This window comes from Oratosquilla oratoria, chromosome 6 (genome assembly GCF_046742065.1).
Source record: "Oratosquilla oratoria isolate Oo_2021 chromosome 6, ASM4674206v1, whole genome shotgun sequence".
Taxonomy (NCBI): Eukaryota; Metazoa; Arthropoda; class Malacostraca; order Stomatopoda; family Squillidae; genus Oratosquilla; species Oratosquilla oratoria.
The window spans coordinates 68,303,617-68,436,116 of record NC_134782.1 but is presented as its reverse complement, the minus strand read 5'-3'; the positions used below and the strand labels follow the sequence as shown (position 1 = coordinate 68,436,116).

General features: G+C 39.7%; 4 protein-coding genes across 7 annotated transcripts in view; 1 reads left to right on the top strand and 3 right to left on the bottom strand.

The window, feature by feature from the left end:
• The window catches only part of LOC143026567 (uncharacterized), a 69,951-nt gene extending 59,833 nt beyond the window's left edge, over positions 1-10,118 (bottom strand). For both annotated transcript variants that reach the window (XM_076187176.1, XM_076187177.1), the window contains exon 1: positions 9,963-10,118. In XM_076187176.1, coding sequence (XP_076043291.1) covers positions 9,963-9,966 — 4 coding nt within the window. In that variant the 5' untranslated portion in view covers positions 9,967-10,118. The remainder of the gene's footprint in view (positions 1-9,962) is intronic.
• A 14,850-nt stretch (positions 10,119-24,968) lies between these two features.
• Positions 24,969-54,061, bottom strand: LOC143026566 (E3 ubiquitin-protein ligase ZNF598). The gene is made up of 7 exons (XM_076187175.1): positions 53,760-54,061; positions 47,645-47,887; positions 47,192-47,403; positions 36,819-36,931; positions 33,679-33,835; positions 30,656-32,435; positions 24,969-27,690 (listed from the first exon to the last, which is right to left on the bottom strand). Exons 1-7 carry the CDS (start codon positions 53,970-53,972, stop codon positions 27,547-27,549), a joined length of 2,862 nt encoding a protein of 953 aa, XP_076043290.1. The 5' UTR covers positions 53,973-54,061; the 3' UTR covers positions 24,969-27,546.
• Positions 54,062-54,851: 790 nt separating this feature from the next.
• Syngr (synaptogyrin) lies at positions 54,852-83,241 on the top strand. 2 transcript variants are annotated; one of them, XM_076187174.1, is made up of 5 exons: positions 54,852-54,969; positions 71,326-71,560; positions 73,315-73,451; positions 73,823-74,015; positions 82,242-83,241. In XM_076187174.1, the coding sequence occupies exons 1-5, from the start codon at positions 54,874-54,876 to the stop codon at positions 82,265-82,267; spliced, it is 687 nt and encodes a 228-aa protein (XP_076043289.1). In that variant the 5' UTR covers positions 54,852-54,873; the 3' UTR covers positions 82,268-83,241. The 2 variants fall into 2 exon arrangements, with proteins under 2 accessions (XP_076043289.1, XP_076043288.1); XM_076187173.1 differs by lacking the exon at positions 54,852-54,969 and adding an exon at positions 69,457-69,619.
• A 2,538-nt stretch (positions 83,242-85,779) lies between these two features.
• On the bottom strand, positions 85,780-114,098 carry LOC143026564 (mpv17-like protein). Of its 2 annotated transcripts, none has more exons than XM_076187172.1 (6): positions 113,975-114,098; positions 112,575-112,724; positions 106,632-106,723; positions 105,301-105,413; positions 104,002-104,072; positions 85,780-87,839 (listed from the first exon to the last, which is right to left on the bottom strand). In XM_076187172.1, exons 2-6 carry the CDS (start codon positions 112,704-112,706, stop codon positions 87,708-87,710), a joined length of 540 nt encoding a protein of 179 aa, XP_076043287.1. In that variant the 5' UTR covers positions 112,707-112,724; positions 113,975-114,098; the 3' UTR covers positions 85,780-87,707. The 2 variants fall into 2 exon arrangements, with proteins under 2 accessions (XP_076043287.1, XP_076043286.1); XM_076187171.1 differs by lacking the exon at positions 113,975-114,098 and adding an exon at positions 113,676-113,733.
• Positions 114,099-132,500: the final 18,402 nt, after the last annotated feature.

Below are 132,500 nucleotides of genomic sequence, written 5' to 3'. Positions count from 1 at the left end.
GAAATAAGGAAAGATGAAATGAAGGCAGTTGTTAAGATGATGAAAGCAAGTAAGGCACCTGAGTTGGATGGATGTCATACAGAATGTCTAAAAATAAAAGGAGGTACAGAGATGGTGGACTGGCTGGTGAGGTTATTTAATGTTTGTTTAAGAGAGGGTAGAGTGTCGGAGGACTGGAGGAGTGCCTTTATAGTTTCACTTTACAAGGGAAAAGGGGACAAGTGTGTGTGTAGTAGTAGTTACAGAGGGATTAGTTTATTAATTGTAAATGGGAAGGCTTATAGGAATGTTTTGATTGAGAGGATTAGGAGAAGAACAGAGGGAGTAATTGGTGAGGAACAGTGGGTTTAGAACAGGTTGTGGTTGCGTTGATCAGATTTTTGTGGTAGGACAGATATGTGAGAAAGCTTTAGGAAAAGATAAGGATGTTTTTTGGGCCTTTATGGATTTGGAAAAGACGTATGACGGGGTTAACAGGAAGGCAATGTGGGAGGTATTGCAGATATATGGGATAGGAGGAAAGCTGTTAAGAGCAGTCAAGAGTTTTTGCGAAAGTAGTAGAGCTTGTGTTACAATCAGAAATGGAGAGAGTGAGTGGTTTGAGGTAAAGGTGAGACTTCGTCAGAGATGTGTTATGTCACCTTGGTTGTTCAATCTATACATGGATGGGGTGGTGTGAGAGGTAAATGCAAAGGTAATGGGTCAGGGATTGGGGATGGTTAAAGGAAATGGAGAAAAGTGGGAGATAAGCCGGTTGTTGTTTACTGGCGACACTGCGTTTGTGGCAGGATCAGAGGAGGCATTGAGGAAGTTAGTGACAGAGTTTGGGAAGGTGTGCGAAAGAAGGAAGTTGAAGATAAATGTGGATAAATGTAAGGTGATGAGATGTACAAGGGGTGAAAGTGGCAACAGACTGGAATGGAGTATTAAGGGAGAGAGGCTGGAGAAAGTGGATAGTTTTAGATACTTGGGTGCGAATGTGGCAGGAAAGGGAGGAATGGAGGTGTAGGTAGAATGTAGATTGAGAGAAGCAAGTAAATGCCTTGGGGAATTAAACAATGTAATGTGAGACATTTGGGAATAGATGCTAAAAGGAGATTGCATGAAGGGATGAGTGTGCCGACAGCATTGTATGGGGCAGAAACATTGAAAATAAGAAAGGAGGAGAGGAGAAATATGATAGGGTTACTAGGCAGGGTAGTGAGAAATGAGGAGGTGAGGAGAACGGTGGTGAAAAGGGAGTTGGGAGACATGGTTAATGAAAGAGTATTGGGATGGTTTGGACACATGGAAAGAATGAGTGAGGAAAGATTAGTAAAAGAGGTGTGGAAGGCAGAGGTGGAAGGAGTGAACATGAGGGGGCGACCAAGGATGAGATGGATGGATGGGGTAAAAGGGGCATTGGGAAAGAGGAGAATGTCTGTTGAGGAAGGAAGGGAGAAGACAGAAGATAGAGGTGAATGGAGAATGGTTGTATATGGATGATGCTGTGATGCATGAGGGGAAGTGGGTGGGGGATGGGGGATGAGGGAGTATGTGTGAAAAATAATTTGACGCAGCCCAAAGGGACTTCTCCCCGTCTTTTCTTCTTCTGCATGAGGGGACAGAGGGGGTGTCGCCGATTTAATTAAAAGCCCTTGCTGTGGATGTGCTGTGTCTTGCGACACTGCTTCTGACCCAGGGCATTGAACAAAATGCAGGAATGACCCGTCATCCAGGAGCCAAGATAAAAGGGAGAGAGGGGATGAATGGGAGTGGAGTATGTGGGAATGGAATGGGTGGGAGTGGATTTTATGCCTTTGTTTTTTGGCTACCTCTTTTGTAAGGGGGAAGAAGCCTTTGGTATATGTATGTATATCCGAACAAAGTAGTATTTGTTGTTTTATTCTGGTTTATACTAACTATTCTATTCAACAGTGTGACACTTTTTTTTTTTTTTTGTAAAACAAAGAAATAATAACCCTAAAGGCATTAGATGGATTAAAATCCTTGTTGAATATACTGCATGCAGTAAAGTCTGAAGGCTTCAGAGCAGCCTTGAAAATCCCAGCTCTTTTGTCCTTGATAGGCTAAAATTAAGGAACCTTGGAATTCATTGATCTCGATACCATACCTCTCGTGGCCTTGTAGAGAGTCTTCTTGTCGGAAGAGTCTACATTGGATAATTATGCTCGAGGCTCTCCCATGGTCATTGATTTCTCTTAATTCCCCAGCACCCGCACTTCCCAATACTTGGCTCTTTTTCTTTGCCCCCATTGTTCTTTTCTCTTCTCTTCTCCTTTGTTCTCTCCTCTTCTCTCCTCTTTTCTTCTCTCCTCTTTTTATTATCTTTTCTCTTACTCTTTTGTTCTTGCATCTTCTCTTCCCTTCTTTTTTCTTTTTGTTTCTTCTCTTTCCTTCTCTTCTTTCTTGTACTCTTCTCTGTCCTCATCTCTTCTCTTCTCACCAAGTCCTTCGGTGTGGCTCTCGTCTCTGGCAATAGAAACCACCAGTCCCGTCCCTTCTGAATTTTCCAAGACTCAGGACCTCACCCAGAGAGGGTGGAGCTTCATCTATCGGTGGACTGGCAACCACCCAAACATCAGCTAAGGGAGACTGGCTGATCTAACCACTCAACCAATTGAGCTCTACAATATTCCAAGTCTGACACTAGTTGTCTATCGGTCGCTCCCACAGAGCTTATCTGGGTTTCAGATTTAGAGTTAAGTTTCTTCAGTGTCTAAGGTCATTTACATTAGAATAGATTCCGACATCCTCGGCGATTTCCATGACATATCGCTCCTTATCCAATGTCATGGGATATCTAATCGGTTGTTTCAGTGTTTGTGTATTTATCTATCTATTCATTTATTCATCTATTTATTATTTCATTTATTTACATTTCATATATTCATTCATTCATATATTTACTTATTTATTTATTTATTACTTATAGGCCTATTTTTATCTATTTATGTAAGTCCAGGTCCCAAGCCAATATGACGCAACGAACCCATCTCTGTATTCTCCAGTTTCTCACGTGACGACACACCATTCATCGAATTTTAACGCTCCCCATTGCACTCCTCAGCAGTTTCGGAGTTTCACGTATGAAGGTATTCCTCAGTTCTTCTAGGATCTCACTAGCGGCAAGCACTTTGAATTAATTAGACATCCCTACCGCATATTCCTAAGTACATATATTACCCCTGAGTTTCCCCAAACAAAATCCATAAAGATAGCATCTTGTCATTCTTCTGGACTTGATATACAATCTGATTGTTACGACCATAAATCTATGATCGGCCCCAAAGAATTTAGTACTTTGGTGAATTCTGCATTATACAATCGGTTTCCTCTGTCACATCTCCGGCATGTTTATACCAAGTCCTTTGGTTGGCTATCATCTCTTGAACCAGGAATCGGCAGTCCCCTACCTTATGGGCCTTCCAGAAATCACCATCTAGTCACCATTCCTCTCCCACGTAGTGGTAAGTGTGAAACCCCTGGTAGTGCAAACCCTGTCAGTTGCGACAAGCCGCTGTTTTATCTAGGTTACCTCCCCGCCTAGCCAGGGCTGTCGGGAATCAACGCAAGAAGCACGCACCGGGTCCCGACCTCACGACCACCTACTCATGAGTTCGACTCCGTATCCACTGAACTACCGCGCCTCCCTGTGATTCCCAGAACACAGGAGAGAACTCTGATTGTTGGTGGTTCTAGAGCCATGGAGGCTAACATATTTCATAGCCAACTCAGTCGATAACAAGTGTTTCCCGCGGTGGATATTGGTGGACATAGACAGCAATTAAAGGTTGTGAATGTAGTGTCCTTGCCTGTATAACGAGGTATACAGCAAGGGATACAAAAGAAAATATATTCTTTTAATACTGAGAAAGTTACTATCAGCCTACAGCTAGGATAAAAAAAAACACTAGAACACGTTCCTAAACCAGAAATATACAATGGAAATTAAACATGGGATACCTGGTGTTTAGAGTAGGGCAAAAACCGTTAGAAAGAAACAGATGACGACGGCAGGCATTCAGATGCTTGATCATGTTGCAACAAAGGAAGTGGATTCCTCGTGAATTAGGCATTGGTGAAGAACCCATAGGAATCGTGTCTTCGTCCAGAATAACAGGAAAAGTTCGGTAAACAGGAACGGCAGCAACAGCTCGGGAGACGGGAACAACGGGAACCACTTGAGAGAGAAGAGCGAGGTTCTTCCAAGTACCTATGCATGTGTATGGAGAACTGCATTTCTTCACATTCTTCAGATATCTATGTTTTCAGTTTGTTCTCATAACCTCGTGAAGCCTTCCCATTCCTAATCAAGACATTTTTCTGTTGATATAGTTCATCCCCTTTAGCGTCATGGACACTGTAACCAAGTCACCTCTTTCTGTTCGATCCTTAACATTAGCAAATCTAAAGTTTTTAGTACATCTTCGCATGGAGGCCAGGCTGTGAACCAATTTGTTTGTTGTCTTTTGTTTCCTCTTGATCTTGTTTGCATCTTTCACTCTGTTTCAGGACTATTGATGCATCTTCATTCTTGGGCGAATTAAGCGTTTATATGATGTTTTCATTGTCTCTTCAAACAGTGAAAAGCCATCTTAATGTCATGCAGCAATCTATTCGTCTCCCACAATCTTACTCATGTCTCTCAGGTGAAAGATTACATTATATCAACACACCAAGATATTTCTCTTCTTTTGCCTTTGCAATTGATTCTCTTGCCATGGGATAGTTCAACGATGCTCTTTTAGTTTAAGAGTAAATGCTCATGTCCATTTCTAATCAAATTAATTTTCCATTATTGGCTCCAGGTGAATATATTGTCTAGATCCTATTGCATCAGTTGACAGTCCTTATTCCTCACTCTTTTCTTGACATTTGCGTCACATAGAAACATGTTAGCAGTGTGTGTGTGTGTGTGTGTGTGTGTGTGTGTGTGTGTGTGTGTGTGTGTGTGTGTGTGTGTGTGTGTGTGTGTGTGTGTGTGTGTATTCACCTTGGTCTTTGGATCACGTGTTGGACTCGTGATCGACAGCTATTTCCCTCCCGGAAGAGAGCTCAGAGCTCGTATGACCGATCTATGGGTAATGCTATGACCTTTCACACACACACACACACACACACACACACACACACACACACACACACACACACACACACACACACACACACCCAACTCTCCCCCCACGAGAGTCAGAGTAACGACCCGAAGCACAGCGATACCGAAATAATTTCGGCCCTGGGCAGGATTCGAACTGGGTACTGCGAGCACCACCGTACTTCCCAGTCCAGCGCTCTACCAACCGCGCCACCGAGTCGTGTGTGTGTGTGTGTGCGTGTGTGTATTCACTTGGTCTTTTTTTTTGGATCACGTGTTGGACTCGTGATCGACAGCTATTTCCCTCCTGGAAGAGAGCTCAGAGCTCGTAGGTCCGATCTACTCAGAGCTCGTAGGTCCGATCTAAGCTCGTAGGTCCGATCTAAACTGTGTGTGTGTGTGTGTGTGTGTGTGTGTGTGTGTGTGTGTGTGTGTGTGTGTGTGTGTGTGTGTGTGTGTGTGTGTGTGTGTGTGTGCGTGTTTACCTAGTTATATTTTATGGGAAGGGGAGCTATGCTCGTGATGTCCCGTCTTCATATCTCGTTTAATCTAGACTGTTTTTAAATTCGTGTATCGTTTTTGCACACACCACATTTTCATCTAACTTGTTCCAAACGTATATTACCCTGTGGGGAAAGCTGTTCTTTTTCAGGTTTCTTCTATAACTGTCTTTCTTGATTTTCTTTCCGTGTCCTCTTGTATCTCTACTATCCCATTTTATTAGATCCTCTCTATCAATAGTTTCTATGCTTTTCATGATTCTATAAATAGTTATCAAGTCTCCTCTCTCTCTTCTTTGCTCTAATGTCTGTAGCTCAAGTTTTGCTAGTCTCTCTTCATATGACAGTTCTGAAAGTGTTGGTGCCAATTTCGTAATTGCTCTTTGTATTCTTTCAAGTTTTGTTATACATTTTTTATACTTGGTGACCACGTCGTCGCTGCATACTCCAATCTTGGTCTTATCAAAGTGACTAACATTTTCTTCACCATTTCTTCATCCAGGTATGTAAATGCTACTTTGATTGTTCTTGTTAAATTATAAGTTTCTCCAAAAATTTTGTTTATATGTTTCTCAGGTGACATATTATTCATAATAATGACTCCCAGGTCCTTCTCATTTTCTACATTTTTAATTTCTTCCTCTCCCAATTTATATGATCTCACTATTCTTTTTTCCCCTCCAAATTCCATTACACTACACTTCTTAATATTGAATTCCATCTCCCACTTCCTACTCCATTCCCATACTTTATTGAGATCACTCTGCAGCGACTCACAATCTTCTACAGTGTTCACTTTTTTCAACAATTTTGCATCGTCCGTAGAGCTCATGTAACTTTCAATTCCTTTATCCATATCATTAATATATATAGCAAACATTATTGGGGCCAGAACTGTCCCTTGTGGAACTCCACTAATCATTTCATCCCAACTAGAGTGTTTGTCTCTAATCACCACTCTCACTTGTCTTACATGCAAGAAGTCTTTCATCCACTTCAGCAGTTTGCCCTGTATTCCCCCCGCAGCTTCTAATTTCTTTAGCAATATCTTATGTGGCACCTTATCAAAAGCTTTCTTCAGGTCTAGAAATGCACAATCAGCCCATCCATCTCTTTCTTGTATTACATCTATTAGCCTTGAATAGAAACACATTAAGTTTGTGACGCGTGATCGTCCTTGTCTAAATCCGAATTGCCTTGAATTGTTTTTTTCCAAATGCCTTACCCATCTAATTTTGATAATTCTTTCACAAATTTTAGCTATCGTACTTGTAAGAGAGACCGGTCTATAGTTAGTAGGGTCTTTCTTGTTTCCCCCTTTATATATTGGTACTATATTTGCTCTTTTCCAATCTTCTGGAACTTTTTCCTTCTTTCGATGAACTGCTTATTAGACTATGTATTTTGTCTGTTAGTTCATTCCTGCATTCTCTCAAAATCCAGTTTGCCATTTCACCGGGTCCATGCGATTTCCTGACATCGAGATTACTCTGGTGATTCATTATTTCATTCCTTGTTACTTCTATCTCTTTCATTGGAGGGACTTTCTCCTCCCACTCGATATCTCTAGGCTGTATGTTCTCCCTCGTAAACACCGATTTAAAATGATTGTTCATAATTTCTGCCATTTCTATTTCCTTTGTGTATTCAACTCCTCCTTGTCGTAGTTCCTCTAATTCTTATTTGTTTTTCAGTTTGTTGTTTACAAATCTATAAAATAGTATTGGTTGATCTTTACATTTTTCTATGACATCTTTTTCGTATTTTCTCTTTTCTTATCTGCACACTTGTACATATTCATTTCTATAACTAGTATATTTTTTCCATTTTTCAGGTCTTTTTTTTTTTTTTTTTTTTATCCAAGCTTTATCCCTTTTGTCTTTTAACTCCCTACATCTTTTGTTGTACAACACTTTACATATCCTTTTTCTTGCTTTTGTCTTGGAACATACTTTTCCACTCCTTTATAAAATTTTGTCAAAATATTCCATTTCTCTTCTACTGTTGTTTCCTTCTTGTGTATCCTTTCCCAGTCTGCTTTTTTTTCTTTTTTAAGGATTCTCTTATTTTATCAAAATTTGTTTTTTCATACATCAATCTTCCTTTTCTATATTGTTGGTTTTTTCCTTGCATTTTTCCTCATTTAGTTCCAGTTCAACCAATATGTGGTCACTTTTACTTATGGGTGTCTTATATTCAATCTTGTCAACTATTTCGGGTTCTGATGTGATTATTAGGTCCAGTCTCGATGGTTCTTCCTCATTTCTATACCTAGTATTCTCTTGTATCAATTGCGTCATTGTATGTTCTATAATCATATCAAGTAGTACATTTCCCCATAGGCCGTCGCCACCCTTCACTGTCATCTCTTGCCAGCAAATTTCTTTACAATTAAAGTCACCCATTATAACTATTCTTCCTCCATCTTCCATTATCTTATTTAGTGTTATCCTTGTGTCTTCTAACATATTTTTGTATTCTCTCTCTTCACATGAAGCCGTTTTAGGAGGCACATAATTTACTACAAACTTCCTGCTCTTCCCATCCCTGTCCTCCACTTCCATCATAATCATCTCTACTCTATTCTTTCCATATGTGACATTCCTCACATCAATATCCTTCTTAGTCAGGAACATAACTCCACCCCCTTGTTTTACTTCTCTGTCTCTAATCCAATAGTTATATGCACCATGTCCTACAATGTTGGGTGGTAGTGGACCTTTCAATTTTGTCTCTACAATTCCCATTATGTCCGGTTCTTTTTCCTTCAGGTAATCATTCAGTTCGTTCAAGCCTGTTATTAATCCATCTATATTTGTGTAAGACACTTTTAATTTTCTGCAACTTCCATCGTGTTTTCTGTTTCCCTTCCGTTTTTCTCTGCAATGAACCATTTCCTCACGTTCATATCCACTACTCTCCAATAGAATTTCTCTTTGAATCGGTTCTTTTCTCGTTTTTTTCCCCTTAGCTTCTAGTCTTTTTGTTTTCTCATCCTCTCTTTCCTCTTTATTAATTTCTCTTTTTATCCATACCTATCTATACTGATTGCTAGTTTCCCTGTTTTTTGCTAAGGCATTCTCTGATGTCGTTTGTGACCTGAATTTAACCTTAATTGGTCTGGTCTTATCTGTATTGTATTTCCCTATTCTATATACTTCTTCAATTTCTTTCCGTTTCTTGTTCCTCTTGAACTACTTCTAATATCTTGTTTACCTTTTCCTTCTCCTCTTTTACTCTTGTAGTCCTATTTGGATTATGCTTCTCTTCCATCCCTAATATAATTATACATTTCTTTTTGTCCACTAAGTCTCTTACTATATTTTCCTTCTCTCTCATCACTTTAATAACTGTGTCTTTAGTTTGTTCTTTCATCTGTTGTGTCACTATATCTCTAAATACATTTTTTTTTCTCTTAGACTTTTTTCCAACCCGGTACTTCTTTTGCTATGGACTCTTTATTCTATTTGTTCTTCTATAATTCCTCATTCTCATCTTTTACTTCTTTTAGCTGTCTTTTTAATTCTTCTATTTCTTTATTTTGGTTCTCCTTCTTTAGTTCTTCCAATTTATCAACTCTTTGTGTAATCCGTGTAAGTTGGCTAAACCTAACCTCCCAGTGTTCGATAATTTTCTCTAGTTTTTCCTCTAGACTTGCCAATCGGGGGAGGTTGGCATCCCTCCCTCAATAAATCAATGGAAATTATTATATCCACTTTCTATTGTGTTCTTATCTATATTTCCAATTTTAGTGCCTTTACTGATATTTTCGACTTCACCTGCGTCGTCTGCAGCCCTCTTGTTGACATTTCTTCTGACGTCCGGGGGAGCCCGTTCGTCTCCTTCCTCATTTCCTTCCATTTTCCTCACTAATCCCTCCCTTTCTCATTTTTCTTCACCTTCCCACTACATCACGAGCTTTCCCCTTCCCTACTAATACGAAATTTGAAGTTTTCCTGGAGTTCCAAACTTCGCTGTCACTTCGACCGGTGTGTGTGTGTGTGTGTGTGTGTATACGTGTGTGTGTGTGTGTGTGTGTGTGTGTGTGTTTGTGCGTGCGTGTGCCTATCTGTCTGTCTGCCTGTTTGGCTATCTGTTTGCCTTTCTGTCTGTTTACCTATTTGCATGCCTACCTACCAGTCTGTCTCTCTGGCTAGCAGGTTGGCTGTCTCTCTCCCCTTTCTTCTTCTTCTTCTAAATAAAACCCATATATAACTGAATCACGATCCCATTGTGGTTTTTTAAAGAAATATAATGAAAATCAATAAGAAATTCCGAAAGGTTAAAGTCCTATTCGTGACTGACAGACTTGACAAAGCGGACTCTGGTTCACTAACAGTTAAAGGAAACAATTTCAGGCTTACCCATCGAGCCGATAGTGTCACAGTGCTATCCCGTTCGAGGTCCTGGACTAACGCACACCCAAAAGCAACTGCTCCAACGTCCGTTACAACGGACACCACTACCACATTTACCTTCACTAAGCGCTTCTATGAAACCGGGCTCGATTATGAAAAAATGTGCCCACGTGACATGTATTGTGGTCACAGGGGAGCAATAGATATGGCCGGTCATTGTCTAGTAGGCGTGAATTTAAGAGGGGAGGAACCCGTGTACCAAAAGATAAGTAATCGAACGGACAATGTTGCCCATGACCCTGGAGATAAGCAACAGTGAGCGTGGCTGGAGTTGCAACGAAAATAATCATGATTAACAATAGATGTTTAAGTCACGTGCAAACATGTCGACATTTGCCTAGACAATGTGAATTTTTATATACATGTTGCGCACACTGTACAAATGAAGCAATGGTGAAGCTGAATCCCATATTGCGGGGAAGCACAGGGGATCATTTGTTTTTCTTATGTGGCCCGTTTGGCGACCTCGACACCGTTATACTGGGGAACAACAAATGAAAACAATAATGACTATACCAAAGGACATTTTCCCTATTATAAAAAGGTGACCAAAAAGACCTTTTCCCTATTATAAAAGGGTGGCCAAATCAAACCATGCACATATCCTGCACTCACTACAATAACACAATACTAAAGTTAAAACAATCTAGCATACACAGCTATGAATAGTAACTTCGACAGATACATTCTTCATATACCACTTGAGCTAACAGCCTAACACAGCAAAGGAAACAATCTGAATTTTGTAAATAGTTACTTCTGTACAGCATAAGTTTCTGGTACATTTAGTTATGGTTTGTAGCAAGTAATCAAGCAATGCAGTACAGTAAGCACTTTATAGTGGGAGGCTAATAAAACTTTGCAGATAGCAAACTATTTCACTTACCGAACTCGGCCTTGCCTGAACTAGTTAAATCAAGCTTCTACTGCATCATAGTGCACAGTGGTGGGGGAGGGGGTGAAGCCCCCCAATAGAAAAAAAAAATTCATTACCTTATTGTGGAGGTAGAGAAACTTGCCAGGTGTACACCGGTATATGGCAAAAAGCATTACATTGGCAGGAGTATATTCAGCACATCATTGAGGGTAAATCTTTAAAATGTAAGATTAAGTATTATTTTTGACCAATATTCTGAAAAAATTAAAGTGAGAACATATACTTCAATTTATATTCAAAATCATTCAAAAAAATTAGAGTACATCTCTTTAAAAGCACAATCTACATTTACAAAATTCGGGTTAGACCCCCAACCCCCCCACAATTTTTTTTATCCTGGATCTGCTACTGATAGTGCAAGCAGCATTTCAGCATGTTATTATTATACTATAAAAAAAAAAAAAAAAAAAAAAAAAGGAGACTGCACGGAACCATATAGCCTACCTCGGACAGTTCCAAGTCATTTACCAGCTGTCATCTCTGTTCATAAACTTATCTAATCTTCTCTTAAATATATCAACACTTTCAGCGCTCACTACAATGTTACCAAGTCTATTTAATTTGTTAACCACTCTATTGGTAAACCACTTCCTGCCTATATCTTTCTTAAACCTAAATTTGTCCAATATAAACTCAATACTACGAATCTTACCCTGTTGTCTTAATATGATGACCCTGTCTGCATCACCCTTGTTAAAGTCCTTGACCCTTTTGAATACTTGGTTATTCTAGTAAATTAATAGCCTTTTTTTTAAGATGGCGACCAAAACTGTACCGTATAGTCATAGATAGATCTATATCACCAGAGTTTAACAAATATCGCACTTTTGCTTGTAACCATCCTAGCAGTAAATCCTAATGCCCTGTTATAGCCTACCGATTCTAACTTGAACCTCATCGGACGCGACTCGGTGAGACCACGCTGCTACCACATCACTCTCTTCAGGACTTGCTTCCTTATAATATATATATATATATATATATATATATATATATAATATATATATATATATATATCACTAAAACACACACTTTCGTCGAATGGACGGTGAGAATTAGTGTACTGAAGAAAAAGGAAAATCTACGTAGATCTCAACGTCCAGGAAGTGCCTTATTGTATTTATAGGGAAGGGGAGTGCTCGTGGTGTAGTGGGGGGAGTGATAGGGAAGAAGGGAAGGGATTATTGAGGGAAATGGAAGGAAATGAGGAAGAGAGGGACATAGTCCAGGAGGCCAGGCGTCTTGTAAACAAGAGGCGGACCGACAATAATGATTTTGGTGACGACAGGATCAACAAAAATGTAAAGATTAGAAGTATAGATAAGAGCAACACAGTGGAAGGTGATGATAGTAGTTTCCAGGGATTTAAAGAGGGTGGGGTGGGGGGTACCAACCTCCCCCGATTGGCAAGACTAGAGGAGAAACTTGATAAAATGACCGAACATTGGGAAAACAGGTTCGGTTACGTAGCCAAAATTGTGCAGAGAGTTGAAAAATTGGAAAAACTAGAGAAGGCGAACAAAAATTTAATTAATGAAATAGAAGAATTAAAAAGACAGTTAAAAGAAGTAAAAGAGGAGAATGAAAAATTAAAGAGGAATAATAAAGAAAACAAAGAGGCCATAGCAAAGGAAGCACAGGGTTGGAAAAAAATCCAGGAAAACAGTAAAGTTGCATTTACTGACATAATTAAACAGCAAATGAAAGAACAAACTGAAGACTCAGTTATCAAAGTGATGGGACAGAAAGAGAATATAGTAAGAGACTTAGCAGATAAAAAGAAATGTATAATTATATTAGGAATGGAAGAGAAACATAACCTAGATAGAACTTCAAGAATCAATGAGGAAAAAGAAAAACTAAGCAGTTTACTAGAATTAGTTCAGGAAGATGAACCTGAAATCATGAAACAAATTGAAGAGATGTATAGACTCGGAAAGTATAGTACAGATAAGACCAGACCAATTAAGATTAAATTCAGGTCACAAACGACGGCAGAGAATATCTTAACAAAAACAAGGAAACTTGCAGCAAGTGAACAATATAAAAAGGTATGGATAAAAAGAGAAATGAATAAAGAGGAAAGAGAGGAGGAAAAAATGAAAAGACAACAAGCTAAGGAAAAAAAACGAGATGAGAACAGAGTCAGAAAAAGAGAAATTCTATTGGAGAGTAGTGAATATGAAAGTAAGGAAATACAACATACTAGAGAAAAACAAAAGGGAAACAGAGAATAAAATGGAAGTGGCAGAAAACTTAGAGTGTCTTACACAAATATAGATGGATTAATAACAGGATTGAATGAGCTGAATGATTATCCGAAGGAAAAAGAACCGGACATAATGGGAATTGTAGAAACGAAATTAAAAGGTCCACTACCACCCAACAGTGTAGGACATGATGCATATAATTATTGGATTAGAAACAGAGACACAAAGCAAGGGGGTGCAGTTATGTTCCTGACTAAGAAGGATATAAACGTGAGGTGTGTCACATATGGAAAGAATACAGTAGAGATGATTATGATCGAAGTGGAAGACAGAGATAAGAAGAGCAGAAAGTTTGTGATAAATTATGTGCCTCCAAAAACAGCCTCGTGGGAAGAGAGTGAACATAAAAATATGTTAGAGGACACAAGGATAACATTAAATAAGATAATGGAAGATGGAGGAAGAATAGTTATGATGGGCGACTTTTATTGCAAAGAAGTCTGCTGGGAAGAGATGACAGTAAAGGGTGGGGACGGCTCATGGGGAAATGTTCTACTCGAGATGATTATTAAACATACAATGACACAGTGGATACAGAACACTAGGTATAGAAATGAAGAACCATCGAGACTAGACTTAATAATCACATCTGAACCTAGAATAGTGGAAAAGATTGAATATAAAACACCAATAAGTAAAAGTGACCACATATTGATTGAACTGGAACTAAATGAGGAAAAATACATGAAAAGAAATGAACAATATAGAAAAGGAAGAATAATGTATGAAAAAACAAACTTTGATAAAATAAGAGAATTCTTTAAAAAGAAAACTGGGAAGGAATATACAAAGAAGAAACAACAGTGAAGAGAAATGGAATATTTTGACAAAAAAAAAAAAAAAAAAAAAAAAAAAAAAAAAAAAAAAGGGGTGGAAAAGTATGTCCCAAGACAAAAACAAGAAAAAGAATATGTAAAGTGCTGGTACAACAAAAATTGTAGGGAGTTAAAAGACAAAAGAGACAAAGCTTGGACCAAATGGAAGAAAATAAAAGACCTGAAAATGGAAAATATATACTTGTTATAGAAATGAATATGTACAAGTGTGCAGAGAAGAAAAGAGAAAATATGAAAAAGATGTCATAGAAAAATGTAAAGATCAACCAAAACTATTTTACAGATTTGTAAACAAACTGAAAAACAAACAAGATTTGGAGAAATTAAGACAAGGAGTTGAATGCACAGAGGAAATAGAAATGGTGGAAATTATGAACAAACATTTTAAATCAGTGTTTACAAGGGAGAACATACAACCTGAAGAGATCGAATGGAAAGAGAAAGTCCCTCCTATGAAAGAAATAGAAGTAACAAAGAATGAAATAATGAAACACTTGAGTAATCTTGATGTCAGAAAATCGCATGGACCAGATGAAATAGCAAACTGGATTTTGAAAGAATGCAGGAATGAACTGGCCAATAAAATACATAGCATAATAAACAGTTCCTTGAAAGAAGGAAAAGTTCCAGAAGATTGGAAAAAAGCAAATATAGTACCTATATATAAAGGGGGAAATAAAGAAGACCCTACCAACTATAGACCAGTCTCTCTAATAAGTACAATAGCAAAAATTTGTGAAAGAATTATCAAAAGTAGATGGGTAAAATATTTAGAAAAAAAAAAAACCAATGTGCTAAATCCAAGGCAATTTGGATTCAGACAAGGACAATCATGCGTCACCAATTTAATATGTTTCTATTCAAGGCTAATAGATATAATACAAGAAAGAGATGGATGGGCTAATTGTGCTTTTCTAGACCTAAAAAAAGCTTTTGACAAAGTACCACATAAGAAGTTGCTTAAGAAATTAGAAACCGAAGGAGGAATACAGGGCAAACTGCTTAAATGGATGGAAGACTTTTTGCAAGGAAGAAAAATGAGAGTAGTGATAAGAGACAAACACTCAAAATGGGATGAAGTAATAAGCGGTGTTCCACAAGGAACAGTTCTGGCCCCAATAATGTTTGCTATATATATTAATGATATGGATGAAGAAATTAAAAGTTATATGAGCTTCTTTGCAGATGATGCAAAACTATTAAAAAAAGTGAACACAGAAGAAGATTGTGAGTCACTACAGAGTGATCTAAATAAAGTATGGGAATGGAGTAGGAAGTGGGAGATGGAGTTCAACACTAAAAAGTGTAGTATAATGGAATTTGGAAAAAGCAAAAACAGAATAACAGGATCATATAAATTGAGAGGAAAAAAAAAGTAGAAAATGAGAAGGACCTGGGAGTCATTATTATGAATAATATGTCACCTGAGAAACATATAAATAAGATTTTTGGAGAAACTTATAATCTAATAAGAACAATCAAAGTGGCATTTACATACCTGGATGAAGTGGTGAAGAAAATTCTAATCACTCTGATAGGACCAAGATTGGAATATGCAGCAACGATGTGGTCACCAAGTACAAAAAAAAAAAGTATAAAAAAACTTGAAAGAATACAAAGAGCAATTACAAAATTGGCACACTCTCAAAACTATCATATGAAGAGAGACTAGCAAAACTTGAACTACAGACACTAGAGCAAAGAAGAGAGGAGATTTGATAGCTATTTACAGAATCATGAAAGGCATAGAAATTATTGATAGAGAGAATCTGATAAAATGGGATGATAGAAATACAAGAGGACACAGAAAGAAAATCAAGAAAGACAGCTATAGATGAGATGTGAAAAAGAACAGCTTTCCTCACAGAGTAATAGGCAGTTGGAACAAGTTAGATGAGAAAGTGGTGTGTGCAAAAACAATACATGAATTTAAAAATAGTTTAGGTAAAATGAGATATGAAGACGGGACACCACGAGCATAGCTCCCCTTCCCATAAAATACAATTAGGTAAATATACAACACACACACATATATATATATATATATGTATATATACATATGTATATATGTATATATACATATACATATATATATATAAAATATATATATACACACACACACATTGAGCAGTACTGTCACATGAACCACATTACCAATTGAAATGTAAAGTTTATAGAGTCTTTGTCTTTCACTCAAATCTCAAGTCATTCCAAACATGATGCAGTCATGTTATGAATACATATATATATATTCCATTAATAACAGACTAACAGACAGATTGCAATGCATAGGTCATCATAAGATGTGTAGACTATGGGGGTTTCGCTGGGCCATGCCAAAGGGCTCAAATTAGAATCAATAGAGTATAGCTATTCCTGGCATTAATGCACTGTCTCTTGTATTTAATGTCAAGACTCGCTAACACTCATAAGTCCTCTTCACATGCTGTTTTCTCTAGTGTGGCATTATCTAAGCTATACCTATTTGCTGGTTGTGTAATCCTATATTTAACACACTGCACTTTGAGATACTGAAATCTATTTGCCATTTCACCAACCATGCAAACAATTTATTATGATCATCCTGCAGTCTCCCAGCATCTTCCCCCGACCAAATATGGCATCCTATTTTAGTCTCATCCACAAACTTACTAACATCACTATAAATCCCACTGTTCCATACTGAACAATAAGTACCCAAAACTGAGCCCTGGAGAACTCCACTAGTAACACTATCCTATTTGGATTTTACACTGTTAATGGTGACCCATTGTTTTCGGTCACTGATCCATGCTCTAATCCACTTAAACTCTTTTCCTTTTAAGCCATGGGCTTTGATTTTATCTAGTAGTCTCTGGTGGGGTACCTTGTACAATGCTTTCTTAAAGTAAATGTAAATAACATCATAGATATTATTGCTATCTGCTGCCTTGTAGACATTTGTTAAAAAAAAAAAAAAGTTTCACACAACCTTCCTTGAACCCATGCTGTGAGTTATGAATCAAATTATACCTCTGATATGATCCCTGATACTTTTTGCTATTAATGATTCCAGTATTTACCCATTACTAATGTCAAACTAATTGGGGTTCATTTAAGCATAAATTATTTATCATCCTTTTCAAAAACATAAACATTTACCTGCCATGATATAGGCACGAATCCATTGTTAATTTACTAAATACTTCTGTTAACTGTTTACAGATTTCAAATATACACTCTTTTAGCACTTTTGGAAAAAAATCATCTATACCAACTGGTGTGCCACGGCACCCAAAGGTGCCACCAAAATTCAGGGCAAAAATAATTTTCGTATTACCGACTCCGTCATCCATTTTTGTTCCTTAAAGCAGCACCAGTGTAAAGATGAGTATTTTCATATCCTGGGACAAAATTTTGTTACACTGATGTTGAATCAACAAAATACTGACAAACTAGAATTTAGCTTTTCTAATATGATTGATGATTTATGAAATTTTTGGCTTGAAGGCCAAGCGCTGGAGCCAGTAGGCCATTCAGCACTATTTTCTAATATGGGTGCCAGGGATTTCTGAAAGGCGTGGCAAGGGTGCCTCAAGCCAGAAAAGATTGGGAACCACTGATCTAGACCCAAGGGTTTTGTATCTGTAAGTCTATTAATCTGCTTGAATACATCTTCCTAGATAATGCTAGTTAGTCTACATCCCTCATCCCCTCTGAAGATCTGGGTGTAGTCAGGTACCATCCTCTCGTTTGTAGAGAGAAAATGTTTATTAAATGCCTTAATTTTTTCATTGAATCTATCAAGACAACCTCATTGGATTTAATTGGGCTTATCCTTTCCTTATTTTTAGTTCTGTGGAAATGAAGGATGCCCTTAGAGTTCCACTTGTCTGGCAACCTTAATTTCATAGTTGATATTTGGTCTTTGTATTTGAGCCAGTGCAAAGGAATATTCATTGGAGTAATCATAGAACCTCGGTAGGTTTTGTGACTGGAAGGCTGGTTGGTTGATATTGACTGTAGTTTACCATCACTTCAATCCTTTTGGACAATCTGATACTGCATGTGACTGGAAAGATAAGGTCCTTCAATCCTTTTGGACAATCTCAAACCACATGTAAGTGGAAGGATTATGTCAGTTATTTTTAGATAGGGGTGAGTGGAGAATGGCTGTATATAGATGATATTAATGGAAGGAAGGGAGTGGGTGGGGGATGGGAGGGGGGCTTATGGAGTATGGATATTTTGATGCAGCCAGATGGGATTTCTCCCTATCTGCTATTTTTCTGCATGAGGGGGGGTTGCCGATCAAGTGAAGCGGCCTTGTTGTGGATGTGCTTTGTCTTGTTGCATTACTTCTGACCCAGGGCAATGGACAGGATACAGGGATGAACTGCCATCCTTGAGGAACTAGGATGAGAGGGAGGAAAGGATGACTGGGAGTGGAATGGGTGGGGATGAAATGGGTGGGGCTGGGTACATTCCTTTTGACTTTGGCTACATCCCTGGTAAGGGAAGGTGGATACATGCCTTTTGACTTTGACTACCTCTCTGGTAAGGGGGAAAAAGCCCTTGTTATAGATAGAATTTTTAGTATGAACCACAAATCTACTCTTCTCATGCTACATGGATGAGCACTGTGGGGATCTGTCAATCCTTGAATAGTTGAAGAGCCAAAGTGTGAAATATTGGGGTAGTGTGGGAACTCTTGATGAAAAAAATACTTTAATAATGACAAAAAACAATTTATTTCCAAAGGAGGCATCCACTTTCTTTATGTAAGCTTTCCACCTGAGCACTCTGGAAGGCAAGGTGCTTGGGTATGTTGAGTGCATGGGATTTAGTATTCCAAGGGCTCTGGGTGAGGCAAAGGAATAGGCTGTGCATCCATGACTGCTAGTTTAGTAGGTTCTAATGGAATATTCTGTCAGCTCCCCCAGCTTATGTGAGGTAATAATTTTAGATCATAGGTTTGTAGGCAAGAGGTTTTTTGATGATTAAGGTGGGAAATTCAATTAGACGACAGTTGAGGCTCCGCCCCAGAAATAGAGTCTATTCGCCAACTGAGATAAGTGTTTCCTGGCTGCATCAAGGCTGTGAGACATAAATTAGCTTTACCCCAAAGAGATAGGACTGGAAGAAGGCCTTGCCTCACCCAAATTTAAGTATAAGGATTTTTTTTTATTTTTTTATGCTTGCACTCCATATGTTCATCAAAGTTATGGAGTCATGTAGGAAGAACATCCTCTCTCCTCTAATCTGTGGACAGTAGTAGTCATTTTTATATATATATATTTTTTTATCATACAACCACAATTCATTCAACAAAGTAAGTTTCATGTCATTTCAGCAACCTGGAAGCAGAACAGCATGTTTGATTGATTTGGTTTGATGTCACAAACTCCACCCTATCAGGAGTCTGGGACAGTGCCCCTTACAGAGGACTTAGTAGAGTGGAATTTAATGAGGCATGCCCTTAGTTCAACTCACCAGTGGCAGGGTTTGAACCACTATCACCTCAACCTTTGCTGCAAATAACAATGCCCTAACTTGCTCAGCCAGCGAGTATGTGAACTGAATTAAAGTTTTCTGCCCACCACATTGAACTCCACATTTCATTATGTATATACAATGTGATATGCAATTACTGGCTCAATAGTGTACTTGTATAATAATTTCTTTTTAGATTTTTCATGACCTGCTCAAGGTTGTCCATGAACCTCAGGAACAGAAAGGCCAGGTATGGGGAGTTTTGTCATTGTGTGTTGTAGTCCATAGAGGGTGCCAGTGATTTGGCACTATGCTGGCACAATAGCTTAAATGCCACTCCAGGGCATATGCCCCCCCCCCCCACCACCACCACCACCATGTGAGGGCCCTGAATATACTCCACTCCCATCCACCCCCTTCCCTCCCTCATATCTTGGCTCCTCCTGGATGATGGGTCATCCCTGCATCCTGTCTACTGCCCTGGGTCAGAAGCAGTGTCACAAGACACAGCACATCCACAGCAAGGCCACTTCATCATATCAGTAACCACCCACACTCCGTCCTCTCATGCAGAAATGGAGATGGGGAAAAATCTCTTCAGGCTGCATCAATTTATTTTTCACATGCTCCCTCACCCCCATCCCCCACCCACTCCCTTTCATGCATCACAGCATCATCCATACACAATTATTCTCCATTCACCCCTACCTTTTGTCTTCTCCCGTCCTTCCTCAACAGACATTCCCCTTTTTCCCAATGCCCCTTTTACCCCATCCATCCATCTCATCCTCGGTCACCCCCTCATGTTCACTCCTTCCATACCTACCTAATCTTTCTTCATTCATTCTTTCCATGTGTCCAAACCATCCTAATACTCTTTCATTAACCCTGTCTCCCAACTCCCTTTCCACCCCTGTTCTCCTTACCTCCTCTTTTCTCACTCTATCCAATCTAGTAACTCCTATCATACTCGTACTTCTCAGGCACCTCATCTCAAACACATTCAAACTCCTCTCTTCCTCCCTCATATTCCATGTTTCTGCCCCATACAGTGCTGTTGGCACAATCACTTAGCATCTATTCCCAAATGTCTATTTCTCCTTACACTTTTTAACCCCCCAAGGTTTACTTGCTTCTCTCAATCTACATTCTACCTCCACTTCCTCTCCTGCCACATTCGCACCCAATTATCTAAAACTATCCACTTCCTCTAGTCTCTGCATCTTTGTATAGTGGTGATTAGTGTTCTGCACATAATTGCCTTCTTCCAAGGCTTAACAAGGCTCTACAATGGTAAACTTCTTCAAAACTAAAGGAAAATCAAAGTATTCAAACAGTACGGAATGATAAAGGCAAAGGGGATATTCTTTTCATATAATTTTGTATAAAGATTTATATTCAATCACTGTGTACACATTCATTTTTCTCATTCATTCTATCAATGTTTCTACACAGCATTAAGTGTTTATGTATTACATGTGGAAATATTATTTACAAGCAATTGCAAGTTATGATGGAGAAAAAAAAAAAAAAAAAAAAAAGTAATGATTTCTGAACAATCACATGTCTTCTCGACTGAACTGTTTTGAGTGAATGTGCATGTGAAATAATCCCACCAGTAGACTTCACTCAAGCATAGTATAAAAGAAGATAAAGGTGGCAGTACCGCTTTCAACTAATTTGTTTATATCTATCCCAAATGTCAGTGTACCCAGAGATACATTAAATAAACACCCAAAACTGTGAACAGTTGAGGAAAATGAAAATTAACCCTTCTCCAGGCTATTTCTCACATATACATCAAATATAAACATTTGTAAAGAATCAAATTTTGTATAAACACTAAAATGATTATTGCATTACAAAAGATACAGGAAATAACAGTGAAGACAAGGACTGCACCAATTTTATGCTCTGGCCAACCATCAAAATAACAATTCTTTCCTTGTATGGTGAAAAAAAAGACATGTAGAAATAAAAATCTAACCTTATCATAAGGATGCAGAAATTAGTACCCCATGACAAGAATCATTTATCTCCTAAGTATCCCAAGACCAGAATTTAAGATCAGAAAGATGATATGGATACAGATATGAATATTTGTATGAAAAGGGTGTGTGCTTAGACTTGGCCACCACCCTTATAAGGGAAAAGGATTTTTGGTATGTGTATGTACATGTACATACCCACACATACACATATTATACAGTTGAACCTCAGATAACAAACAATCTGTTTGATGACTCCATTCTTAAACTAAAACCTTTGCTGATTGAAACAATTAAAGCAAATGTGCCAAAGCACTGCTGAGCCAGTATAATTGTGTGTACAGGTGTATGCATACATTCATACTCCAAAGTATATTCAAGGAAGAGTAAAAATTTCCACAAAACTTGTTTGTTAACAGATTTGTTCATTATCAGTTTCAACTGTATATATATAAAGAAGACAAGAAAAAAAAGAGAGCAAGAGACAGATATGGAGAAGGGTGGGACTGAACATGATTCAGTCTAAATTCTTTTGATAAATTTTTTTAAATAAAAAAAGGAATTCTTTTAAAATCTACAATCTTTTTGATAATGGGTAAAGCAATCAATAAAAACAATGAAATAAATAAAATAATAAGACAACTCTTTGCATTTACTGTTTGATTTCCACCATTGAAAATATAAATGCTTACTCCAAAAATAAAAATTAGACACTGCAAACATCACCATCTGACAAAAAAAATATCCAGCTGCATCCATGGTTTAGATAAGTGTATAGAAATATCGGCATTGGATATTGCAAACAGCAAATGGCTTGTGAGATACTGCATATTAATAAAAAGATACAAAAAAAAAAAAAAAAAAAAAAAAAAAAAAAAAAAAATGTTTATGACAAATATAGAAATGAACATGACTCACACGTAACATAATATAATTAAAAATATGAGCATCTGTCAAAGATGATACAGACAAATATTGGTTTCAATACACTTCCACTGTATTTAGCAAGCTATTTTCTGACCTACATGAGTATTTGTTACATTTCAAAACTCTTGGCACATCTGATAACAGTTTTCAAGTATCATTTCAAACAAAACATATTGACATTACCCAGTAATTTTGTTCTTGATTATATCCATAAAGATCAAATCTTTCAATCTCAATGAACACAACTTCCAAAATCTGGTAAAATAACTTGTTTAAAAAATTATTCTCCTCATTCTAATGAAATCCTATCTTGAGGTTAATGTACATAATTAGTTGAGATGTGTGTATACTTTGAATCAGCTATCCCCCTTTTAAATTGGTAAGGGCCTTTGTATATATATCTGTATACGTATAATCATGTTTACCTGTATGTTTATATACAGACCTTGGTAAATGTGTATATGTATATATATATATACAAACACAAACCAATGGCTTCTTCCTCCTTACAAGGGAGATGGTCATGTCATATTATATATATATATATATATATACATTGTTATGGCAACCAATGATGAATACCTGCAATTGATGGTCCTGTAAGATGGACTGTAGAGCTCCCCATTTTCAAAACCTGTCAACCCAACTCTTTATTAACTTCAGCTGTATATCTTACACTTTTTCAACAACAAAGTGCTGACAACCAGTGATTGCTCCCCTTCCCATACCACTTTCAGCCAGTGACTGGGAAACACCACCACACTAATACAACACAGATAACAGTCTGATGCTTCTCTAAGAGATTGGTGGGAGTGCCCAAGAACCATTGCCAGCCATGAAGGGACCACTGGTTTTCCACTTAATGAAACTCAAGTCAACAATTAATTTGTTAATCAATTAATTACACAGTTATGTATATCTGTACACGTCTTTATACGTTATATATATATATATATATAATGTATAAAGACGTGTACAGATATACATAACAATGTAATTAATTGATTAACAAATTAATTTTACTGATGACACTGTGCTTGTAGCAGGATCAGAGGAGGGTTTGAGGAAGTTAGTGACAGTTTGAGAAGGTGTGTGAAAGAAGGAAGCTGAAGATAAATGTGGGCAAAAGTAAGGTGATGAGATGTACAAGGGGAGAGAGTGACAGTAGCTGGAAGTGAACATTAAGGGTGAGAAACTTGAGGAAGTGGATAGTTTCAGATACTTGGGTGTGAATGTGACAGGAAAGGGAGGAGTGGGGGTGGAGGTAGAATGTAGATTGGGAGAAGTGAGTAAATGCCTTGGTGGATTAAAAAGTGTAATGAGAAATAGACATCTGGGAATGGATGCTAAGAGGAGGTTATATGAAGGAGTGATTGTGCCAACAGCAATGTACGGGGCAGAAACATGGAACATAAGAGAGGAAGAGAGAAGGAGTTTGAATGTGTTTGAGATGAAATGTCTGAGAAGTATGATAGGGGTTACTAGGCTAGAGTGAGAAATGAGGAGATGAGGAGGAGAACAGGGGTGGAAAGGGAGCTGGGAGATAGGGTTGATGAAAGAGTATTGGGATGGTTTGGACACATGGAAAGAATGAGTGAAGAAAGATTAGTAAAAGAAGTGTGGAAGGTGGAGGTGGAAGGAGTGAATATGAGGGGACATCCTAGGAAGAGATGGATGGATGGGGTGAAAGGGGCTTTACAAAAGAGAGGAATGTCTGTAGAGGAAGGATGGGAGAGGACAGAAGATAGGGGTGAATGGAGAAAGGGTTGTGTATAGATGAGGCTGTGATGCATGAGGGGGAGTGGGTGGGGGATGGGGGGGTAAGGAAGTATGTGTGAAAAAAAAATTTGATGCAGCCTGAAGGGATTTCTCCCAGTCTTCTCCTTTTCTGCATGAGGGGACGGAGAGGGGGGGTCCCCGAATTTATGAAGCGGCCTTCCTGTGGATGTGCTGTATCTTGCGACACTGCTTCTGACCCAGGGCAGTGGACAGGATGCAGGGATGACCCATCATCCAGGAGGTGCCAAGATAGGAGGGTGGAGGGGAGTGGAATATATGGGAAATGAAATGGATGGGTGTGATTTCTATGCCTTTTTCTTTTTGGCTACCCCCCGTGTAAGGGGGAAAAAGCCTTTGGTATATGTATGTATGCATATATATATATATGCATATATATATATATATATATATATATATATATGGATGAGTAAATGATACAACCAAAATTTTTTTTTCATGTCTACCCTGTATATTTCTCAAGTTGAAGAAATGGGGAGGGTTGAAAAGAAGCAGCTTCTGCTGTTAGGATCTGCTGTAGAGGTGCTGTCTTGCTGCACTGTCTCTGACCCAAGCAGTGTGGTGGGGAAATGGGTTTACTCTCAACTACAAAAAGCTAAGATGGGATGGACAACAAACTGGCTTTTGAATTGCTGTAGGGTTGGTGTATGCTATGCATTGGCCACAGTCTTATAAAGGGAAAGGGTTCTTTGGTGCATGTATATGTGTTTGTATGTATATATATATATATATATATATATATATATATATATAGATGATGATGATGATATGGTTTAACATCATACACTCCCCTCCTATTGGTGCCCCTCACAGAGGGCTTTGTAGCGCAGTGTGGTGGGGAAATGGGTTTACTCTCAACTACAAAAAGCTAAGATGGGATGGACAACAAACTGGCTTTTGAGTTGCTGTAGGGTTGGTGTATGCTATGCATTGGCCACAGTCTTATAAAGGGAAAGGGTTCTTTGGTGCATGTATATGTGTTTGTATGTATATATATATATATATAGATGATGATGATGATATGGTTTAACATCATACACTCCCCTCCTATCGGTGCCCCCTCACAGAGGGCTTTGTAGCGTGAAATTTAATGAACCATGCCCTTGGTTCAACTTCGCCGGTGGTAGGATTCGAACTGCCCTCACCTCAACCTTCGCCACAAGTAATGATGCCCTAACCTGATCAGTCAGTGTACATTCACACTATATGTGAGTTCAGCATACACAGGTATATACCAATGACCTTTTTTCTTTGTATGGGGTGTGGCAGAGTTGAAGCATACCTTCTCTCTTCAAGAGGAAGAATACTGAAAGAGGAATACCTTGTATCTTTATTCTGCCCCATTGAAGTCAACATACAATCTTTTGTTGTAGGTCTCCCCTACAATAGACCTATAGCTCCCAGGTAACCAGCTATGGCCACCAAATAAGCCCATAGGTCACTCAGTGTCACAGTGTCTTCTGTGTGGTGATTGCATCTAGAGCAGTTTGATTCTGTGGCCAAGCCTATTCTGTGCTAGTACTACCTTACAGATGGAAAGTGCTTGGAGTACAAGCATGCTAGTAAGGTTTTTACTTCTTTTGAGAGATTTTTCTCTGGGGATGATGTTTGGGGTGTTTTGTAGAGTATGTAGTGGTGTGTCCTGATGTGCTTGTTGAGTGTGGGTGTGCATGGTGATATGATACGGTTTAACATCACAAACTCCACCCTATCGGAAGGATAGGACATTGCCCCTCACAGAGGGCTTTGTAGCGTGGAATTTAATGAACCATGCCCTTGGTTCAACTTCGCTTGTGGCAGGATTTGAACTGCCCTCCCCTTGACCTTCGCCGCAAGTAACGACACCCTAACCTGTTCAGCCAGCGAGCTTCCTGTACAGGTGGTAGGTTGTTATATTTGGGTAATAAGCTGCTCTGAGTGTGTGTGTGTGTGTTTCACCATGGTCTTTTTGAATCACATGTTAGACTCGTGATCAACAGCTATTATCCTCCTGGAAGAGAGCTCAGAGCTCATATATGGTGTGTGTGTGTGCATGTACATGTGTGTGCACATGTGTTTACCTAGTCGTATCTTACAGGAAGGGGAGCTATGCTCATGGTGTCCTATCTTTGTATCTAGCAGAGTGAGTGAGTGAGTGAGTGAGTGAGTGAGTGAGTGAGTGAGTGAGTGCACTTCCATTCAGATGGTTGTACTTGTGATGTAATGAGATGGGTGAGTGACATTAAAGGCTCACAGACACAGACAAACAGGCAGACAGACAGACACACATGCACATAGTCTCAGTATCCAACAATTATACTTTGTTATAAACTCATGTATGGTTCCAGCTTCTGCTATATCATCCTCTTGGCTATTCCTGGAGTTAATGTATCTGTATGGAAAAGATATATTTTCATATCCTTTAGACATGTGACCTTTTGTGTGCATGTGTACATATATGATCATAATTATTAAATCAAGTTTCATTGACTGGAAGTCCATAGCCCCACTGTGGAGAACATAGCTTCATTTGTATATGTGTGGAACTTTCTGTCACTAGGTTATGGGAACTGGACAGGAAGAGAAGCCACCAGCTGTCATCTCTCATGTAATAAGGAGGAGAAAATGCAGTAGATATATCTTTCTTGTATATTACAATTACACACACACACACACTTTATATATAGGAGCCTGTATCAATCATTGAATTTCTAATGTTGTGGCTATGTACTGGGTGCATACATGTATTTACAATATAATGTATACATATCACTTAAGGTTATATTGTGAGGCACATACTTATACATAATCACAAGCAGCTGACCTGGGATTGCTAAGGTCATCAAGTACAGCTTACTGTATCACAGAACAAGTGGTGGTTCATCACTTACATTTGCAAACTTGGAACATGGTTCAATGAAGAGAAGAAACAAAATTTTCCTTTCCTAAGATAAACAAGTGAAGGGGTCTTAAGATAATAAAAAGCAACTGTAACTCTGTACATGAACTTAGTGGAACCTGTGAGTCAAGGTGAAAAATCTTATTTTGGTTGATGCTGTACAAATGATAATTTTGAAGGATGATAATAATAACAATAATAATAATAATAATAATAATGATAATAATAAAAATAAAAATGTGACTAGTCCAAGCACTAAAACACATGAGTCATAAATTATCTTCATTAAAAACCACTCATTTTACCTGAAAAGTTTATCTATCACCATCTGGGTATGAATTCATGATGGATCAAACAAACACAAACTATTCCTGGCAACCATTTCTTTAACCAAAACAAAAGAGCTCCGTTTGTACAAATGAAGATCATGCATTCACTTCCTCTTTGTGGAACTCCACATGAGAATTGAAGCCTTCTGAGTTGACAACTTGATGGCATACATCACAAACAGCAAATATTACTGAACAACCACGATTATTGTCTACATTTTGGTAAGCCTTCAGCACTTCCTGCAAGAGAAATCAAAATCAAAATTAGATTTTCACTTGACCACCTATGAACTATAATATATTCATCTAAAAGTCACACATACTGAATATGTACATACATACACACATATACATCTACCAAAATGCCTTTTCCAAGTATCACGGAGAGCATCCCAGTGAAAGCATGCACGCTCACCCAACACCCATTCCACACATACCCAAAACCCATCCACTGTCCCTATCTTGGAACTTTGTGGATGAAGGAGCATCCCTGTACTGTGGCACACTGCTTAGATCAAGGGCAATGCAGCAGGACACTATTTCCAGAGCAGGGCTCAAGAACCAGAACCGGTTTATACCATACTGCTTTGGTTACCCTTCTCCCTTTATCCATTTAAGAAATCTACATAGCAGACAAGAAGAATGTCCCTTCATCATTTCCTCACCTATTTACAACCTTCTCCATTCATTCCCATCTTTTGTACTCTCCTCCTTGGCCTCCTTCACCCTATCCATCTACCTCCATTCTTGGAATTTCCCTCAGATTCATTCCATCCCCTTCTTTCCACAATTTTTGCTGGCTTTTCCTCAATTATTCTTTCAATAACCTCAAGCCATCTAAGTACTCTTTGATCAACCCTATCTGCCAATTCTCTTCCCACCACCACACTTGCCTTTCCTCCACATTTCTCTCTATCCATCATCATAACACCCACCATACTTCTTAGTCACTTATCTCAAAACAAGTTTAAGTTATATTTTTCTGCTTTCTTCAAATTCTAAGTCTCTGCTCCTCAGCACCAAGAGAACAATCACTCCCACATACTCTTTGCATTCATTCCCAGATGTTTGTTTCTCATGGCACTTTTCATTCCTCCAGACATGTTCTTGCTTCAGAGCCAACAATGTGTACCTGCATGAAGTGGTCCAGCAAGATTGACAGTGAACCTGCCCATTTGAAAACTGTCAACTCCTTCAACTTCTTTTTGGGGGTGCAGCCCTGAGGTGCTAACACTTAGTCTCTAGACTGAGCCCAAGATTCCTCTCTGTCAACTTCATTTCTTACACCTTTTCACTCCTGAAGAGCAGACAATTGGTGACTGCTTCCCTCCTGCTACCACTTTTAAACAGTGACATAGAAACAATCCTACACAGTCAACAGTCCACACTTTCTTCACGAGAGAGATCTGTAAGAAGACCTAAGGACTCCAAACCACCTTGGGGCTGCAGGTTTTCCACTTAGTGAAACTTAAGAACAAAAGCATGAAGGAGACTGCAAGAGACCATAAGACCTACACTAAACAGTTCCATGTCCATTACCACCTATCATCCCCATCCATAAAGTTGTCTAACCTTTTCTTAAAATAACCAATAGTTTCTGCCCTCACTACCTGGTTAAATCTATTCCATTCGTTGATCACTCTATTGCCTATTTCTTAAATCTAAAATTGTCCAATTCAAACCCATTACTGTGAGTCCTGCCCTGTTGTCTTAACATAATGACCTCGTCTGCATCCCCCTTGTTAACCTCTTCACTCCGGGGCACATCACACGTCTGGCAGCATTAGCTGACCGATGTGCGATGTTGCGTCATAATAATCGCATTATAAAAAATAAAGTCAGTGCTCAATCGTTCGTTCTCTTTCACCCGTGTATTTTGATAACCATAGAAAATATGATGAAGCCAGTTTAGAGAATGGAGGTTACGTAGGTATGACTACAATAAATATAATCAAGATGCCAACGTCGGCATCATCGAGTACCCACTTGCTCCTCATGCCGCCTATGTAGGCATCACCGTATGGAAGTGGTTAAAGGCCACAATTATCATATTTACTTGCTTCCCTTACTCTATAATTCATCTCTGCCTCTACTCCTCCATGAGTCTCCAGCAAGAGAGATCTGGGGCAATGAAATGACCAATTGTGACCCCAAATACTTACATTTCTCCACTTCCTCCAGCTTCTCACCATCACCATTGGCCCTTGTACATCTTGTTACTTTACGTTGGTACACAACCCTCCCAACAGCTGAAACTGGTTTACCCCTACTGTTTCTTTATGCAGTGATGCCCTCCCCTCATTCTCTTTTCTAGAGAATATATAGAGACTATTCCTTTGATAAAAAAAAAAAAAAAAAAAAAAAAAAAAAAAAAAAAAAATAAAAAAAAAAAAAAAAAAAAAAAAAACCGCGGCCTTGCTGTGGATGTCCTGTGACACTGCTTCTGACCCAGGGCAGTGGACAGGATGCAGGGATGACCCATCATCCAGGAGGTGCCAAGATAAGAGGGAGGGAGGAGGGTGGAGGGAAGTGGAATATATAGGAAATGGAATGGGTGGGAGTGGTTTCTATGCCTTTTTCTTTTTGGCTATCCCCCATGTAGGGGGAAAAAGCCTTTGGTATAAGTATGTATGTATTCCTTTGAGCCATATCATCCATTTATCCATTCACAATCTCCCTTCATGCATTCCTTATCACCTGCACTCTTTCCTTTCTACTCTACAGACATACCACATGCATCCAAAGCTCTTGTTTACCCCATCCATCCCATTCTAGGTCTAGAAAATTATCATTTACATACACTAACAGCCCTTTCCCCCTTATAAGGGGATGGTGTAGTCAAAGTGTACACCCACATCATACACATTTAAAATATATTCAACCACCCTTCCCATCTCAGTACCTTGGAAATGAAGGGTCACCCTGTCCTGCCACAATGCTTGGTTCAAGAGCAATGCAGCAAGGTACAGCTCTCCCACAGGAGGCTCAAACAGCTGGAGCTAATATACCCCACCTCCCACTGTTTCATTATACGTTGTGAAAAAACATACATACATATACCAAGGCTTTTTCCCTCTTACAAGGGAGGTAGCCAAAAAGGAAAAGGCATTAAATCATTCCCACCCATTCCATCCCTGAATACACTCCACACCCCTCCACCCTTGTGAAAAAACACTTTCAATTAAAGAAGGAACTCAAAACTTACCAGTTGTTTCTTTATGTCTGGAAGTAGAACTAGAAGTTCAGGAAGTATTTCATGGAAGGTAGCCTTGCCCATAACTTCCTTGCATTGTTTATAGTAGTCAAGCCCAGAGAGTTCTCCACTCCTAAGCTGGCTAGCAAGAAGCTTGAAAGTGTCAAACTTTACACTGTCACCCTTGCAACAATCATGTATGGTCTTGATAAGATCCTTGTTACGCTGTTCAAAGTTTGGTGGCAGGATAAAGGAGTGAGTCACTGGAGGTTGTGAGGCAAGAGCAGATGCACCACTGCCACTGCTTTCCGATGTTGGGGAAATAGCAAACTTTTCTCCTGAACTACTGAAAAACGTCATGTCCGTAGCACTAAAACCTGGTGGAACCTTAGCTTTCTTTGAGAAACCTGGTGGTACAGCTGACACTTTCGGTTGTAATGACCAAGTGGATGTTGACAGTGGTGAAGAACAAGGCCTTCCCCCTCCAAGCCCTCCAAGAGTGGGGAAATCACCATCACTGTCAAACTTAGGAGGGGCCTTTAATGTTCCTATCTTCAGTTCCGACTTCTTCCTTTCATTCAGAGTGTCACTAGTGATTAAGTTAACATTGGACTGAGGTGCAGAAAGAGCAGACTCGTATTCACCCACTTTCCCCCAACTTAAGTCTTCTTTCGGACCTTCCTCGTCACTTTCATCAAAAATGTTACTGAGACCAATAGGCTTCTTTTTCCCTGCAGGTTTTGTGTTACCATTGGTTACATTTCCTTGTGAAGAACCATCACCACTTATTCCTCTGCCTCCCTTTTTCTTTTTCTTGCCTTTTCCTATTCCACCATTTCCTTCTCCAGGTTCTGAGGGCCTAGGTATGTTGTCTGTTGTTTTGGTCCAAGAGTTGTTAACAGGAATGGTCAAACTACTACGCCCATGATAATTTTTCATATGTTGTTGACTACTGGAAGAGGGAGCTAAGGAAGGAAAGTCCTTCTGTTGAAAACTCTTTCCTGGCTTACTTGTGGGTGCAGCACATCTTTTAGGAGCAAGTGACGGAAAGTCGTCAAAATTATTGGAAAGTTTTGAGGAAGGCATGACTGTGGGGGTACTAGGAGTGGTGGTGGTAGTTTGTCCCCATGAAATAGAACCTGGGCCAGCAGATGTATTTTTAGATGAAATGTGGAGAGCAGGAAAATCTTCATCTAATCCCTTTTGCCGAGGTGGCTGTGGGCCACCACTACTCTGCTGGCCACCGCCACTCTGCACCGTAATATTACCACTATGTGATATCACACCAATACGTGCTTTGGGTTTCGTTGCATCAGATGGGACTTGAGTTGTGGCAGGAACTGTTCGATTGTATTGGATTGAAACATTTGGGCCATTTGGTCTTTGCCCTGTAATACTATTGTCTGCTGTGGCAGTGGTCTTCTTAGTATATTTCAAATGAACTGAAGTACCAGGTGAGGAAGGAGATTGGGGTGACTGGGCTGTACTAACAGTTACACTTGTGGTTCCTCTGGATACACTTGCACCCAATGACGGAAAATCTTCCTCATCTAATTGTCGACGACTACCACCACTACTTGCCCGAATTGTTAATCTATTTTGTTGTGCTACTTTGTACGCTAAGGATTTTTTACTTCCACCTCCCCCTGCCTCCCCACCAGGCCCTGGTCCCGCTCCATTTAAAGTCGGAAAATCTTGAACACAATTTATATCTATTGACTGCTGTGATGGAGCTGGAGCCCTTGGTTCTGCTATTAATGCCTGGCCAATATCATTGTAGTCTCTCTCCCGCCTGAAAAAAAATATATATATTTATAAATACCCTGGTGGTATATAGAAATACATAAGGAAAAGAAAAGTCTTGCACTGAAATACCTTTTCACTTTTTGCTACTGAAAGTGTCAAAGCTGGATAACATCATCTGGCATTAGCCTTGTAAAGCAAACTATACAATTCAGCATTCTATTTAGTCATTGATAATTCACACACACTTAATTCACAATAGTAGAGAAATTAATCAAGACAGGTTTAACACTAATATGTGTACCACAAGCCAAATAAAAGTTTTACGTTAACCACTTTAAAACCTTCAGATCAGTGGAGATTTGAGACAGGTTTAACCCCTTTCAGTACACTGAATCAAACAATATTTCCCTGTGAGGTACAGTAGAACCTTGTTTATTTGGAAACCATGCATATATACATACCATCTACAAATATGTTACCACAGACTCAGACTATACACCCTTTATAGACAGTCAGACAAAACTCATAATACATAATCTCAAGCACTCATCTGCCTGTGGCCCTGATAACATAAGTAACATCCACAATGGAGCAGAATTGAACACCCCTTTGATCCACATCCATTTGCAGCCACTCTCCATTTACTCCTTCCATTCCTAATAAAACTAAGAGCACACCTTTAATCATGCCAACAGAACAACACCATAACAGTAAATATATATACATAACAAAGGGTTTCTCTCCCCTCACAGGCAGTGGCCAGGTCAAAAACACATCTATCTAAAGATCAATCATTCATTGCCCCTACCATCTGAGTACCTCATTAAAAGTCATGCCTGCCCCCCACCACACCACTCAGGCCAAGGCACTGCAGTCCAAAGCAGGGCACCACAACTGGAGGCGCTCTCTCTCACTGCATTGCCTTTCACCTGTGCACTGCATCAAGGGACAGGGATGACCCTTTGTTCATGAGGTGATTAGATGGTAGGGGGTAGTGAATAGGTTTTGGATGTGTGTTACATTGGTGTGGGTTGGATGTATGCCTTCACTCAGGCATCTACCTTTGCTCAATATATATTTTTTTAAGAAGTTGGAAAAGGAAGACACTAGTCTAGTTCAAAGTTTATTCCTAACCAGTTTTGCCCTAAGCTTCTTCAGAAGAAAGTTAGGGCAAAACCTGTTGGGAATAAACTCAGAACTAGACCAGTGTCCTCTTTTTCCACCTTCTTCAACTGGTCACAATGTCTCACCAAATATATATTTTTTCTTTTCCACAATCCTGCACCCACCTTCCTCCACGTCCTCTTCCACCTCTTCCTCTGCCACTGCCTCCACCTCGCTGAGATGAGTCTTGTCTATGGTTAACAGTAAATTCAATATCAACAGTTCTTGCCTGACGGGCTGCTTGTTTAGACATATTTTGAGAATGTTGCTGTGTACAATGAGCTGGAATAAAAAGCAATCTTTGTCATCACATACAGGACCTTACATAATATGAATAAAATAATATACATGCTTGCCTCTTTCATAAAGGATACTATTACTCCTTTCATGGTTAAAGAAAGTATGGGAAAAATGGGAGATAAGCCAGTTGCTGTTTGTTGATGACACTGCACTTGTGGCAGTAACTTGGAAACGAGTATTAAGGGAGAGAGACTGGAGGAAGTGGATAGTTTTAGATACTTAGGGGTGCATGTGGCAGGAGGTGGAGGTAGATTATAGAATGAGAGAAGCAAGTAAATGCCTTGGGGGATTAAAAAGTGTAATGAGAAATAAGACATTTGGGAATGGATGCTAAGAGAAGATTGTATGAAGGGGTGATTACCAACAACACTGTATGGGGCAGAAACATGAAACATAAGAGAGGAAGAGTTTAAATGTATTTGAGATGAAATGTACGAGAAGTATGGTAGGGGTTACAAGGCTGGATAGTGAGAAATGAGGTGAGGAGGAGAGCAGGGCTGAAAAAGGAGTTGAGAGATAGGGTGGATGAAAGAGTATTGGAATGGTCTGGACATGGAAAGAATGAGTGAAGATTAGTAAAAGGGATGTGATGTAGAGGTGGAAACCGAGGATGAGATGGATGTAGTGAAAGGGGTGTTGAGAAAGAGGGAGATATCTGCTGAGGAAAGAAGGGAGAGGGAGAAGACGGAAGATAGGGGTGAGTGGAGTATGGTTGTGTATTAATGATGCTTTGATGCATGGAAGGGCATGGGTGGGGGATGGAGGGGTTAGGGAGTGGTTATGTGTGATTGATATTTTGATGCATGAGGGGATAGAAAGGGGGGCTGCCAATTAAATGAAGTGGCCTTGCTGTGGATGTGCTGTGTCTTGCTGCATTGCTTCTGTCTCAGGGTAATGGGCGAGATGCAGGGATGACTTGTCATCCAGGAGAAGCCAAGAAAAGAGGAAAGGAGGTGAGAGATGGTGAATGGGTGCAGAGTGGGTGGGGGTGAAATGGGTGGGAGTGGAATTATGCCTTTTGACTTTAGTTACCTCCCTTGTAAGGAGGAAAAAGCCCTTGGTATATGTACGTATATATGTAAGAAATCAAGGGGAACAAAAGAAATCATGATATGTAGTAAATGTCAACACAGCTATGCGGACCACATGTGCATCCCTACTCACACTGTGGCACTAACTGATGCAATCTCCCTCCTCTCTCTCTCACACACACACATACAGAGTTGCTGTCAAATACATCATCTAAAAGGACAAGGTAACAAAAAGCAATAGACAAAACAATATCATGCTAGATATATGCAGTCATGAGTTCTAATGCCAGGGTTGCTAGCATGCGATATTTATACTGAAATTATGATTATTCATAGTAAAAATTACAGTATTAGTTTAAAACTTCAGGGTGTTATTGAAACCTGAAACTATCTGCAATTTTTCAACATTTTCATAGTTTTTAATTCTTTACCTCTATGAAGCAGACTAATGTCCTTAATACATCTCCACATCCATTCCTTCATTCACTGCCAATTTTTTTCATTATAAGGAAGGTAGCAGGCCAAGGCATATACCCACACCCATTTGTTTCTCTTCTATCTTGTGACTTGAAATCCAATGTAGTGTTATGCAGAAACAAGTGCTTCATATCCCACACACTTTTATTTTCACACATCACCTCCAAACTTCTGCCAAACACTCTTGCATGACCTCCCTTACCACTCTATCCACATGCACTTTAAATAACAAAGGCAACATCACACAACCCTGATTAAACCCTATATTTACCTTAAACCATCCACTATTCATTCCTGACCCTAACTCATGTAAAAACATTTGGCCACCTACAACAGGCTTCTCTTATTTACCATATATTTCCGTGTATAAGACGACCTTTGTATAAGACGAGGTACAAAATTAGAGCAATTTTTTATGAATTCATCTCATATCGGTAGTATAAGACGACTGCTAAATCACAAAAGCATCAGTGTATCAAACCTACCGTACAAAAAGAATTGTTTTGATTACATTTATCAGCTGTTTTTTCCACTTTTTCTCTTATCATTCTCATTACTTAACTGTATCCTTATACCAGATAAATTACTTACTGTATCCTTATAAATTCAAAATAAATGAAATAACAAAGCAAATCATGTATCATGATTTTCTGAGAACACACGTCAACTAACAAAAATGATTTGTTTACGTTCCTGGTTCAACTACTGTAATATATTTTTTTTATTGATAAATAAACGTTTTATGTACTGTAATCCAAAATTTTTATTTTCAGTCTTAAAAATTACTGAAAAGTTAGCGAAAGAAAAAGGTTGCTATGAATGCAACCAGTGCTCGATGTTTACATTTTTTTCAGCTGTGTTAAATGTGTTTACATAGAGTAGTTAAAAGTACCGTAATTTCATTAATATAGAATTATTCCTCGAATTCATTAACAATTGCCATTTACTATAAAGATATACCAATAATATATAAGGTAAATATGGTTTAATTACCTTTATTACCAGTTCTTATCATAATGTGAATCATTTCCTGTGTATCAGTGGTTATTGGCAGGCTAGCCTACCAAGTCATCTCACGTAGAATTCAAGGTCTGATTTTTATAATGGTAGTATAAGACGACCCCCAATTTTAAGGGGTGAATTTTTGGATTTTAGGGTCGTCTTATACGTGGAAATATATGGTAATACATGGTCAGCACAGGGGCAATGAAGAACAACTGAGAATGGCACTGCAAGATGAATACCAGGATCATTTCACACATCCATCTTCAAAACACATTAAACAAGCCCATTCATTTCAGCACCTCCAGGATGAAGGACATCCACCACCACCATTACATACACACCTGTTACCCTTGATCTCTCTTGCAAAAGACCCATGGCTTCAGGTAACCAGCAATGGTCTTGCCATTCAAAAACCAAATGAAAGGAAGCAATAATCTCTGAACATGGCTTACCTTGTAAATCCAGTTTAGTACGGAAGACGGATGTAAATCTTTCTTCTATACAGTTACCTTCTTCACATAAGTAATGGTCAGACCGAAAGTGTTCACGAAGGGCATCGTAATCACTGTGGGTAAAATAAAAAAGAATACATAAATAAATAAATAAAATAAAATAATAATAAGAAGAAGAATAAATAAATAAACTTCCAAAAGTCTTGACTACCCTCCCCCCTTAAAAATGTTCCCAAGTAAAACTAGAATTCTTCAGCTTACATACAAAATCAATTTAAAGATACACATTAAACAATTACATATTCTGCAGTAATCGATATCTGCTTCAATATCTGAATTGGAGCTATTTCCTCTCGTGACATTCTATATACTTACTAAAACTGTCTCATTAGCAATATAAGAGGTGTTAAATCAGATGCATTTGGTCCCAAAGCTATAATATTACTATAAAGTATAAGCAGGAATAACACTGGTATGACACCAGAAAAGTTTACAAGATAAAGTATCCCCAAATTTTTCCTTTTACTTTTTTGTTTAATTTTTTTTTTGCCAATACCCATTCTGTAAGGTGGGTTGCCATGAATGCCTTTCTAAAAATATTTACAAATTCAAAGTGGAGTAGCTTTTAACATGTGCTCAGTTTTATTCATCTCATGTACTTGAGGTCACACATGGCAGGGAACTGAGAAGTGGATATGGAGATGAATTATAAAGTGAAGGACAATTAAATGCCTGGGTGTAATAAGAAAATAAAAAAATGTTACAAGAAATGGATAACTGGGGATGAATGTAATGAGAAGGTTGTATGAAGGAGTGATTGTACTCCTGGCACTGGACGAAACTGATTTGGAATTTATAGGAGGAAGAAAGAGTCTGAAGTGTTAGAGATGATGATTTCAAAAATATGGTAGGTGTTATAACAAGCAGTGGATGTGGGTTAGGGATGACCCTTCATCCACATGGAGCTAATACAGTAGGGATAACAAACAGGTTTTGGATGAGTGTGGAATGGGTGAAGTGTGAGACATATTTGGACTCTGCCACCCCTTTATATAGAAGAAACAGCCTTTTGATGAGTGCACATTTATGTATGTCTGTATGTGTGAAGACTGATTAAGAAAACATGAGCCCATGAGAATCATTCCTTTCTTGTGCACTACAATCAGGTAGATACATACAAACTCATCACAAAATAAACACTCCAAGACCAACCACCAAACTATTTATTCCACCAAAGTCTTCCAAACATCAGTGCTACAGAGAAATCCCTCCCGTAACAACCAAAAAACACACCATCAGGTCACCATCTAGCTTTAAAACAATACAAACACAGAATAGCACTGGCTAATAATGCAAATGGGCTCAGACGTATTCACCACATGGACAGCATTCTACCTACATTGCCCATTCTAGCCTTACCCACATACATAAATACATACATACATATACCAAAGGTTTTTTCCCCCTTACACAGGAGGTAGCCAAAAAGAAAAAGACATAGAAACCATTCCCACCCATTCCATCCCCTCCACCCTCTTCCCTCCCTAACATCTTGGCACCTCCTGGATGGCGGGTCATCCCTGCATCCTGTCCATGGCCCTGGGTCAGAAGCTGTGTCGCAAGACAGAGCACATCCACCGCTTCATTAATTCAGCAACCCCCCTCTCCATCCCCTCATGCAGAAAAGGAGAAGATGGGGAGAAATCCCTTTGGACTGCATAAATTTATTTCTCATACATATCCCCTCACCCCACATCCCCCACCCTCTCATGCATCACAGCATCATCCAGACACAACCTTTCTCCATTCACCTCTATCTTCTGTCCTCTCCCATCCTTCCTCAACAGACATTCCTCTTTTTTGTAATGCCCCTTTTACCCCATCCATCCATCTCATCCTAGGATGCCCCCTCATATTCACTCTTTCCACCTCTGCCTTTCACACCTCTTTTACTAATCTTAATTCACCCATTCTTTCCATGTGTCCAAACCATCCTAACACTCTCATCAACCTTATCTCCCAACTCCCTTTTTACCCGTTTTCCTCCTCACCTCCTCATTTCTCACTCTATCTAGTCTAGTAACCCCTATCATACTTCTCAGAAGTTTCATCTCAGACACATTCAAACTCCTTCTCTCTTCCTCTCTATGTTCCATGTTTCTGCCCCATACGGTGCTGTTGGCACAATCTCTCCTTCATATAAACTCCTCTTAGCATCCATTCCCAAATGTCTATTTCTCATTACACTTTTTAATCCATCAAGACATCTACTCGCTTCTCTCAATCTACATTCTACCTCCACCTTCACTCCTCCCTTTCCTGCCACATTCATACCCAAGTATCTAAAACTATCCACTTCCTCCAGTCTCTCTCCCTTAATACTCACTTCCAGCCTGCTGCCACTCTCTCCCCTTGTACATCTCATCACCTTACTTTTGCACACATTTATCTTCAGCTTTCTTTTTTCACACACCTTCTCAAACTCTGTCACTAACTTCCTCAATACCTCCCCTGATCCTGCTACATGCTCAGTGTCATCCGCAAACAACAATTGGCTCACCTCCCACTTTTCTCCATTTTCTTTAACCATCTCCAATCCCAGGGGTGAATGGAGAGTGGTTGTATATGGATGATGTTGTGATGCATGAGGTGGAATGGGCGGGGGGGAGGTAGTATGTGTGAGCAAATTTTGACGCAGCCGAAGGGATTTCTCCCTATCTTCTCCTTTATGCATGGGGGGTTGCCGATTTAATGAAGCGGCCTTGCTGTTGATGTGCTGTGTCTTGCGACACTGCTTCTGACCCAGGGCAGTGGACAAGGTGCAGGGATGACCCGTCATCCAGGAGGTGCTATGATGAGAGGGAGGGTGGAGGGGTGTGGAGTGTATTCAGGGATGGAATGGGTGGGAATGATTTTATGCCTTTTCCTTTTTGGCTACCTCCCTTGTAAGGGGGAAAAAGCCTTGGTATATGTATATGTATGTATCTCCAATCCCTGACCCACTACCCTTGCATTCACCTCTCACACCGTCCCATCCATGTATAGATTGAACAGCCAGGGCAACATAACACATCCCTGACAAAGTCCCATCTTTAACTCAAATCATTCACTCTCTCCATTTCTAATCCTAACACATGCTCTACTACTCTCGTAGAAACTCTTGACTGCTCTTAACAGCTTTCCTCCTATCCCATATATCTGCAATACCTCCCACAGTGCCTTCCGGTCTATCCTGTCATAAGCCTTTTCCAAATCCATAAAAGCCCACAAAATATCCTTACCCTTTCCTATAGCTTTCTCACATATCTGATCTACACAACCCCTACCTGTCCTAAACCCACACTGTTACTCACCAATTACTTCCTCTGTTCCTCTCCTAATCCTCTCAATCAAGATCCTCCCATAAGCCTTCCCAACTACACTCAACAGGTTGATCCCTCTGAAACTACTACACTCACACTTGTCCCCCTTTCCCTTGTAAAGTGGAACTATACAGGCACTTCTCCAGTCCTCCAGCACTCTACCCTCTCTCCAACAAACATTAAATAACCTCACCAGCCAGTCTACCATAACTGTACCTCCTTTTTTCTGATATTCTGCATGGCATTCATCCAACCCAGGTGCCTTACCTGCTCTCATCATCTTAACAGCTGCTTTCACTTTATCTTTCCCTATTTCTCCTCCATTTTCCTAACTCATCACTCTCATTTTCTTAGCACTTCCCACTGCAACTACCTTTCCCTCCCTATCCTCCTTCACATTTAGCAACTCCCTAAAATACTCTGCCCACCTTCCTCTCACTGCCTTCTCTTCCACTATCATCTCTCCATCTGCACCTTTTACCTTTTCTTCTCTACTTGATTCACCTCCTCTTCCTCTTTTAATTTCTTTCCAAAACATCTTTTTATTACTTTCAAAATATTCTGTCATACTCTTATCCCATTTCACATCTGATCTCCTTTTTGCCTCCTTTATCTTATGCTTAACTTCCCTTCTCTTTACTTTGTACTTCTCATACAATTCCCTCGTCCTAATTTGTAGCCAATCTACAAAAGCCTGCTTCTTTCTTCTACACCCTTCTTTGCTTCCTCAACCCACCATTCACTACCCTTCCTTCTATTTCCTCCCACTCTCCTTGTTCCACATACTATCTTTGCACATCTTATGACTCCCTCCTTGAACCATACCCATTCCTCCTCCACTCTTAGTTCTACTCTATCCTTCACTCCCTCCCACTCCTCTCTCAGCTTCTTCTTATACTCCTCCTTTTCTTTCTCATTTAAGCAGTTCACTCTAAGTACCTCCCTACCTTCTGCCCTTTTCCTCTTCTCCACTCTCAATTTACCTACCACCAGAAAATGATCTGATATTCCCCCACTCTCTCCCCTTAGAACATGTACATCCTTAACTCTTCCTAGCATACTCCTGGTCACCACTATATTGTCCATTAACACTCTATCTGCCACCCTTCCATCCACCACCCTCTCCCATGTGTACTTATGCTTGACTTTCTTCATAAACACTGTATTTCCTATCATCAACTCTCTCTCGAGACACATCATCAACTCTCCACTACGATTTTTACCTGGAACTCGACACTTCCCAATCACTCTGTCTATTGGTTCATTTCCTACCCTAGCATTAAGGTCTCCCAATACAACTACATTGACATTTCTCCCTAATCCCTCTATGCACTCATTTAAATCTACCCAAAAAGCCTCCCTTTCCTCTACGCTCTTCTCACCTCCAGGCCCATATGCACTTACAAAAACCCACATCTCCCTTCCTAGATTCACCTTCATCCACATCAACCTTGAAGAAACGTCCTTCCACTCCACTACATGCTTACCTATCTCTTTACTTACTAGTATAGCCACCCCTTCTCTCCCTTGTCCCCTCTTCACTCCTGAGAACCTCCCAACTACACTCCCAAACTCACACTCGCCCCTCCCTTTCAATTTAGTTTCACTCAAGGCAACACATCCATCTTTCTTCTCACAAACATACTGCCTATCTCTTCCCTTTTACTCTAATCTGTACCACATCGACACACATTTTTTGTTTGTTTAGAAATGTCCCCTGTGGGGCTACAGGGAGCAGAATTCCTAGTCCTAACCCCCATCCCATTTTTTGTCACCTTTTACGAATCAAGTGGGAAGAATTGGTGGCAGCATTCTATCCCCCACCACAGGGTGGGGGACTGTGACTCATTGCAGAGAGATCTGAACAAAGTCTCAGAGTGGAGCAAGAGATGGGAGATAGAATTCAAAATCAAGCAGTATAATTGAATTTGGAAAAAGCAAGAGGAGAATAACAGGACAGTATAAAATTTATGGAAAAAAAAAGTAATGAAAGTAAATTCTGAAAGGGACCTAGGAGTAATCATCAAAGACATGTTGCCAGATAAACATATAAATAAAATAGTCAGAGAAACATACAATTTGTTGAGATAAAGGTGGCCTTTAAATGATCAAGAAAATATTACAAACACTGATAAGGCCAAAACTGGAATATGCAGCGCTGATATGGTCATCCTGACAAAGGATTAGGAGAGGAACAGAGGGAGTAATTGGTGAGGAACAGTGTGGATTTAGGACAGGTAGAGGTTGTGTAGATCAGATCTTTGTGGTAAGACAGATATGTGAGAAAGCTAGAGGAAAGGGGAAGGATGTTTTTTTGGGCTTTTATGGATCTGGAAAAGGCTTATGATAGGGTGGACAGAAAGGCACTGTGGGAGGTTATGCAGATATACGGGATAGGAGGAAAGCTTCTGGGAGCTGTCAAGATTTTTTATGAGAGTAGTAGAGCTTGTGTCAGGATTGGAAATGGAGAGAGTGAGTGGTTCGAGGTAAAGGTGGGACTTCGTCAAGGATGCGTTATGTCGCCCTGGCTGTTCAACTTATACATGGATGGGGTGGTGCGAGAGGTAAATGCAAGGGTAGTGGGTCAGGGATTGGAGATGGTTAAAGAAAATGGTGAAAAGTGGGAGGTGAGCCAGCTGTTGTTTGCGGACGACACTGGGCTTGTAACAGGATCGAAGGAGGGATTGAGGAAGTAGGTGGCAGAGTTTGGGAGAGTATGTGATAGAAGAAAGCTAAAGATAAATGTGGGTAAAAGTAAGGTGATGAGATGTACAAGGGGTGAAAGTGGCAGTAGACTGGAGGTGAGCATTAAGGGAGAGCGACTGGAGGAAGTGGATAGTTTTAGATACTTGGGTGCAAATGTGGCAGGAAAAGGTGGAGGTAGAATGTAGATTGAGAGAAGCGAGTAAATGCCTTGGTGAATTAAAGAGTGTAATGAGGAATAGACATTTGGGAATGGATGCTAAGAGGAGACTATATGAAGGAGTGATTGTGCCAACAGCACTGTATGGGGCAGAAACATGGAACATAAGAGAGGAAGAGAGAAGGAGTTTGAATGTGTTTGAGATGAGGTGTCTGAGAAGTATGATGGGGGTTACTAGGCTAGATAGAGTGAGAAATGAGGAGGTGAGGAGGAGAACAGGGGTGGAAAAGGAGCTGGGAGATAGGGTTGATGAAAGAATATTAGGATGGTTTGGACACATGGAAAGAATGAGTGAATAAAGACTAGTAAAAGAGGTATGGAAGGCAGATGTGGAGGGAGTGAACATGAGGGGACGTCCTATGATGAGGTGGATGGATAGGGTGAAGGGGGCTTTGGGGAAGAGGGGAATGTCTGTTGAGGAAGGACGGGAGAGGACAGAAGACAGGGGTGAATGGAGAATGGTTGTATATGGATGATGTTGTGATGCATGAGGTGGAATGGGCGGGGGGGATGGGGGGTGAGGTAGTATGTGTGAGCAAAATTTGATGCAGCCCAAAGGGATTTCTCCCCGTCTTCTCCTTTTATGCATGGGGGGACGGAGAGGGGGGGTCGCTGATTTAATGAAGCAGCCTTGCTGTGGATGTGCTGTGTCTGGCTACACTGCTTCTGACCCAGGGCAGTGGACAAGGTGCAGGGATGACCCGTCGTCCAGGAGGTGCTAAGATAGGAGGGAGGGTGGAGGGGTGTGGAGTGTATTCAGGGATGGAATGGGTGGGAATGATTTTATGCCTTTTCCTTTTTGGCTACCTCCCTTGTAAGGGGGAAAGAGCCTTGGTATATGCATGTATGTTAAGTCGAGGGGAAACAAAGGTGGTGGATGGGAATGGAATGGGTGGGAATGAGTTTGTGCCTTTGACTTGGCTACTTCCCTTATAAGGGGAGAGAAGTAGTGGCACAATATTGTCCATGAGAACAGAAGCACTGGTGAACTGTTTGTAATAATACCCATCTGCCTCGGACTTTCCTTGATTTTTATTTTCTAGATGGGGTGTGGATTGTACAAGTTTAATGCAATCATTAATTTAATGACTAGGAGCTATAAGAAAAGGAAAAAATGGGAGTGGATTGGATGGGGGTAGGTGCATGCCTTGGAACCTCCCTTATAAAGGGGAAGAGGCCCTTGGTCAGGGCTCCAACATGGGCAAATGCTGCCTCGGGGCAAGTCATAAAGTGCCCCCCCAAACACACACACACAAACACACACCACCACCTTCCACATCTGATGGTCACTAGCACAATTCACATGTAACATTCATCCACAAAACAGCGCTTATACCCACAACTCATGATAAATAAATGATGCATTAAAAGTACATTAGGGGGGATTTGTTTTACCTTCTTCTCACCAATAGTGCCCCCCCCCAAAAAAAAAAAAAAAAAAAAAAAAAAAAAAAAAAAAAAAAAAAAAAAAAAAAACATTCTGCCCTAGGGCATTGCCCTGCTCCTGCCCCACCCCTTGTCAGGGTCCTGCCCTTGGTATATAGATTACAAAGGAGCATGCCAACAGGAGACCTTTTGGTCCATAACTAGGTTGGATGTGAAAAAAAATGATAAAAAACAAAAATATCTATAAATAATCATACATACATACATATACCAAAGGCTTTTTCCCCCTTACATGGGGGTTAGCAAAAAAGAAAAGGGCATAGAAATCACTCCCACCCATTTCATTTCCCATATATTCCACTCATTCAGTGTGAAAATTTTGTCACATTTGATGTCAATTCCCTTTAGAATCTTAGGCCTGTATCGAGTCACCTCAGAGTCTGTACTTTTTTAGGGAAGATAGATATAGACTTTAGTAACAGACAAATCATGTAGCATTCTTTCATAACAGATTAATTTCCTCTCAAAGAAGAAAGCTGATCACTTTATTTATGTTATCCTTTCTCCCATCTACTCTCCTTAAATCATCACCTTTACTAAATTTGTGACTCCACCTGTTTAGTGTGATATTATTGTAAAGGATAGAAGTAGAGGTTATAATTACTAATGATACATACATATACTGAGGGCTTTTCCCACCCATTTCTTTCTCACAGGCTCCACTCCCATTCAATATAATTGTTGTTTATATCCTGTCTGCTCATGATCTGCTTTGATAAGATTGGGCTATCAATCTGTTGTCCCAGGCCTCTCTTGCAGCATAACCTCAGCTCTCATATAATGCATTGACCACATCTTGGGTATTGGCTGCATGTTATTGTGGCAAAGTAGCATGCAGTTGATATTTTAGGGTCTATATGGGGTGCCCCTATGGACCAGAGCCACACATCATTTTGTCTGTGATAGAGGAAGACTCTGTTCATAGAGAAATAACACTTTTATTATACTACGACTGGCCCTCCATTCTGCTGTTCCCCAACCCCTTGTTACTGTCCTGTACCATTTCTCTGAATACTCATTTCCTTTTTTTTTTTTTCTTCTTTTTTTCACTTACCCTGTATTTACCTAGTTGTAGTTGTATTATACGAAAAAGGGGAGCTATGCTCATGGTGACCCATTTTTGTATCTCATAAGATCAAGTTTGTTCTTAAATTGTTGTATTGTGTTTGCACACACTATTTCTTCATCCATTTTGTTCCATATATCTATCACTGTGTGGGAAGCTGTTCTTTTTCAGGTCTCTTCTGTAGTTATCCTTTTTGAGTTTCATTGCATGTCCTCTTGTTTTTCCTCAGTCCCGCTTTAATAAGTCCTCTCTATCAAGGCATTCTTTTCCTTTCATGATTCTGTAGATGGTTATTAGGTTCCCTTGTTCTCTTCTTTGTTCCAGGGTTGGCAATTCCAGTTCGGCCAGTCTTTGTTCATATGTCAGGTTTGCAAATGTTGGGACCAACTTTGTCGTTGCTATTTGTATTCTTTCTAATTTTCTTATATTCTTTTTGTACTGGATGACCATATCATACATACATACATATACCAAGGCTTTTTCCCCCTTACAAGGGAGGTAGCCAAAAAGTTAAAGGCATAAAATCATTTCCACCCATTCCATCCCTGAACGCACTCCACCCTCCCTCTTATCTTAGCACCTCCTGGATGACGGGTCATCCCTGCACCTTGTCCACTGCCCTGCATCAGAAGCAGTGTCACAAGACACAGCACATCCACAGCAAGGCCACTTCATTAAATCGGCAACCCCCCCTCTCCGTCCCCCCATTGCATAAAAGGAGAGGACGGGGAGAAATCCCTTCGGGCTGCATCAAATTTTGCTCACACATACTACCTCACCCCCCATAATACCTCATGCAATCACAACATCATCCATATACAACCATTCTCCATTCACCCGTCTTCTGTCCTCTCCTGTTCTTCCTCAACAGACATTCCTCTCTTCCCCAAAGCCCCCTTCACCCCATCCATCCACCACATCCTCATCACCTTACTTTTACCCACATTTATCTTTAGCTTTCTTCTATCACATACTCTCCCAAACTGTCACCAACTTCCTCAGTCACTCCTCTGATCCTGCCACAAGCACAGTGTCGTCCGCAAACAACAGCTGGCTCACCTCCCACTTTTCTCCATTTTCTTTAACCATCTCCAATCCCTGACCCACTACCCTTGCATTTACCTCTCGCACTACCCCATCCATGTATAAGTTGAACAGCCAGGGCAACATAATGCATCCTTGACGAAGTCCCACCTTTACCTTGAACCACTCACTCTCTCCATTTCTAATCCTGACACAAGCTCTACTACTCTCATAAAACTCTTGACAGCCCCCAGAAGCTTTCCTCCTATCCCATATATCTGCATAACCTCCCACAGTGCCTTTCTGTCTACCCTATCATAAGCCTTTTCCAGATCCATAAAAGCCCAAAAAACATCCTTCCCCTTTCCTATAGCTTTCTCACATGTTTGTCTTACCACAAAGATCTGATCTACACAACCTCTACCCGTCCTAATTCCACACTGTTCCTCACCAATTACTCCCTCTGTTCCTCTCCTAATCTTCTCGACTTAACACCTCATGGTATTCATAGGAGACAGATAACCAACACTGGATAACTGGAAAAGTTACTTACTCATAATACTGGTAAATTCCATCAGCATCACAGAAATGACAGAAGAAATGATCTCTACGCAAGTGACGGAATAATTCGTCATTGTCCATAAACCTTGATTCACAAAATTCACAAAGTGGATGGCCTCGGTGACTTTTATCATCTGCATCACCTTTCCGACGATGAAGAGCCAATTGTGACCTCGTGTATGAGCGACGTTCACGGGTGAAAATCTGGATAAAAAAATCAAGTGTCATAATAGTCTTCATAAATTATAAAAATTCACTGATGCATATACTGTAGGTTCTTTGACAAATGTATTTTGACAGTACTTAACTACAATACTAAAACAAAAACAAAAAATTACCAAAATGTTCTAGTATTTGAAATGGAAATAATTTGTCAGAAAATGGTTACCTGCAGCTTGAAAACCAACACCTCCTCAGACCAAAGGGCCTCCATTTATCCACTCACTTTGAGGTGCTCAACACAGAGTTCACAGTAGTAGCGTTCATGGTGTTTTCTCATGTGGTCCTTGAGTTGAGTAAAGTTCTTAAACATCAGGGGGTCTTTACACTGAAAACAGGAGTGCTCCAAGAGGGCATCATATGCCTTCATCACCGACTCATTTTCAAAGAAGATAGCATAACGACTATCATAGAGCATGGTCCGGGTCTTTATGTTGGCGAATGGAAGAACAGTATGCAGAAACACCACCTATGGAAAAAAAAAAGTAGGAATGAATAAGCAAGTATTGAGATACATATCATTAAGAATTGTACCTGCAAAAACTATTCTTTATACAGCTGACTATGAATATAACTCATATCTTCTGGCACACCCAACTTGCATGTCTGCACAAAATTGACGTTGCTCAATATTTTGCAACATGCATTAAAACACTTAAGATATTCTGCAAATGAGAAATGAGAATTCTTTCAGGCCTGTTTACCTATTTTTTTCCCAATTATGTGATACCACTAAATTCCCTTTCATATTCACTGCACAAAATTTAATACAGGACAAGAGGAAAAAAAGAGGACCTGGCAGAGATGAGGAATTAGAAAGGAAAGGCACAGATGAATGGGAGAGTATTATACTTTATTGCCAATAACCACTGCTTCTATCACTGGGAAAAATATCATGCCAAAGTGGTAATACCAATGAGGGGGCAAAGGAAATTTCTAAGAAGAGCAGCAGTAAGGAACATTAGTAGAATCTATAAGTGACCAGGATTCTTGATTGAATTCATTTGAGTTTTTAATTATAAAAGGAGGGAAACGAGATGGAGGAAAGAAAGGGAGGAGGTGGAAAGGGAAAATGGGGGAAGGTAGGAAGGTGGGTGAGATGGGGATGGGGATGAAAGCGAGGGGATGGAATATGAAGGAAAGTGGAACTGAATTCATACAGGAGAGATGTGACACAACTATATATATATATTTTTTCCCATTGAACCATTATATTCATTTAGTACTGATGCAGGATCCAGTTGTTAATTAATGTATCAGTAATCATCTATTTCTAAGGGACTACCACATCAGCAGAATGCAACTTCCAAGGGGCAACGAAATAAAATTGTACAACATAGGGTGAGAGAAGTTTTGGTTCAGGACAAATTAAGCCCTTTTACAGTGCATATGAAACAATGTCACCATTTCAGCAGGGAATGGCAACAGAAGTGATATCCAATGATAAGGAGTGAAGGGCATTCTCTGTCAGATCAACAAGTGCCTAACACCCTCATCTCTCCCATTTTGCTGAAATTTGCTTTATAGGTAGTTTTAGGGCTCTAAACACATTTCTGAATAACTGTTCAGGAGATATGACTTCAGATATTTTGAGGTTATATGAGAGGTCACTAACATTTGGCAACCAATAACTAGGGTAATAAAAGTCGTAGATATATAAATGTATATATATATTTAGAATCAGAAAAAGACAAGGAATCCAAATATTAGTTTTAAATAGATGAAAAAAATGAAGGCTTAAGGTTTGGCTATTAGAATCAGTATAAAAAAAAAATAAAAATAAAATTGTTTTATGCTAGTATTTTTTTTATATAATTAACACATAAGTGAGTGCCATATCTATATGTTATCCAATTCTAATTGCCATGGCTTATGCCTTCATTTTTCTTACCTAATTTTTTTCAATTTTGATATCCAAGGGGTCAAATCTTGACTTCAAATTTTTGCTAAAGTGGGATTTTTATTCAACCTAGAGTTATAAAATTCTGATATTTGGATTCCTTGTCTATTTCTGATTCTAAATATATATATATATATATACATTATATAACTATGACTTTTATCACCCTAGTTATTAGTTGCCAAATGTTAGTGACCTCTCATGTGACCTAAAAATATCTGAAGTCATCTGAATGGTTGTTCAGATTGACCTTTAAATTTACAAAATGTGTTTAGGGCACTAAAACTACCTATAAACAAAATTTCAGTAAAACTGGAGAGATGAGTGTTAATTTTAATTTTTTTTTTAATCTTGAGAATGCCCCCTTGTTGAAATTGAAGTCAGTTAGTGTACTGTTTCAGTTTGTTAATAGATTGTTGTAGAACTTTATATACACTTCCCTCATTTGTTTAATCTTCATGCATAGCAAATTCCAATACAGCAGAATATCAACTAACTCTATTTATTTACTTCTGGTACATAGCAAGTTTTGCTATGCAATGCCTCATTTATACAATATCCATAAAATATGCATATTCTCAAGCATGCAAATACATTTTCCAGTCACAGCTTTAACTTCCTTCAGACACTTATGCTGAATCAGTCAGTCTGTTGCCCCAGGTCTTTCTTGCAAGATACCCATGGCTTTCAGGAAACACTAGTTGTTTTTTCTGTCTCTTTAATTATGAGTCTATATCTATCTATATCACAAAAATACTTCCCCTGACTAGTTTATTCCCTCACCAAAAGAAAAAAATTAATTAAAGATTCTTAAATACTATGCATTTATTTGACCTTGTTCTTAATCAACAAAAAACGCTGACAATTTCCCTACAGATCTTGTTTACAAATCAAAGACATCTTTCAATCATCAGCATCCTAATGAGTATTCAGCTATATCCCTAACTGGAGTGTTTGAACTCAGCAAGACTCACTTAACCAGTGGAACATCTCATAGATGGATGTGGTGAAAGGGACTTTGAGCAAGAGGGGAATGTCTGTTGAGCATGGAAGGGAGAAGGCAAGGGATAACACTAAGTGGAGGATGGCTGTATATGGATGATAATTTGGCAGCCCAAAGGGATATCTCCACAGTTTCTCTGCTTTCCAATTGTGGGGGCAGGGAGGGGTGGGTCGCTGTGTAAGTGAATGGCCTTGTTATGGATATGCTGTGTCTTGCTGCATTGCTCCCAACCTGGACAGAGGGAAGGAGACCAAGATGACCCTTCAGATCAACAAGTGCCTAACACCCTCATCTCTCCAATTTTGCTGAAATTTGGCTTATAGGTAGTTTTAGGGCTCTAAACATATGTCTGAAATTGTAAGGTCAATCTGAACAACCATTCAGGAGATATGACTTCTGATTTTGAGGTCATATGAGAGGTCATTAACATCTGGCAACCAATAACTAGGGTAATAAAGTCATATAAATGTACCCGGTATATATATTTAGAATCACAAAAAGACAAAGAATCCAAATATTAGAATTTTAGAACTCTAGGTTGGAAAAAAAAAAAAAAAAAAAAAAAAAATTGAAGTCCAGATTTGACCCCTGGGGTATCAAAATTAGAAAAAAATTATAGATGAGAAAAATTAGAATCTGTAAAGTAAAAAAAATATATATATATATGCTAGAATTTTTCACATAATACACATAAGTGAGTGCCTTATTTATATGCTGTCCGTCAACTGTATATATTTTTCACACTTTAGCTCATTGCTCCTAAAAACCCAGATGAATGTAAAACTGGAAGTGCACTTCCCCCCATCTGGAAACTGCACTTCTCCAGAAATGTTCTGACCCAGTCCAGCACTCTTCCTCTGACCCCCATGGTATGGAGCTTTGCAGTGAGCCTTTTATGCAGGACTGTGACAAATGCCTTTCAGCAATCTAGGTACATAACAACTAAATTTCCTTGCTCATCTATACTAGTATCTTCTCAAGTTCCTCAAGGTACTCTAATATTTGTGTGAAGCTTGACCTTTTTTCCTGAAAACCATGTTGGTGTTTTCTTCTTTCCTGATTAGTCTCTCCAAAAGCTTATCTGGCAGAGATGTAAGACTCACCACCCAATAATTTAAAAGATGTGTAATTCTTCCACTCTTGAAAATTGGAGTGATGTTAGCTTGGTGCCAAACATCTGGTAAAGTACCAGTCCTGAGTAATTCATGACAAATAGTCCACAGTGGAAGTGCTAGGCTTTCATTACATTCTTTTAGGATCCTTAGGTGGACTCCATCAGGACCCAGTGCTGAACTGTATTTCAAGTTTTCCATTGACATTATTACATCCTCTAGTATGAAGTAACAATTTAGAAGTCCTGAACTTACAAACTGTTGGGTATGTACTGGCATGGATTCCTCCTCTTGATGAAACACCATCTGAATTTCCTGGTTTAGCAATTCAGCAGCCTCCAAGTTGGTGGTCATGAGGGGGTGTCTACAGTCTTTAGCCTAGTTACTGCCTCCTTTATGTTCTTACTTCAGTAGTATGAGTGGAAGGTACTTGGATCGGTTTTTACTTCCTGAACTAGCTTTTGTTCAAAGGTAAACTTTGTTTGCCTTATTGCTGTTGTGAATATATTCCTTCTCCAGTAATAGTATTGGTACCTGTATCTTTTATTTTTAACATACCTTTTCCATGCTTTTTCCTTAGCCTCAATCTTCTCTATCACCCCCTTTGTCATCCATTTTGGATTTTTATTACCCATTGGACAAATTGCCATTCTCAGTACATATTTCTCTGTGCCAATATTGTATTCCCTCAATAGGATACTCCACATTTCTATTTTACTGGTTTATTCATAAATAATTCCTCCCCCTTCTTCAAGAAGTTCTTATTATCCATTTCTTGTTTTGGTTTTCCTCTCACTCATTTGTTTCATCCCTTAGTTTTGCTAGGTCAGCAGCATGTGATTTTCTCTCTATAAAAGTCCTGTCAAGCATAATTCTAATGTCCTTTTGAGTCTCATGGTCCTTTAACTTCACATTTTCATGAAGGATGTTCTACTTGGTACTTTCATCTTCAAATACTACCTTCAGTAACATAGGCCTTGGAGGAGTTGATAATGTGGCACTAGGCTTGGGTTTCCTGATCTTCCCCATTATTTTAATTTCCAAATTTTCTGTCACTCCAATAATGTCAGCAATATCCTTAAGCCCTGTTCAACTTCTGAATATTTTGCTTCATTATTTTTACCAGTTGGTTCCTCTTGCCCTTGTATAATGAAGTTTGGTTTCCTGAAGTCTTCTTCTTCTTTGTCAACCTTGTATTTCTCCAATCCTCCCCACACTGCCTCTTTGAATTCCTCACTTTTCTTCAGAATAAATGTTATCCTTTAGGGTATCAATTCTCAGCTATATTTCCCCAAGACCTCTTCAAGGAGCTGGACTTTCACTCCTAACTCTTTCAGGAAAAATTTGGCCTGAAACTGATCTGTCACATTAGTTGAACAACTAGTGCAAACATATACTCTCCTAGCTCAAGCAAAAAAATTCAAGTTTATCACTCTCTATGTTTTGACATTCAGCATGATACCACTGACAGCAGTCATCAAGAAAAGGAGAAAAAAAAAAGAAAAAAAAAAAAAAAAGAGCAAGAGTTAAGCTGAGCTCCATTTCAACCAGCTGTTTTTAATTCTTTTTGCTTGCCTTGGGGTGGTTTAGAAGTTGAGTTAGGGTCATAAGCAAGTGTTTGAATACTGTGGCTGATAAAGAGTGGTAAATTAAGTGGACAGTTAAGTGATAGTCTTCAAACCAGAGAAGAAATGACACCCAGCAGGGGACACCACAGAAGATAGCACTGCCACTGCCACACTTGAAAACAAATACCAACACCCTAAAAGGTTACAACACTCCAGGGGCCACAGGAGGCACCCCATCACCCAAAACCTTGGGAAGTCAACCCCAAAACTCCCCCATATTGGTAACAGACCAGCTGATTTGTCCAGATGCCCCCAAATAAGCAGCAAATTTTATTTCAATTTACCCAAGTGGGGGGAGGGGGGATGACCTGCTGATTACTCTGAAAGTTCTATACATAACCCCATCCTTTCCTTCAACCAAAATGTCTCAACCACTACCAACTGTGAATACTGAAAGTCCCTGCATAACTATATTTACCTACAAAACAGCATTAAAATATACCATAACAACGACTTTGAATATTAACTACATCTTACTTATAGCACATATAATGACCTAACATTGCAAAGATACAACTAAAAGTTAATGTTTTTTTATCACAGACTGTGACACAGTACGCAAAAACGTTTTGTACAACCATCAACTTTTCAGCTGGAAAGTTGTAAGCAAGACAATGATCCATGGTACATATAAATAAAAAAGACACTTTAATTAAATGATTCCAATGAGTAAACTAAGTTTCAAAATTAAATATTACCTTGGCCATTTCTACTCTGCAAATTGGGCATTCATTCCGGGCGCATAAGACTCTCATTCTTGTAGAACACTCAAAGCACACAGGATGATCACATTCTCCAACACTGTAAATATCCACAGGCTTGAAGCACACGACACAAACTTCTTCGTCATCTTGTCCTCCACCTGGACAATCTACCATAACTGGTGCCATTACTACGGAATTTGACATCATGCGATGCAATATGTAGAATCAATGGAAAGTAGTCCGAGTGGACAACAACTTCTGATGATGTTATCCTCAGTTATAGCTGAAGTGAAGTGTTGGCACTTTGTCATCATTAAACTTGCTATATAGATGGCCTTAATTTCAGCTTAAGCAATCAGAACCCTTGTTCAATGTCTGAATTCGTTTTGGAATATATAAAGAATTAAATTCTTTATAATATTTGTTGCACTACTATTACGTAATGTTTTGGTTTTCAATTATAAAGATCACAAACAGCTACATAATATCACACTGGCATTACTTCTATTATCACAAACATATTCCGTAAAAAATAAAGAGGACAGTTGCATGATGGTTTTAACTGAATAAAGAAAAAATGTTGAGGAATTTTTATATGAAATAATGATGGGAATTATGAAATATAAACATAAAACTGAATATACATTAGAACCATGATGCATACATATATACATTACATGTCCTGAAAATGTGTGTCATTGCATTTTTATGGCAAAGTTGAGTTTGCTAACTTTTCAAGTGAAGTCAGATTTCGTAATCATATCTTTTCATTGTTTTTAATCTACTGTCAAGTATCTATAACATTATTGGGCACATCTGAACGAAAAGTAAATTTGAATCATTGTTAAAGTTAATTCCATTGATTGCAGCTAGTCGCACTTGCGCGAACTACATGTCGTCTGCAAGAGTTCCAATATTTTTCTTCATGTCATAATAATATCAATATTTTCCAATATGAAGCAATAAATGCATATAAAGTTATAACCATTTTGTTGCAATATATCTGAATTATCTATTGATATTTCTTAATTAAGACGGAATTATTATATTGACATATTTTAAAGAACCAAATGTGCTGGTTAATAGGTACACATAAAACCAAGCAAACATGGAGGGAGCGTACGGCGGTGGCAAAGCAGGGGCTGCTTTTGACCCCATAACTTTCGTTCAACGACCTCAAGTCATTCTAAGAGCAGTTTGCTGGGTAAGAGGAAGTTACATAGTTGTGCTGTATATGTGATAATTTAGCATTAATCTCTAACTATACTTGTCTTGTCTCTCTGTTTTACCTATTGATTTTCGCTCCTATCGTATGAAGGGTTGGTCAGTCGAAGTTGATGAGAAATGTTAAGAAGAACAATCAAATATTTACCATGCCTGATTCTTTCATGAAGGAAACTGTTCATAAACGTGTGAAGTTGAATATTGAAGATCATTACCCATTTTATAGTGGTATCCATGACGTGTCATTCTGATAATGAAATGACAATTCTATGGATAGGTTTGATTGACGTGTAATTCGCCTTGATTACTTGACCAGAAGTAGGTAATGTTATTTCGATAAACGGAATTGCAGAACATTTATTAATTTCACTAAAAAACGGAATGCACAGGGATGTAAAGAAGTCTAGTTTTACACAAATTGTGATCTAAATGCATGACCTTGTAACTTGTTAGATGAGTCAGAATATGGAAATTAGTTTCGTATTCGATTCAACTGGTATCTGTGATTGTGAATCAAAGAACACCATGGTTAAGTATATTCAGTGTAATACAGTGGGTCTTATATGAATGACATCCAGATATTTCATATTTAAAAGAGTAACTTATCTAGTAGCATTAGACAATTTTGAATAGAAAATAGGCTAAATTTTTGGAAGTGCAAGTAAGTATGCAATATAGCAATAGATAATTTTTAAATAATAATACATCAACATAATATGTGTTTCTCCAGGCAGAAATTAATAACAAAAAAGTTGCTAAAACTTATTCACTAACAAATGAAGTCCTGGCAGGTGAATGATTCTTCATGTTTGTTTTGATAGAAGCTGAGGTAAAAGAAATGAAAGGATGATGAATTCATCTATTCTAACCTAACCTACATAACCTAAACTGTGTTTAGTAATCCAATACCTGTAATTCTAAAGATCATCTGGGTCATCGTCGTCATCATCACGGATGCTGACGGCCTGATTAAGTACCCAATCGAACTGTGGGAAATAGTTGTTGCATAGCTTGAAGGAAGCCCCCTTTGTCTTTGTAACAATACTTATTATCGTCACCTGGAGTTGGAGAACACCCAGTGCACAATGTGAAAGCCATTGTCTAAATGACATTGACTGGACTGGACAGACCAACATGTCATCTCTATGCTATGCTTGCAGTTTTGTTTGGAAGTATATTTGCTTAAAGCAAGTTTTAATGGATTTCTGCCTAGAAGAACATATATTACATTAATTTATAATTTACAAAATTAGTGATTAATTTTCTAATGCTGTATGTGATCTTTGAGGTACAGAATTTTAATTAAAGTAATAAAATTGGTAGGAAAATCTGGAGTAATTGAAACAAATTTACTTGATTTCTGAGAGTAAATCAGTGTTAACCAATTTTTGCTGATGAGACATTTATAAAATATGTACCCAGTTAAAAAAATTCAATAGACAAGTCATTGGAAGCAGTATTAGTATGATATAGCTTTTAGAACGGAATCTTTTTGCTGAACCATGAATGCACCACCAACCCACTCTACATGTTTATGGAGAAAAAGGATTGTGGTACTCCCCAAGGCAGACGTAGCTCCTCTTGGTTGCTGCTGTTTGGCCCCCAACTCTTGGGGTTGGGGGGTGGTCCCACGACGTAGACGCTGCGGCACCAAGAAACATTAAAACAACACCCAAAGACCTGTATCACACACAGATACTCTTCTCTTCCTCCACGACCACCAAATACCAGCCTCCGGAAACATATTCATAATCATATCACTCACCGCTCCATTAACACACTGAAAGACAACACACTGCTGCATGCCAGACCCCCTGATATCCACCCTTCTGAATCCTCTCTCCCACGAAAGGACAGAGTCCACGTGGCCAGACTGCGGTGCGGCCACCACCCAGCACTTCTAAGCTACCAGAAGAGGCTGGATGACCACATTGTGAACAGGTGCCCAGGATGTAACACTTCACCCCATACCATACAACACATAATGGAAGACTGCATTATACACAATCATGCACGCAAACAACACAACATACACTCTATAAAGGATTTGTGGGAAAACCCAGTTTCGGCTGTGGCATTCCTTGGGGAGATGGGACTGCTCGGACAGACAGTCTAGGGAACGACAACAACAACATGTTAATGGAGATGAGAAGAGTGAGGAAGAACAAGATGAAGTACAGACGCTCCTCAGCTTACGTTTTAGTTACGTTCCGAACGGCCGAACGTAAGTTGAAAATGAACGTAAGTTGTTACTGTACTATACATCCGTAAATTCTATTACCGTATCTTATAAAACACCCCTAAATCATTAATTATACACATAACATTGTAAAATAACATTAATTTCAAATAAATTAAATTCAAGCAACATAAATTGAGATGGTGGAGGAGGAGGCAAGGCATGTTCAGTTTGTTGTTTGTGCAATGTAAACAATGGACGTAGCGTCATGCGCAAGTATCGTGTGAACTACGGAGAGCGCGCTAAACTAAAAAAATCACTCCATTTTTTTTTTTTTTACAGTCAGTTCAAACGTAAAATCGAAAAAACGTAAAACGAATGAACATAAGTAGAGGAGCGTCTGTAAATGTGTTCAGAGGAGTGAGCAGTAGAATGTCAGATAATTATATGGTGAAAAGGAAATTGAGTTGAGGTGAAGTGGAGAAAGAAGAAAAGCGAAGGAGGCAGAGTGGTACTGAAAGTGACCAGGTTAAATAAGAAGAGAAAGAATACCAGGTAAAGTTGAGATAAAGGAGGATTGGGAGTAGAGGAAGAATTGGTACGTGTCAAGGAAGAAGTGCTAAAGTGCAGCATAAGACAGTGTATAGGATAAGGAGGATAGGATGGAGCAAGAGAGGTATTTAGTTGTGGCATGAAGAGATGAGAGGATTGGTGACAGAAAAGAAATTAGTATGTGAGGAATAGTTGCAAAGAAGGAATGAATGAGTATATAAGAGATATTGATTAAGGAGGATAGAAATTAAATATGAGGTGATGTGGGTCAAGAGGAGAGCAAATTATTTCCCCAATTGTAGTGTAAGGGGTTGGAGTTGTGGTTCTATCTAGTTCTTATTTTGTTGGGTTTCCTTCAGAGGGAACCCTATACTGGCTAGCATGCCAATCTGGATTTTACAAGAACAAGAAAAACAGAAAAGACTGGGATGTGTGCCTTAAACCCCCCAAAATATATAAACAATAACTTGCTTATCACTGTCTCCTCATCTCCAATCGTCAAATTTTCCCTAAAAGCATTTGTGTTGTCCTTAAGTATGCCATCAAATTTGTTCCACAAATTGATGCATCTAACATCTTTTAACTACAGTGTCTTCTTTAATTTGTGCAGTGACCCCTTGTTGATCTTTCATCCTATACTAACAGATGCTCTCAGTCCTCTTTTTCTGTTCCTTTCCCCGTTCTAAATATTATATCACTGTTAATCATATAGTTTTATAGTATAGATATTTCAAATTATGTTTAAAAGTGATAATGTAGGCTTAATATAACTAGATTTTGATACTGTCTTGCAAAAGACTAGAAACTAAATTTGCTTTGCATAGAATAAGCTGGATAAGAAAGTGGTTGTAGATGGTAAAACTTCTAGCAGAAGATGTTAGAAGTGGAGTTCTTCAGGTTCCCATTCTTGGACCATGTGTGTTCAATGTAAATCAATAACATTTATTAATGATACTAAGCTGTATGGAATAGCAAATGATCATTTGACATTCATGGAGATTTAGCAAACTAGTGCAATGAAAGAGAGCTTTCAGACAGGGTAGTTCAAAGAGTGCTGAAGTGGTTCAGACATATGGAAAGAATGAGGAAAGCAGAAATGGATAGAGTGAATTTGAGATGAAGACCAAGAAAGAGATAGATGGACATAGCCCAGTTTTGCATCAGAACCCCATAGCACATACCAATATATCAGAAAAGCCATAACCTGTGTAAACCAATAGGACCAAGACCATGGATTTTGTGTTTCCACAAAGGGATCAGTCTTGAAGACACTGCTATGAAGATATTCCATCAGTACAACTAGGAAATGCCAACCTCCCAGCAGTAGAACAAGTTTGATTGCTGGGCCTGATCATTAGCAATAAGTTCACCTGGACTCCCCACCTTAAACATCTAAAAGCATCCTATCTCTAAGGTTGTGATTTCCTAAAACTGTTGACCCACACAAGTTTGGGAACAAACAGGCCTATACCTGGTCCTTGTACAGGGCAAATTCAACTGAGAAAGTCATACCTGTGCCTCTGCCACATCCTTCAAATACACACCCTGTACACTCCCTCAATCTATACCTCAGTACAGGTGCCCTTTGCAGTACCCCACTAAAAAACTTGTGTGAAGAGAGCAAAACACCTCACCCTGGACATCCATCATTCTCCAACATCACTAAAATATTTCTACCACATCAAGAGTACCCCTACCTACACAATTAAAGTTCCTTCAGCCCTTCAAGACTGACATAATGCCAATCCATATGGCAAGGGAATTGTAGACCTGTTGTCCAAAATGGAAATCAAGCCCTTCCCGTGACACTGCCCACCCAAGCCCCATGGCTACTTCCTCAAGTGCACCACCGCCTCACCTTAGCCACAAAAAGCCAAATACCAACTGAAGTAATCCAAAAGGAATTTTCATCCTATTCACTTGCTCATCAGCTGTTAACATTTGCATCAATGGATGTTATTCCAACAGATGAAGGAAGTAGACTAACATCAGAATTAGTAAGGTAGTAGTCAAAAAGATTGATAGATTTAAAGCTACAAAACTCCTGGGTCTAGACAAACTTTTTTTGAGAGTGCATATAGTGTGTAAATTTGAAATCTACAACCAGTTAACAGAAATATTTAATAAGTGTAGACTCTGGATTATTGTCTATTGCTTGGGGGCAGGCAAACATTGTTCCTGTTTTCAGAAAAGGAGATAAATCATCTATATGCAACTACGGGCCAATCATTTATAGGTAAAATGCTTGAATCAGTAATAGCTAATAGAATTAGAAATCACTTCAGTCAAAGCCCATGGCATAGGAGGGAAAGTGTTTGAATGGATTAGATCTTGGATTAGTGACAGAAAACAGTGGGTCACCATAAATGGTGTAAAATCCAAAGGAGGAGGATTTCTAGTGAATTTCCCTAGGGCTCAGTTTTGGGTCCCTTATTGTTTATTATTATATAAATCACTTTGACAATGGGATTAATAGTGATGTTAGTTTACAGATGACACTTAAATAGGATGCCTAATTAGGTCAATAGATGCCGAGATTCTACAGGAGGATCTTAACAAATTCTTCACATGGTCAGTGAAGTGGCAAATGGATTTCAATATCTCAAAGTGCGATGTGTTAAATGTAGGTTTACACAACCCAGAAAGCAGGTATAGCATAGATAAGACTTTTTAGAGAATACTGGGTACGAGAGAGACTTGGGAGTTTTAGTGAGTCCTGACCTTAAATCCAGGAGACAGTGCATTAGCACCAGGAATAGAGCTGACAGACCATTAGGTTTCATTGCCAGGACAATTATAAATAAAAGTGCAGAGGTAATTATCGAACTATCTGGCATTAGACCCATCCTTGACTGTGTGGTACAGTTTTCATCTCCATTTCAGTAGAATCAGTATAGAGGAGAATGACCCAAATGATACATGGGCTCATAAATTTACCTTACAAGTACAGACTTTGGCAGCTTAACTTACTCTATATGGAAAGACACAGAGTGCAGGGTGATCTAATAGAGGTGTTCAAGTGGATCAAAGGCTTTGACAAGGGTGGTGCAAACAAGGTCACCATATTAAGACAACAGGGCAGGACTCGCAGTCATGCATTTAAATTGGACAAATTTAGATTTAAGAAGCAAATAGGCAAGAACTGGTTTACCAGTAGGGTGGTCAATGAATGGAATAGACTTCACTGCTAAACTATTCACCATCCTCATCATCCTATATATTAGCCACAACCCCCCCCCCCACACACACACACCCTTGTGGTCACCCTATGTAACCATCTCAGATTCACAAAACAAAGTACCCTTGAAGAAATTCCCATCCCAGCACCATTTACTGGTCCACAAAACCCATTCATAGATATTCCAGATCTTCATCCAGTTTTGATGTATGTACTTTGTTGGGTACCATATTATGTTGGCATACTCAGCAATGAACAAGCTAACAAGGTGTCTTGAAAGGCTGCAACTACCTCTTCCAACACCACCCCAGCACCATTAACAAACTACTACCCAGTCTTGGTCCTTAGAACTAAACATGCAGCAAGGATGCTAGGAAACGAGACCTAACAAACCACCAAAATGGAACCAAGCCCCATGTATATCTGTGGCTGTCCTTACATCGACATAGCCAATATTTTGAAACTGTACTATTGCACCTAAGAACAGGACATTCTCTCCTGCCAATGGAAAGCTCCCCCACAGAACCATATGTACTGCTATAATGTCCAATTTTAACTAAAATACAAATCTGTAATAGCCACCTCTTTTCTCGTTTAACCCTTCAAACAACAATGAACCATCAGTATGTCAATTATCCCTCAACAACTCCCTACATAAATTGTGAATTCTTTCCAAACTGTAAGACCCTTGACTAACCAATATGTGAATTTTAAGATAATATACAATAGTGGCACAAGGTTGCCCATGAGGATAAAAGTGCTGGTAAATCACAATCACAGACCATAACAACTACTTAATAGAAGATTAACCCTTGTCATACAATGACACCGACATCTGTTATGTTGCATGAGTAAGCATACAAGGATGCTGGAGTTGGCATCCTGATCATATTTATTTTGTAGTTGTAGCTAAGTGACCCCCATATTCTGTGAACTGGCTTGATTGCATTTTCTGTGGTTATCAACATTCAGGGTGAAAGAGAATAAGTATTACAGCTGTAACTTCATATTTTAAAATACACATACTGTGCTGCATCATCATACATCAGACACCATAATGTGTGTACAAGTATTTGTCTCATATTAAAGAGATTAATACAATTGAGGGATTGAGGAAGTTGGTGACAGAGTTTGGGAGAGTATGTGATAGAAGAAAGCTAAAGATAAATGTGGGTAAAAAGAAGAAAGCTAAAGATAAATGTGGGTAAAAGTAAGGTGATGAGATGTACAATGGGTGAAAGTGGCAGTAGACTGGAAGTGAGCATAAAGGGAGAGCAACTGGAGGAAGTGGATAGTTTTAGATACTTGGGTGCAAATGTGGCAGGAAAAGGTGGAGGTAGAATGTAGATTGAGAGAAGCAAGTAAATGCCTTGGTGGATTGAAGAGTGTAATGAGGAATAGACATTTGGGAATGGGTGCTAATAGGAGACTATATGAAGGAGTGATTGTGCCAACAGCACTGTATGGGGCAGAAACATGGAACATAAGAGAGAAGGAGTTTGAATGTGTTTGAGATGAGGTGTCTGAGAAGTATGATCGGGGTTACTAGGTTAGATAGAGTGAGAAATGAGGAGGTGAGGAGGAGAACAGGGGTGGAAAGGGAGTTGGGAGATAGGGTTGATGAAAGAGTATTAGGATGGTTTGGACACATGGAAAGAATGAGTGAAGAAAGACTAGTAAAAGAGGTATAGAAGGCAGATGTGGAGGGAGTGAACATGAGGGGATGTCCTATGATGAGGTGGATGGATGGGGTGAAGGGGGCTTTGGGGAAGAGGAGAATGTCTGTTGAGGAAGGACGAGAGAGGACAGAAGACGGGTGAATGGAGAATGGTTGTATATGGATGATGTTATGATGCATGAGGTGGAATGGGGGGTGAGGTAGTATGTGTGAGCAAAATTTGACGCAGCCCAAAGGGATTTCTCCCCGTCTTCTCCTTTTATGCATGGGGGGATGGAGAGTGGGGGGGGGGTCGCCAATTTAATGAAGCAGCCTTGCTGTGGATGTGCTGTGTCTGGCAACACAGCTTCTGACCCAGGGCAGTGGACAAGGTGCAGGGATGACCTATCATCCGGGAGGTGCTAAGATAAGAGGGAGGGTGTAGGGGGTGTGGAGTGTATTTAGGGTTGGAATGGGTGGGAATGATTTTATGCCTTTTCCTTTTTGGGTACCTCCCTTGTAAGGGGGAAAAAGGCTTGGTATATGTATGTATGTAAGTTAAAAAAAATACAATTGGAGCCAGTTATGGACAATCATTTTTATTGCAAAGAAAAGCAAGATATTGGAAATGGGCAAGATTATAAAGAGATCATCAATGGTTTACTTAGTGGGAAATTAAATAATTACAAGAGCAAAAGAGAATGACCACAAAATTATTTGTCATCTAATAAGCACTAACAAATTTCTTAGATTTACAAACTGTTGGTGAACATGAATGGTGTTTCACTTCATGGACAGAAGATGAGAAAATTCATAGAAGACGCGATCCTTCCCAGGTTCGAATATGCAGCAGTTATGTCCATCACACAAAAGATAATGTAAGGTCAAGGAAATATAAAGGATCACAACCAAAATTATCCTCAGTCTAGCAGATACCATATAAGGACTATATATACCAAAGACCTCATCCCCCTTATAAGGAAGGTAGCCTGCCAAGGCATGTACCCACTCACACTTGTTCCTTATAAGGACAGGTAAGAAAAACCGGATCTCCACTCATAAAAAATAGACAGGTGACATCATTGTTGTGTTCAGGACAGTGAAAGGAGTCAAAATTGGCAAGTTATCTTTGCTTGTGGTGGGATAGTAATAACAAGTTATAGGGGTTAAAATGAGAAAGACAAAGTACATACATATACCAAAGGCTTTTTCCCCCTTACAAAGGAGGTAGCCAAGAATCTGTTTTCCCTAAAAAAGTGTAGACTCAGAGGTGACTTGATACAGGTCTTTAAGATTTTAAAGGGAGTTGACATCAAAAGTGACAAAATTTTCACATTGAATGAGAATCAGACAAGAAACAATGGTCTCAAACTGTCCGGAAATAGATTTAATTTGGAAGTAGGTAGAAACAACTTTGCCAACCGTGTAGTTAATGAATGGAATAAACTTCCTGCACAGGTAGTGCAATGTAGTTCAGTTTGAAGCTTTAAGAATCATTTAGATAAACACTTAAGCAAGATGCTTTAATGATTATAATTTATTTTATGTTTGTTTTTGTTTTATCATCATTTGTCTGTCTGATTTTCATTTATTATTAGTTATATGTCAGTTTATTATTATTTACTATTTACCTGTTTGTTTATTATTTAACTATACCTATGCATTTATTTATGTATTTTATTTGTTATTTACATTATTATAGTTTTTATTTATTATTTTATTATGATTTTTTTCACATCCGACCTAGATATGGACCAAAAGGTCTCCTGTCGGCATGCTCCGCCTTTGTAATCCTTTGTAAAGCAAAGGCATAAAACCACTCCCACCCATTCCATCCCCAGCATACTCCACTCCCCTTCACCCTCTTCCCTCTCTTATCTTGGCATTTCCTGGATGACAGGTCATCCCTGCATCTTGCCCATTGCCCTGGGTCAGAAGCAGTGTCACAAGACAGCACATCCACAGGAAGGCTGCTTCATTAAATTGGGGATACCCCCCTCTCTGTCCCCTCATGCAGAAAAGAAGACTGGGTGAAATCCCTTCAGGATGCATCAATCTATTTCTCACACATACTCCCTCACCCCCCATCCCCCACCCACTCCCCCTCATGTATCACAGCATTATCAATACATGACCATTCTCCATTCACCTCTTCTGTCCTATCCCATCCTTCCTCAACAGACATTCCTCTCTTTTGTAATGCCCTTTTACCCCATCCATCCATCTCATCCTAGATCGCCCCCTCATGTTCACTCCTTCCACCTCTGCCTTCCACACCTTTTACTAGTCTTTCTTCACTCATTCTTTCCATGTGTCCAAACCATCCCAATACTCCTTCATCAACCCTAACCTCCCACTCCCTTTTCACCCCTGTTTTCCTCACCTCATTTCTCACTCTATCCAGTCTAGTAACCCCTATCATACTTCTCAGACACCTTATCTCAAACACATTCAAACTCCTCCTCTCTTATATTCCATGTTTCTGCCCCATACAGTGCTGTCAACACAATCACTCCATACAGTCTCTTGGCATCCATTCCCAAATGTATATTTCTCATTACACCTTTAATCCCCCCAAGACATTTACTCGCTTCTCTCAATCTATATTTTACCTCCACCTCCACTCCTCCCATTCCTGCCATATTCATACCCAATTATCTAAAACTATCCACTTCCACCAGTCTCTCTCCCTTGATACTCACTTCCAGTCCGCTGCCACTTGCTCCCTTGTACATCTCATCACATTGATTTTACCAACATTTATCTTCAATTTCCTTCTTTCGCACACCTTCCCAAACTCTGTCACTAAGTTCCTTAATCCCTTCTCTGATCCTGCTACAAGTACAGTGTTGTCAGCAAACAACAACTGGCTAATCTCCCACTTTTCTCCATTTTCTTTAACCATCTTCATTCCCTGACCCACTACCCTTGTATTTACCTCTTGCACCACCCCATCCATGTATAAATTGAACAGCCAGGGTGACGTAACACATCCCTGACAAAGTCCCACCTTTACCTCAAACTGCTCTCTTCATTTCTAATCCTAACACAAGCTCTACTACTCTCATAAAAAATCTTGACTACTCTTAAAAGCTTTCCTCCTATCCCATATATCTGCAATATATGCCTTCCAGTCTACCCTGTCTTAAGCCTTTTCCAAATCCTTAAAAGCCCAAAAAACATCCTTACCTTTTCCTATAGCTTTCTCATGCATCTATCTTACCACAAAAATCTGATCCACAGAACCCCTACCTGTCCTAAACCCACACTGTTCTTCTCAATTATGACCCTCCCATAAGCCTTCCCAACTACACTTAACAAGCTGATCCCTCTGAAACTACTACACTCACACTTGTCCCCCTTTCCCTTGTTAAGTGGAACTATACAGGCACTCCTCCGGTCCTCCAACACTCTACCGCTCTTAAACAAACATTAAATAACTTCACTAGCCAGGACATCATCATTGTTCCTCCTTTCTTCAGACATTCTGCATGACATTCATCGAACCCAGGTGCCTTACCTGCTCTCATCATCTTAACAACTGCCTTCACTTCATCTTTCCTTATTTATCCTCCATTTTCCTTACTCATCACTTTCATTTTCTTAATGCTTCCCCCAGCAACTACCTTTCTCTCCCTATCCTCCTTCACATTTAACATCTCCCTAAAATACTCTGCCCATCTTCCTCTCACTGCCTTCTCTTCCATTATCACCTCTCCATCTGCACCTCCTCTTCCTTTCTTAATTTCTTTCCAAAACATCTTTTTATTACTTTCAAAATTTCCTGTCATATTCTTACCCCATTTCACATCTGCTCTCCTCTTTGCCTCTTTTATCTTGTGCTTAATTCTCTTCATTTTCTCTGTCTCATATGATTCCCTCATCCTATTTTGTAACCAATCTGTGAAAGCTTGCTTCTCTTCTACAACCTTTTTTGCTTCCTCACCCCACCACTCACTACCCTTCCTTCTATTTCCTCCCATCCTCCTTGTTCCACACACCATCTTTGCACACTTTGTGACTCCCTCATTGAATCATCCCTATTCATCCTCCACTCCTAGTTCTACTCCATCCTTTACTCCCTCCCATCCCTCTCTCAGCTTTTTCTTTTACTCCTTTCCCTTTTCTTTCTCAATTAAGCAGTTCACTCTAAGTACCTCCTTACCTTGTGTCCTTTTCCTCTTTCTCCATCTATCCTTCACTCTCAACTCACCTTACACCAAAAAATTATCTGATATTCCCCCACTCTCTCCCCTTAGAACATGTACATCGTTACCTCTTCCTGCTGTACTCCAGGTTACCACTATATAGTCCATTAATGCTCTACCACCCTGTAATCCACCACCCTCTCCCATGTGTACTTATGCTTGACTTTCTTCATAAACACTGTATTTGCTATCATCAACTCTTTCTAGACACATCTCCACCATCAACTCTCCACTTTGAGTTTTTCCTGGAACTCCACACTTCCCAACCACTCATCTGTTGGTTCATTTTGTACCCTAACATTAAGGTCTCCCAATACCACTACATTGACATTTCTCCCTAATCCCTCTATGCACTCATTTAAATCCATCCAAAAAGCCTCCCTTTCCTCTACACTCTTCTCACTACCAGGCCCATATGCACTTACAAAAACCCACATCTCCCTTCCCAGTTTCACCTTCATCCACTCCACCACACATTTATCTATCACTTCACATACTAGTATAACCACCCCTTCTCTTCCTCGTCCTCTCTTCACTCCTGAGAACCTCCCAACCACTCCCAAACTCACACTCACCCCTCCCTCTCAACTTAGTTTACCTCACTGCCAACACATCCATCTTTTTTCTCACAAACATACTGCCTATCTCTTCCCATTTACTCTCATCTGTGCCACATCCATGCACATTAAAAGACCCAAACTTTAGAGTACTGGTTGGAAAACTTCTAGACTCTTATGCCTTTACTTTTTTTTAGGAATGTCCCTTTTGGGGCTACAGAGAGATGGATGCCTAATCCTATCCCAGTCCCATTTTTTGTTGCCTCGTATGACTCCAGTAGGAATACTTGGTGGCAGTATTCTTTTCCCCACCACAGGGTTAGGCAAAAAAAAAAAAAAAAAAGGAAATGAACATTCAGAGAAATGGTACAGGGCAGTAACAAGGGGTGTAGGGACAGCATAACGGAGGGACAGTCACAGTATAAAGTATCATCATTTCTCTATGAACAGAAATTTCCTTTATCACAGACAAAATGATGTGTGGCTCTGGTCCATAGGGGCATCCCATATAGATCCTAAAGTATCAGCTGCATGCTACTTAGTCACAATAACATGCAGCAAATACCTCAGATGGGGTAAGACAAAGTACCTCAAGGATTTTAAGATATAAATTTCCACCACCACCCCCCACGCACACACACACCTTTTTTTTTTTTTTTTTTTTTTTTTTTTTTCTATCTCCATCTTTTCTTCTAGGTGCTCTTTTGCTCTTCATTAGATAGGTAGATTAGGTACATACAACATATGTGTTGATAATAGTAAACATCTATGTACAACTGTTTCTAGTTTAAAGTCCTAAATCATGTTTGACGTTTCAAGGTCACTCAAGGTCACAGTTCTTTGTCAAGTGACTGCCCTTATATGACTTCTTCTGATCCAGTATTAGTAGACATTTTTCTATTCAGTCTTCTGAATATGCAAGACCTTGAGTTTGACCTGTTGAATGAACTCAAGGCCAGATACATGTTTTCCTATAGTGATGTAAAAAAATCATAATAAAAATTCAGTGACTTTGACCTCAATTATTCCCAGAAAATCGGTAAGATCATAGAAGGACAATTGCCCACTATTCATGAAAATTTAATGTTGGTTGATTCCATGATTTTACCATAATTTTGGTAACGAACCCAAAATTGATACCTTGACAAATAAAGAAACTGGTTCAATCCTTCTGCTCTTGGACTCTGTGCTGGTGAAGTAAGGATAGAACAAAATAGGGGGAAATGTGTAGAAGAAATAGGATTGAAAAACAATTTGGATTTAAAACAAAAGGATCATGCATAGAAGATCAACTTTGCAAGTGTGACAGTTATAGATTCACATGAAGAAAGAAGGATAGGGCTTGTATACATAGGCATAAAGGTAGCTGTCAACAAGGACATCCTGTAAAAAACAAAAATGGAAGCCTTGTAGGTAAGCTGCTTGAATGCTATGCTTGAAAGTGATACTGGTTTGCAAAGTAATGAAATGTCTCATTCTCACTCACATTGAGACAGTCATGGTGCCTGCCTCTTTCTTGGTAGACTCAGAGAATCTTCACTGTTTAGGGAAGTTTTGAAAACATTAGGGTTGATGGTCTTGTCGTATTTCTCCAGTATACATGTCAAGGTTCTTCAGTATCTCCCCTCCCCCCCACTTCTCTCTCTGTCTCTTCCTGCTGAAAAGCTAACCAAAACTTTTCATTTCAAACTGTACACACATCTTGTTTCATATGCTTTTAGTATGATCTGTCTTTTACCTTCATCATCCTGAAATAACTTTCCTTGGTGTACTAGTATGCTTGGCTTGACTTCTCATAGGAATATACCCCTTAGAGCAACAGAAAGCAGGATGCCTAGCCCCATTGCTCCATCCCTTTATCGCCTTTACAACCTGAATGGGAAAACCCCTGGCAGTATTCTTTCTTCCTACACCTCAGGTGACAGGCAAAATTGGAAATATATACTCAAAGAAGTGGCACAGGACAATACTAAGAGGGGAGGGGGCAGCAAAACAGAGGAATAGTTGCAGTACAGTAAAGTAGCATAATTTCTCTATTAGAGATTACCTCTAACATATACAAAATGTGTGGCTCCAGTCCTAAGGGGTACCCCATATAATCCCTAAAGTATCAGCTGCATATTGCTGTGCAATTTATACTGCACAACAACATGCAGCCAATACCACAGATGCTGATTAAATGAAGTGGCCTTGCTGTGGATGTGCTGTGTCTTGCTGCATTGCTTCAGACCCAGGGCAGTGGGCAGGGTACAGGAATGACCTGTCATCCATGAGGAGCTATGATGAGAGGGAGGAAAAGGTAATGTATGGGAATGGAATGAGTGGGAGTGGGTTCATGCCTTTTGACTTGGCTATCTCCCTTGTGAGGGGGGGAAAAGCCCTTGGTACGATGGGTGATCAAAAAGTAATGACGGACACATGGCAGAGAGACCATGAGGGCTGGGAGAAAGGGGAGTGAAGGGCATAGAGTGTTGCCTGTCATGACACTTTTGCACTTGTTGCCACTTATTTGGGTTACATTTTTTCATTGCACTGTGTGTGTCTGTTGGTTTTGCTCTCTAACAGGAACCATAGATTTCTCTAAAGAAGGCTGGAGGTTCTACACTTTCACTAGGTGGAAACTTCGAAAATAAAGCAAAGAGGAATTATTGCAAGTTTTTCCCCAAGTCTACTCCATCACTAGAAATGGTTTCCCAGTGGATTAGAGCCTTTGAAGCTGGAAAAACTTGGCTGGAAGAGTCATCAGTCTGGATGCCCCCAGATATCAGTGACCGAAGCAACAGCGGTCCATGCCTAGGCCACCATTGATGAAGATCCAACTATTACCCTTTGATTCTTATCCTTGAAGCTTGGTGTCAATCATGGGATTGCACATGACATTGTACATGAACACTTAAAGCTGAGGAAGAAGTGTGCACAATGGATACCTCATTTGCTGACAGCAGAGCAGAAGAGCAAATGGGTGCAGATTTGTCATCTCTGGGTGGCTGAATTTGAGCCAAATGGTCCAAAATGGTTCTCAGATGTTGCTACCAGATATGAATGTTGGATTTCTCTCTTCACCACCAGAGACAAGCAGTCCAACATGGTGTGGTTGAGTAATGAAGAGCCTTGACCTCAGATTGGGAAGGAGGGATTTTGCAGCAGAAAGTGCCTTTTCACCATCTTCTTCAATTCTCAAGTACCAATGTGCATGGATGTGATGCCTGAACAGTCTACTATCACAGCCCTCTACTACACTGGAACATCAGGGCAAATCTGCACCAATGAACCAATGATTGCACCTTTTGTTGCACCATGACATTGTTGCACCCCACAAAGCGTGCCTGACTGTACAGTTCCTGGAGCAGCAGGGCATTACTCTTCTTTCTTACCCACCCTACTCACCTGACCTTGCTCCCAGTGACTTTTGGTTGTTTCCAAACATCAAGGGTGTGATTTCATGGAAGCAGTTTCATTGAATCCAAGACCTGGCACTAGCAGTCAGTTCAGAGCTACGAGGTATATTGGCATCTTGAGTACAGTGACTACTGCATGAAGTGGCGCAGGAGGTTGGAGTAGTTTGAAAGAATGTAGGTCATTGTTTGGACTTGCCTCTGTATTGTCAAAGTATATAGGCTCACTGTCATTACTTTTTGATCAACCCTCATTTATAGATAGACTAGTATACTTGATTCTTTTTCACCCTGCCTTAGTACCCTATCTCTATCTCTTTTTTTTTTGTTTAACAATTGAGTATTCATTTTTTTAAAGTTGTGTGTGTATTTACCTAATTGTAATGTACAGGTTTAAAGCAATGCTTATGAGGTATCATTATGGGGATGCAAAGACAAGATTATATTAACAGGTGATTGTGCATACAACACTGGGACAGAGCCTTGGGATTCAAGTTAGGTGGATAGGAGAAATTTAAATGTTTGATGAGTATGGTGAATGTATTTGTTGTCCTTTTTTCATAGAAATCTGAAATATATTAATACATGTTTCCATTTCCATTTTTTTCAGCTCTTCTCTATCATTGTATTTGGCTGCATATCTTCACAAGGATGGCAGAAAGATAAATTAGGCAAGGAGGTTTGCCTTTATAATGAAGACCCCAATGCCTGTAATTATGGAGTTGGCATTTCAGTTATTGCCTTCCTTGCCGCCATTGGTTTTATTGTTGGAGAGTTCCTCTTTGAACAGATGTCATCCATCAAAACCAGAAAACGATATGTTATGGCTGACCTCGGTTTCTCAGGTGAGAAGTTCAAATCTTGTAATTAATAAAAATTTGGTATAAGCTTGTTTTTAAGGAATTTTGAACAGCAGAATGAGTTAATATTTCTGCTGGAAGCTTGAAGTTAAAATCTACATTTGTAGTGCTTTGGTGTCGAGCACTGGAAATGGGCAGTATTGGCAAAAGGCCATCCTTAAACTATTCCTTGGGAAGTGAACACATTACAAAAGCAAAAGAGGAGAAAGACTTGGGAGTATTGATAAAAGACAACCTGACAGACATATCAGCAGGATTGTGGGAGAAACATGGACTACTGCAGAAGATTAAAGTGGCATTCCATTATATGGATGAAGAGATGATGAAAAAAAAAAATCATTGAAACCCTGATACACCCAAGACTGGAATATGCATCAGTAGTATGGTCCCCACACAGAGTGAAGGATATAAGCAAGATTGAGAGAATACAAAGGGCAGCAACTAAACTGATCCCCAGCCTGGTAGATAAACCATATGAGGAAAGACTAAAGGTAGTAGGTCTACCAACTGAAAGATTGAAAAGAAAGAGGTGACATGATTACAGTGTTCAGGTCACTAAAGGGGATAGCTTGCATTGGTAAAAGAGTTCTGAGTAAAGATGGGAGGGCTTTAAGAGGTAATGGGAGTGAGATAAGTAAGTCCACATGTCGAAAGGATGTGAAGAAATGGGCATTAGTGGCAAAAAGCCATCCTTAAACTATTCCTTGGGAAATCAATACATTACAAAAGCTTAACAGGAAAAATACTTGGGAGTGTTGATAAAAGACCTGTTACCTGACAGACATATCAGCAGGATTGTGGGAGAGACATGGACTACTGCAGAAGATTAAAGTGGCATTCCATTATATGGATGAAGAGATGATGAAAAACTTATCGAAACCCTGATACACCCAAGATTGGAATATGTGTCTGTAGTATGGTCCCCACACAGAGTGAAGGATATAAGCAAGGTTAAGAGAATACAAAGGGCAGCAACTAAACTGATCCCCAGCCTGGTAGATAAACCATATGAGGAAAGACTAAAGGTAGTAGGTCTACCAACTGAAAGATTGAAAAGAAAGAGGTGACATGATTACAGTGTTCAGGTCACTAAAGGGGATAGCTTGCATTGGTAAAAGAGTTCTGAGTAAAGATGGGAGGGCTTTAAGAGGTAATGGGAGTGAGATAAGTAAGTCCACATGTCGAAAGGATGTGAAGAAATCCAGTTTTCCATATTGATATATAAATATGTGGAATAGCTTAGAAGGTGATATAGCCCAAGCTCAAACAAAACACGAGTTCAAATCTAAATGTGATAATTGGAACTCAAAGATATAGATTAAGTATGTTAGAAAATTAGAGAATATGAGACAGGTCCCAATGAACATTGCTCCTTTTTTGTGTACAACTATTAGGTATGTACATACCAGTGACCTAATATTGAGAAAATCTCAATCTGCAGCCTCAAATTTCTCTTGCAAAATACCCTCAATCTTCAGGATCTAGCCATAGCCACTGGGTTGGTCCATGACTTACTCAAAAAGAGATTTTATATAGCTGGATGAGTATGAGTGAGTATTGGGCAAAAGGGATTAGTAAATGTTAAAATGAAGGTAAAATTTGTAATTGATAGTGAATATAACTATTTCAAGAGGTAGCTTTAAATTAAGGTATGATCTTATGAAATGTGTTGTGAATTGAAAATTTATGTAATTTCTTTATAGGCAAGGAGTTTCCAATACATACTTTCGTTGTTACAGGCTTTTGGGCTTTCCTGTACTTTGTTGGGTTTTGTTACTTGACCAACCAGTGGAGTCGGGTTAAAAAATCTCCTACTGTGGGAACCAACAACATGCAGGCAGCCATTGCATTCTCTTTCTTCTCAATCTTCAGCTGGGTAAGTGTATAATATAATCCACTTTCTCTCTCCTCTCTCTTTGTGCACTAATTAATTCTGAAGAGAAATATCCATGCAAGCCTTTCTGTATATTTTTTGAGTGGACAAGGGGGTGCACTGCATAATCAAGTAGTTGAGGTAAACCACTTCTGACTGTCATACCCTGCTTATGGAGGTGTTGTGCCTTGCTGCATTGCATTTGATGTGAGCAGTGTGGTGTAGGATAGGAATGACCCTTCATCCACAAGGAACAAGATAGGAGAGAGAACTATTAGGTTTTTTGATGTGGGTTTGACAGTTGTAGGGTGGGCATATATTGTTTAGTATAATGTACTTGTTTCATTTACATACTTGTTCATTTTATATTTCAGGGAGCCCTAGCTTATCTTGCTTTCATGCGATACAAGCAGGGGGCAGACCAAGCCTTTGCACCAAGTTATGAAGCAGATCCCAGTAACATGGCTGGATACAATAGTTATCCTGATGCTGCAGATCCTGATGGAGGCTACTCACAGCCACCCTTTGCAGGACAGCCACAGCAGCAGCAACAGCAGGACCAAACAGGTACTGAAGGGGAATTTGAAAATCAAGATATTGATTATGGGTATCAACAACAAGCATAGGTGGTCTTGCCAGTTTGGAAAGAAGGGGTACTCTTCACATTTAGTTTAAGAACATTGTGTAAGATACTCTGGTTTCAATGGTTATTCAAGGAATTCTGCAATAAGTGTGTTGCTCTGTGCTGTGATCAGTTGTTCCATACATAATAAAGAAGTGTTTTGAAGCGCCATCACTTAGAATACGATAAACATCATATCTTCTTTGTTATGTATGTGAACATTGCTTGACATGGTGCTTTAGATATTTCATGCAAATACTATAATGTAGAAATTTATGCTATCAGTTACAGTTTGCTTGCTTCCCTCCAGGTTGATTATTTCAAAGTGTAGTTCATTTTTAGTTATCAAGCATTATTTTGTAGTTATCATCAGTATTAAATTTTGTTACAGAAAACAGCCCAGAAAGTGTAGGTTTTGTATTTCATGTGTTGAATTCCTTAAGATTGTATGTTGCATTAATTATTTTCACCAGTTTATCTTTATCTTTTTGCATTCTTTGATTCTATATTCTGTGATCCTGGGACCAGTCTAGAAACCAAGTACCTGTAGAATAACATGCTACAATGCTAAAAATGTAACATTATTCAGTACCTTTGGAACCCTCACATCTGTTCATGACCATGGCTTGCATCATATATACATATCTATCTATATAGCAAGGGGTTCTTCCCCCATATAAGGTAGTCAGCCAAGTCAAAGTCATGCATCCACTCCCACCCATTCTACTCCAGCCACCACCCTTGTTACCTTCTCATCTCATCTCCTTGTGGATGAAAGGTCATCCCTTTCCTCTGCCCACTGCAGGTCAGAACAATACAGCAAAACACAGTACAGACGCTCCTCTACTTACGTTCATTCGTTTTACGTTTTTTCGATTTTACGTTTGAACTGACGGTAAAAAAAATAAATAAATTGAGTTAATTTTTTAGTTTACCGCACTCTCCGTAGTTCAAACGATACTTGCGCACGACGCTGCGTCCATTGTTTACATTGCGCAGACGACAAACTGAAAATGCCTTGCCTCCTCCTCCTCCTCCACCATCTCAATTTATGTTGCTTGAATTTAATCTATTTGAAATTAATGTTATTATTTTACAATGTTATGTGTTTAATTAATGATTTAGGGGTGTTTTATAAGATACGGTAATAGAATTTACCGATGTATAGTACAGTAACAACTTACGTTCGGCCGTTCGGAACGTAACTAAAACGTAAGTTGAGGAGCGTCTGTACATCTATAGTAAAGCAACATCACTTAATGGGCAACCTCCCCTCTCTGTCCCCCGGTGCAGAAAGTATAGACTGGGAGAACCCTTTGGGCTGCATCAAAGTATCATCCATACACAGCCATTCTCCAATCACCCCTATCCCCTGCCTTTTCCCTTCCTTGTTCAACATTCATTCCCCCTTGTGTGTAAAGCTCCTTTCATCCCATCTATTTTATCCTTGGTTGTCCCCTCAAGTTCACTCTATCCACCTCTGGTTTCCAGACCTCTTTTGTTAATCTTCCATCACTCAGTCTTTCTATGTCCATACCATCCCAATACATTACTTAAGTTGAGGCACATATACATACATATCAAAAAGTCCATTCTCCCGTAAAGGCAGATGACCAAATCAAATCATACACCCACTCTACACCAAATTGTTTTTGCCTCTATCACCTTAATCATACATACATATACCAAGGGCTTTTTCCCCCTTACAAGGGAGGTAGCCACAGTCAAAGGCATAATAAATCCACTCCCACCCATTTCATCCCCACATACTCCACTTCCATTCACCACCCCTCCTTCCCTCTTTTCTTGGCTTCTAGATAATACATATGCGTACATATAACAAAGGCTTTTTCCCCCTTACAAGGGAGGTAGCCAAAAAACAAAGTCATAAAAACCACTCCCACCCATTCTATCCCCAACATACTCCACTCCCATCCACCCCTTTCCCTCCCTTTTATCTTGGCACCTCCTGGATGACGGGTCATCCCTGCATCTTGCCCACTGCCCTGGGTCAGAAGCAGTGTTGTAAGACACAGCACATCCACAGCAAGGCTGCTTCATTAAATTGGCAACCCATCCCCCCCTCTATCCCCTCATGCAAAAAAAAGGAGAAGACAGGGAGAAATCCCTTCGGGCTACATCAATTTATTTTTCACATATACTCACTCACAGCCCATCCCCCACCCACACCCCCTCATGCATCACAGCATCATCCATACACAACCATTCTCCATTCACCCCTATCTTCTGTCCTCTCCCGCCTTCCTCAACAGACATTCCCCTCTTTCCCAATGCCTATTTTATCCCATCCATCCATCTTATCCTAGGCTGCCCCCTCATGTTCACTCCTTCCACCTCTGCCTTCCACACCTCTTTTACTAATCTTTCTTCACTCATTCTTTCCATTTGTCCAAATCATCCCAATACTCTTTCATCAACCCTATCTCCCAACTCCCTTCCCATCCATGTTCTCCTCCTCACCTCGTTTCTCACACTGTCCAGCCAGGTAAGGCACCTGGTCTGGATGGATGCCCTGCAGAATGTCTAAAAAAAGGAGGTACAGTGATGGTGGACTGGTTGGTGAGGTTATTTAGTGTTTGCTTGAGAGAGGGTAGAGTGCCAGAGGACTGAAGGAGTGCCTGTATAGTTCCACTTTACAAGGGAAAAGGGGACAAGTGTGAGTGTAGTAGTTTCAGAGGGATTAGCTTGTTAAGTGTAGTTGGGAAGGCTTATGGGAGGATCTTGATTGAGAGGATTAGAAGAGGAACAGAGGGAGTAATTGGCGAGGAGCAATGTGGATTTAGGACAGGTAGAGGTTGTGTAGATCAGATTTTTGTGGTAAGACAGATATGTGAGAAAGCTATAGGAAAAGGTAAGGAATTTTTTTGGGGGTATTTTATGGATCTGGAAAAGGCTTATGACAAGGTTGACAGGAAGGCACTGTGGGAGGTCTTGCAGATATACGTGATAGGAGGAAAGCTTCTAGGAGCTGTTAAGAATTTTTACGAGAGTAGTAGAGCATATGTCAGAATTAGAAATGTAGAGAGTGAGTGGTTTGAGGTAAAGGTGGGACTTTGTCAGGGATGCATTATGTCGCCCTGGCTGTTCAACTTATACATGGATGGGGTGGTGGGTCAAGGACTTGAGATGTTTAAAGAAAATGGAGAAAAGTGGGAGGTGAGCCAGTTGCTGTTTGCAGACGACACTGTGCTTGTAGCAGGATCAGAGCAGGGATTGAGGAAATTGGTAATAGTTTGGGAGAGTGTGTGAAAGAAGAAAGTTGAAGATAAATGTGAGTAAAAGTAAGGTGATGAGATGTACAAGGGGTAAAAGTGGCAGCAGACTGGAAGTGAGTATCAAGGGAGAGAGACTGGAGGAAGTGGATAGTTTTAGATACTTGGGTGTGAATGTTGCAGGAAAGGGTGGAGTGGAGGTGGAGGTAGCATGTAGATTGAGAGAAGCAAGTAAATGCTTTGGTGGATTAAAAAGTGTAATGAGGAATAGACATTTGGGAATGGATGCTAAGAGGAGATTGTATGAAGGAATGATTGTGCCAACAGCACTATATGGGGCAGAAACATGGAACATAAGAGAGGAAGAGAGAAGGAGTTTGAATGTGTTTGAGATGAAGTGTCTGAGAAGTATGATAGGGGTTACTAGGCTGGATAGAGTGAGAAATGAGGAGATGAGGAGGAGAACAGGGGTGGTAAGGGAGTTGGGAGATAGGGTGGATGAAAGAGTATTGGGATGGTTTGGACACATGGAAAGAATGAGTGAAGAAAGACTAGTAAAAGAGGTATGGAAGGCAGATGTGGAGGAAGTGAACATGAGAGGGCAACCTAGGATGAGATGGATGGATGGGGTGAAAGGGGCTTTGGGGAAGAGGGGAATGTCTGTTGAGGAAGGACGAGAGAGGACAGAAGACGGGTGAATGGAGAATGGTTGTATATGGATGATGTTACGATGCATGAGGTGGAATGGGTGGGGGGATGGGGGGTGAGGTAGTATGTGTGAGAAGGGATTTCTCCCCGTCTTATCCTTTTCTGCATGAGGGGGGTCGCCAATTTAATGAAGCGGCCTTGCTGTGGATGTGCTATGTCTTCCGACACTGCCTCAGAACCAGGGCAGTGGACAAGATGCAGGGATGACCCATCATCCAGGAGGTGCCAAGATAAGAGGGTAGTGGAGTGTATTAGGGATGGAATGGGTGGGAATGGTTTTTATGCCTTTTTCTTTTTGACTACCTCCCTTGTAAGGGGGAAAAAGCCTTTGGTATATGTATGTATGTAATCCTCCAAGGCATTTAATCACTTCTCTCAATCTACATTCTACCTCCACCCCCACTCCTCCCTTTCCTGCCACGTTTGCTCCCAAATATCTAAAACTATTCATTTTCTCCAGTCTCTCCCTTAATATTCACTTCCAGTCTGCTGCCACTTTTTCCCCTTGTACATCTCATCACCTTACATTTATCCACATTTATCATCAACTTCCTTCTTTCCCACACCTTCCCAAACTCTGTCACTAACTTCCTCAATCCCTCTGATCCAGCTACAAGCACGGTGATGTCAGCAAACAACAACTGGTTTATCTCCCATTTTTCTCCATTTTCTTTAACCGTCTTCAATCCCTGACCCACCACCCTTGCATTCACCTCCTGACCCACACCATCCATGTATAAATTGAACAGCCAGGGTGACAAAATACATCCCTGACGAAGTCCCACCTTTACCTCAAACCACTCACTCTCTCCATTTCTAATCCTAACATAAGCTCTACTACTCTCGTAAAAACTCTTGACTGCTCTTGAAAGCTTTCCTCCTATCCCATATATCTGCAACACCTCCCACAGTGCCTTCCTGCCTACCTTGTCATAAGCCTTTTCCAAATCCATAAAAGCCCAAAAAAACATCCTAACCATTTCCTAAAGCTGTTTCACATACCTTCCTTACCACAAAAATCTGATCCATGCAACCCCAACCTGACCGAAACCCACACTGTTCGTAACCAATTACTCCCTCTTCTCCTGATCCTCTCAATCAAGACCATCCAATAAGCCTTCCCAACTACACTTAACAAGCTGGTCCCTTTGGAACTATACAGGCACTCCTCCAGTCCTCTGGCACTCTACCTTCTCACAAACATTAAATAACTTAACCAGCCAGTCCATCATCACTGTACCTCCTTTTTTCAGACATTCTGCATGACATCTCATCATCTTAACAGCTGCCTTCACTTCATAATTCCTTATATCTCCATTTTCCTCACTCATTACAGTCATTTTCTTAGCACTTCCCACTGCAACTACTTATCCTTCTTCACATTTAGCAACTCCCTAAAATACTTTGTCCATCTTCCTCTCACTGCCTTCTCTTCCATTATTTCTCCATCTGCACCTTTTACCTGTTCTTCTCACCTCCTCTTCCTCTCTTAGTTTCCTTCCAAAACATCTTTTATTACTTTCAAAATTTTCTGTCATAATCTTAAACCATTTCACATCTGCTCTCCTCTTTGCCTCCTTTATCTTATGCTTTACTTCTCTTTTCATTGTACCTCTCATATGATTCCATTATATTTTGTAACCAATCTGTGAAAGCTTGCTTGTTCTCTCCTACAACCTTCTTTGCTTCCTCATCCCACCACTCACTACCCTTCCTTCTACTTCCTTTCATCCTCCTTGTTCCACACACCATCTTTGCACACCTTGTGACTTTCTCCTTGAACCATCCCCATTCCTCCTCCACTCCTAGTTATACTCTATTGTTCACTTCCTACCACTCCTCTCTTAGCCTCTGGTACTCCATTTCCTTTTCTTTCTCATTTAAGCAGTTCACTCTAAGCACCTCCCTACCTTCTGTCATTTTCCTCTTTCACCACATATCCTCCTCTCTCAACCTTCCACCAAAAAAATATCTGATGTTCCCCCACTCTCTCCCCTTAGAACATGTACATCCTTAACTCTTCCTATTATACTCCTATCTACCACTACATAGTCCATTAATGCTCTATCTACCACCCTTCCATCCACCACCCTCTCCCATGCGTACTTATGCTTGACTTTCTTTCTAAACACTGTATTTGGTATCATCAACTCTAGACACATCTCCATCAACTCTCCACTACAATTCTTCCTGGAACTCCACACTTCCCAACCACTCCATCTATTGGTTCATTTCCTACCCTAACATTAAGGTCTCCTAATACCAATACATTGACATTTCTCCCTAATCCTTCTATGTACTTCCATCCAAAAAGCTTCCCTTTCCTCTACACTCTTCTCACTACCAGGCCCATGTGCGCTTACAAAAACCCACATCTCCCTTCCTAGATTCACCTTCATCCATATCAACCTTGAAGAAACCTCCTTCCACTCCACTACACTCTTACCTATCTCTTCACTTACTAGTATAGCCACCCCTTCTCCCCCTCATCCCCTCTTCACTCCTGAGAACCTCCCAATGACACTCCTAAACTCACACTTGCCCCTCCCTTTCAACTTGTATATACCAAAGGCTTTCCCTCTTACAAGGGAGGTAGCAAAAAACAAAGGCATAAAATCCACTCCCATCCATTCCATCCCCACATACATCATAGGGGAAAAAAAAATCCTGCAACATATTACTTATAAATATAACACAGCCTATCTCTACTCTCCCACAACACATCTTTGCTTAAATAGATAGACACAGGCACAATACACTAAAACATGTGTAAAAACACATGTTGCATTTGTTCACCTTTAGTTGGGATGCCACAAAAGCTCTTAAAATATCCTTGTCATCTTTGTCCCCAGTCCACTGCTAAGGTTGGACGCAGTGCAGCAAGACAGCATCTTCACAGCAGAGGCTAACAATTGAAGCTGATTTACTCACTGTCTAACCTTCTTCTCTAGTTACTTATTGTTCACAACATTTGTTCCCCCATAAGTTACTTACCTCCTCTGTAATTTAACCTCCACCCCCACTCTTCCATTTCTTGCTATATATGACCCTAGATATTTAAACCCCTTTAACTCCACCCCCATTCCTCCATTTCTTGCTACACATTACCTTAAATATTTTTAGCTCTCTTTCCTCCAGCCTTTGCTTTTAAGTTCACCTCCAGCCTTCTGTCACCCTCAACCTTTGTACATCTTATCATCTTGTGTTTGTACATATTTATATTCAGCTTTCTCCTCTTACCCTTCCAAATTCTGCCACAGACTACATTAGTCTCTCCTTCAACTGCTGCAAGCTCAGTATCATCTGCAACCTACTGGTTTACCTCCCATTTCCTCTCATCAGGTCCAAACCCTTGACCATTACAGTCACATTTACCTCCACCATCACTCCATCCACGTACATGTTGAACAATCTTGGTAACATTATACAGGCACAGTCCTACCTTTGCCTTAAACCATCTATTCTTCATTCCCTACTACTCACATCGAAGTTTTTTTCATCAGACTTCTATCCCATACACCCACAACACACACCCCAGTGTTTGTCAACCCAATCATGCACCTTCTCCAAATCCTTAAGCCCAGAAGACATCCTTCTGTTTGCCAGGACCTTCTTGCATATCTGCCTTGCTACAAAAATGGAATCTGTGCACCCACTTTCTCTCCTGAACTCACAATACTCTTCTCCAATTACTCCCTCTATTCCCCTCCCAATCCTCTTTGTATACACCATCCATATACTGTACCAACTATACTTTCCTTTGTATAGTGGAACTACACATACACTCCTCCAGTCCACTGGCACACTTCCCTCACTTAAGCATGCAGTAAACAATCTCACCAGCCAGTCCATTAAAACTGCTCCTCCCTTTGTATTTGGGTATTGATGCCCCTACAGAACAGAGCCATACATCATGTCAATAATTTATAACCTCCCCTCCTATAATAATTACACTTTTATACTGATGCAATCCTTCCTTTTCCTGTCCCCTGGTATTTGTTCTCTGCTATTTCTTTAACTCAACCTCTTCCTGATCCTCAATGTAATAGGCGGTTCAACATTGCCACTGTGATCCCATGTGTTTCATAGGTGATTAAATGGGATGAAGTGAGAAGACAAGAGAGCTCCCATTCTGTAGTTTCCTCTTTCAAAGAGTCAAAGGTAATAGTGCTTATTGATCATTTTTAGTAGTTGTAGTTTTGAACCTGACATCCTTAAATTATATTGCAGGTGGAATACAAGCCCCCCCTTACTAACTGGGCAAACTTAAGAAGCTCAGATGCTAGTCAGCCCTGCTTGTAGTGTTACTGCGGCACAGGGTGGGATGAACATGGCCTTGCTCCAGGCCAACTCAATGCAGTCAGCTTTGGTCATTGCCACTACACAAAAAGTCCAAACCTGATTAGAACAGTAGGATGACTTTGTTAGAATTCAAAGAAGTTAATCTTGATTGCTGTGGTTAGTTTCAACATTCCATCTATGTGTGATACATTAGAATTATTGTTTTGCATGTGGCAACACATGCCTGTAACGCTGGAGGGGCAAACTAACCTCTGAAATTTTATTTTCATGGGCATTAATTTCAATCTTGTGAATACAGATTTAGTTGAGCTAGTCACAGTTGCTAACTACTGTAAAGTTTGCTATGTAATAGTTAATGATTTACTTGACAATAAGTTACCATAAGGCAAAATTATGAAAACCTCAAGGTTTAATTTTCCTTGTTTTGTACAGTCCCTACCCCCCACCCCCCCAGTGAGGTACTTTTATGTTACTGCAATTTTTTATTGCACAGGTTTTGATTTATCAGATTTAGGCCAAATCATGAAGCATATTAGTACTAATATTCTCTGTTGGTAATAGAATCAAAGAGATTGATAGATATGAGTTGTAAATTTGCATCTGTTTTCATTCCATTAAAAAAAGGTACGGTTTGATTTGTGTGTAGCAGTGCAAAAGGTGTGCACTATGTGTTCACTCCTTTATCATTGTATGTCATCATTATGTGCCAATAGTTTCTGCATCTGTTTGTATATGTTGGCTTTCTGTAAATATTGCCATATGTAAAATTTGCCTCGATTAATTGTCCTTTCCTATTGACTTCACAACTGAAGATGTTCCTCTGTATGTAAATAACAGGAATAGTTAATCAATGGCAATAAAGAAGAGATTAGGACTTTGACAATTCCCTTGTGAGTTGGATTACTCAAATACAAGTCAAATAATTCAACAGTGTCATTTCTCTTTTCCAAAACGTACATATTTTGGGTCTATTTGCCACTGTGCTACTGCAACTCCATATTAATGCTTTCAGTGTCCAACTCTTGAGATAATCCTATTCAGCAGGTATTTATTAATATTCCAGTATTCTAAAAGAGTATCAGCCACACCCTCCCATTATTATTATTTTTTCTTTCTATTCTTGTACTCTTTTATTTCTTTTTTTTTCTTCTTCTGTCTTGGGGGACACTTTGGTCCTTCTCCTCTTGGGTGCCTATGCTTAAATCTCCAAATGATTACACAGCTGTTTGAAAAGAACCCATTGTTGAAAAATGTTTCTTCATGAACACAGTTGACAAAAGGGAAGAGGGGCAAGATGGGAAATATGAAACTTGTATTTGTTTCTTTGTTTTTTTTTTTTTTTTCTCAAATTTTTGTTTTTTTTTTTTTTCTTATATTTTATGAGAGATAAAGGTATTGTTATTATATATTTTTATTTTTATCTATTTTTTTATATTATTTTACAGGAGATTATGAGAGTAAAAAATACGGTAAGGTGTTACTTGATGATAACTCAAATTGATTTACCCAAAACTCATTATAACAATTTCCTTGAACTATATCTGTGGGACTTCATATAGAGTAAATAATCCCAGATTGCATTAGACATTATTTAGGTACAAAATTATGTACCAAATTGCAATAACTACCTGTAAGATGGTAAACCTGGGGTGTGTTCATGAATTGCCAGTGTCAAAGGTGTACTCATCACTTGCACTCGTGATGAACTTGTGGACAAACGAAGCCAGTACCCACATCTCTGGTGCTCACACAAAGTGATCAGTACACTTATGACATGCCAACTTGCTATGTACTACTACTATTATCTCATTAGGGACTTCATATGGTAGAAGTTATAATAATAACAATCCTAACCTGTGAACCAAATTATGTTATTTCCTTAAGAAAAGACTATATACTCAATGTGCTTGTGCAAAAATACAAGGTAAATAGTGGGTGACTGTTAATTGTTAAATCCTTGATGCAATAGATATTTCTAATGTGCACTGATAAACTCCAGTGTCTGTGCCACAAAGGAACGGAACTCGAGAAGATTGCTGTGCCCCTAAAAGACATCCCACTCCTATCAAGGTGGCAAGTTTGAGCTAGTTTTTCCTTATCTCTGTATGATAGGTAGTGGACATGTACAAACCCATGGACCTGGTAGTACAGTAGCTCTTTAGATCTGATTTACTTTGCAACTCTACTCTGATATGTGGTGTATAAATGTATGTATTGAATGATGCTTTGTGCACTTTGTTAGTGTTGGTAGGAAAGTCGAGGCAAGTCAAAGGGCACTGTCATATTAACACACGCACCTGTGTGTACGTATGTTTGTGAGTGTCGCCTGATCAGTTTTGGAATCATGTGCTACACAGCTCATACAGCACTCCTACCAAGCACTGCACAAAGGCAGACAGAGCCAAGTTGCATAGTTTGTTCTGTACTATAGAAAACTGTTGCTCCAAGTTAGTTACAAAGAAAACCACTGAAGAACCTCTGCACTTGGCATGATGTACTGGTATTTGTAAAGTTCTTACTTGGTTAATGAAGTCAGGACAGGTGACCCCTTGATCCTTTGTTTAAACTCAGTGGCTTGAGATGGCAGAATGAACAATGTATATATTGTGACAAAGGTACAGTTCTATGTGTGAACTGCCACAACTTAAGTCCAAACATGTCTCACCCAGCTATCTGAGAGCACTGAAATACCACTACCCATGACCATTTAAATTATAACACTATGCATCACTTGTTAAAAATGGTACATTAAAAAATGGAATTGGTTATGCAAAATTCTGACCAGCCTTCCTATTTTCTGTACAACTACTTCATGCCAGTGTAATGAGAACTATAATGTCTGTATGTAGAAATGTTTTACTTTACATTCCAGTTAATATTTGTGTGTGCCTTGGTTTTGTCCAAATGCTTAATTTTTAGTTTACCGTATTTATAAGATTATCTATACACAACAATAATGCATGATACTAAAGTATGACAGTAATGCTTCTCATTATCTTGTTTAATATAACTAATATTATTGTTATGGCTTCAAAATTACATTTATATGATTTAGTTTCATTTCACCTTGTTTGAGGGCATTACCTAGTGTGTGTGTTTGTAGTTGTGAATTCCCTGTCCCTATCCATGTCAAAGGAATGTAATGTAATGCACATATGTAATAAAAAGCTTGAAATCTTAGCCATGTAGGATTTTAATCACCTCAGAGCAACTAAAATGGCTGTGTGAGTATATGTATAGTAATCTTGCTCATGTCCAGATCACCATTATCCGGATCCACTACTACTTGGAATGGCCTCTGGTAAAAGTTAGATTTCCATATATTCAGTATAGGTGTCTTCATGATAGCCACAAATTTGTGAACATTACAAGTTTTCACGTGCAATTATAGGGTGAGTTTGCCGAATGCTGATTAGAAGAGCATTTGACAGCACATAAGCAAATGATGTGAAAGTAAAAAACAGTGTTATTGCTTATCATTTATAACAATTTGCAGATTAGTAGAAAATAACAACCTTTCAGAACATGGCTTATAACTATACATTCCAAAATGTATGTAAATGCATGAGGAGAAAAATGGCATTAATATACAATAGTTTTTTTGTTTTGTTTTTTTCTAACAAATACCTGTCACAATTTATGTGTCCAAGAGTATGCCTGATTATGTGACTCCTCTCTTTTATGAACAAATGAGGGAGGCCTATATGGGAATGGATGTAGAGTTAGGTAGATGTTTGACAGAATTTTGAAAAGAATGAAATATTTTGGAAATAAGTGAAAAGTGGTTTGTGTGTGTGTGTATGTGGGGGGGGTCATTGTGTTAACTATAGAGAAGGTAATAAAGAGAAGATGAGTAAAGTATTTTGGGGAGTTTTTGAATGTAGAGAGATAAGAAGGCTTTGACAGTGGTAGTGGGAAATGCTAAGAAAAAGACTGATGTGGCTATAGGAAAAGAGAAGATACAAAACCCATTGAAAGAGAAGCTGGTTAGGCACCTGGGTTAGATGGATGTCATGTAGTGTGTTTAATAAAGGGAGTAGTCATGGTGAGAATGCCATAGGTAATGAAATGTACGGACAAAAGTAAGGAGTGCACAAGGGATTGAAGAACAAGTATGGATGTAATAGTTTTAAAGGGAGTCTTGTGTGTAGTTTGTAAGGTGTTTGAGGTTGTCAATTAATCTGTTGCTCCAAATCTCTCCTGTAGCCATGTATCAAGAAATATCAGACACAATTCTCCTTAAAAAAAAAGTAACAATATAATCTTTGTGGGACTGATTGCAGGGAAAGACCAGGAAAGAGGTATATGGACAGGGCCAAGGGGGCATTGGATACAAGAGCAATATCTCAAGCAAGGAATAAAAAGGGTAGAAGAAGGTATGAATGGAGAGAGGTTGTGTATGAATAAGGGAATGATGCAGCCTGTAAAAGTATTTCTTCTATTCTGCTCTAAAAATTTTGAGTGGATAAAGGGAAGGGAAGGTGCCATGTAATGAAGTAGTGGGGGTAAACCAGCATCAGCTGTCAGGTCTTGCTATGGTAGTACTGTGTCTTCCTGCATTGTCTCTGACCTGAGCAGTGTAGAAGCAGACAGGGATGAGCCTTCATCATTGTAGAGCTAAGATCGGAGCGACATTGAATGGGTGTGAGATGGTGTATGTATGTGTAACCATGACAGTAAGAGACAGGACCCCACACGTGTTACTTGTGTACTACCATTAGGTAAATACATACACCAAAAGGCCCTCTCCCCATTATAAGCAGAGTGGCTGAGTCAATGGGAGTCAAACCATACATCCAACATTCACTTATCTCATATCCATCCAAAGCCATTTGTTGTTATGGAAATGTAATTTACAAGTGATTTTATCCTTGAGGACAATTTTACACCATTGCCATCATACATTAGCTTATTCTAGGATATTTATATACTTAATGGTCCTCTCCAATCCCTGCCTGTTTGTTGTTTCTTCTAACTTAGCTTTTTGTGGATGAAGGGTCATCCCTGTATCCCACTCACTATTCAGGTCAGAGGGAATGTAGCAAGACATGGCACTTCTATAACAAGACCTGACAGCCAAAGTTGGTTTACCCTCATTGCTTCATTAAATGGCAACCCTTATCTACTCAAGAATTTTCAGACAAAAAATCCTGTCAGGCCGCATAAATCAATAAAATTAGGTAAATACACATACCAAAAGGTCTTTTTTTTCTTTATAAGGGAAATGGCCAAGTCGATGCAAACACCTACCTCAAACCCAAATCATTAGAAATCAATAAAAACCCATTCAAGCACCCAACAAACATTAACCATACTATAATAAAGGCACTGCTTCTGCCCTGACATAACCCAAGTACACAGTTGATAAGTACATAGCATTCTGAATCTTAAATATTAAAGGCGTTTATACCAGCATATAAAATTGCACCAGAAGAACTGACATACTGCCAGGAAAATAACCCGCATTGAATTTGGCATGAAGTAAAAATTTACCGCCATTGCCGGCAGCCAAAAGATGCAGCCTGTCTGTAAATAAAGAAGGTAATTAACAATACTGTACTATAGAAAAAATATCAGAAATTTCTTTCCACTACTGGTAAAAATGAAATAATAATAAAAATAAAAATCAAGTGACCATTCAAAGTTACCAGGAATTGTATAATCATATATTTCACACATGCATGTATACATACAAAAAACCATGTGGCTTGCCACAATTAACAGGGCTTTGCTCTCCCAGGGGTTTCTCACTTCCCAATGCATGGTATCTATATCAAGGGATTCTTCAGCCTTATAACTGGATGGTAAGTATACATATATAATTAATTGTTGCTTAAAGTTTCACTGGGTGGAAAACCCACAGCACCACTGTGGCTGGCAATGATTCTCAGGCTCTCCCACTGATCTCTCTGGGAGGAAATTTTGGGCCGATATCTGTGTTTTATTAATGGGTGACTGTTTGTATATCACCAGCTGAAAGTGGATGATTAGGGCAACAGTTGCCAAATGTCAGCTCTTCAATCTGACAAAGTGTAAAAAAAAAAACAAAAAAATGGAGGATGACAGTGAGAGATCTCAGGCCCAGTCCAGAGACCCAGTGTCACTAATGGAGGTGAGAAGGTTCACATATTCTTAAATTGGACAGCTCTGCTGTCCATTTTCCAGAATCACTACATGCAGGTACCCATCACTGGTCCTGCATATATATATATATATTATATACACAAATATATATGAGAATGCGGGTGGAGGAAGAACAAGCGAAGATGGGCTGGAACTTCTTTATTGATTATATTTCAACTGACCACCTTCTTCAGTAAGCTGTCTACAAACAGTTCAAACCTTACAATTATACACTCGAAGTTGGAAACTCAGACAAAAAAAATATATATATATATCACACACAAATACTTTCTCCTCTTCCTCTACAACCACCAAATACCAGCCTCCGAAAACATATTCATAATCACATCACTCGCTGCTCCAATAACACACTAAAAGACAACACATTGCTGCATGCCAGACCCCTAATATCCATCCCTCTGAATCCTCTCTCTCACGAAAGGACAGAGTCTGCCTGGCCAGACTGTGATGTGGCCACCACCCAGCCCTTCTAAGCTACCAGAGGAGAATGGATGACTGCATTGTGGACAAATGTCCAGGATGTAACACTTCATCCCATACTATTCAACACATAATGAAAGACTGCATTAGACACAATCATGCATGCAAACAACACAACATATACTCCATAAAGGATTTGTGGGAAAACCCCATTTTGGCCGTGGCATTCTTAGGAGAGATGGGACTGCTCGAACAGACAGTCTAGGGAACAACAATAACAACTCAGAGAGGTTTCCAACTTCAAGTGTATAACTTTAAGGTTCAAGCTATTTGTACACAGTTTACTGAAGAAGACGAGTTGGTCAAAATGTATAAGCACTAAAGGAGTTCCAGCCCATCTTTGCTTGTTCTTCCTCCACCCACACAGAGGATGGAGTGGGGGGGGGTCACCGATTTAATGAGGCGGCTTTGCTGTGGATGTGCTGTGTCTTGTGACACTGCTTCTGACCTAGGGCAGTGGGCGAGATGCAGGGACGACCCATCATTCAGGAGGTCCCAAGATAAGAGAGAGGGAGGGAGGGGGTGGATGAGAGTAGAGTGTGTTGGGGATGGAATGGGTGGAAGTATTTTTTTTTTTTTTACTTCTTTTGTAAGGGGGAAAAGTCTTTGGGATATATATATATATATATACATACACATATACACACATTATACAGTCAAAACTCGAAAGCCCGGACTAATTGGGGGGAAGGGCAGTCCGGTCATGCCAAAAGTCCGGTCATCGAAAATGTCACCCTACTGTACTGTATTTTTTATTACGTTAGGTACTAACTACTAGGTTCAATCTTTTGCTTTTTTGAAGTGATAGGGGTATAATATTTTATAAGTAACACAATTACCAATAAAAGTCATTTTTTGATGTACCATTTGATAACTACCATAGTTCTATGATTTTTAAACAAAAGTTTGAGTTTTTGAATGTTTTAACAGCCCGCTGATATGTAGAAAAAATTTCCTCATGTCCTTGTGCAGTTGCCACATGCCACTATTTTACTACATTTTGGTACAAAATTCTACGAAACGGCAGCCCTGGTGGCAGCTTGACTGGGCCAGGGTTGAGTACACGTGTATGGCCGTCGCTGCCACCTACCGGACAAATAGGGAACTTTGCTTGAAAAGTCTGCCCTTTGTTCATTTCAACCTGTCATACGAGGGTCCGGGCATTCCGGGTCTGGGCTTTCGAGGTTCGACTGTATATATGTATATATACACACACACATTATATATATATATATATATATATATATATATGTATATATATATATTTACATATACAGTATATACTGTATATACATATATATATATATATATATATATATACAGTATATACTGTATATATAAATATATATATATATATATATATATATATATACATTATACTGTATATATAAATATACATATATATATAATATATATGTATATACATATATACACATTATATATACAATATATATATATATTATATATATATATATATACACATATATATGTTCAATAAGTAATGAGAAAATGTCAGGCAAGACATTAAATATGATTTGATCAAAATACTACTTCATGGTGAAGTACACATTTATTCTATAAAATGACTAACTGGCAACTTTCTATATTTGTAGGTCTGAGTGCAGCAGTGAATGTGGTGGAACCAGTCTCATTCAGTTTGCCAATCTGTGAACACTTGTCAAGATGCAGGGAAACATCGTGCAACGTTATGCCATCAAATTTTGTGTTAAACTTTAAAAAAAAAAAAAAAAAAAAAAAAAAAAGGAAGCATATGGAATATTAAAGGAGGCCTATGGGGATGAACAGATGAGCCAAGCAAGTTTCTACTGGTGGTTTAACAGATCTTCTGAAGGAAATGAACAGGTTGAGGATGAACCCTGATCTGGAGCTCTGAAAAGTACACGCAAGGAGGAAAACATTGAGAAAGTGCAAAGGTTAGTGATGCAACCCCGTCGAATATCTGTGAGGATGATATCTGAAGCTGTTGGTATTAGTATTGGCACAATAGAGACAGTGACTGAAGATCTGAAGCTCCACAAAATCTGTTCCAAGTTCATGCCAAAGATCCTCTCCGACAACCAGAGGCAGTTTTGTGTGGAATGTTGCACTGACATTCTCAAAAAGATAGGAGGCTGATTCAGGTTTCCTGAATAAGCTAGGAACTTGCGACGAGAGTTGGGTGTTCACCTACGACCCTGAGAGCAAACGTCAGAGTGCTCAGTGGAAGCACACGACCTCCCCCCAGACCCAAAAATGCAAAGATGAGCAGGTCACATGAGAAGGCCATGGTCGTTCCTTTCTTTGACTCCCAGGGGCTCAATTTATGTTGAATGGGTTCCTCAGGGTCAAACCATCAATAAAGAATATTACCTTATTGTTCTGAAAAGGTTCAGGGAGAAGATGAGGAAGAAGAGGCCTCAGCAGTGGACAAGTGGTCAGTGGTGGTTCCACCAGGACAATGCCCCATGCCACAAGTCAATGCTGGTGACCACCTGGATGGCCGACAGGGGAATGAAAGTGGTACAACACCCATCCTACAGCCCTGACCTACCCCCTGTGACTTCTTCCTGTTCCCACGCATGAAAGACAGCCTCAGGGGAACCAGATTCCAGTCAACAGAGGAGCTGAGAGAGGTATCGTAAAGTTACCTGAAGGGACTACTGAAAAAAGACTTTGAAGAGGTCTTTCAGGATTGGGAGAGATGCATGAAGAAGCGTGTAAATGCGAGAGGCAATTATTTTGAAGGAGAAGTTTTGTAAGCTTGTGAAAATAAATAGTGTCTCTCCTGACATTTTCTCATTACTTATTGATTGGTGGTGCGGTTGGTAGAGTGCTGGACTACCAGCATGGTGGTGCTCGTAGTACTTGGTTCGAATCCTGCCCAGGGCCGAAATTATTTCGGTATCGCTGCGCTTCGGGTCGTTACTCTGACTCAATTGGGCGGGGAGTTGGGTGTGTGTGTGTGTGTAAGGTCATAGCATTACCCATAGATCGGTCATACGAGCTCTGAGCTATCTTCCGGGAGGGAAATAGCTGTCGATCACGAGTCCAACACGTGATCCAAAGACCAAGGTGAATAGTGGTATATATATAAATATATGTGTGTGTGTGTGTGTGTGTGTTGAATAAATGGATTGAATGGATTTGATTGGGGGAACAATTGCAAGATTCTGGCAATGGAGTTAGCCCCTTCACCTCCCTCATGGCAATTAACAATTTCAATTTTTTTCTCCAACAATAAACTCTTCCTCTGTCTTTTGGGCATTTTCTCGCCAGCAATAGTTATTGGAGGCTGTTGGAAGCCATCAGGTTATGTATTTCTTTCATACCAGCAACAGCAAATGTGAAATAGAAGCACAAAACAAATACACAGGCTGAGGAAGTAAACACAACTGAATAAAGAGCAGGAATGAGTTTGGATGGGTGGCCGATGGAGTGTAGGCGGTGCTGCGATCGCAGTGCATTTCTTTATGGTTTGATGATCATGTAATCGAGTGCCTACATAAAAAAACAAGCAAATAGTATAAATTCAAAAGGATCATATAAACGAAATATTGGATATTGAACCATCAACTAGCAATGGAAACCTGTACTTCCAATTTGCTGCCACTTTTTCCCCTTGTACATCTCATCACCTTACTTTTACCCACATTTATATTCAACTTACTTCTTTCACACACCTTCCCAAACTCTGTCACTAACTTCCTTAATCCCTCCTCTGATCCTCCCACAAGCACAGTGTTGTCAGTAAACAACAACTGGTTTATCTTCCATTTTTCTCTACCATTTTTAACCATCTCCAATCCCCATGCCATTGAAGAAATGGCAGTAAGTATAAGATGGGCAGAGTATTTTAGGGAGTTGCTAAATGTAAAGGAGGATAGGGAGGGAAAGGTAGTTGCTCTGGGAAGCACTAAGAAAATGATAGTGATGAATGAGGAAAATGGAGGAGAAATAAGAGAAGATGAGGTGAAAGCAGTTATTAAAATGATGAGAGGAGGTAAGGCACCTGAGTTAGATGGGTGTCATGCAGAGTGTCTAGAAAAGGGGGGTATAATGATGGTGGACTGGCTGGTGAGGTTATTAAATGTTTGTCTAAAAGAGAGTAGAGTGCCAGAGGACAGGAGTGTCTGTGTAGTTCCACTTTACAAGGGAAAAGGGGACAAATGTGAGTGTAGTAGTTTCAGAGGGATCAGTTTGTTAAGTGTAGTTGAGAAGGCTTATGGGAGCACTAAGAGTGCATAGAGGGTTTAGGAAGAAATGTCAATGTAATAGTACTGGGAGACCTTAATGCTAGGGTGGGAAATGGTCCAATCGATGGAGTGGTTGGGAAGTGTGGAGTTCCAGGAAAGAATTGTAGTGGAGAGTTGATGGTGGAAATGTGTCTAGAAAGAGAGTTGATGATAGCAAATACAGTGTTTTGGAAGAAAGTCAAGCATAAGTACACATGGGAGAGGGTGGTGGAGGGAAGGGTGGTAGATAGAGCGCTAATGGATTATGTAGTGGTAAATAGGATTATGATAGGAAGAGTTAAGGATGTACATGTGCTAAGGGGAGAGGGTGGGGGAATATCAGATCATTTTTTGGTGGAAGGTAAGCTGAGAGTGGAGGATAGATGGAGAAAGAGGAAAGGGACAAAAGGTAGGGAGGTTCTTAGAGTGAACTCCTTGAATGAAAAGGAAAAGGAGAAGGAGTACGAAAAGAAGCTGAAGGAGGAGTGGGAGGGAGTAAAGGATAGAGCAGAGATGGGTGTGGAGGAGGAATGGGGATGGTTCAAGGAGGGAGTCTTAAAGTGTGCAAGGATGGTGTGTGGAACAAGAAGGACAGGGGGAAATAGAAGAAAGGGTAGTGAATGGTGGGATGAGGAAACGAAGAAGGTTGTAGAAGAGAAGAAGCGAGCATTCACAGATTGGTTACAAAAGAGGACGGGGGAGTCGTATGAGACGTACAAAGAAAAGAAAAGAGAAGTAAAGCAAAAGGTAAAGGAGGCAAAGAGGAGAGCAGATGTGAAATGGGGTAGGAGTATGACAGAAAATTTTGAAAGTAATAAAAAGATGTTTTGGAAAGAAATTAAGAGAGGAAGAGGAGGCGAATCAAGTAGAGAAGAAAAGGTAAAAGGTACAGATGGAGAGATGATAATGGAAGAGATGGCAGTAAGGGGAAGATGGGCAGAATATTTTAGGGAGTTGCTAAATGTGAAGGAGGATAGGGAAGGAAAGATAGTTGCAGTGGGAAATGCGAAGAAAATGAGAGTGATGAGTGAGGAGAATGGAGGAGAAATAGGGAAGGATGAGGTGAAGGCAGTTGTAAAGATGATGAAAGTAGGTAAGGCACCTGGTCTGGATGGATGCCATGCAGAATGTCTGAAAAAGGGAGGTTCAGTGATGGTGGACTGGTTGGTGAGGTTATTTAATGTTTGCTGGAGAGAGGGTAGAGTACCGGAGGACTGGAAAAGTGCCTGTATAGTTCCTCTTTACAAGGGAAAAGGGGACAAGTGTGAATGTAGTAGTTTCAGAGGGATTAGCCTGTTAAGTGTAGTAGGGAAGGCTTATGGGAGGATCTTAATTGAGAGGATTAGGAGAGGAACAGAAGGAGTAATTGGTGAGGAACAGTGTGGATTTAGGACAGGTAGAGGTTGTGTAGATCAGATTTTTGTGGTAAGACAGATATGTGAGAAAGCTATAGGAAAGGGGAAGGATGTTTTTTGGGCTTTTATGGATCTGGAAAAGGCTTATGATAGGGTAGACAGAAAGGCACTGTGGGAGGTTATGCAGATTTATGGGATAGGAGGAAAGCTTTTGGGAGCTGTCAAGAGTTTTTATGAGAGTAGTAGAGCATGTGTCAGGATTAGAAATGGAGAGAGTGAGTGGTTTGAAGTAAAGGTGGGACTTCGTCAAGGATGCGTTATGTCGCCCTGGCTGTTCAACTTATACATGGATGGGGTGGTGCGAGAGGTGAATGCTAGGGTAGTGGGTCAGGGATTGGAGATGGTTAAAGAAAATGGAGAAAAGTGGGAGGTGAGCCAGCTGTTGTTTGCGGACGACACTGCGCTTGTGGCAGGGTCAGAGGAGGGATTGAGGAAGCTGGTGGCAGAGTTTGGGAGAGTATGTGATAGAAGAAAGCTAAAGATAAATGTGGATAAAAGTAAGGTGATGAGATGTACAAGGGGTGAAAGTGGCAGTAGACTGGAAGTGAACATTAAGGGAGAGCGACTGGAGGAAGTGGATAGTTTTAGATACTTGGGCGCAAGTGTAGCAGGAAAAGGTGGAGTGAAGGTGGAGGTAGAATGTAGATTGAGAGCAGCGAGTAAATGCCTTGGTGGTTTAAAGAGTGTAATGAGGAATAGACATTTGGGAATGGATGCGAAGAGGAGACTGTATGAAGGAGTGATTGTGCCAACAGCACTGTATGGGGCAGAAACGTGGAATATAAGAGAAGAAGAGAGAAGGAGTTTGAATGTGTTTGAGATGAGGTGTCTGAGAAGTATGGTGGGGGTTACTAGGCTGGATAGAGTGAGAAATGAGGAGGTGAGGAGGAGAACAGGGGTGAAAAAGGATTTGGGAGATAGGGTTGATGAAAGAGTATTAGGATGGTTTGGACACATGGAAAGAATGAGTGAAGAAAGACTAGTAAAAGAGGTATGGAAGGCAGATGTGGAGGGAGTGAACATGAGGGGACGTCCTAGGATGAGGTGGATGGATGGGGTGAAGGGGGCTTTGGGGAAGAGGGGAATGTCTGTTGAGGAAGGAAGGGAGAGGACGGAAGACAGAGGTGAGTGGAGAATGGTTGTATATGGATGATGTTGTGACTGCATGAGGAGGAATAGGCGGGGGGGTGGGGGCCGGGGTAGTATGTGTGAGTAAATTTTGATGCAGCCCGAAGGGATTTCTCCCCGTCCTCGCCTTATATGCAGAGGGGGACGGAGAGGGGGGGTCGCCGATTAAATGAAGCGGCCTTGCTGTGGATGTGCTGTGTCTTGCGACACTGCTTCTGACCCAGGGCGGTGGGCAGGGTGCAGGGATGACCCGTCATCCAGGAGGTGCTCAGATGAGTGGGAGGGGTGTGGAGTGTATTTAGGGATGAAATGGGTGGGAGTGTTTATATGCCTTTCCCTTTTTGGCTACCTCCCTTGTAAGGGGGAAAAAGCCTTGGTATATGTATGTATGTATGTAAGAATAACATGACAATTTCGATTTAACATGATTTGAATCTGCGCAGTGTCTCCCGTGCTCTGTTTTGATCTCAGTCTGAAGCTAGCCCGCACTATGAGTGGGTGTGTTCGTGTGCAAGAAAATGGTGTCACCAACCTACAATTAATGGTAAACTAATTTTTAAATGTATGCACCGTGATTATAAGTCATAAAAGCTTGAAAAATTGTTACAGAGAAATTAATAATCTAGTTAGAGATTGTAAACTCTCGTTTTCTGTTCTACACCAAAACAAAAAAGAAAACAGATCAACCTACAATTAATGGTAAACTAATTTTTAAATGTATGGACCGTGATTATAAGTCATAAAAGCTTGAAAAATTGTTACAGAGAAATGAATAATTTAGTGAGATTGTAAACTCTCATTTTCTGTTCTACACCAGGAGTTGGAGGAAGAGGTGAGTGAGGTGGAGAGTGGCTGGTGATGAGTGCACACATAGAATAAATAATTGTGTACTGTACTACAAATAAATACAAAGAATGTGTGTTTTTGTTGTTTCTGTAACCTACAAATGTATTAATAATGTGTTTGTTCAAGTTCAGAGTAACAAAATCCCAAAATAGACAAGACTTTCCCAGTGTCCAGGAACCTAACCCCCCTATTACCATTATTTCCTATGGGAAAAATATGTTTAACTAACGCGATTTTGATTAACACGACGTCTCCAGGAATGTAACCTTCGCATTAATTGAGAGTTGACTGTACGATGCAAACATATGAAAAAGATTAGTGATACAAACCTTGCTTTACTTTCTCATAATAAATATACAGTACCATACACTGGTTATCATGTCTCATACCCCCAGGTTTAAGGCTTCATACCCTTTGGGGGTACAGGTACCCCAGGTTAAGAACCACTGCTCTACACTCTTCCCACTACCAGGCCCATATGCACTTAAAACCCACATCTCCCTTCCCAGTTTCACCTTTATCCAAATTAGCTTTGAAGAAATCTCCTTCCACTCCACCACACTTTTACCTATATCTTCACTTACTAGTATAACCATCCCTTCTCTCCCTTGCCTTCTCTCCACTCTTGACTCCCTCCCAACTACACTCCAAAACTCAAACTCGCCACTCCCTTTCAACTTAGATTCATTTAATGCCAACATATCCATCTTTCTTTTCACAAACATGCTGCCTATCCCTTCCTTTTTACTCTCATCTATACCACAGCCACACACATTAAAAGGCCTAAAACTTAGGGTTGTGGTTGGAAAATTCTGAGACCCTTTTATGTTTTTTTTTTTTGTTTTTTTTGGGGGGGGGGGGGAATTTGCCCTTTGGGGGTTTTACAAAGGATTACAAAGGCGGAGCACGCCGACAGGAGACCCTCTGATCCATACCTAGGTCGGATGCGAAAAAAAAAAATCATATTAATAATAAAACAATAAATAAAAACTATAATAATGTAAATAACAAATAAAATACATAAATAAATGCATAGGTATAGTTAAATAATAAACAAACAGGTAAAGAGCAAATAACAATAAATTGACATATAACCAATAATAAATGAAAATCAGACAGACAAATGATGATAAAACAAAAGCAAATAATATAAGATAAATTATAATCATTACAGCATCTTACTTAGGTATTTATCCAACTGATTCTCAAAGCTTCGAACTGAACTACATTGCACTACCTATACAGGAAGTTTACTCCACTCATCCACTACACGGTTGGCAAAGTTGTTTCCACCCACTTCCAAATTGAATCCACTTCCGGACAGCTTGAGACCACCGTTTCCCGTCTGATTCTCACTCAATGTGAAAATTCTGTCACTTCTGATGTTGTCAATTCCCTCTAAAATCTTAAAGACCTGTATCAAGTCACCTCTGAGTCTACGCTTTTTTTAGGGAAAACAGATTCACGTGTTTTAGTCGATTTTCGCACGATTTATCTTTGACATTTGGAATCAGTTCCGTGGCTCGCCGTTGCACTTTTTCCAGTCTGTCAATGTCCCCAATGAGACTCTGTGACCATACAGAAACAGCACATTCCAAATGTGGACGAACTGACGATTCATACAGCTTGCTAATGAGTGATGGACTTTTGAAATCAAAAGATCGCGCAATCAGTCCCAGAATCTTATTTGCTTTCTCAGAGGCTGAAATACACTGCTTGGATGATTTGAGGTCGTTACTGATAATTATGCCGAGATCCCTTTCACTATCCACTTTTGTTAACGAATCACCAAACAACTTGTAATCGCACTTACTGTTACTTTCACCCATGTGCACCACCTTGCACCCACTTGTGTTAAATTTCATTAGCCACTTTTCAGACCATTGCTGTAATTGATCTAAATCTTCTTGAATATCTAATTGGTTTGAGTGATCATTTGCCACTCCGCACAGTTTTGTATCATCAGCAAATTTGGAAACAGTAGATTTTAGTCCATGGTTTATATCATCTATATATACTATGAATGGAAGTGGCCCAAGAACGGAACCCTGAGGAACTCCACTTGCAACACTTTTCCATCCAGAAGTTTTTCCATTTAAAACAACTCTCTGTTTTCGACCATTCAACCAATTACTAGTCCAACCTAATAGGCTACCACTTATTCCATGCAAAGCTAATTTAGTAAGCAGTCTTTCATGTGGGACGGCATCAAAAGCTTTTGCAAAGTCTAGACATATTAAATCTATATTGTTTCTCCCGTCATAATTCGAGATAACTGTGTTGTAGAATTCGAGTAAGTCAGTCATGCAAGAACGTTTCCGTCTGAAACCATGCTGGCTATCATTTATCAAACGGTTACTTTATAAATGATGTTCGATAGCATCTCTGATGATAGTTTCCATTATTTTTCCTACGATTGAAGTCAAACTTATAGGCCTATAGTTATTTGGTTTCTTTTTGTCACCTTTTTTGAATATGGGAGTAACGTTAGCTAGCTTCCATTCTCTTGGGACATCTCCGGATATGATGGATTTCTTGAAAATAATTTCTAATGGAATAACAATCTCATTTTTTATTTCCTTTAAGATTCTTGGATGCCAACCGTCGGGCCCTGGTGTTTTATTAACTTTGAGTTTGTCTATACACCTTTTAATTTTTTCTTTTGTTATATTTACCGTAGTGAGTAAGTTTACCCCAGACTTTTCACAGGTTTCAGTTTGGAATTCACTTTGAGGTGTTTTGTTTACGAATACCGAGCTAAAATAATTGTTTAAGATATTACACATTCCTTCATTTGAATATTCAAGTTGACCGTCAGCAGATAATAGTAGACCAATGTGATTCCTAACAACCTTTTTATCTCTAATGTAACTATAGAATTCTTTGGGATGTCTACAAAAAAGGAAGTACAGTGATGGTGGACTGTCTGGTGAGGTTATTTAATGTTTGATGGAGAGAGGGTAGAGTGCCGGAGGACTGGAGGAGTGCTTGTATGGTTCCACTTTACAAGGGAAAGGGGAACAAGTGTGAGTGTAGTAGTTTCAGAGGGATTAGCTTGTTAAGTGTAGTTGGGAAGGCTTATGGGAGGATCTTGATTGAGAGGATTAGGAGAGGAACAGAGGGAGTAATTGGTGAGGAACAGTGTGGATTTAGGACGGGTAGAGGTTGTGTAGATCAGATTTTTGTGGTAAGACAGATATATGAGAAAGCTATAAGAAAGGGGAAGGATGTTTTTTTGGCTTTTATGGATCTGGAAAAGGCTTATGACAGGGTAGACAGGAAGGCACTGTGGGAGGTTATGCGGATATATGGGATAGGAGGAAAGCTTCTACGAGCTGTCAAGAGTTTTTACAAGATTAGTAGAGCATGTGTCAGGGTTAGAAATGGAGAGAGTGAGTGGTTCGAGGTAAAGGTGGGACTTCATCAAGGATGCGTCATGTCTCCTTGGCTGTTCAACTTATACATGGATGGGGTGGTGTGAGAGGTAAATTCAAGGGTGGTGGGTCAGGGATTGGAGATGGTTAAAGAAAATGGAGAAAAGTGGGAGGTGAGCCAGCTGTTGTTTGCAGATGACACTGCGCTTGTGGCAGGATCAGAGGAGGGATTGAGGAAGTTGGTGACAGAGTTTGGGAGAGTGTGTGTGAAAGAAGAAAGCTGAAGATAAATGTGGGTAAAAGTAAGGTGATGAGATGTACAAGGGGTGAAAGTGGCAGCAGACTGGAAGTGAGCATTAAGGGAGAGCGACTGGAGGAAGTAGATAGTTTTAGATACTTGGGTGCAAATGTGGCAGGAAAAGCAGGAGTGGAGGTGGAGGTAGAATGTAGATTGAGAGAAGCGAGTAAATGCCTTGGTGGATTAAAAAGTGTAATGAGGAATAGACATTTGGGAATGGATGCTAAGAGGAGACTGTATGAAGGAGTGATTGTGCCAACAGTACTGTATGGGGCAGAAACATGGAACATAAGAGAGGAAGAGGAGTTTGAATGTGTTTGAGATGAGGTGTCTGAGAAGTATGATAGGGGTTACTAGGCTGGATAGAGTGAGAAATGAGGAGGTGAGGAGGAGAACAGGGGTGGAAAGGTAGTTGGGAGATAGGGCTGATGAAAGAGTATTAGAATGGTTTGGACACATGGAAAGAATGAATGAAGAAAGACTAGTAAAAGAGGTATGGAAGGCAGATGTGGAGGGAGTGAACATGAGGGGACATCCTAGGATGAGATGGATGGATGGGGCGAAGAGCTGACCTTGAACCTTCTTGTGCATGCATGAATTTTTTCCTGCCTCTCGATAGCATCAGTTGGTGGCAAGCAGCAATTGCATTAGGTAGTGTGTAGTGATCTTGGTGGTTTTTCATTGCAAGGATAATGATGGAATGACTGGAGCAGTGCTACTGCATCAAATTTTGCCAGAAACTGGCCGACAGCCAGGTGGAAACCATTTGGAAGATTCAAACGGCTTTTGGTGACAATGCTATGGGCATCACACAGATTAAGGAGTGGTACAACCAGTTTAAAGACGGCTGCACAACAGTGGAGAGCAAGCCACGCTCTGGTCAGCCATCAATATACTGAAATGACCAGGTCATTGCCAAAGTGAACGCTGTGGTGATGCGGGACCGTCATGTGACTATCCGAGAAATTGTGGAAGAGGTGGGCATCAGCACTTTTTTGGTACATTCCATTACATTCCATTTGGCCATGAAGAGAGTGGTGACGAAATTCATGCCGAAGCTGCTGACAGCAGAGCAAAAGCAATGAAATTCATGCCGAAGCTGCTGACAGCAGAGCAAAAGCAAATTTGTGTTGAAGTCTCACAGGACATGCTGGACTCCTCATACAATGACCCTGACATCATGAATTACATAATCACTGGTGACAAGTCCTAGGTGTACAGGTACAGCCCATCATTTTCCTTGCAATGAAAAACTGCCAAGAGCACTACACACCTCACGCAAATGCTGCTTGCCAGCAACTGACACTATTGACTGGCAGGAAAAAATTCACACATGTGCACAAAGGTTCAAGGTCGGCTCATGCAAGCTTGCTTGATTTAAATCCATCAGGTTTTCACAAAAAAAAAAAAAAATAAATAAATAAATAAATAAATAAATAAATAGAAAATAAATAAATAAAGTCAGATACTTTTCTAAAAGACCTCGTGTATATATATATATATATATATACAGACGCTCCTCAACTTATGTTTTAGTTACGTTCCGAACGGCCGAACGCAAGTTGAAAATGAACGTAAGTTGTTACTGTACTATACATCCGTAAATTCTATTACCGTATCTTATAAAACACCCCTAAATCATTAATTATACACATAACATTGTAAAATAATAACATTAATTTCAAATAAATTAAATTCAAGCAACATAAATTGAGATGGAGGAGGGGGAGGAGGAGGAGGAGGAGGAGGAGGAGGAGGAGGAGGAGGAGGCAAGGCACGTTCAGTCTGTCGTTTGTGCCATGTAAACAATGGACGCAGCGTCATGCGTAAGTATCGTTTGAACTACGGAGAGTGCGCTAAACTAAAAAATTCACCCAAAAAAATTTTTTTTTACAGTCAGTTCAAACATAAAATGAATGAACGTAAGTAGAGGAGCGTCTGTATATAACATATATAAGTATATATATATATATACATGTATATATATATATATATATATATATATATATATATATATATATATATATATATATACACACACACATATATATATGTTGAGACATTCTGACAGGTTGACATAAGTGGAGTAGGAAACACAGGAGTCTTAGTCTGAATTTATTCCTGACTAGTTTCCCAAGTATGTTTTTTTCAAAAAGCATACCTGCAAAACTAGTCAGGAATAAACTCAGACTCATGTGTTTCCTACTCCACTTACATATATGTATATGTATATATATATTTTATATATATATATATATATATATATATATATATATATATATATATACAGACACTCCTCTACTTACGTTCATTCATTTTACGTTTGAACTGACGGTAAAAAAAAAACAGTAAAAAAAAATTTTTTTTAGTGAATTTTTTAGTTTATAGCGCTCTCCGTAGTTCAAATGATACTTGCACACGACGCTGCGTCCATTGTTTACATTGCGCAGACGACAAACTGAAAATGCCTTGCCTCCTCCTCCCCCTCCTCCTCCACCATCTCAATTTATGTTGCTTGAATTTAATCTATTTGAAATTAATGTTATTATTTTACAATGTTATGTGTTTAATGATTTAGGGGTGTTTTATAAGATACGGTAATAGAATTTACCGATGTATAGTACAGTAACAACTTACGTTCATTTTCAACTTACGTTCGGCCGTTCGGAACGTAACTAAAACGTAAGTTGAGGAGCGTCTGTATATATATATATATATATATATTGTTGTGATGCATGAGGTGAAATGGGTGGTGGGGTGGGGGGTGAGGTAGTATGTGTGAGCAAAATTTGATGCAGCCCGAAGGGATTTCTCCCTGTCTTCTCCTTTTATGCCGGGGGGGCTGGAGAGGGGGGTCACCGATTTAATGAAGCGGCCTTGCTGTGGATGGGCTGTGACTTGCAACACTGCGTCTGACCCAGGGCAGGGGACCTGGTGCAGGGATGACCCGTCATCTAGGAGGTGCTAAGATAAGAGGGAGGGTGGAGGGGAGTGGAGTGTATTTAGGGATGGATTGGGTGGGAATGATTTTATGGCTTTTTCTTTTTGGCTACCTCCCTTGTAAGGGGGAAAAAGCCTTGGTGTATGTATGTATGTATGTATGTATGTATATATATATATATATGTATATATATATATACATGTATATATAAACATATACATATATATGTATATATATAAACATATATGTATATACATACACATATATATATATATATATATATACATATTATAAATATATATATATATATATGTATATATATATGTATATATATATATATATATATATATGTATATACATATAAGTTTTCTTGTAGACATGTTCAATTGAAGACCAGAGCTAATTCAATATCCACTATCTTCTTAGTGATTTTCTCAATTTTCCGAATAGTTTGTTTGTATCTTGAAGGGAGGTCAAACACAAGGCTTCCGAGATCCATGGTGTTATTATAACGAAAAACATTACACAAAATTTAAAATACGAGCTTTCCGTTGAATCATACAACCATCTTAAGGTAAGTAAGAATAAATGTACAAAGCAGGAGTAAATGAAGGAACTTGGAGAGTTAGGTTGTAGCTAAGCGTCAGGTACCGGATGGAAGTGAGGTCTTCGCTTCGCTACAGTGATCTGATGTCCAGCTACATCCCACCTCCACCCAATACCTGATGCCTAGCTACGACCTAACTCTCCAAGTTCCTCCCTTCCCGTATAATACAACTAGGTAAATACACACACACATACATCAAAACAGAAAAAAAAATTCTACCTACTGTAAAGGTTGGAATAAATTTTTCTCTACATTCTGCTGTCAGGCTCTCCTTCCTTTCCATTATACTCATGCCTATTAGAGTGTAAAAGAATTATTGAAAAAATTCCTAGTATTTGTTAGTCTATCTGAAATATATGAATGTATCAATTGTCTTTTCCTTTTGTAAGGAGGGTAGTTGAGTCAATGCAGGCCTCACCTCCTTGCATGAAGAAAATGCAGATGCAAATCCCTAGTCCTCACTTTCTGCCTCATTTACTTGCTTTTTATGACATATGAAAACAATTACAGTTTCAGACTACTCACATTCAGAAATGGAAGATCACATATACCATTCCTGTTAAATTTTTACTTCAGTGGTTGTGCTCCAAGAGGGAATAGGCTAAGTGACTTGATTCCCAACAATTAGAAAAACACCTTACAGACTCTCCAAAATAAAGTTTTGAGAATACACTTGATGCATCAAAATCAACCCAACAGAATACCTTTACACAAAAATTAAATTCTTCCCATAGCACACCACATGATAATAATAATAGGCACATAGTTCTATGCAAAACCCCCCAGCCTTACCTATCTCATTACATCACACAAGTACAACCAACTGAATGAAAAAATTATAATTACAATAATAAAAATACACCAACATTATACTACACAAACACATCCTGTACCATACAACAGATTCATTCAAAAACATATTCAAATCACAAAGCAAGCACTCCACAAGACCAACCATCAAACACCCTTCTCTATCAAACCCTTCCAGACAATAGCCCCACAGAAAAATATGATCAGTTTCTTGTTTGCCCTAATATGTGGTGTGATAAATGGTCACGTGTGCCATATACAAGACTCACTACTTCGTATTTTTGTCCTGTTGGAGAGGCTGGCCATAAGTTAACCAGTGGGTTTTTCACTGGTTCATGGTAGCTGAGGGTAAGCAATGTTACTAAGATGGATGGTATTGCTGACATTGTTTTGTGTCAGCCATAATGCCAGCTCTTTGAGTTAACTTTGAGTGTCTTTGACATCTATCTTGTAGATGCTGTGTTGTATTATCAGTGTTAAATCAATCATCTAGATATTTGGAATGAGAAGACTGTATGTGACAAGTGAACAAGGTTGCTAATAGTGTAGCCCATTGGAGGACACTGTTGTACAATCTTCTGGTCTACAACAGAAGGTTTTAAGGAATTCTACATTCTCTTCTAGCCAGGATATTTGTAAAATATTTCTTAAATAGTAAATAATAAAATTTTACTAACTTTACTCTCTTATGTAATCTTACAGATAACCTCACCTGTATAAAATGAAACAATTAAAGGAGGTTCCATGACAAATTGATCTACGAGTGATTTGATGCAAACGACTGCTGCACTTGTGCCAGGAAGTTGAGCATCCAGCCACTTATACCTGTAGAAAAAATGTGTATAGGTTACAAGGCTCATTTCATTTAATACAAACCAAATTATTATCCACCTTCATGTGTTGGTCCCTAAAACTGTAGTACTTATAGTATTAGTAGGGTTATCTGTAGTAGTGGTAGTTATTGCAACTAAAAAAGGACTTTGCACTTTATTAGTAGTTGGATGATCCTACAGAAGTGCAAGGTTTACCAATGTTCTGCATTCTCTGGGGCTGATCATAGACTTATGGTCACAACATTCAAACTGTTTATCAAGTCCAGGAGAATCCCAAGATGTAATCCATCTGGATTTCATCTGGAGAAGGATGATGCAGATGCTCAGGAGTATGCAGTAGCAATCTCTAATCAATTTGAAGTACTTGGCACCATTGTGGACTTTGCAAAACTGTGGAATATCTTCAAATGTGAAACTATGAAAGCTGTTGTGGAGAGCATCCAATGCTGAGGAGTGATGTAATGTTATACGAGATACTGGAGTGTGGTGGTGAGTTCTGCTGCCAAAATGGCTGGGGATTTGGACCAATTAAGTGCTCAGATACAGCAGACTAGAGTTCTCATGAGGATGGCTCAATGAATTTCTAGCTCTCTCTAGCTTCATATCCATGGCTCCTGGGTAACTGGCAAGAACCACCAGATTGGTCCGTAAGTCACTCAAGGAAGAAATATTGTGTCATTGTCTGGATTGTCTGGGTATGGCTATGGTAGAGCAGCATTGAATGGGATGCTCAGTGTCACCTATATTGCCAATGGATGCTCCACAATGACAATAATTAACAACTCAATCCAATACAGTCCATGCAAGTGTTGAAAAGATATTGGGTAAGGCTGCCCCCATTACTAATTCAATTTTGAATTAAGAGGAAAGAAGCTGGACACTCCTCCTCCATACTTCACATGGTGACCCTCCTCCTCATCCACTCATAATAATTTATGAACCATGAGAAGGGCACCCCTTTAGGGTGTACCATCCTTTCATTTATTAACAATGCCCCTTTGTCCTCATCCATCCACCTTATTCTGGTCTTCCTCTCCACCCGTTTCTGCTATCCATGCATATTTTGTTTAGCTTTCCTTATTTATTCTTTCCACATGCAATAAAAATAATTTCATCAAAATTTTTAATCACTGACAAGATTAACTCCTTAGTAGCTAATCTACCCCTAATAAAACTGATGAAATGCCTAGATGACTCCCAAGAAACCTACCAATAGTGATAGATGACTGGATACCATGCAATGCCAAAGAAGGCATAGCGCCCAACTGATTCAATGTTGTAGTTTTTGTGTTGAGGATCTTTCTGCATAAGATTAAAATAAAAACCATCAGTCTATGATAATGAATGATTCTATGTACTACAATATTTCTATCATAATTTATAATATTGTTTCAAGATGTTATATTAATCCTTCTTATAAGAAAAGGGGTACCAATGAAATTAACAATGCGGTATGGCAACAACCAGAGTAGAGTCAAAGGATGTAAAAAAAAACAAAGCAGTAAAAAGAGTAAAAAGAAAGGTAATTCTTGGTAGGAAGTGATGGGTGATGAGGGTAATGGGAGAGGAAAACATAGGAGAAATAAGAAAAGATGAGGTGCAAGTAGTTTTGAAAATGAGAGCAGGTAAGATGGGTGTCATGTGGAGTGTCTGAAGGTAATAGTGGACTGGCTAATGAGGTTGTTTAATGCGTGTCTAAGGGAGGGTAGAAAACCAGAGGACTGGAGGAGTGCCTGTAAACTTCTGCTTTACAAGGGAAAAGGGGTAAAACTTAAGTGTAGTTTCACAGGGATCAGTTTGCCGAGTGTAGTTGGGAAGGCTTATAGGAGGGTTTTAATTAAGATTAAGAGAGGAACAGAGGAACTAACTGGTGAGAAACAATATGGGTTTAGGAAAGGTAGGAGTTGTGTGGATCTGATTTTTGTGGTAAGGCAGATATACAAGAAAGCTTTAGCGAAAGGTAAGGATTTTTTGGGCATTTATGGATTTGGAAAAGGCTTATAACAGAGTAGACAGAGAAGCACTGTGGGAGGTTTTGCACATATATGTGATTGGGAGAAAACTGTTAAGGGCAGTCAAGAGTTTTTATGTGAGTAGTAGAGCCTGTGTTAGAATTAGAAATGGAGAGAGCAAGTGGTTTGAGGTAAACTTGGGATTGTGACATGGATGTATCATGTTACCATGGCTGTTCAATGTGTACATGGATGGGGGTGGTGTGGGAGGTAAAAGCAATGGTAATGGGCAGGGGACTGGAAATAGTTAAAGAAAATAGATAAAACTGGGAGGTGAACCAGTTTTTGTTTGCTGACAACACTGCACTTGTGGAAGGGTCAGAGGAAGGATTAAAGAAGTTAGTGACAGAGTTTGGGGGGGTATGCAGGAGAAAGCTGAAGGCAAATGTGGGTAAAAGTAAGGTGAGGTGTACAAGGGGAGTGGATGGCAGCAAGTTGGAAATAAGTCTAAAAGGAGAGAGGCTGGAGGAAGTGGATACCTTTAGGTATTTGGGGTTGCATGTGGTAAGAAAAGGAATGGTGGAAGTAAACTGTAGAATGTGAGAAGCAAGTAAATGACTTGGGGGATTAAAAAGAGTAATGAGAAATAGGCATTTGGGAATGGATGTAAAGAGGAGACTATATAGGTGATTGTGCTGACAGCACTGTATGGTACAGAGATGTGGAATTTAAGAGAAGCAGAGAGAAAAACTTTAAATGTGTTTGAGATGAAATGTCTGAGAAGTAATATAGGGGTTACAAGGTTGGACAGAGAAACAAGGTGAGGAGGAGAACTGGGGTGGAAAAGGAGATGGCAGATAGGGCTGACAAAATAATAATGGTATGGTTTGGACACACAGAAGGAAGGAATGAAGAAAGATTAGTAAAAGAGGTGTGGAAGGCAGAGGTGGAAGGAGTGAGCTTGATGGGACGACCAAGGATGAGATGAATGGATGGGGTGAAAGGGGTATTGAGCAAGAGGGGAATGTCTATTGAGCAAGGAAGAGAGAGGACAGAAGATAAGGGTGAGTGGAGAATGGGTGTGTATAGATGATACTGTGATGCAAGGAAGGGATAGGGTGGGGGATGGGAGGGGGCTAGGGAATGGTGACATTTTGATGAAGCTTGTCTTCTCTTTTTCTGCATGAGGGGACTGAGAGGAGAGAGTTGTCAATTCAATGAGGCAGCCTGGCTGTGGATATGGTATGTCTTGCTGCATTGCTTCTGAACTGGGGCAGCCAGCAGGATACAGGGGTGACCTGTCATCCATGAGGAGCTAAGATGAGAGGGAAGAAAGTGTGATGGACTGGAGTAGAATGGGTAGGAATGAGAAAGTGGGAGTGGGTGCTTGCCTTTTGACTTGGCTATCCCTCTTGTAATGAGGTAAAAGCCTGTGATATATTGATATTCTTCTTGATAAGAATGGAACTAAGCAAGATATACCTAACCCCTTTCTTACCAAAGGAGTTCACTGTGATGAGATAACCTGGCAGCAACCTGGAGAAAAAATATTAGTGCCCCTTTGTTTGGACAGGGTTAAGCAAAGATATCAGAGATGAATATGATAATCAGAATAAAAAAAAATTAAATGCCCAGTGGCATGGAATGGGTTGAGACAGGTTTAACCCTTTCCTTAACAAACTAATGTCACAGGAATGAATAAAAGAAGAGGTATATTTCAGTAGCGTGTGGAAGGCAATAAATGAGGTAGGGAAGAGAGAGTGCAGAAGATAAGAGTGAATGGAGAAAGATTGCAAGTAAACAGATGGGGATGTGGTCCAAAGCAATGTCTTCATCTGTTTCACAGATAATTCTGAGTACATAAGGAGGCTGGCAGGGGCAGTTACCATATGGTGAAGCAGTCAGTGTAATCAAGCTTTGGCTGGCAACCCTGGTGTTGTAAAGCTGTGCCTCACTGCTTTGTCTTTGGCCCACTGTGATAAGGGACAGGGTGACCCTTCAATGCTAAGATGGGAGGAGTAATTGAATGGGTTTTATTTGTGAATGATGTGTATGCTTTGACACTGTCATCTAACTTATAACTGGAAAAGAGCCTTAGGCATACATTGCTTCTATGAATATCTCAACATGCAAGGTACACAATATATTGTATCCATTAAAGAAAACCCAAAACACCCTTCACATGACATGAAAGACCATCCACCAATACAGACATCTCAGACAGACCCACACAACTACAATATAACATTATACTGCCATCAACACTCAACTACAGTACAGTAACATGAACAATTATGTATATATTCATCACAAATGGAGCTCTTGCTAGCTTGAGTCCTATCACAATTTTTGGCCATCCCACACCAGCAACACACAAATATGAACCAAGGAAGACTCCACTTCAGCCACCACACATCTGGGGGAAAAAATAGTAAGGAACAAGTGTTTTAAGGTTGTGATTTTTTTCCCTTGTGTTATTTTAGAAGTGCACAACTAAGCAATATATTAAAAAAATTAATCATTAATTTGTAAATTAAAATAAATGTAATATATTTTTTTCTTGTAAACCAATAACACAAGAACTAAAAGTGGTCTTCTTGACAAATACACTAACACTAACACTTCAGTCACCCCAGTTAGTTAATGCACACCCCATAGGAGATAAGGTTTGATTAGGTCAGATTAGGTTTGATTAGGTCATGTTTGGTAGAGTTTGATTAGGTTTTGTATAGTTTGGTTAGGTTAGGTTACGCTCCATAAAGCATAGTTTTTCCTAGTTTTTTTTTTCATTCAAATTTCTCCTAATTTGTACTTCCCCACCTGAAATTCCCTCTTTCCTATTAACCCCCATTATTGTATGAGTGATGGGGTGAGGGAAAAAAGTGGTTTCTACCAAATTTGAGAGTCAGATTTGAATGAAACAAAAAGAGAATAGAAAGAATCAAACATTATCATGGAAAAATACCTTAGTAGTGCACTTCTAAAAATTTACAATTTTCCATACATGCATAATCTCCTGGAATAGCTTAGCTGACAGAGCCCAAGCTGAATATAAATCTAGGCATGATAACTGGAGAATATGGCAACATAGGCTAATGAAAACATAGATATTAATCTAGTATGATAACTGGACAGTAAAACAGGACCAACACAACATACACAAGCATGTTATACCAAGGGAGATCCTGTACAACAAATCTGATCTGCTTTTACTCAAGATTAGTAGATATAATACAAGAAAGAGATGGATGGGCAGACTGTGCTTTTCTGGACCTGCAAAAGGCATTCGATAAGGTACCTCATAGGAAACTAATAAATAAGATAGAGTCTAAAGGTGGCATCAGAGGAAAATTATTGGAATGGATGAAAGACTTCCTGATTGGGAGGAAAATGAGAGTTGTAATTAGAGAAAAATTCTCCAACTGGGAAGAAGTAAAAAGCAGTGTCCCGCAAGGATCAGTACTGGCCCCGATCATGTTCACTATATACATTAATGACATGAATGAAGGCATGGAGTGCTATATACATTTTTTTTGCAGATGATGCAAAATTACTTAAGGTAAAAACGGAAGAGGACTGCAACTCATTGCAACAAGATCTGGACACAATATGGAATTGGACTCAAAAGTGGGAAGTAAAATTCAATATTAAGAAATGCAGTATAATGGAATTTGGAAAGAGTAGAAACAGACTATCAAAAGATTACAGAATTGGGGGGAAAAAAAAACTATGAAAAAGATCTTGGAGTGATGATTGGAAAGGACATGAAACCAGATAAGCATATAAATAAGATGTTCGGAGAAACCTACAACTTATTGAGAGCAATCAAAGTGGCATTTACTTATATGGACGAAGAAATGATAAGGAAAATACTAACTACACTAATAAGACCAAAACTTGAGTACGCAGCATCACTTTGGACACCCAGTACCAAAAAGAATATTAAGAAACTAGAAAGATTACAAAGAGTGACAACCAAACTAGCACTGACACTCGCCGAACTAACATATGAGCAAAGACTATCCAAATTGAACCTACCAACTCTGGAACAAAGAAGAGAAAGAGGAGATTTGCTATCTACAGAATAATGAAAGGAATGGAAGTTTTAGACAGGAACAACCTATTAGTGTGGGAAAACGGTAAAACAAGAGGACACGGAAAAAAATTGAAAAGGATAGTTATAGAAAAAATTTGAAAAGGAGCAGTTTCCCACACAAAGCGATAAATACATGGAGCAAATTAGACAACAAAACAGTATGTGCTAACACTATACAAGATTTCAAGATAAAACTTGATGCGGAGAGATACAAAGACGGGTCACCACGAGCATAGTTCCCCTCCCGTATATTACAACTAGGTAAAAAAATAAGTCAATAAGTCAGGTTGTTTTCCTTGATTATGCAGGTAAAGGTGATGACATCATCTTACCGACATTACTACATTACTGGGAAGGCAGTTTCTCAACACATTCAAACCAAATGTTCATCAATTTCAATGTCCATGCACTTGAAAATGTTAGCAAATACAACCTTTTAATATGAAAAGCATCTGGTTGTGTTAGAGAGCATGATCAATAGCTGGCATAGGATTTCACACAACAAGGGGGTAATATATATACAAAGACTGACAATTACATATATCATTTATGGTTTCAAACAGTAAACAGTTCCTTGACTGATATCAAAATAATCATTGTACAAATCTATATACTGAACAGGGCACACAAAGAATTGTCACCCCAGATCGACCACATAAAGAACTGTCACCCCCAGAACACCCACATGAAGAATTGTCGGTCACCCCAGAACACCCACATGACGAATCATCGCCCCATGAGATCCCACTTGAAGAACTGTCACACCAGTATTCTATATATCAAGAGTGGAATAAAGATTAGGTAACGTTACTGTTAGGTTAGGTTAAGTTGAATGAGGATTATGTTTATTGTAATAAACTTATACAACCGAAGAATCGTAAACCCAGGATAGCCCACATGAAGAATTGTCACCCTAGGACAGCCCACATGAAGAATTGTCACCCTAGGATAGCCCACATGAAAAATTTTCACTGTCGATGCCTCGGGTGACGCTTTTTGAGATCCACTATATATTGTACAATTACTAAGTATTATCATATTATGTGCATACATTTCCTCGTTAAAATATGAACGATGATATACAATACTTCCCTCAATAACTTACCACAATGTTCTTTAACATAAACTGCTGAGAAAATTCTGCTCCCATATACAGAGAACCATAAACCACCATATCCCTCATTAATGGTTTGGAATTCATTAGGTTTTTTAGCCTTGACCTCATCTTTAACATCATCTTCAATTGACAGATCAGCTGGAAATGAATGACATATACATAAATGCAATATTATACAAAATGAATGACGTGTTCGGTGCTGTGTAGGTTCCCACAAGTTGATATTGTTGCGTCATACTATTGTAGGGTCTCACTAAACGCCGACCAAAGTCGACCAACGCCGACCAAAGCCGACCAAAACCACACAATGATGGTTTTTTATGAAATGCATAATTCACATATAATAAAATAGCATATGGTTGCATTATTTGACCTATTTTCTTTAAAATGTGTGATTTCCATGTAAAATCATCAAAGAGAAGCTACGTTTTTATCCTCTGCAAAATTACCAACCGGCAACCAACGCCGACCAAACCCAAACAATGACGGCTTTTGCTCAAAAGACAAAAACGTAACTTCTATTTGATGATTTTACTTGGAAGTCACACATTTTAAAGAAAATAGGTCCAATAATGCAACCATATGCCATTTTTTATATATAAATTATGCAATTGGGCAAAAACCGTCATTGTGTGGTTTTGGTCGGCTTTAGTAGACGTTGGTAATTTTGCAGAGGATAAAAACGTAACTTCTCTTTGATGATTTTACATGGAAATCACACAATTTAAAGAAAATAGGTCAAATAATGCAACCATATGCTAATTTCTATTTAAAATTATACATTTGAGCAAAAGCCGTCATTGTTTGGGTTTGGTCGGCAATGGTTGCCGGTTGGTAATTTTGCAGAGGATAAAAACGTAACTTCTCTTTGATGATTTTACATGGAAATCACACATTTTAAAGAAAATAGGTCAAATAATGCAACCATATGCTATTTTTTATATATAAATTATGCATTTGATAAAAAACCGTCATTGTGTGGTTTTGGTCGGCTTTGGTCGGCGTTGGTCGACTTTGGTCGGCGTTTAGTGAGACCGCTATTGTATGATGATCATGATGTGCTTTAAAAATTAGGGGCATGATTCTCACTTAGTATATATCCCAGGTATTAAGAGGATTATTTGCATCTGAAAATGAATTGAAATATTTTAATATAAAAATTGTGAAGAACTTATTTCTATGACAAGATAGCGGCCTATTTAAAATGGAAATTTAATTCCGATATGATATGTGCGCTTCATTTTTTCTTTTATCTCTCATATATCATAATATTTAGATAACCATTTTTTATTCAATCCCTAGGCAATTCCATCAGCTTTAGTATACATAACGATTAACGTTAATTCTTTCATTGCTCTCGGTATTGTGCCTCTGTATTATTTTCTCACCGTAGCCTACATTACTTATATCATAGCTGGGGTAAGATTGCTGCTCGGTGCAAAGCTGTTCAATCATTAAACTAGACAACAAAGAATTTGCTACTATGGCAATAGCGAGTGATTGATAAAGTCGAGTATGCTGATTCCGAATCTGTGATTGGAATTGTTGTAGCACATCAGGTTCCTGAATTACTCAGTTTCGTTTGGGCGTCATTTATTTAAATTTATAATGGATATACTGTAATTTTCAGACAAATGTATGATTGAAATAATGCTCTTTAATTTTTTAAATTAAATAATGTTAATTTAAACAGATTTATTAAGAAAAAAATTATTAAATCAAAAATTATTTAGCCATCGCCAAATAGGTCCATCCCCATTCTGTGTAGGTACGTGTGTTCACTACTCGCAACATATGTGGAATATCTGTGGTGATCTAAAGGTGATTTCTTTAATTCTTGGACTGCAGCAAGGATATACAAAGAACATGTGCTTCTTATGCCTATGGAACAGCCGTGACGACAGAAATCATTATATTGTCAAAGAGTGGCCTGAAAGAGAAGAACCCATCATTGGTCGATACAATCCCTTTGGTACATCCACAGAAGATTTACCTTCTATCACTACATGCCACTACTTCATATCAAACTTGGCCTTATCAAGAATTTTGTTAAAGCTATGACACATGATTCTAATCGATTCCAGTATCTCAAAGAGAAATTTGATGCAAAGAAAACCGATGCTAAACTTAAAGCTGGCATTTTTGTAGGGCCGGAGATCAGAGAATTGATACATGACAGAGTTCAAAAATAAACTATCTCCACTTGAGTTGGCAGCATGGGACTCATTTGTCCTTGTAGTGCAGAACTTCCATGGGAACCATAGGGCTGATAACTATAAAGAACTAGTGGACAACATGCTAAAGGTCGGGAACAGGGTTTTTCGCCACCTGAGACAGATCGCCACTCATTTCTGTCATTTTCTTGGACCTTTCGCCACCCATTGCATGGACGTTTCGCCACCTGTTGCGTGGACTTTTCGCCACCTTTTCTTTGGATAATTCGCCATCGATAGAAATTTATTGAAAATATTACTGTACTTAACTTCAACACAGAAAGAGGGATTAAACGTATACGAGATAGAAATAAAGCTATTACAATGTCGGAAGCAGAATGCAAGACCATCGAACATCGTAATATGGCAAGCTGGAAACCTGTGGCCCGGCTAAACAATATAGGTTATCTGCGCCCCCAGATCTACGCCGGAGATAAATCATGCAATCTAACTTGTCACTTACCCGGGAACCACTGTGGCCTTTATTGTCAAGTATAGCTATTGATGCATAATATTATTAAAATGCAATATTCTCGAAAAATAAGTTCTTATACTGTGATAAAAAAAAAATAAAAAAAAAGCTTTGGGTATGTGTACATGCTCAATGTAAAATGTTTAATACCCGGGGGCGGATAAACTGATAGATCAAGAGACAAAATGTGTATGTCTTTTATGCGACTTTAACCTGATATTGATATTTGTAGACATGGACAACGATACGCCTATGCTATAGAGGGCCAGTTCTATTTGGTTTTAATCGAATACATGAACAAGTAGAAAAAAAAAAATGCCTGCATTAGTAATTATTATTTGTCGGAAGAAAAACAAAACATATCATGAATGACGTAAGGGAGCTTTATAGTAGCTTATAGTGTTTGCATCTTCTGCATGATGTGCATTCACTACCGTGCGCCATGTGGATCAAAACATCTTGATTTACCAGAACGATCAGGCGTCGATAAAGACATTATTCCGGGCATTATCCATGGCCTTGTTATTAATAAATTTGTTTTAGACATTGATTAATTGTATTAATGCTATGTATGTAGAATTATAGCGCAATATAATAATCGGTGGCGAAAAGTCCAACGAATGGGTGGCGAAATGTCTAGCATGTAATACCAATGAGTGGCGATAAGTCTCGGTGGCGATCTAAACAGGGGGCGAATGTGAACAGTGGCGAAAAGCCATGTAGCCCTAAAGGTCTATCAACGAATGGGGTGTCGGATGTCTCTTAAGATGCATTTCTTGCATTCGCATCTACATTTCTTTCCATCTAATATGGGTGATATTAGTGATGAACATGGTGAAAGGTTTCACCAAGATATCGCAATAATGGAAAGAAGGTATCAAGGTCGCTTCAACGAAAACATGATGGGTGACTACTGCTGGTTCCTGCAACGGGAGTATCCTACATCCACGAACAAGCGCAAGAGCAAGTCTCAAATGTTTTTGAAGAAATTTATAGCTAGGTGAGTACTACCTCTTTCATATATAAAACATATTGCCTGGGTCTGTAATATAATTGTATCATTAATGGTGTCAAAGTGAACCGTATAAGTTGCATAACTCAGGAACCTTACGTGTGTGGTAAGTGCCAAACACGCAGTATCTTGGTAGGAGTTTATTGCGGAGGTCTACACACAAGTAAGACAGGAAGTGATCTGTCACAAGCGAATGCTTGGGGGCCTAGCTTGGGCATTAAGACGCGCCCGTGGCCTACTTTCTGTTACATTGTTGCTAGGCGGGAAAAAAGATTGGGCAAAACAATACATACTAACATATCTAGGTATATACATAGAAATATACAGCAACAAGAGAACAATTACATATAATGATGAATATGCATACAAAATGGTTAAGGGTAACATATATTTAGTTCCTTAATTCTACGACGTGTACAATTGGCATAGACGCATACGCGTTTAGCGTACGCCTAATGACGTATATATATTCGGTTATATAATTATGTATAGGGCACTTATATAATGTAATGACTACATAGGCTTACTTATACAATACATTTACAATAGATATATGTTGATATTAAGTACTCATGTATAATAAAGAAGTATGACATATACAATAAAGGAGATACATATACAATAAATATATACAATAATTAAGTAAGGAAGGGCTTGGCTACATTACTCCCCCCTTGAGAGAGTAGCGTCAGTGAAGAAAGTCTTTAGTAGTAGTAAAAATCAGATTTATTGTGAAATCTGACTTTTCTGCCCACACGACTTGTGTATGGGAGGGCGGAAGTACGAGGGTGGGAGGGAGGGGAAGAGGTGATAGGGTGGCCAAGGTCATTGGCATTAGCTGTGGGTGGGATGACAGTTGAAGTGTCAGAAGTGGACGAAGTAGGAACAGGAGGAGTGGAAGGTGTTGAAGGTATGTCTGGGGTTACATGGAGACGGGTCTTAGGGCGAGGAGAAACAGGGAGGAAAGCTGGTTTCAAACGATCAATGGAAACTGAGGTTTCGCCTTGAGGTAGGTTAAGGATGAAGTACTTAGGTTCACGTCGAATGACGTCATATGGACCAGAGTACGGAGCCTCCAAACTCTTACGAATTCTGTCGACTCGTAACCAAACTTTAGAGCAAGAGTGAAGGTCGTGAGGAAGATAGGGTGGAGGTGGTGTATGGCAGTCACCGGATGCGAGATCTTGGAAATTGACAGACTGCATTTCCTTGATGAGACGGAGGATGGTTGTGTCATCCGAGGAGTGGGTGTGTTCCTGAGTAATGGCGACAGAAGGGCATAACATATGAGCGCCAGTAACGGCGGTAAATGGAGAAAATTTGGTGACGTGAGGTGTCATGCGATAGCCAAGAAGGACGATAGGTAAGGAGTAAAACCAGTTATCTTGCCTAGCGCGAAGAGCTGATTTCAGAGAACGGTGGAAACGTTCAATCATGCCGTTAGCTTGAGGGTGATAACTAGTAGTACGCATATGGTGGAAACCAATGATAGATGAAAGCTTAGAGAAAAGTTCACTCTCGAATTGGGAACCTCTATCCGTGATGACATGAAGTGGAACACCGAAACGGCATATCCAGCCATTCACAAAAGAGATTGCTACAGAAGTGGCAGTAGTGTCAATGAGGGGAATTGCTTCAGTCCAACGAGTAGCTCGGTCAATGCAAGTCAACAAGTATTTGTATGGGAGAGGGTAAGGATAGTTAGGAAGAGTAGCAGGTGGCAACGGTCCTACAATGTCGATGTGTACTGATTGGAAGCGGTCAGTAGGAGTAGATATAGGAGAAACAGGAGAGGAAGTGTGGCGGGTAGTCTTAGACTGTTGACACCTAAGGCATTGTCTTACAAATGTCTTTACATCTCTGTCAATGTGTGGCCAGAAGTAACGTTGTTTTACCAACTTAGAGGTGGACTGAACACCAGGATGAGAAAGGTTATGCAAAGAAGAGACTACGTCATTACGTAAGGGTAATGGAACAAAAGGTCGAGGAGTCTTAGTAGAGGTATCACATCAGAGTGTCAAATCGGAGGGTAAAGTGAATTTAGAAAGTCTAGGCTTGAAAGTTTCCAGTTCGTCATCTGTTGTCTGACTTTGAGCGATGCCACTTAAGTCAAAAGCGTCGAGTGTAACAGCGCATGACGTGCGAGATAAGCAATCAGCGACGATGTTGTCGCCACGGATATACTCGACTGAAGAAACGTATTCAGAAAGAACAGAGAGTTGTCGTTGTTGTCTGTCAGTTTTAGCAAGAGATTTAGAGTAAAAGGCAGCTACAAGGGGTTTGTGGTCAAGAAATAGGGTAACTGTATGTCCGTCAATGAGAGTCCTGAAATGCAAAACTGCGAGGTAAGCAGCTAATAACTCGCGGTCGTAGGTGGAATAGATGCGTTGTGCGTCAGAGAGTTTCTTCGAATAAAATCCTAGGGGCGTTGGCTCGCCGTCTATAACTTGATAGAGAGCGGCGCCAACGGCTAGGCTTGAACTGTCAGTCACGAGTTGGTAGTTTGTCGGTAATAGGGAAGGGTAAGCTAAGGTTGGACAGTCCAGTAAGGCTTGCTTCAAATTATTGAAGGAGTCCTTTGCTGCGTCAGTCCAAGTGAGACACTTTGAAGAAGGATATTGTTTAAGAAGCTCAGTAAGGGAATAGGCTACGGTTGCAAAATTAGGAATCATGGGCCGATTTTTTTTATCATACCCATGAAACGGCGCAAAGCCTGTGAAGTCTGAGGCAAAGGGAAATCGGAAATGGCCGTAGTACGGTCTTTAGGTGGCTTAATCCCTTGTGAGCTAATCTCGTAACCGAGAAAGGTAAGATTTGACTTGAAGAATTGACATTTGTCAAGAGAAAGTCGCATGTTATGCTGAGCCAAAATAGAAAGAACAGTTTGAACATCTGAAATATGTTCTTCAAGGGTCTCACTAGCAATCAGTACATCATCAAGGTACGTAAACGTGTTGTTTACGTTAGCTAAAAGAGTATCTATAAAGCGCTGAAATGTGGCTCCAGCATTTTTCAATCCAAAGGGCATGTACAAAAATTCAAATAAACCAAATGGCGTGCATATCGCAGTCTTAGGAATATCTTGTTCAGCTACAGGAATCTGCAGATATGCACGTTGTAAGTCTAACTTAGTGAATATAACCTTATTCTTAAGTGACATGGTGAGAGAGCGCAAGTGTGGTATGGGATATTTGTCATTTACAGTTACATTGTTGAGACCTCGGTAATCTCCGCAAGGTCTCCAGGAATGTGGTTCTTTCTTGGGAACCAAATGAAGTGGGGACGCCCAAGGTGAGTTGGAGCGTCGTATGATCCCTGCATTAAGCAAAAATTGAAACTCATCCTTGGCAGCTTTGAGCTTCTCACCTGCCAATGGCCTTACTTTAAAGGATATAGGGGAAGAATCACCTGTATCAATATGATGATAGGTTGTAGTTTCTACTGGTGGAGGATCAGACAGTTGTCGGGGCGCGGTAAGTACGGGGAATTTTGAAAGAAGAGCAATGGCTCTTGAATCAATATCCCCATAATGTACCGCATGTGAAGAGATAGGGAGAGGAGAAGCCTTAAGGGGAATGGTGCATGCAGTGGAAGGATCAGAGAGGAGGCGATTTCTACAATCAACTACTAGTGAGTTATGGGCTAAAAAGTCGGTACCAAGAATTGGGCGGACAACATCAGCAACGACGAAGGACCATGGGAGAGAACGTCTGATACGTTGAATCCCAAGTTCCACGTCGACTTCACCGTACGTACGAATACGGGTACCGGAAGCAGTAGTAAGTTGTACCAAGATCTAAGAATATAAGGTCTAACCACTTCCGACCGAATTTCGAGGGAGTTGGCGCAGCGGGCCCGTGAACGTCACCTGGCTGTTCAAAGTGGGGTTAGCGGGTCCTATAGCTGTCAGTTGAAGCTGGTCCGTCGTTCGAAAATGACGTCGCCTTCGCTCGCACTGCTCCACGCAATTAGTTATATTCTGACAAATATTATATAAAATATATATATATAAAATATTATAGTTCCTGTCTATATATATGAATATATAATATATATGATATATAATATATATATACATATATATATATATATATATATATATAATATAAAATATTATAGTTCCTGTCTTCCTTGGCGTTTCACAGTTTTCTTCAGTGTATCACAAAGAGAAAATGGACTCCGCCCAATGACGTCAGAAGCTGCGCAGAAGAATGTAAACGGTCTGACCTGTATATTTAGACCTTGAGTTGTACTACCGTGGAACGGAGCAGTGGAGTTAAACATGAGTCGTAGGGAATGAGAGATATTTGAGAACCGGTATCTATAAGTAATTCATAGTTCTTGCAACCTATAGTGGCACTAATGACGAGAGGCAGTCCTGCGGTTGCAAGGGATACTTCTACAGACTGCCCATCAAGTTTCCCGACATGTTAAGCTGAGGTCCTGGGGATGAAGAACGTGAGTTGGGGTGTGAACTAGGCAACACGTTAGCACTAGTGTGGGACAATATGCACCATTGTTTGCAAGTTCTAGCACTGTTGCCGTAGAAGAGGTGGTAACGGCACACTCGTGGTCTTTGACCGTCGTAGAAGGGAGTTAATCCGAGTGGAAAGGTAGTGGGTGTTGAAACACGTGTAGTGGGGTTACCACTACGAAACACTGGCACACTATCACTCTGTGGAGCCCTTGGCACAGGCTTGTTCACCGATGACGCACTTATCCCTTTGTTTCCGTGGCCATGGGCCATGAGAGTGTCAACGACACGGGCCAACTCATCTAGGGAACCGGCATGTGTAACAAGTAGTGGTCGTATGTCACTTGGCACTGCACGTAAAAACTTTAGGCGGATGAAGTCGTCGTCAACACCGAGTTGCTTACCTATAGTGCGAAGTTCTCGTAGGAAGGTCGTCGGCTTATCATACATGATATTGTTCTGATGGACCAAGGCATCGAAGAGTTCCGGCGGAGACCTGGTAAGGACGTCGATTAGCGCCTTCTTCAAGCGGTCGTAGTCACCGGAAGTAACGACATCGTCGTCGAGCTGGTTGAGCACAGGGATGGTTAAGTTCGCAAGTGCATGGTTGAACTTAGTTTGGGGGACGGTTATGTTAGCTAGTGCAAATTGCGCCTCTAGCAACGAAAACCATCTTGCCGGCGATGCTTCGTCGAATGGTGGAGGTCGAACAGCGACGGCGGCGGAAGTCGTGGAATGCGTAGAGGAAGAAGTGCTTCCTGCTGCTGCTGTCGTCGTTGAAGTGGCTACAGTGGTTGTAGGCGGAGAAGGGGAATTCATGTTGTTGTTGTCGGATGTTTCCCAGTATACGTGTTGCGTATCGTATACGTGTTCCGTGTAGATCAGGACTGAACAATGCCGCACACTCCGATTATTTCTTGCGCACTTTGAAGTTCGTAAATGCGTAGTTCCATGCGCGTGACGAGTCACAGTTTATGAATACGCATAGGCACTTAACCACGTAATGTGTATGACCCTAAATCACTTAGGTAAGGAGCACTGGGTATTAGGGTCACTTGGGCACTGTCACTCCGGGGTCACCACTGTGGTAAGTGCCAAACACGCAGTATTTTGGTAGGAGTTTATTGCGGAGGTCTACACACAAGTAAGACAGGAAGTGATCTGTCACAAGCGAATGCTTGGGGGCCTAGCTTGGGCATTAAGACGCGCCCGTGGCCTACTTTCTGTTACATTGTTGCTAGGCGGGAAAAAGATTGGGCAAAACAATACATACTAACATATCTAGGTATATACATAGAAATATACAGCAACAAGAGAACAATTACATATAATGATGAATATGCATGCAAAATGGTTAAGGGTAACATATATTTAGTTCCTTAATTCTACGACGTGTACAATTGGCATAGACGCATACGCGTTTAGCGTACGCCTAATGACGTATATATATTCGGTTATATAATTATGTATAGGGCACTTATATAATGTAATGACTACATAGGCTTACTTATACAATACATTTACAATAGATATATGTTGATATTAAGTACTCATGTATAATAAAGAAGTATGACATATACAATAAAGGAGATACATATACAATAAATATATACAATAATTAAATAAGAAAGGGCTTGGCTACACGTGCTAGGACAAATCTGAGCACAGATTTGGAATCAGCGCACCAAAATTAGTGGCATATACCAACAGTTACTGAAGTAGAAGAGACAAAGTTAATATTTGTTGGCTAGTGATATTAATGAAAGACCAGTAAGGCTAGTATATAATGCACCACAGTTGCTGTGCAATGAGTTGGGTGTATTATGTCAAAGATTTTCCTCTTCGTCCCCATGCCGTGCATTACTTGGTTATTGCCTGATATTTCCTCTTTTCTATCAAATCACGTATGGTGTACCCAAACCCTCTACCATCCACTTTAATAGGAACAAAGTCATTTAATATTTCTGTTTACAATTGTGATAATTTTCTAATTACATTTGTATGTCAAGTATCAAATCAAAAATTTATCTCTTTCATTAATTTATTTTACCCACAGTACAATACGTGATTCATTTAAAAAGAAAATTACATTAGAAAACCGACGTTTTTATCTGCAAATGTGATATTGCTTTTGTAGAGCGCGCGAAAAGCAAGAGAACATTCTCTCAGAGTTCGCATCATAGAAAACGTACAAGACACAGACAGGTTAGAGAAAATGTGGTTCAAACCCCATACGAGTAAGCGACTTAATATCATTTGTATCCCTTCACTTATGTGTTCCTAAAATATTCTAATAATAAATCCCCAAACCCAACAATAACCGTAACCTCTTCGAAATGGGACCTCACGAGCATATTTTCTATACTTTATATCACTATGAGGTAAGATACAATGACGTACAATTGATTTCATTAACAGGAAGTCTGAGTGACTAAGAAAGGAAGGGGATGGCCTGGCAGACTCTTCTAATTTCAGAGTCCTCGGCACTGCTGGCATCCAGTGCCTCAGTCAGATTCGGCCTTGACATCAAACTGTTCTCTTACTGTCATCAAGGCATGACTAATAATGTATTTCGTGCTTGCAGGGACTTGCTAGCGTTGTAATAGTTTTACTCAACTCTGAAGATGTGTCTATACTACGCCAGGTAATTACAAGATCAGCATGAGTGACATTGCAAACGAAATTATAACTGGTGAGAGATCATATGAAGAATCGTCACCTCAGTCTTTGACAGGGTAACAATTCTTCACGTGGGCTATCCTAGGGTGACAATTCTTCTTCATGTGGGCCATTCTTCGGTTATAAAGTTGATGGCAATAGGCATAACCTTCATTCAACCTAACCTAACCTAACCTAACCTAATATTTATTCCACTGTTGATATTCGGCGTACTGGGGTGACAATTCTTTAGGTGGGATCTCATGGGGTGACGATTCTTCATGTGGGCGCTCTGGGGTGACAGTTCTTCATGTGACCCTGCAATCTTAGACCGGTTGCTAGCATTATTGGCTGGAGTAGTTAGCTAGTGCTAGCGAGATTAGTAGACATAGTCACGTCGCCTTCACTGAATAGAAAAAATTAAGAAAGAATCTATAATCGTCACTGGACCCCAACACCAAGGATGCCTCATCCGTTCTATTTTTATCCATGACATTATATTTATTGTGGCCGTCTTTGTCTGTCTGATAGTCTCTCAGTGTCTATTATCATTCATTAGAGGATGTCAGAGCAAGTCGGAGTCCGTTTTCAATAGTATTTTGTCGTATGCCAAAGCCTTTCGGAATATGGCGAAGTCTTTCGGAATCCAATTAAGGTTACCCGAGTTCGCCTCTGTTGGTGATTTCGGAGGCTATCAGAATCTGGCGGGCAGATAAATCGGGTCCTACAGAGATTAATCAAGATTTTTTTTTTTTTATCCTTCAGAGAGTCTATATTCCTGAGGTTCGAATCTTTCTCCTGTTCTGGCTAATCTTTACATGGAATACTTTGAGAGTGTTCTTCTTCCAACAATTAAACCCCCAGGTATGATTTGGTTAAGATACGTTGATGATATTTTCACTCTTTGGGATGAGAGTTGGGGTCCCTTTCATATTTTTCTAGACAAACTTAATTATTTAACAATATATATATATATATATATATACAGTATATATATGTATGTATACATTATATATATATATATATATATATATATATATATATATATATGTATGTATGTATACATTGTCACGGAGTGGCGGGGTGGAAGAAGATATTTATGTGAAATTTGGCAAAAGGACGCCTTCTGTCAAGAATCGACAGTTATAATCCCCAAACCCTTACCTACTCGTCGTGTGTGTGTGTGTGTGTGTGTGTGTGTGTGTGTGTGTGTGTGTGTGTGTGTGTGTGTGTGTGTGTGTGTGTGTGTGTGTGTGTGTGTGTGTGTGTGAGTGTGTGTGTGTGTGTGTGTGTGACTGAATATGTTTGTGTGTGCATTAGTGTGAATGTGTCTACGTGTGCTTGTGTATATGAGTGTGTTTGCTTATGCGTGTGTGTGTGTGTGTGTGTGTGTGTGTGTGTGTGTGTGTGTGTGTGTGTGTGTGTGTGTGTGTGTGTGTGTGAGTTTAACGCTTTCCGTCTTCAAGAAATTTCGCCTTTTTGTATACCAGTCGCCCGACCGACTGACCATCAGCATCGGCAGCAAAACGAGATGCGACAAGCGGACTCACACCTGCTGAGCCTCGATACCATGGAAAGCCTGAATTGTGAGAGGAATGATTATCGACGGCGCCCTCAGCTGGAGGAAAGCCTGGAACAGGCCCCACGACCAGGCATGGCGGAGACACTCGCCGAAGAAGATCTCCTGCCAAGTAGAACTCGAGAGAAAGACCTTCGAGCGGCCGGGGGTGCCACTCTGGAGACGACTGCCCCCCCGGCCTACTCCAGCAACAAACCAAAGCCCGAATGCAAAGCCCAATTCAAGAAGGTCTACGAGAAGCCCGGAGCCCCATCAAGAGGAGCCCCAAAAAGCATCAGACCCAACGAAGGACCAGCCACCACAGGACCCAGCGCCAAGGAACCCCGAGCCTTCGACGGCATATATAATGCTCCTCCAAGAGAATTGCAAATTCTGTCAAAGAGGAGACGACTCCTGCTGGGCCCACGACACCTGCTGGGCCCACGACACCTGCTGGGCCCACGACACCTGCTGGGCTCCTTCGGTGACCGAGGAGCCAGCTCCTTCCTCCCGCCTCCAGGAACACATCAGCTCCTGGAGGTTGTCCTCGAGGGCGACTCGGGACTCTGGAGGGCGCCTCGAGTCCTGGAGGCCAAGCCCAGTCGCCCCTCAGTGGAGGACACCTCCAGCATGGTTCCGCACCAGAAGCGATGTCCACACCTGGAGGCGGTGAACAATCATTCCATCAAGTCTCCAATGGACAAAAGATATATATATATATATATATATAAATAAAATATATGTATATATATATAAAATCAGAAAAATATAAAAGAATTGATGAAAAAGAAGCCCATGAAAATAAAAGATAAATAGATTAAGGATCCCACACGAAATGGAAATAAGAAAATTTAAGAATAAGAATAGCCCTGAGGAGACAAACTTTCCAACCAAGAAAACATGAAAGAGAAAACCTAAATCTGATAAGAAATAGAAAAATCAGATCAGGAAAAACAAATCCGTTTGAAATACTACAGAAAGTGAAAATGGAAGTTTTGGAATAAATCAGAATAGAAAAATATGCAGAAGAATAAAAAACAAAACAAAAACAAAAACAGGAAAATAGACATTTTCAGCCCAAAGTAGTAATTTCCTTTTAAACCCAAAACCGACCAATTGCAAAGCACAAAATGCATTTGATTTTTTGAGCCCATAAATAGGATTAAAATCATCCTTGGAACCACGAGGTTCCCCTCAGCTGAATAAATGTGCCTGGCGACGACAATCCCAGAGAATTAACTCACCATCCCACTCCCACTCCCACGCCGTGGTGGTGGTGTCCAGCAACCTGTGTCTCAAGTGTCCTATGCCATCCTTCGAGCGAATTATTTGTTTTTGGTAAAGAATGTAAAACAGTTTCGTAAACATTCAACCTCACGAGCTCAAACTTCGGAGGTCTGCGACGGTTTGTTCTGTCAGCACGACCTACCCACGTATCTTCAAAAGAATCCACTACAGCTTGAGTTTCACGCAGAAAGACTTCAGTATCACATAGTAACTCAAATGCACTGACAATCGTGTTAACAGGTACATATGCTAATGCCGGCAAATAACGGAGATTCAGAGCGAAATCCGTATCCGCTTCATATCTTCTTCTCACTCCATTAGCTTGTATGACACGAAAGATGCATTCTTAACCAAAGACACTTGAGACACAGGTTGCTGGACACCACCCCAATATTTGAAAGTTTTTCGACTGCCTGAAGAAAGAACAAAACTATAATGAAGTCAAAGTCGATCAATACTTGGCTGGTACTTCATCTCAACCACAAAGAAAGAAATATCGTGACTCTTCTGAACGGATAAAAAATATTGTAGAAAGATATCCTTTATATAGCAACGTCGTTGATTATTTGCGGGCAATAGCCCATAACCTAGCTTTCTGATTTTAGATAAACCAATTTATAGTTCTAAGTTTAATTTGAACCAATTTGTAATCATTAATAGTTCTGTCATTAAAGAATTTTAATTATTCTTAATAAATACGAAAAGAAATTCTACCTTGTTTTTGTAGTCTCCTAAATAAAGGCAATGTGTGTGTGCGTGTGTGTGTGTGTGTGTGTGTGCGCGCGTGTGTGTGTGTGTGTGTGTGTGTGTGTGTGTGTGTGTGTGTGTGTGTGTGTGTGTGTGTGTGTGTGTGTGTGTGTGTGTATTTACCTAGTTGTACCTAGTTGTATTATACGGGAAGGGAGCTATGCTCGTCCCGTCTTTGTATCTTTCAGAATCAAGTTTTTTCTTAAAATCTTGAATAGTGTTTGCACATACTATTTCCTTATCTAAATTATTCTAGGTATCCAGTACTCTGTGTGGGAAGCATTTTTTCAGATCTCTTCTATAGTTATCCTTTTTTTTTTCTTTTCGTGTCCTCTTGTTTTTCCATTGTCCCATTTTGGTAAATCATTCCTATCAAGGATTACAATTCCTTTCATGGTCCTATAGACAATCAGTAGATCTCTCTCTTCTTTGCTCCAGTGTTGGTAATTCCAATTTGGACAATCTTTGTGTGTGTGTGTGTGTGTGTGTGTGTGTGTGTGTGTGTGTGTGTGTGTGTGTGTGATTCACCTTGGTCTTTGGAACACGTGTTGGACTCGTGATCGACAGCTATTTCCTTCCCGGAAGTGAGGTCAGAGCTCGTATGACCGATCTATTTGTAATGTGACCTATGGGTAATGTGTGTGTGTGTGTGTGTGTGTGTGTGTGTGTGTGTGTGTGTGTGTGTGTGTGTGTGTGTGTGTGTGTGTGTGTGAGAGAGAGTTTAACGCTTTCCGTCTTCAAGAAATTTCGCCTTTTTGTATACCAGTCGCCCGACCGACTGACCATCAGCATCGGCAGCAAAACGAGATGCGACAAGCGGACTCACACCTGCTGAGCCTCGATACCATGGAAAGCCTGAATTGTGAGAGGAATGATTATCGACGGCGCCCTCAGCTGGAGGAAAGCCTGGAATAGGCCCCACGACCAGGCATGGCGGAGACACTCGCCGAAGAAGATCTCCTGCCAAGTAGAACTCGAGCGGCCGGGGGTGCCACTCTGGAGACGACTGACTCCCCGGCCTACTCCAGCAACAAACCAAAGCCCGAATGCAAAGCCCAATTCAAGAAGGTCTACGAGAAGCCCGGAGCCCCATCATGAGGAGCCCCAAAAAGCACCAGACCCAACGAAGGACCAGACACCATAGGACTCAGCCCCAAAGAAGCCCGAGCCTTCGACGGCATATATAATGCTCCTCCAAGAGAATTGCAAATTCTGTCAAAGAGGAGACGACTCCTGCTGGGCCCACGACACCTGCTGGGCTCCTTCGGTGACCGAGGAGCCAGCTCCTTCCTCCCGCCTCCAGGAACACATCAGCTCCTGGAGGTTGTCCTCGAGGGCGACTCGGGACTCTGGAGGGCACCTCGAGTCCTGGAGGCCGAGCCCAGTCGCCCCTCAGTGGAGGACACCTCCAGCATGGTTCCGCACCAGAAGCGATGTCCACACCTGGAGGCGGTGAACAAACAATCATTCCATCAAGTCTCCAATGGACAAAAGATATATATATATAAATAGAATATATGTATATATATATATATAAAATAAAAAAAAGAAGCCCATGAAAATAAAAGATAAATAGATTAAGTTAGCCCACACGAAATGGAAATAAGAAAATTTAAGAATAAGAATAGCCCTGAGGAGACAAACTTTCCAACCAAGAAAACATGGAAAGAGAAAACCTAAATCTGATAAGAAATAGAAAAATCAGATCAGGAAAAACAAATCCGTTTGAAATACTGCAGAAAGTGAAAATGGAAGTTTTGGAATAAATCAGAATAGAAAAATATGCATAAGAATAAAAGAAAAAGACAGAAAAAACAGGAAAATAGACGTTTTCAGCCCAAAGTAGTGATTTTCTTTTAAGCCCAAAACCGACCAATTGCAAAGCACAAAATGCATTTGATTTTTTGAGCCCATAAATAGGATTAAAATCATCTTTGGAACCACGAGGTTTCCCTCAGCTGAATAAATGTGCCTGGCGACGACAATCCCAGAGAATTAACTCACCATCCCATTCCCATGCCGTGGGAAGTGAGAAACCCCCGTTTGTGTGAGGCCCCGTCAGTTGCGGCAAGCCGCTTTTTTTTCTTTTTTTTTTTTTTCTTTTTTTTTCCCTCCTCCTCCTATGTGGGGCTCTTTTCCTTCGAGCATCTTCCGCTAGAGTCGCTAATTAAAATTCACCAGTGAAGCTCCCCAACTATTACAAGCTCCCTGACACCGCCACAAAGTTCCCCAACACTACAACAGTGGCTCCAATACTCTCGGTGTGGCACGTCCACCAGTGTATGGGGCGGGAAAGCGTCCCTTCATCCCCTCCTTGCGCGCGCGCGCACACACACACACACACACACACACACACACACACACACACACACACACACACACACACACACACACACACACACACACACACACACACACACACACATACACACACACACACTCACACACACACACACACACACACACACACACTCACACACACACACACACACACACACACACACACACACACACACACACACACACACACACACACACACACACACACACACACACACACACACACACACACACACACACACACACACACACACACACACGTTTTTTTTTTATCTTTTCAGGAACCACACGGAAATCAAAAGATCGGAACACCAAACGTTTCCGTTCATCAAGTGTGTGTGTGTGTGTGTGTGTGTGTGTGTGTGTGTGTGTGTGTGTGTGTGTGTGTGTGTGTGTGTGTGTGTGTGTGTGTGTGTGTGTGTGTGTGTGTGTGTGTGTGTGTGTGTGTGTGTGTGTGTGTGTGTGTGTGTGTGTGTGTGTGTGTGTGTGTGTGTGTGTGTGCGTGCGTGCGTGCGCGCGCGTGTGTGTGTATGTTTGTGCGTGTATGTGTGCGTGTGTGCTCGTAAAGAGCTGGAGTCCAGGAGCCATGTTATCGGAAAAATTTCAAACACTGGACTCAGAGTAACAGAATTTACTACCGAAATTTCGAACCCTGTCCGGGGTTCGTCTTCAAGGTTGTACAAGGTCAGCAAAAGGACTCGATTAAATAGTATACCAATTCAATTTGGTGGGACCTGTTACAGGGAACACTGGTATACTACTTAATTGATTCCTTTTGCTGACATTGTGCAACCCTGAAGACATACCCTAGACAGAGTTCGAAACGTCGGTTGTAAATTCTGTTACTCTGATTCCAGTGCTTGAAAATTTTCCGATAACGTGTGTGTGTGTATGTGTGATATATTGATCAATAGTCGCTAAAGCATGATAACCGATGTAGAAGTTGGTGAAACTATTGCAAACAGCGATCACAACTTAGATTGAAACTTACACACTGGGAGGTAAAATTAAGCGAAAGACCTGTAGATTAGATGTGGGAAATGTTTCAAAATACGTTTATTAAGATGATTCATACTTGCATCCCGTTTAAGGACAGACGCCCCCCAAATAAGACTCGCCCAAAATGGCTTGACAAATAAACTAAAAAAAAAAAGTATTGCTAAAAAGAGACAGGCTTATAAAAAATACAATTGCTCGGGTGCACCTAATGACTATCAAACTTGTGTAATAATACAGACAAATAAAAAAAAAGACAATAAAAAGCGAAAACGACAACACGAAATGAATATCGCGGTTAAATCCAAAGAGAATCCCAAAGAATTCTATAGTTGCATTAGAGAGAAAAAGGTTATTAGGAATCACAGTGGTAGCCTAGTGGTAGCCTAGTGGTAGCCTATTAAGTTGAACTAGTAATTGGCTGAATGATCGAAAACAGAGATTTGTTTTAAAAGGCAAAACTTTTTTATGGAAAAATGTTACGAGTAGAGTTCCTCAGGGTTCCGTTATTGGGCCACTTCTACTCATACTATATATAGATTATATAGGCCATGGACTAAAATCTATTGTCTACAAATTTGCTGATGATACAAAACTGTCCGGAAGGACAAAGCATCACTTAAATAAATTAGATATTCAAGAAGATTTAGATCAATTACAGCAATGGTCTGAAAAGTGGCTAATGAAATTTAACACAAGTAAATGCAAGGTAATGCACATAGGTAAAAATAACAGTAAGTACGATTACAAGATATTTGGAAATTCGTTAACAACAGTGGATAGTGAAAAAGATCTCGGCGTAATTATCAGTAACGACCTCAAATCATCCAAGCAGTGTATTTCAGGCTCTGAGAAAGCAAATAAGATTCTGGGACTGATTGCGCGATCTTTTGATTTCAAAAGTCCATCACTCATTAACAAGCTATATAAATCGTTAGTTCGTCCACATTTGGAATATGCTGTTTCCGTATGGTCACCGAATCTCATTAAAGACATTGACAGACTGGAAAAAGTACAACGGCGAGCCACAAAACTGATTCCAAATATAAAAAATAAATCATACGAAAATCGACTAAAACACATGAATCTGTTTTCCCTAAAAAGCGTAGACTCAGAGGTGACTTGATACAGGTCTTTAAGATTCTAAAGGGAATTGACAACATCAAAAGCGACAAAATTTTCACACTGAATGAGAATCAGACAAGAAACAATGGTCTCAAACTGTCCGGAAATAGATTTAATTTGGAAGTAGGTAGAAACAACTTTGCCAACCGTGTAGTTAATGAATGGAATAAACTTCCTGCACAGGTAGTGCAATGTAGTTCAGTTCGAAGCTTTAAGAATCATTTAGATAAATACCTAAGTAAGATGCTGTAATGATTATAATTTATCTTATATTATTTGTTTTTGTTTTGTTATCTTTTGTCTGTCTGATTTTCAATTATTATTAGTTATATGTCAATTTATTATTATTTACTATTTACCTGTTTGTTTATCATTTAACTATACCTATGCATTTATTTATGTATTTTATTTGTTATTTACATTATTATAGTTTTTATTTATTATTTTATTATTAATATGATTTTTTTTTTCGCATCCGACCTAGCTATGGATCAAAAGGTCTCCTGTCTGTATGCTCCGCCTTTGTAATCCTTTGTAAGATCTAACATCCCGGCATTTAATTGTAATTGGATATGATAGTGGTAGCAGTAGGGTTAGTTCATCTTCTATCGCCTAGTTACCGTTTTCTTAACAGTAGCTTAGTATAGTAAACACAAACAGCCTCGTTAGGGCCAGTAGGCCTGCTGTTGTTTGTTCTTCCTCTGTGTCCCTTTGCGTTCCTTATCTCATCTGGGCACCGTCACTCCGGAAAGTGGAATCACCCGGACACTATGTACTTTCTGATTTCATGTATTAACTATCCCGGACCACTGCAAGGTTGAATGATGGGGTGGTGATAGCCCCGCAAATTTCGTAAAGAAAAAGAAAAGAAAAGAAAAAAAATACTCTGACCCACGGAAGCTCAGCACGACTGAGGTCGGGCCTCGTTCAGGAGACGAAGAAACTGTTTTGTCTTGGTCTTCGGGGTTTTCGTGAAGTTTGAGAGGAGGATGAGGTGTTTCAGAGAGGAAATGTGGCCTCTGATCCCGCCTT

Bases quoted from the DNA above. Each gene is read 5' to 3' on its own strand.
- LOC143026566 (XM_076187175.1), bottom strand. From the start codon at position 53,972: ATGATGTCAAATTCCGTAGTAATGGCACCAGTTATGGTAGATTGTCCA. The intron at 36,932-47,191 runs GTAAGTAACTTT...TTTTACCCACAG, and splicing joins GGAATTTACCAGTATTATGA to TGATTACGATGCCCTTCGTG. The intron at 33,836-36,818 runs GTAAGCCATGTT...TTTTTATTCCAG, and splicing joins TACTAAACTGGATTTACAAG to CTCATTGTACACAGCAACAT.
- Syngr (XM_076187173.1), top strand. From the start codon at position 69,500: ATGAAGTGGCCTTGCTGTGGATGTGCTGTGTCTTGCTGCATTGCTTCA. The intron at 69,620-71,325 runs GTAATGTATGGG...CATTTTTTTCAG, and splicing joins ATGATGAGAGGGAGGAAAAG to CTCTTCTCTATCATTGTATT. The intron at 71,561-73,314 runs GTGAGAAGTTCA...TCGTTGTTACAG, and splicing joins GGCTGACCTCGGTTTCTCAG to GCTTTTGGGCTTTCCTGTAC.
- LOC143026564 (XM_076187172.1), bottom strand. From the start codon at position 112,706: ATGATGTTAAAGATGAGGTCAAGGCTAAAAAACCTAATGAATTCCAAA. The intron at 106,724-112,574 runs GTAAGTTATTGA...AATCTTATGCAG, and splicing joins TTATGTTAAAGAACATTGTG to AAAGATCCTCAACACAAAAA. The intron at 105,414-106,631 runs GTAGGTTTCTTG...TTTTTTCTACAG, and splicing joins CCAGTCATCTATCACTATTG to GTATAAGTGGCTGGATGCTC.